Genomic DNA, 119,957 nt, shown 5'->3' with positions numbered 1-119,957 from the left:
GACGTTTTTAAAAAATGAAGTTAATCAAAGAAAATCGACATTCAGCAAAAAATAGCACAACCCCCCCCCCCAAAAAAAAAAATTTTTTTTTAATATAAATGTTCCACAACATCAAAAGAGCCTCTTAAGTATTAAAACTTTGGACGCTTGGGGTGAAGGATATTTAATCTATACTTAATTTTAAGTTTATGTCAGCCAGAAAGAGAATTGGAGATCTCAAGTTTTATTCATCTTCAAAGTTTGCCATGTTGCCCGCTCCTGCCAAAGGCAAAATATTCTGTATTGATCTCGGGTTTAAACAGATGAGCATTTCAAGTTATGAATAGAGAGGGGGAAGGGGGAGGAGGAAGAGGAGGAAGAGGAGGAGGTGGAGGAGGAGGAGAAGGAGAACTGGCAAATACTTCTGGCTGACCCTAGCCACCCCTGCCCCACCCCTTCCAGGAGTCTCCACACACCCAGTTTTGGCTCCCAGGTAAGCGCAGGGAGGCCCACTAAGCCCAAAATGGGAAATGGTAGGTGGCGTGCACTCCCCACCCCACCCCCATGGCGTGGTTTTGTTCCCAGGGGACTGTAGGGACGCCTGGCCTGTAAGGTAGTATCCTTCCCCTGGAGTGGGGAGGGAATGGGGATTTTGCAGTATCCTTCCCCCAGGAGTGGGGAGGGAATGGGGATTTTGTAGTATCCTTTCCCCAGGAGTGAGGAGGGAATGGGGATTTTGCAGTATCCTTCCCCTGGAGTGGGGAGGGAATGGGGATTTTGCAGTAGCCTTTCCCCAGGAGTGGAGAGGGAATGGGGATTTTGCAGTATCCTTTCCCCAGGAGGGGAGAGGGAATGGGGATTTTGCAGTATCCTTTCCCCAGGAGTGGGGGGGGGAATGGGGATTTTGCAGTATCCTTCCCCCAGGAGTGGGGAGGGAATGGGGATTTTGCAGTATCCTTCCCCTGGAGTGGAGAGGAAATGGGGATTTTGTAGTATCCTTTCCCCAGGAGTGGGGAGGGAATGGGGATTTTGCAGTATCCTTCCCCTGGAGTGGAGAGGGAATGGGGATTTTGCAGTATCCTTTCCCCAGGAGTGGAGAGGGAATGGGGATTTTGCAGTATCCATCGCCTGGAGTGGGGAGGGAATGGGGATTTTGCAGTAGACTTTCCCCAGGAGTGGAGAGGGAATGGGAATTTTGCAGTATCCTTCCCCTGGAGTGGAGAGGGAATGGGGATTTTGCAGTATCCTTTCCCCAGGAGTGGAGAGGGAATGGGGATTTTGCAGTATCCTTCCCCTGGAGTGGAGAGGGAATGGGGATTTTGCAGTATCCTTTCCCCAGGAGTGGGGAGGGAATGGGGATTTTGCAGTATCCTTCCCCCAGGAGTGGGGAGGGAATGGGGATTTTGCAGTATCCTTCCCCCAGGAGTGAGGAGGGAATGGGGATTTTGCAGTATCCTTCCCCTGGAGTGCGGAGGGAATGGGGATTTTGCAGTATCCTTCCCCCAGGAGTGGGGAGGGAATGGGGATTTTGCAGTATCCTTCTCCCAGGAGTGGAGAGGGAATGGGGATTTTGCAGTATCCTTCCCCTGGAGTGGGGAGGGAATGGGGATTCTGCAGTATCCTTCTCCCAGGAGTGGGGGGGAATGGGGATTTTGTAGTATCCTTCCCCCAGGAGTGGGGGGGGGGGGAATGGGGAGTTTGCAGTATCCTTCCCCCAGGAGTGAGGAGGGAATGGGGATTTTGTAGTATCCTTCCCCCAGGAGTGGGGAGGGAATGGGGATTTTGCAGTATCCTTCCCCCAGGAGTGAGGAGGGAATGGGGATTTTGCAGTATCCTTCCCCTGGAGTGGGGAGGGAATGGGTATTTTGCAGTATCCTTCCCCTGGAGTGGGGAGGGAATGGGGATTTTGCAGTATCCTTTCCCTGGAGTGGAGAGGGAATGGTGATTTTGCAGTATCCTTCGCCTGGAGTGGAGAGGGAATGGGCATTTTGCAGTATCCTTCCCCTGGAGTGGGGAGGGAATGGGGATTTTGCAGTATCCTTCCCCTGGAGTGGGAAGGGAATGGGGATTTTGCAGTATCCTTCCCCTGGAGTGGGGAGGGAATGGGGATTTTGCAGTATCCTTCCCCCAGGAGTGGAGAGGGAATGGGGATTCTGCAGTATCCTTCCCCTGGAGTGGGGAGGGAATGGGGATTCTGCAGTATCCATCCCCTGGAGTGGGGAGGGAATGGGGATTTTGCAGTATCCTTCCCCCAGGAGTGGGGAGGGAATGGGGATTTTGCAGTATCCTTTCCCCAGGAGTGGAGAGGGAATGGGGATTCTGCAGTATCCTTCCCCTGGAGTGGGGAGGGAATGGGGATTCTGCAGTATCCATCCCCTGGAGTGGGGAGGGAATGGGGATTTTACAGTATCCTTTCCCCAGGAGTGGGGAGGGAATGGGGATTTTGCAGTATCCTTCCCCTGGAGTGGGGAGGGAATGGGGATTTTGCAGTATCCTTCCCTGGAGTTGGGAGGGAATGGGGATTTTGCACTATCCTTGCCCTGGAGTGGGGAGGGAATGGGGATTCTGCAGTATCCTTTCCCCAGGAGTGGGGAGGGAATGGGGATTTTGCAGTATCCTTTCCCCAGGAGTGGAGAGGGAATGGGGATTTTGCAGTAGACTTTCCCCAGGAGTGGAGAGGGAATGGGGATTTTGCAGTATCCTTCACCTGGAGTGGAGCGGGAATGGGGATTTTGCAGTATCCTTTCCCCAGGAGTGGGGAGGGAATGGGGATTTTGCAGTATCCTTCCCCTGGAGTGGAGAGGAATGGGGATTTTGCAGTATCCTTTCCCCAGGAGTGGAGAGGGGATGGGGATTTTGCAGTATCTATCCCCTGGAGTGGGGAGGGAATGCGGATTTTGCAGTATCCTTCTCCCAGGAGTGGGGGGGGAATGGGGATTTTGCAGTATCCTTCTCCCAGGAGTGGGGGGGGAATGGGGATTTTGCAGTATCCTTCCCCTGGAGTGGGGAGGAAACGGGGATTTTGCAGTATCCTTCCCCTGGAGTGGGGAGGGAATGGGGATTCTGCAGGATCCATCCCCTGGAGTGGGGAGGGAATGGGGATTTTGCAGTATCCTTCTCCCAGGAGTGGGGGGGGGGAATGGGGATTTTGCAGTATCCTTCCCCTGGAGTGGGGAGGGAATGGGGATTCTGCAGGATCCATCCCCTGGAGTGGGGAGGGAATGGGGATTTTGCAGTATCCTTCTCCCAGGAGTGGGGGGGGAATGGGGATTTTGCAGTATCCTTCCCCTGGAGTGGGGAGGGAATGGGGATTTTGCAGTATCCTTCTCCCAGGAGTGGGGGGGGAATGGGGATTTTGCAGTATCCTTCCCCTGGAGTGGGGGGGGGGAATGGGGATTTTTCAGTATCCTTCCCCTGGAGTGGGGAGGGAATGGGGATTTTGCAGTATCCTTCCCCTGGAGTGGGGAGGGAATGGGGATTTTTCAGTAGCCTTCCCCTGCCCGGCCCACCAAGCCATGCCCACAGAACCAGTGGTAAAAAATTTTGAATCCCACCACTGGAGACAACTTTACACAATCAGGCACAGTCCCTCCTTACCCTGTCCTTCACCCAGATTTCATAAGAAGCCAACTCCACCCCTTCTGTTTTGAAGGCAACGTCATGGGAGAAGATTCCTGGGCTGGTCCAGCTGCTATTTGCCCCCAAGAGAGGACTTTCAAGAAACAACATCTAGAGGGCAAGTTATAGCAAAGGAGCAGCAGGTGTGCCAACATTGCTAGACAATATTGAAGTTCAGAATGAGTCACGGTGGGATATGTACTGTAGGTCTAGGGATGCAGGCACACCTGTTTGTCTCTTAAGGGAGGGAGGGAGAGAGGGAGGGAGGGAGGAGGAGGAGGAGGAGGAGGAGGAGGAGGAGGAGGAGGAGGAGAAGAAGAAGAAGAAGAAGAAGAAGAAGAAGAAGAAGAAGAAGAAGAAGAAGAAGAAGAAGAAGAAGAAGAAGAAGAAAAAGAAGTAGTAGTAGTAGTAGTAGTAGTAGTAGTAGTAGTAGTAGTAGTGGAAGAGGAAGAGGAAGAGGAAGGAGAAGAGGAGGAGGAGGAGGAGGAGGAGGAGGAGGAGGAGGAGGAGGAGGAGGAGGAGGAGGAGAAAGAGGAGCAGGAGGAGGAAGAGGAAGAGGAAGAAGAAGAAGAACAGGAGGAGGAGGAGAGAAAGAAGAAGAAGAGAAAGAAACAACATCATCAAAGCAGCAACAGGCTATTACAGGTATTATTTGACATACAGAGTTCGCTTAGTGATCGTTGGCACTGAAAAAAGTGATATATGACCATGTTTCACACTTACGACTTTTGCAGCATCCCCACTCTCACTTAATCAAAATTCAGTTGCTTGGCAACTGACTGGTGTTTAAGACAGTTTCAGTGTCCCGGTGATCCCCTCCTGTGACCTTCTGACAAGCAAAGTTCAGGGGGGAGTCCAATTCACTTAACAACCGTGTGACTGACTGAACGGCTGCAGTGATTCACTTGACAACGGTGGAGGGAAAGCTCGTAAAATGGAGCAAAACCCCCTTAACGGATGTCTCACTTAGATGCAGAAATCTTGGGCTCAATTGTGGGCTTAGGTTGAGGACGGCCTGCACTGAAACACCCCACAGGGCCCCCCTCTAACCTGAGTTGACATGACCAATGAGGTCAGGGAAGACCAAATACTTTGATTGGAATTTGCATATATTAGAATAGGATAGGATAGGATAGGATAGATAGAACAGAACAGGACAAGGAATAGGAATGAATAGAATAAAACAGAACAGAACAAGGAATAGGAAGGAATAGAATAGAACAGAACAGGAATAGGAATGAATAGGATAGGATAGGATAGGATAGGATAGGATAGGATAGGATAGGATAGGATAGGATAGGATAGGATAGGATAGGATAGGATAGGATAGATAGAACAGAACAGAACAAGGAATAGGAAGGAATAGAATAGAACAGAACAGGAATAGGAATGAATAGAATAAAATAAAATAAAATAGAACAAGGAATAGGAATGAATAGAATAAGAATAGAATAGAATAGAACAAGGAATAGGAATGAATAGAATAGAATGGAATGGAATAGAACAGAATAGAACAGAACAAGGAATAGGAATAGAATAGGAATGAATAGAACAGAAAAGAACAGGGAATAGGAATGAATAGAAGAATAGAACAGAACAGAAAAAGGAATAGGAATAGAATAGGAATGAATAGAGCAGAGTAGAGTAGAACAGAACAGAACAGAACAGAACAGAATAAAATAGAATTCTTTATTAGCCAATTGTGATTGGACACACAAGGAATTTGTCTTCGGTGCATAAACTGTCAGTGTACATAAAAATACATTCACCAAGAATCATAAGATGCAACACTTGGTGATACTCGTAGGATATTAAATAAGCAATCAAATCATACTAGAAAACTAAATGAATATAAGTCGTAAAGATACAAACAACAAAGTTACAGTCATAAGTAGAAAAAGCGATAGGTACTAAGAAAGATGAGAATAATAATACTAATACAGTCTTAGTAAATAATTTGACAGTGTTATGAGAATTATTTGTTTGGCAGAGTGATGGCCTTCGGGTTAAAAACTATCCTTGTGTCTAGTTGTTCTGGTGCGCAGTGCTCTATAACATCATTTTTGAGGATAGAAATTGAATGTTGGCAATTAATTTCATCTGAAAATGAATTTCAGCTCCTTCACCCAGTCTGGCAGGGAGCCGCAAACTTTTTGCTTACTCCTGGCATATGAAAATATAATGTTTTATTAAGTGGCAGATCAGAGCGAGCCGGAGAAGGGATGAAAAAAATCAATCTCTCCCTTTATGTTTTGATCCCAGAGACAGCAGCGATGACACATACTTAATTCCGATTGCCGTAATTCGTGGGAGTTAATGCCCTGGACAATTACAATCGGTTTCTAGACAGGAAGATCTTGCTGATCAAGGGAAGCGAAGAGTTTTGACGTCTTTGAGCAAATTTATTTTCACATCAGTTCTCAGAACCCTGTAATCTGGCCAACATGCCTTGGCAAAACTCGCCGCAGGACAATCCAACAAGTCAATTTAATTTTTTAAAATAATTAAAGAATTATTTTAATTTTTGTTATTCACAATTTTGTCCCTCCTTTGGCATCCTTTCTTTTCATGATTCTATTCAACTATTTCTTCAATATTAGTGTAACTCTCTTATCCTGTGACAAGTTGGCTGCATTGAGTTGGCATGGCAAGTTGACCGTGGCAAGTTGGCTACGTTGAGTTAGCCATGGCAAGTTGACCGTGGCAAATTGGCTGCACTGGGTTGGCCATGGCAAGTTGACCATGGGAAATTGGCTGCATTGAGTTGGCCTTGGCGAGTTGACAGTGGCAAGTTGGCTGCATTGAGTTGGCCTTGATGAGTTGACCGTGGCAAATTGGCTGCACTGGGTTGGCCATGGCAAGTTGACCGTGGGAAATTGGCTGCGTTGAGTTGGCCTTGGCGAGTTGACAGTGGCAAGTTGGCTGCATTGAGTTGGCCTTGATGAGTTGACCGTGGCAGGTTGGCTGCATTGAGTTGGCCATGGCAAGTTGACTGTGGGAAACTGGCTGCGTTGAGTTGGCCTTGGCGAGTTGACAGTGGCAAGTTGGCTGCATTGAGTTGGCCTTGATGAGTTGACCGTGGCAGGTTGGCTGCATTGAGTTGGCCATGGCAAGTTGACTGTGGGAAACTGGCTGCGTTGAGTTGGCCTTGGCGAGTTGACAGTGGCAAGTTGGCTGCATTGAGTTGGCCTTGACGAGTTGACCATGGCAAATTGGCTGCATTGAGTTGGCCATGGCAAGTTAACTGTGGCAAATTGGCTGTGTTGAGTTGGCCATGGTGATTTGACCATGGCAAGTTGGCCGCATTGAGTTGGCCATGGTGAGTTGACCACATTGGCAAATTGGCTACATTGGCCTGTTTTTGCGTGCCCTGTTTTCAGTCTCCCCAGCCTCCAGCAGCACTCTGCCAGCTGAAAATGGGCCATGGGAGCCCCCCCCCTCCCCCAAGGCCCCTGCATGGTCCGTTTTTGGCCAGCAGAGTGCTGCAGGAGGCCGAGGAGGCTGAAAACATTTTGGTCAGCAGACGCACCGTGGGCTGGTCCTTTGACACCCCTGTTCTAGTCTCTCAAGATGAAACCCCAGAATAGGTTAACTTTGAGAATAAAGGATAAAGAGGAATCGGTGTACTTCAAGACATGGGGAAGATTTTATGATTGGTTAGAAAAAGGAATCTGGAAATCTAGAGAGAGAGACAGAACTCAGACGAGACACTTTTAAATGGAAAAGGGAGGGAAGAGGGGGGGGGAATGGAAAAGAATTAATATATAACTGTATGTTCAAAAATGAGATACAGAGAGGAAAAAATAGTTAGAATATGATAATGAAGAAAAGGGAGTACGAAAGGATGAGTATAACAGGGTTTGCAGGAATACCACCCCGAAAGTTCAGAGTTGAAAAGAGATAGCCACAACAACAGAAAAGGAAAGGAAGAGAGGAGGAGAGGAGAGGAGAAGAAAGGGGAGAGAAGGAAGAAAGAGGAAAGGAGAGGAAGGAGGGAAGGGATAGAAAGAGAAGGAGAGAGAGTAGGAGGAGAAGAAGAGAGGAAAGGGGAGAGAAGGAAGAAAGAGGAAAGGAGAGGAAGGAGGGAAGGGATAGAAAGAGAAGGAGAGAGAGTAGGAGAGGAGAAGAAAGGAAAGGGGAGAGAAGAAAGAGGAAAGGAGAGGAAGGAGGGAAGGGATAGAAAGAGAAGGAGAGAGGGTAGGAGGGGAAAGAGGAAAAGAGGAGTAGGGGAGAGGCAAGGGAAGAAGGAAAGGGAAAGGAGAGGAGGAAGGAAGGAAGGAAGTAGAGAAGGGAGGGAGGGTTACAAGAAAAGAAAAAATAGGGTAGTGATAATACAAAATAGGTGTATGGGATAGTAAGCAAAGCTACCCAGAATATATATACATACATACATACATACATACATACATACATACATACATACATACATACATACTGTATGTATGTATGTATGTATGTATGTATGTATGTATGTATATATATATTGTGTTACAACCCCTGGTATGCCTAAACATGTGAGGAAGGTCACTACTCCCTCTTTCTGTCCTTCGGCTCATCACAGAAGTCCATGCAGGCAGAAAACCATATTTTTATTTTTAATGTTGCCTTTTTATATTTGTGTTGTATTTGTACTGATAAATAAATAAAGGGAGACTAGTATAGATCTATTGCGAGCTATTTAGCTCTCATCAGCTAGCCATACCCTTACTGGGATTTGAACCCGGGCTGTATATATCTTAGGCAGGAGTCTTAGCCACTAAGCCACAGGCTTGCCTCCTTATCAGTTGAGCCAGGGAAATAGGTATGTATTTGTGTTACAACCCCTGGTTGTATATCTATCTATCTATCTATCTATCTATCTATCTATCTATCTATCTATCTATCTATCTATCTATCTATCTATCTATCTATCTATCTATCTATCATCTATCTATCTATCATCTATCTATCTATCTATCATCTCTCTCTCTCTCTCTCTTTCTCTCTCTCTCTCTCTCTATCTATCTATCTATCTATCTATATATATATCTATATCTATATATATCTCTATATATTTAAAAAGATGAAAACCCTGGCCTCTTAAGTCATAATCCTCAACCAGTTGTCTGCTGGGTGCTTCATCCTTGCCATTTGCCAACCGTTCCCCCCTCAAAGAAGGCAAAAGGCACCTCCTGTCTCAAGACCCTCCGTGTGGAGAGGTGTATCATCGGTACATGGCCGGAAGAGAGGCAGAGCACATCCCCCCCCGCTCGCTTGTTCCAGAGACGGTGGGGGTGGATCCGATATAGATCAAGTTGTCCCAAACCCGTTAGCGTTGGAGAAGTGGGCTGGTGCAAAAGGGCATTGAGCAAAAGCTTTTAAAGTGACTAACCGTCATTAAAAAGACATGAAACACCCGGGGGTGGGGGGTGAGGAGGGGGTGGATGGTTCAGAAATAGAAGAAGAAAAAGGAGACAATATCTCCAGATACTTAGTGGAATGAAAAGGTGGAGCACGGGGGCTTGGAGAAGGCACCTGAAGAAATGCGAATTGTGCGATGGGGAAAAGCGTGACGGGAGCGTGTTAGTGAAGACTGCGTGTAAAACCAGCACTCCCGTTAAAAGAAATAAATAAGTGTTAATACCACTTTATAAGGAAGGCCACACTTGGAATCCTGCATTCAGTTTTGGTCGCCACGATGGAGAAAAGATGTGAAGACTCTAGAAAGAGTGCAGAGAAGAGCAACAAAGAGGATTAGAGGACTGGAGACTAAAACAGAGGAAGAACGGTTGCAGGAACTGGGTATGTCTCTCTTAAGAGAAAGAAGGACTAGGGGAGACATGATAGCAGTGTTCCAATATCTCAGGGGTTGCCACAAAGAAGAGGGAGTCAAACTATTCTCCAAGGCACCTGAGGGCAGAACAAGAAACAATGGTTGGAAACTAACCAAGGAGAGAAGCAACTTAGAACTAAGGAGGAATTTCCTGACAATGAGAACAATTAATCAGTGGAACTGCTTGCCACCCAAAGTTGCCAATGCTCCAACACTGGAGGTTTTCAAGAAGAGATTGGACAGCCATTAGTCTGGAATGGTATAAGGTCTTCTGCTTAAGCAGGAGGTTGGACTAGAAGACCTCCAAGGTCCCTTCCAACTCTGTTCTTCTGTTGTGTTCTAACAGCATTTGAGTGCTTGCCAAAAAGCAAAATCTTAAACTTGTTCTGCAAATAAATTACAGCCGTTCCTCAACTTGCGACCACAACCGAGCCCCAAATTTCCATCGCTGAGCAAGACGGTTGTTAAGTGAGTCTAGTCCCATTTTACAACCTTTCTTGCCACGGCTGTTAACCGAATCAGGGCAGTTGTTAAAGTTAGTCACACCGGTTATTAAAGTGAATCTGGCTTCCCGATGGACTTTGCCTGTCAGAGGGTCGTAAAAGGGGATCACATCACCCCTGGGACGCTGCAACCATCGTAAGTATGAATCAGTTGTCAAGCCTCTTGAGTTTTGATCACGTGACCCCGGGGATGGTGCATGGAAAACAAGATCATCGGTCACTTTTAAGTGCTGTTTTAACTTTGAACGGTCACTAAACGGATGGTCGTATGCCGAGGACTACTGGTAACAATATTTGGATGCTCATTCACAAAAGCTACACTTTAGAAGTGTGTTAACAAAATTTCTGTTTTTTCTCACGTGTTGCATTGAAGCAAATAAATGGTTTTATGTTCTGATTCATGGTTTATTGATAGAATTTATTTAGCGTACGGCTCTGACTCATGGAACATGTCACCACAGATGGGATCAAGGAGAGATTCAACCTAGAAAGAAGGAGGAATTTCCTGACATTGAGAACAGTCAATCGGTGGAATAAATTAACCTTTGGAAATTGTGAATGCCCCAACGCTGGAGGCTTTTAAGAAAAGACTGGAGAGCCATCTATCAGAAATATAATAGGTCTTCTGCAAGAGCAGAGGGTTGGACTAGATGACCTCTAGGCTCCCTTCAAACTCTTGTGTTATATCTTAAAATTGCCAAGGTTGGGAAATACTGCCTAAATCCATGGAGTAGAAGCGGCCTTCAGGAGTTGTGGGAGCTTCATCACTGGAAGCCTTCAAGAAGAGACTGGACTGCCATCCATCAGAAATGATGTAGGGTCTCCTGCTTGAGCGGGGTGTTAGACTAGATGACCTGCAAGGTCCCTTCTAACTCTGTTAATTGGAATCTATCTAAGATGATCAAAGGCCTGGAGGCTCAAAGATACGATGAACGGTTGCAGGAAATGGGCCTGGCTAGTCTAGTGAAGAGAAGGACCAGGGGAGACAGGATAGCATCTTCCAATATTTGAGGGGCTGCCCCAGAGAGGAGGGGATCAAGCTATTTCCCAAAGCACACGAAGGCCAGACAAGGAATAATGGATGGAAACTGAACAAGGAGAGATTCAACCTAGAAATAAGGAGGAACTTTCTGACAGTGAGAACCATCAACCAATGGAACAGAAGTTGCCTTCGGAAGTTGTGGGAGCTTCATCACTGGAGGCTTTCAAGAAGAGACTGGACTGCCATCCGTCAGAAATGGTTTAGGGTCTCCTGCTTGGGCAGAGGGTTGGACTGGATGACCTACAAGGTCCCTTCCAATTTTGTTATTCTTTGTTCTGTATCTATCACCTTTCTATCTACATTTATCTATCCGTCTCTATCTCTGCTTACTTGTGCCTGTCTATATTTAACTGTCTGTCTCTATTATCTATCTATCATCTATCTATCTATCTATCTATCTATCTATCTATCTATCTATCTATCTATCATCTATCTATCTATCTATCATCTATCTATCTATCTATCTATCTATCATCTATCTATCTATCTATCTATCATCTATCTAATCTAACATCTATATTTGTCTGAAAAACAGTTGCAGGAACTGGGCATGGCTAGTCTAGTGAAGAGAAGGACCAGGGGTGACTGGAGAGCATATTCCAACATTGGAGGGGCTGCCCCAGAGAGGAGGAGGGGGTCAAGGCTGTTTTACAAGGCACCCGAAGGCCAGACAAGGAAGGATGGATGGCAACTGATCAAGGAGAGATTCAACCTGGAAATAAGGAGGAATTTTGTGACAGGGAGAACCATCAACCAAGGGAACAGAAGTTGCCTTTAGAAGTTGTGGGAGCTTCATCCCTGGAGGCTTTCAAGAAGAGACTGGACTGCCATCTGTCAGAAATGGTGTAGGGTTTCTTGCTTGGGTGTTGGGTTGGACTATATGACCTATAAGGTTCCTTCCAGCTCTTTTAATCGGTTAATCTGTCATCTAACCCAGATTAATATTAACCAGTGTTATCATGTTACCTGAAAGCATCTCCTAAATCTTTACTTTCCCATTACAACTTAGAATATAGTTGTGTTCTAAGATGATCCTAGACTTATACAATAGTTCATTTAGTGAACGTTTACAATTATAACAACACTGAAAAAAGTGACTTATGAAAGTTTTCCACACATCTGACCCAGTGGTGAAATTCAAATATTTTTTACTACCGGTTCTGTGGGCGTGGCTTGGTGGGAATGGCAGGGGAAGGATACTGAAAAATCTCTTCCAATCAGCTGGGACTTGGGAGACAGAGAAGAGATGGGGGCGGAGCCAGCCAGAGGTGGCATTTGCCGGTTCTCTGAACTACTCAAAATTTCGGCTACCGGTTCTCCAGAACTGGTCAGAACCTGCTGAATTTCACCCCTGATCTGACCGTAGTAACATCCCCAGGGTCATGTGATCAAAATTCAGTGGCTTGGCAAATGACTCCTATTTATGACGGTTGCAGTGTCCCGGGGTCACGTGATCCCCTTTTGCAACCGCCTGACCACCAATTCTTCTCCAGAACATCGGACCAAGACACTAATTTGGGACCGTGAATTCATTGGCTTAAGTTAATTCAATCTGGCTTCTACACCCAGCCTGAATTGCCTTCGGTTGCATTCCTCTACAGCAGGGGTGTTTAAAGTTGGGTACTTTAAGACTTGTGGACTTCAACTTCCTGAATTCCCCAGCCGGGGAATTCTGGGAGTTGAAGTCCACAAGTCTTAAAGTTCCCAACTTTAGACACCCCTGCTCTACAGGAAGCTCCAATATCATACTTTCCCTCTATCTTTCTGAATCTTTCTTCCACGAGTATGATTGACAGGTGGATTAGATTTGTACTGGGTTGTAAACAGAGGCATCTCACAGAGGTGAGCATGAATATATTAGTAACATAAATAGAGACACATCACTATCTGGCAGGTACCATAACACGAGACTTTTTCGTCAGTACTGGGATTTATCAGACATACATACCCAGAAGCTATTCTATACGGGTAGTCCTCGACTTATGACAGTTCGTTTAGGGACCGCTCAAAGTGACTTATGACTGGGGGTTGGACTAAATCCGGGGTCCCCAACCTTTCGGACTTCAGGGACCGCTAAATTCATAATTTTAAATCCAGTGGATCACTAATGTGATCCGCCTAATGACCGGCTGGTTGGGCGTGGCTAGGAGGTCACGTGACTGGGTGGGGGTGGCCAACTCGATGTCACTCACGTTGATGGGTGCCTCACCACTCTACTCGCCATACCTCACCTGCCCTCCTGGGCTCCATAGGGCCCCAACAGGAAGCAGTTGCTGGAGCTAAGCAGCCGCCACGAGAAAGAGTTGGCAAAACAGCTCAGTTCAAACTGGATCTGACCGAGAAGGAGGCTCAGCAGAAGCACCTCACTGAGGACTAGGAGCATAGGCTTTCCAAGCAGAGGGAAGACCTGTGGGAGTGCAAGGCCAGGTACCCGTGCCTGGAGGCTCAGTGGGCTGAGATGGTCAGCCAGTTCCAGCCCATGATGCAGTCCCACTGGAACGAGGCCCTCTGGCTCTTCCCCACCAGCGGCGCTTCCCTCCAGCCTTCGCCCAAAGCCCCCCACCAGGAGGCTGAAGCAGACCCCAACTCGGAATTTCTGCCCCCCTCCAACCTGCACAAAAAGACCCCAAAGGGGGAGACTCTCTGCAGCAACACAAGCGTTCATTGTACGTATCCATCCCAGGGGCCGTAGTTTGAGGGCCCCTGATTTAGTGCAATATAAAAAATGCAAATAATTTTCTGCTAGACTAGAAAACCTACAAGGTCCTCCCAACGCTGTTATTCTGAACTGTGCTTCACACTTGCAACCGTTGTTGCAGCATCCCCACGGTCACGTGATCCAAATTCAGACACTTGGCAGCTTGACTCATATTTATGACGGTTGGAGTGTTACATGATCCCTTTTTGCAACCTTCTGACAAGCTAGGCCAGATTCACTTAACAACCATGTGACTAACTTAACAACGGCGGTGATTCACTGAACCGCAGTGGCAAGAAAAGTGGGGCAAAACTCACTTGAAAGCTGTCTCACTTAGCGACGGAAGTGCTGGGCTCAATGGCGGTCGTAAGTCGAGGACTGTCTATTCTAAACCTAATCATTGCTTCTTTTTAGCACCAAAAGGAGCATTTTGAACTGATTCAAGGGGAAAAAAGGAACTCTGCTGCCCTCTAGTGATAAAAAAGTATGTGTGAGATAGAAAGAAAGCTTAAGGGAGGGAGGGAGGAAAGAAGAGAGAGAGAGCGCGGGAGAGAGAGAAACAAGAGACGAGAGAGAGAGAGAGAGAGAGAGAGAGAGAGAGAGAGAGAGAGAGGGGGGAGATGGTTGGAGGGATGAAAGGAAGGAAAGGAGGGAAGGAAGGGAGAGAAAAAAGAAAGAAAGAGGGAAGGAGGGAGATGATAAGTAGGCAGGCAGGCAGGCAGTAGGAGGGATGGAAAGAAGGAAAAGGGAAGGAAGGGAGAAAATAAAGAAAGAGAAAGAAGGTAGGAAAGAAAGAACGAAAGAAAGAAAGGTGAAAGGGAAAAAGATGGAAGATTGTAGATAGATAGATAGATAGATAGATAGATAGATAGATAGATGGATGGATGGATGGATGGATGGATGGATGGATGGATGGGTAGGTTGGGTGGGTGGGTAGGTTGGATGGATGGATGGATGGAGGGAAGGAAAAAGAGGAAGGAAGAGAGAAAAGAAAGGGAAGGAAGGGAGGGAGAGGGAGAAAAAAAAAAACCAGACAGTCTTGGGGCTTTTGATGTCTCGCTGCTCTTATGCAATCAAAGCCACTGAGTGCCAACTGAACTCTTCGTCTTAATTTCGAGGTACCTACTCTCCGTCCACAGAAAAATCTAGGAACTTAACCGCTCAGCATCCAAGATCCTCCTCTTTCTTCTTCGCTGGCTGGGGAATTGTGGGAGTTGAAGTCCACACACCTAACCTTGCCAAGGCTGAGTCAACGCTGTACCAACCAGGGTCTCCCCAGGGCTGCCCCGCTTAGTTCTCCAAGACCCCCAGTGGGAGGGGGCTGCATCCCATTTCCCATTTCCCCCTTCCCCAAATCCCTTCCAGGGGCTCTTCAATCTTCCTCTGCTCCCCCCTCCCCAAATTACTACTTTCCTAAGCAGCGCTGATCTCCCCCTTGCGCCCCCTCCGTTGCTCACCGCCATGGCGGCGCCCGCGGGCTCCAGAACACTGCTGCCCCCCCGCGGCACAATGAGTTGCCAGGGCGACCGGTCCCGTCCGGCCCGGTCCGACCCTGGCCCTGGCCCGGCTGGCAGAGGGGGGGCGGAGGGCGAGCGGCTGCCCCGGGACCAACCATGCTAAGCCACAGGTGAGCCCCGCGAGGGGTCCGACCGGCGCTGCCAGCCGCCCCAGGAGCCGGCGAGAGTGGGGGCATGGGGGGGACCCCCCACTGCACCCCCGGGACTGACATCAGATGTGGGGAGGGAGGGGGAGAAAAAAGCCGCAAGGACCGCATTCCCACGAGACGAGGGGTGCGGATCCTATTTGGGTTGGGGTCTATTGGGCAATGCGGGATCTTTGGGGGTTTGGGGGCTCCCCCCTCCCCCTGCTTTCTGGATCCGTCTGTCCCGCGGACGTAGATAGAAGCCGGGTTCACACGTGACACGGAGGCAGGGTTTGTTTCAGCTCCGCATTAATCGGTGGAACAACTTGCCAACAGAAATTGTGAATGCTCCAACCCTGGAAGTTTTTAAGATGTTGGATAACCATTTGTCTGAAGTGGTGTAGGGTTTCCTGCCTAAGCAAAGGGTTGGACTAGAAGACCTCCAAGGTCCCTTCCAACTTTATTATATTATATTTGATCTGCTGCCTGGTGCTTTGAGATCGAACTCCAATGGCCCAGTTCCTACCCTCCCTCCATGCGGTGAACCCCAGTTCCCTCACTTTGTTCTAACCTGGTTTATCATTTCATGGGGACTCTCCTTCAGTAGGGTTCCCCCCCCCCCCATTGTTAGACAGTGTCTGCCTGTCTCTCTGGGCACAACACACTAACCTACTACAACCTCTAAACCAGGGGTCCCCAAACTTGGCAACTTTAAGACTTGTGGACTTCAATTCCCAGAATTCTCCAGGAAGCGAAGAAGAAAGAGGAGGATCTTGGATGCTGAGCTGTCAAGCTGTCATAGCTGCCTGGGGAATTCTGGGAGTTGAAGTCCACAAGTCTTAAAAGTTGCCAAATTTGAAGACCTCTGCTCTAAACCCCAATCTTGGCCATCTGAAGAGCGTGGACTTCAATTCCCAGAATTCCCCAGCCAGCCTGCCCAAGATCCCAAAACGAAGCTAATCCCTTTATGTGCTAAGGTGCCATTATGCTCAAATCCTTGTGGTTTGTTAACTGCAATTTATGGCTTAGTATGTTATGTGCTCAGTGGCTAAGACACTGAGCTTGTCGATCAGAAAGTTTGGCAGTTCGGCGATTTGAATCCCTAGCACCGGAGGGAGCTCCCGTTACTTGTCCCAGCTTCTGCCAACCGAGCAGTTCGAAAGCATGTAAAAATGCGAGTAGAAAAATAGGAACCACCTTTGGTGGGAAGGGAACAGCGTTCCTTGCACCTTTGGCATTGAGTCCTGCCAGCCACATGACCACGGAGACGTCTTCGGACAGCGCTGGCTCTTCGGCTTTGAAACGGAGATGAGCACCGCCCCCTAGAGTCGGGAACAACTAGCATATATGTGCAAGGGGAACCGTTACCTTTACATTATGTGCCCTAGGAAGTCAGTGTCTATATCATGGTTTGTTGAGCAGGCTGTGTTTCGCTGCCCTCCCACCTGAAACCGCCAATGGCTAAAACCACCATTTGCGCAGTGTTCAACCCCAGTGAAGTTTTTTCCACCATGCAAACCTGGCTCTGTAGCTTTTTGTGGGTATTTCACAGCCCAGGTGTGTTACTTTTTCATCCTTGCAGTAACTTCCTTTCTTGGAGTTTTTATCCTGGACTGTAGACTCACTCCGGGAGTTTTCACACATTGTATTGGGTTCCCTTCCCATTCCTTAGTCCTTCCGGCTAGGTCACATATAACTTTACACCCTCATGGCTTACCGATTGTGAAGTGGGGCATAGTAGAGTAACTTGTGAACCAACCAGTTGTGGCTCATTCAGCACATCATGGCTCGCTCTTTTGCGTGACACACCGATCATGTGTGACCTGTTTTTTTGCGAGGAATTTAGATGTGATGCAGTCTGCATCTGGTTAGGTTACCTGGGGTGAATTTCACACCCACAAATGTTCTCAAGATAAGGCCAGACTTCCAAATTTCAATGGATTTTCTTTCTCATATGTCTGTCTGTCTGTCTGTCTGTGTGTCTGTCTGTGTGTCTGTCTCTATCTATCTATCTATCTATCTATCTATCTATCTATCTATCTATCCATCATCTATCATCTATCTATCTTCTATCTATCATTATTCATCTGTCTACCCACCTTTCTATTATCTCTCTCTCTTTGTCCATCCATACATCCATCCAACTACCCACCCCTCCTTCCGTCCATTTATCACCTCTATCTATCATCTATCTATCTATCTATCTATCTATCTATCTATCTATCTATCTATCTATCTATCTATCTATCTACCATCTATTTATCTATCTCTCTATCATTATCCATCTCTTTACCTACCTACCTACCTTATATCTATCTATCTATCTATCTATCTATCTATCTATCTATCTATCTATCTATCTATCTAATCTATCATCCATATCTCTACCTACCTTTCTATCATTTCTCTCTCTTTGTCCATCCATCCAACTATCCATCCCTCCTTCCATCCTTCCATCTATCACATATCTCTATCTATCTATCTCTATCACTATCCATCTCTCTACCTGCCTACCTACCTACCTTTCTATCTATCTATCTATCATCTATCTATCTATCTATCTATCTATCTATCTATCTATCATCTATCTATCTATCTATCTATCTATCTATCTATCCTAACATTTCTTCAAGCTTTCACGGACCCTCCTGTGATGCCATCACGGCCCTCAAGAAGCCCTGCAGTCCTTATCGGGCAATCCTTTTGCCTCCAATGGGCTAACTTACAAATTGCATCCAAATTCCAGGACCTTCAAGTCCTTAGGAACTGAAATTTGACAAATTGTATGAGACATTTTTGGATATAAAAATTATCATAAAGAATTTTATGACATAACACATGTCATGAAATATTTCTTGAAAGCTGCTACTGATGTTTGACAGTACTAGACCCTTCAACGTGTTATAAGGCAGAGGCAGCTCTGAAAATCATATTCAGTTTTTATATGAGCTTTCTAATTGATAATTCATTTAGGCTGTCCATGCTGAGAACTTATAGAATAGAATAAGAGAGTTGGAAGGGACCTTGGAGGTCTTCTAGTCCAACCCCCTGCCTAGGCAGGAAACCCTACACCACTTCAGACAAATGTTTGTCCAGTCTCTTCTTAAAAACTTCCAGTGTTGGAGCATTCACAACTTTTGGAGGCAAGCTGTTCCACTGATTCATTGTTCTCACTGTCAGGAAATTTTTCCTTAGTTCTAAGTTGCTTCTTTCCTTGATTAGTTTCCACCCATTGCTTCTTGTCTTGCTCTCATGTGCTTTGGAGAATAGTTTGACTCCCTCTTCTTTGTGGCAACCCCTGAGATATTGGAACAAGTAGATTTCCTTCAAGTAGATTCCTATCGCAAATATATAGGACCAACCCACCTCGCAGGGTTGTTGTTTTGGGGGAAATAGGAAGGAGAAAGAGTATTAGGGATATTCATCACCTTGAGTTTAGTTGTAAAAATAATAAAGGTGTGATACCGATCAATAAATAAAATTTTTGGATGCTTTAAAGCTATATTCCTCACCCTGGCAACTTGAAGATATGTGGACTGCAACTCCCAGAATTCCCCAGTCAGCCATGCAATTTTTTTAAAAAAAATCTAATGTTGCAGTTAACCTCTTTGTGTGTGGTTTAGCATTTTGTTCAAAGCTGGCCTGTTTAGTTTATAGGTCAGCGTATTGGGTGATTTCAGAAAATGCTAATGGGTTAAATCTGTGATGTGTGTGGTATGTCAAAAAAAAAAGATCAAACAACTTCTATGGTTTAAACAGCTTTATGCAAACACATTTCCTATCAGCTTTAATTCTAAAATTCTTCTCACTTATTGGCAAGCAGAAATATGAAACGATTAAAAATGTAGCTAACAATAACAGCAGCCCGAATTGAAATATACTAAGAGATGTAGAATTTAATACTGTATGTATTGGACTCTAATATTACAGCATCCAACATGCGTGTTTATTCGTTTAGTTTTGATTAAATTTCTCTGGCTTTCATGGGATTCTGGATCACATCCTTAATTATGCTTATTGAACTTTTGAAACCAAAGAATTTACACCTCTCATTTCAGTGATCCTTTAAGTTGCTTCCTCTGCCTTTTAACTCTGCAGCTGCTTTCTTTTTTTAATCAGGTTTTTAACTTTGTTAACTTTTATATGACTTTGCTGTTTTATTTCTAAACCACCCAGAGGCATACAAGTGTGATTGGGGTATAGAAATTAGAAAGATGGATGGATGGATGGAGAGAGAGGGGGAGAGGAGATAGATGATAGATACTGCGTTTTCCCCAGAATAATACAGGGCCTTATTTTCTTTTGACCCCCCAAAAAAGCATGGCCTTATTTTCGGGGAGGTCTGATTATTTTTGAGGTGCAGGAGGCGGCGAGCGTGGTCACCTCCTGGCTGTTGCTGTGTTGCAATATTTTCAGGGAAGGGCTTATTTTAGCACATACGCTCAAAAGCCCAATTGGGCTTATTATCCAGGGAGGTCTTATTTTTGGGGAAACAGGATAGGTAGATGATAGATGATAGATAGATAGATAGATAGATAGATAGATAGATAGATAGATAGATAGATAGATAGATGATAGATAGATAGATAGATGATAGATAGATAGTAGATAGACAGAGATGATTAGATAGATAGATAGATAGATAGATAGATAGATAGATAGATAGATAGATGATAGATAGATAGATAATAGATAGATAGATAGATAGATAGATAGATAGATAGATAGATAGATAGATAGGTAGATAGATAGATAGATAGATAGATAGATAGATAGTAGATAGTAGATAGATAGTAGATAGATATGATAAATGATAGATGATAGAGATAGATAGATAGATAGATAGATAGATAGATAGATAGATGATAGATAGATAGATAGATAGATAGATAGATAGATAGATAGATAGATAGATAGACAGAGATAGATGGTTAGATGATAGATGATAGATAGATAGATAGATAGATAGATAGATAGATAGATGATAGATAGATAGATAGATAGATAGATAGTAGATAGATAGTAGATAGATAGTAGATAGATATGATAAATAGATAGATGATAGATAGATAGATGATAGATAGATAGATAGATAGATAGATAGATGATAGATAGATGATAGATAGATAGACAGAGATGATTAGATAGATAGATAGATAGATAGATAGATAGATAGATAGATAGATAGATAGATAGACAGACAGACAGACAGACAGACAGACAGACAGACAATGATTAGAGAGAGAGAGAGAGAGGAGATAGATGATAGATAGATAGATAAATAGATAGATAGATAGATGATATAGATAGATAGATAGATAGATAGATAGATGATAGATAGATAGATATAGATAGATAGTAGATAGTAGATAGATAGTAGATAGATATGATAAATGATAGAAGATAGATAGATAGATGATAGATAGATAGATGATAGATAGATAGATGATAGATAGATAGATGATAGATAGATAGATAGATAGATAGATAGATAGATAGATAGATAGATGGATGATAGGAGAGAGAGAGTGAGTGTGTGTAACTTAGAACGGTCACTGTGAACTGCCGTAAATCGAGGATTATCTGTATATATAAATTTGGGGGGGGGGGGTGTTTTAATTGGACTAAGTTGGTATACCTGTGGTTGCACAACTTCTATAAATGCCATAAGCTATATAGATATAGATGTATGAACGATGACCCTGACTTGTTTCTCCCCCCCCCCCACTCGCGATTGCTCCTTCCAGCCCAGGTAGGATGAACATTGGAACGATTGACCTCTACTTGAACAAGTTAGGAGCCAACCTCCCAACCATGGCGTACCACGGCGACGAGCGTGAGAACGAAGCTTGGAGCGTCTATTTGGAGAGGAAGAACATGGTGCTGGAGTTCCTCCACGCGGACCTGAGCCAGCACCTCCTCCGACGGCACCACAAACGGATCGAACTCCTCAAGAAGTGCTCCTACTACCTCGAAATCCTGCCCAAGCACCTGGCCCTGGGGGATCAGAACCACCTCATGCTTCCCACCACCATGTTCCAACTCATCGATCCTTGGCGCTTCCAAAGGATGAAAAAAGTGGGCACCATCCAGACTAAGATTCAGCTCCTGCTCCTGTCTGACCTGCTAGAAGAATTAGAGAGAGGTCGGGAGGAGCTGGTCCACCTTCTGGAGACATACGACATGATGACTTTCCTTTCCAGGTGGGACGTAGTCAAGCAGAAACTGTCCAAACTTTCGGAACAGATGGATTACTTCCTGGCCATGCTGGTTCCCGGACGGTTGTACATCAAACACCGGCTGGTCTCCGACGTTGGGATCACCAAAATCCCACACATCAGGCTAGTCCTCACTACCAAGATGCCCGTGATGTTTGACCGGAGGGAATCGGCAGCTCACGAGGACTGGGTCAGCCTCAAATGGTTGGTCACAAGTCAGCAGTCCCAGTTAGACCAGTTCGAACTCCAGTTCCGGCTGTTGGAGCCCAGAACTCCTCAAGAGCGAGTCCAGTGTGGAATTATGCCGGTCACCTCCAACACGTGTGAAATCCACAACCTCTTGTCTGACCGACTGTATAGGTTCACCGTCCGAAGAGCCGAAACGTACATGCTTGTTTACGAACAGTGGCGTGATTCCATACTGCTTAAGACTAAACCGTATCTTGCCAAAAGCGTGGGAGAGGCCACCTCACAAACCTGATTATCCCACCTTAGCCATTCCCGAGGGGTGTAAAAATAAGCCAGATTAAAAGCAAAACCCTTATTTTTAAAAAAGCACGGCATCCAAGCACGAGGGCTTTCTTTGAGAGAATAGAGGTAGTCCTCAATTGGACCTCAATTTTTTGTTGGTGAGACTGGACAGCTACTTGTGTGAAAGGGTGTAGCACAGGGGTGTCAAACTCAAGGCTCAAACTCCAGATCCAGCCTGGGGGGGTGCTTAGATCTGTCCCACGGGGCCACCCTGGAAACAGCAAAGGACCTGCCCATGGTGCATCTACCAGCCAAAAGGGAGATCGAGGGGACCACACACAGCTCAGCCGGGCCCCATTTTCGGTCACAACGGCCTCCTGCAATTCTAGGCCAGCGAAAAGGGAGCTTCATTTTTACTGGCCTAGAATTGCAGGAGGCCATCACGACCAAAAACGGAGCTCCATTTTCGGTGGCCTAGAATTGCAGGAGGCTGCTGTGACCAAAAACAGAGCTCCATTCTCGCTACCCTAGAATTGCAGGAGGCCGTCGTGACCAAAAATGGAGCTCCATTCTCGCTGGCCTAGAATTGCAGGAGGCCGTCACGACCAAAAACAGAGCTCCATTTTCGCTGGCCTAGAATTGCAGGAGGCCGTCGCGACCAAAAATGGAGCTCCATTCTCGCTGGCCTAGAATTGCAGGAGGCCGTCACGACCAAAAACAGAGCTCCATTTTCGCTGCCCTAGAATTGCAGGAGGCTGTCGCGACTGAAAACGGAGCTCCATTTTTGCTGGTCTAGAATTGCAGGAGGCCGTCCCGACCGAAAACAGAGCTCCATTTTCGCTGGCCTAGAATTGCAGGAGGCCATTGTGACCGAAAACGGAGCTTCATTCTCGCTGCCCTACAATTGCAGGAGGCCGTTGTGACCGAAAACGGAGCTCAATTTTCACTGGCCTAGAATTGCAGGAGGCCATCGCAACCGAAAACAGAGCTCCATTTTCGCTGGCCTAGAATTGCAGGAGGCATCGCGACCGAAAACGGAGCTCCATTTTTGCTGGCAAAGGACTGCAGGAGGTCATCGTGGCCGGAAATGGGACACGGGGGTGCCGTGTGCGACCTCCCTGAGCTCTGTTTTCGCTGGCAGAGTGCTAGCAAAACAATCTAAAAGCAAAACAAAAGGAGAAAGGGAAAGACTAAGAAAATGAAGGGAAGAGGGGAAGAGAGCAAGGAAGGTAAAAGAAGGAAAGAGAGGAAGGAAGGAGAATGAGGAGGGAAGGAAAGAGGGAAGGGAGGAAGGAAAGAAAGGATAGAAAGAAAGAAAGGAAGGAAGGAAGGAAGGGAGAGCGAGAGAGAGAGAGAGAAAGAAAGAAAGAAAAAGAAAGAAAGAAAGAAAGAAAGAAAGAAAGAAAGAAAGAAAGAAAGAAAGAAAGATTATAATGAGAGTGAGTGAGGGTCTTAGGGTAGTCCTGTCTTAGGACTTGGCCACCACATGTGCCCCCAACATGAGTGATGTTGAGCTGGCCACCCCCCACGAGGTCAAACACAACCCTGATGTGGCCCTCAATGAAATCGAGTTTGACACCCTTGGTATAGGGTCTCCTGCTTAAGCAGGGGATTGGACTAGAAGACCTCCAAGGTCCCTTCCAGCTCTATTCCAATTGAGAATCAATGGTTATGTGAGTTTTGCCCCCCCCCACCCGTTTTATGACCTTTCTTGCCACACTTGTTAAGTGCATCACCCCAGTTATTAACTTAGTAACACAATGTGAAGTCACTCTGGCTTCCCCATTGACTTTGCTGGTCAGAAGGTCGCAAAAGGGGATCACGTTGTAACCCCGGGGACACTGCAACCATCATAAATACGAATCAGTTGGCAAGCCTCTGAATTTTGATCATGTGGACATGGGGAGGCTGCCACGGTCATAAGTCAGATTTTCCCCCCAGTGCTGTTGTAACTGAGGTCACGAAGTGGATGGTTGTAAGTTGAGGACTACCGGTATGGAGGTATCTGAATTTCACCCCATCTCCACATTGCTGTCAGCCAATCAAGCCGAAGCTGAAAACCCATTTTGGGCCATCTTCAAGACCAAATTTAGGTCTCGGAAAGTGTGACGGGAAAGTCGACTTGAGATTCAAAAGGGGTTGTTTTTTAAAAAATATAATAATCGTAATGAGTTAGGGATCCAAATAGCATCCTAAATTAAATCAGAGTCCAAGGCAAAGTATTGCTCAAAGTTCCAATTTATGAAGAGAGCCATGTTGGCACATCTGGGAAAACCCAAATCTGAAAGCTTCCAGGTTTTCCCTACCCAGTTGAAAGTTCAAGATCTTGCCCCCACACCCACCAGTCCATCCCATGGTCCAATCTCCCACTGCCTGCTGGCAGTTCCACCCATCCAATTCCAGTCAGGTGAAGAGGTGTAGAGACAAAGAATGACCTTGGCTTTCTAGAAAGAATTTTGTTATGGCTACATACCATCTAACTCCGTACAACCCCCCCTCCCATTTTCCCACAATAGAAAATGCATAGTAGAATAATAGAAAGTGTGGCAGGCGTTGTGTCCAAAAGAAAAATGACTGCAGCCGTGACACATGATTTAAACTCAAAGGTGGCTCAGGGGCTAAGACGATGAGCTTGTCGATCAGAAAGGTTGGCAGTTCAGCAACTCGAATCCCTAGTGCCGCGTAACAGAGTGAGCTCCCATGACTTGCCCCAGTTTCTGCTAACCGAGCAATTCAAAAGCACGTAAAAATGCAAGTAGAAAAATAGGAACCATCTTTGGTGGGAAGATAACAGCGTTCCATGCACCTTTGGCATTTAGTCATGCCGGCCACATATCACGGAGACTTCTTCGGACACCGCTGGCTCTTCGGCTTTGAAACGGAGATGAGCACCGCCCCCTAGAGTCGGGAACGACTAGCACATATGCGCAAGGAGAACATTTACCTTTACCTTTATGTTATGTGCCCTAGGAAGCCAGAGTCTATATCATGGTTTGTTGAGCAGAGCTGGCTGGGGAATTCTGGGAGTTGAAGTCCACAAGTCTTAAAGTTGCCAAGTTTGGACACCCCTGTCTTAAACTCAATTAGGAGAGGAAATAATTTATCTCCTGATTGGAGTTGTCAATCAGAACATGAATAGGTGACATATTTACTGGTTCACACGATGCTTTTAAGGGCTGTGTTAATTTAAGCTAAATTAGACAATCGCCTTATCGGCAAACACACCTACCCAAATCTGTTTAGATTGCCACAACCCTTTCATAATTATCCATTAGATGGTGGTTGATGGTTTAACCCTGTGTGACTTTCTTGGAGCTTCTCATAAAATCTGGCTTACGGGCCAAGGGTGTTGGCAAGCAAGGGGTTACGAAGTGCTAAGGCTTGGCACAAAGAGGAAAAGATCTGAGAACAACCAGATATTTATCTGCTTGCTTGTTTGATTGAATTTTATCCGGCCTTTATTACTTTATAGGTAACTCAAGGCAGTGAGCGTGCCTACTGTTCGTTCCTTCCTCCTCCTCTCTCCACAAGGACAACCCTGTGAGGTGGGCTGGGCTGAGTGACTGTGACTAGCCCAAAGTCACCCAGTTGGCTTTCATGCCTAAGGCGGGACTAGAACTCACAATCTCCTGGTCATTGGCCCAAAGTCACCCAGTCACTTTCATTCCTAAGGCGGGACAAGAACTCACTGTCTCCTGGTGATTGGCCCCAAGTCACCCAGTTGATTTTCATGCCTAAGGCAAAACTAGAACTCACTGTCTCTTGGTGATTGGCCCCAAGTCACCCAGTTGATTTTCATGCCAAAGGCAAGGCTAGAACTCGCAGTGTCCTAGTAATTGGCCCAAAGCCACCTAGCTGGCTTTTAAGACTAAAGCAGGACTAGAACTCTCAGTCTCCTGGTGATCAGCCCAAAGCCACACAGCTGGGTTTCACATTGGCCCAAGATCACTCAGTCGGCTTTCATACTTAAGGTGGGATTAGAATTCACCGTCTCCTGGTTTCTGGGTTGGCACCTTAACCACCATAGTGCAGAGCTCCAGCATCCTCTGTCTTGAAGGGAAAATAACTGAGTATTGCAATTCTGTCAACCTTGCAAGTAGTTCACATCCAGGAGTACTAGATTTGCTTTATTGTAAGGTTACGTTAATAGATTCTTGCAAGTATGGAAGTCCATCATTCCCCTCTTCTCATGTTTACATCCTAAGAAACTAGGGAAGGTCCCTTCTGAGATGTTTGCAATGCCCCTTCTTTCTTTCTCTGGGCTCAGTTGCCTCTTCTCTGATTGGTGCCTAACTGATGTGTAACTATCGTATTTTTCGGATTACATGGCGGAGTATAAGATGCACCAAGATTTTGAAGAGGCAAATTAGAAAAAAAAAGTTTTTGCACTATGCAGACCTCCCAAAAATGGCCCATTTTTTGTCCAAAAAAGGGGCATGCATAGCCTTTAGGAGGCTTCAAGAGGGCTCCTGGGGGCTGGGGCAAAAACGAGGAAAAAAGCAGCCAGTTTTCCCCTCATTTTTGTCCTCCCCCCAGCCCCCAGGAGCCCTCTTGAAGCCTCCTAAAGGCTATGCACGGCCATTTTTGCAAAGGGGCGGGGTTTCAGAAGGCAAAAAATGCTGTATTCAGTGTATAAGACGCACCCAGATTTTAACCCTCTTTTTTGAGAGAAAGGTGCATCTTATACTCCGAAAAAATATGTTACGTCTTTAGGAGAGTCATGGTTACTTCTGCTTTTCCTCTTGTCTCCCAAGGCCATCCCCACTTGCCAGTACAGATTCTGCAACCTTCGGAGCGACCTAGCTCTCCAGTTGCAGGCTGAAGGGGTTGCAGTGTCTCCTCCCAGATTGTTAAATGAATCATGCAGTCATTAAGCAAATCCAACTTGTGGAAACCTTTTGGGAAAAGTGTATTTTTGAGGTTTGATGATTAATAGCACCATTTTTTTAAGCAGTACCATAAAATTATACATCAATGGAAAGATAGTTTAATCTTTTCAACTTTTGCTTGAGAGATAAAAGTGACTTTTTTAGTGGAATTCTAGATTTTAGGCCAAATTCCTGCAGTCTGTGCCAAACAGTCTTTGCACTCAACTTCACATTGCGTTGCGCCATTTCATCTTGTATACACCCAGATGATTGTCACATGGGCAGTCTCTTCATTCTTCTATCATCACTTTCTGTTGTGCACCAGTATGTAGCTGGGGTTCAAACCATCTACCATAATTATACACAGTGGATTAAAATTTTAATTGCCATCCAGTTCCTGACCGTTGCTGGTGTGCTTACCTTCAGTGTGTTTTGGGTAAAGGCAAACCCAAACTATCTTGTGGTCCTGAATGGTATATTGGTAGTCCTCGACTTACGACCATTTGGAGTTAATGATGCTCTATGGCCTATAAAGCAATTTCATCCGTCCTAAAAAGGCCTAAACCTTGCCTCTCCCCCCCGAGCAGTCCGATAATCACATTTTTTGCAGTTATTTATGATTGCATGATCACAATTTGCGACATTTTTGCTGGTTTCCTGAAACACCCATTCAAGGTATTTGATTTGGATTTATGACAGTGTGACTCACTTAATGACCTGTGGTTTTGACTTATTCCTACATGATTCACTTAACGACTAGTATAAAAATGGATGTAAAATAGGGTCCAATGATCACTTGGTGTCTCTCACACACACTTAATGCAATCAGAATTCAGAGTGAGAAAGAGTTTTATTTGGTACAGTACAACCAGCGTCACAATATTTGATTAAAGAGGAATGTCAATGTTTCTATAAACATCAGATATTTTTAGACCCTTATCATTAAAAAAATAATTCAGTGGACTGAAAAGCCATAATATACAGATATCAAATCTCCCAAAAGGTTCAAGAGAAGGCAATTTACATGCAAATCACTTGATATATTTTTTAAAACACACACACAATTACAATACATCATAAAAATAGACTCCAGTAAACAAATACTATAGAACTCACTAATTAAAGGTAGCCGTTAAAAATATTTCTTTAAACATTCAAAAAAGACACAAAACAATCTGGAAATGTTTCAGCCCATTTCAAACATGTTTTAGGACCAATCCAGCAGGGCATGACCAACAGATCACAGCAAAAAGAGATCCAGTTCTTTGTAATGGCACTTAACCAGACTTTCCTATCAGAATGTCCTTTTAAACATCAATGCGATCATGCTAAAATAGTTTCAAGAGTATCTTTATTACATTTCTTGTTTTAAGAAATTTCAACAAAATAGAGTTAAGTCCTTGGCTTGCGACCTATTTGGAACAAGGGAATTACAACCCGGTCCCAAAGTTCTGAGGGCCACACACAACCCCAATGGTCATGTGACTGTGTTTCAAGCGCTCGCCAACATGGCGGCATGAATGGTCATGGGTAGCACCCCACGGTCACGTGACCAGGTGTTGCTGAAAACCGGAATTCATTTCTGGTTTTCTCAAAACCGCTCCCTAGAAAATGAGTTCACTTAACAACTGCAGTGTTTGCTTAATGACCACTGGAAAAAGGTTGAAAATCAGACCAGTCACGTGACTGACTAGACCTACAAGCTTCCTGATCTACGACGATAATGGCCAGGCTTGATTACTGTCGGATGTTGAGGGCTACCCGTGATTAAAAAATTGCCATCAAAATAAATCAAGATGCCAACATTGTATAAAAAAGGATTTGCGTGGCTGAAGGCACCATCTTGACTTTTTTGACCTGCCCATCTGCCACAAGTGCCCCAATAAGCATAATTGCTACTCCAAATACCGCACAGTGAATATTTTCTTTATAAAGAAATACAGCTCTGATATGTAAGTACAGGGGATCTGCTGATTAAAAAAATATATTTATTGCAGGCCCTGCTCTCCCAAGGTTAAATGGAATTCCTGAACTTTTCAACATCCAATTTATATTTATGTTTTTATTGATTAAGAAAACGTATGTGGCTGCCCAGCTCATTCATTCAGAGATGAATCCGGGCAGCTTACAGAAATGAGATATACCTTAGCCTTGGCCACAATGGGATCTACTTTTCCTCTTTAAAATTCTTGAAATGGACTCTAGGGTTTCCTGCGGGCGCAGGGGGTTCGACTAGAAGACCTCCAAGGTCCCTCCCAACTCTTTGTGATTCTGAAATGTGTGGGAGTTGTACAATGCCACCTGTGGGTTCCTTCCACGCTCCCCATTCAATTCGGGGGCACGTGTGCAAGGCTCAGTGTCCGCCAATTAAGAGAGTTCTTAAATTTGCCAAGTGGCAAAATCATGGAACAGTAAAAACTGTGACGGGCACTGGAGGTGTTACAGGTAATTCTCATTTAGCGACTGGCTACTCATTTCTTAAGCTAAGAAATGAGTAGCCGGTCGCTAAGTGAAACTGACATTGCTGGCTGGAGGATTCTGAGAGTTGAAATCCACAAGTCTTAAAAGTGCCAAGGTTGCACACACACACACACACACACACACACACCTATTCAAGAAAAAGCCTCTTGTAACTCTGCCAGCCTCCAAGACTTATCCAAGGTGACATGGCCAAATCTCAGTCATATTGAACAAGGACCCTAATCAACTGGTGAGACACGGGGGAGATATTTGAGTAGACTAAATTCTGGTGGATGGTCCAAAGATTGACATGGAAATGTTCGAATATACCCCTTTGAAGGACAATGCTGCTTCAACGTGCCTGTGACAGAATTTACAGGTAGTCCTCGAGTTGCGACCGTAATGGACTCTTCCCATTTTATGACAACTTTGTGGTAGTCGTTAAAGGAATGTAAAGCAAACTCGTTCACTATGGTGCAGTTTTGCTAGGAACCAGAAATAAGTGCCAGGTTTGGGCAAAATTGTCACAAAAACACAGTCACGTCTCCGCATGACACTGCAAACGGACGTAAACATGGTGGTGTTACCAAATGCCCAAAGTGCGGTCATGTGACTGCAGAGTTAGAGGTGACCATCGGAACTTCAGATCCGGGGTGTAAATTCCCCTTCTTGGTGTTGGTTATGATTTAGAACGGTCAAATAAGTGAACGGTTGTAAACCGAGATTACCTGCGTCTGACACCTGCAGGATTAAAGCAGCAAAGCAGTAACATCACCTAAGTCAGAGAAGAGAAAGAGAGGGAGGAAGACGCCATCACCAAAATCTTGGGAGGCTGCCGAAGACAGAAGCTTTGAAGGCAACTCAAGATAGTCGAGCGTCTAGGACAGGGGTGTCAAACTCAATTTCATTGAGGGCCACATCGGGCTTTACACACCGTGTAAAGCTTAAGACCCACCTCTTTCAATTATCTGGCCTGGCTCAACCGTAGTTTTATCCTCCTCCTGACAGTCCTTTTTAAATTGTATTTTATCAAGGGATATTTTAATGGCTAATTTTAATTTTCTATTATTATTATTAATGTGATATGTATTTGATTACTACCTCCTCCATGTATGCATGTATGTATATGTATGTATATGTGTGTACCTGTATGTCTATATGTATGTATGTATATTTTTATTGTACGCCGCCCCGAGTCCCTTGCGGAGAGGGAGCGGCTAACAAATTAAAAATTTGAATTTGGGTTGTTTGACCTGGGGGAGGGAGCTCAACGGAGCTCGTATTGGGAGTGCGTGTGTGGGCCCCAGTGCTCTGCCAGATAAAATGGGCTTCTGAGCTCCGTTTACAGCTTTGACTGTCTCCTGAAACCTTCTGCCAGTTAAAATGGAGCCCGGGAAGGCCGCACGCAGCCCTCCCGAGCTCTGTTTTTGCTGGCAGAGGCACCATGGGCCGGTTCTAAGTACACACACACGGGATGGATCCAGACCACAGGCAGTGAGTTTGGCACCCCTGGTCTAGAAGAAAGACAGAACAGAGGTGATGTTGGTACCCAGGTAACTGAGAGAAGGGAGGGGGGCAAAGACAGGCAATTTAAAATGGAGAAAACTGCTTCAATGCCTGGGGCGAACAAAGGCAGACAGTCATGGGAATTCTAGTTTTGTTTAGAAGTTTTCTTGCTTGCCTTCTCTCTCTCTCTCTCTCTCTCTCCTTGACTAATGCTAAGACTGTGGGCATGGACAGTGGGAATTACCAGTAGTTTTTAGATAGAGGTGATTCTTTCTTGATGACCAATGCTAAAAAGTAGGTGTGGGGATTATAGTTTTTCCTTAGAAGTCTCTCTCTTGATGACTTTAACGGTTAAGGAAGTATGGGGAATTATAGTTCTTTAGAACAGGGGGTCCCCAACCAGCAGGCCGCCAGTGGATTGCAACTGGGTCATGGAAATGGCCAGAGAGCGCGCCCATGTGCCTCAGCGTGAGCAGCGGGCGACCATGTGCGCTCCATTTGTGTAAGTGGCAGGCACGCGTGCACCCGGCTCACCCAAAGGGAACTGCATGCACACGTGCGCTTGCCAGCTGTTCATGATGAACTATCCCCTCTGCGCCCTCCCTCCGCCGCCAATCCACAAAACCAGAAATATTGGGGACCTCTGCTTTAGAAGTCAAAAAAGTAGGTGTGGGAATTATAGCAGGCACGGGAAATACAGTTTTTGTTTAGAAGCTTCTTGATGACTAATACTAACAAAGTAGGCATGGGAATTACAGCTGTTTTCTTTAGCAGTCTCTCCCCACCCCTTTCCTTCCTTCCTTTTTCTTCAGTAGGTCCACACAAGACATTTAATAAAACAGAGATAGGAATTTTCATAGATCAAAGGCTGGCTCAATATACCTTGTCTTTCGACTAACCTGTGTTTTCTTTATAAAAATATGGATTTTTCTCTCCAAAGCTGATTTATATTGCAAATTAAGTGGATCAGCATGGGGGAGGGTACAAACTTTTAAAAGCATTCACATTTAACGGCACTGAGGTAGAAGAGAGGAGAAAGAGGGCTGCCTCAGTCTCCCTTCATTGCTATCAAGATCCCTGATAATAAAGCCAAAAGGAAAAAAGGGGAAAATATGCTACTATCTTAAGTTTCTAGCGTGCCAAAAACTAGACAAGCTCTATGCAGAATTCTAAGTTGTTCCCCCCACCCCTCCCCGTAATTTCATATATTGCAATAAATTAGATGCAAAGGTAAGGAAAAAAGGAACAGTATCAGTTGCAGAACTACACAAAGATAATACAGCAACTGTCGCTACACACATTCACACATTGTTAGTATTGTAAATGGAGCCCAGCTGCTCTTATATATTACATTATTATAAAATATATCTGTATCAGAACTACCGGTAGCTCCGGGTTCAAACCTAAGGTGATGTGTGCATCGGAGATCCCCGTCACCAGATTCAGCAAAATTGCTTTGCAATTGTCAGCTAAATCCAGGTTGGAAACTGGTTTCAAGCAGGCGTTTGAAAGATTTTTGGGATCTGAGATCAGGTAGGAGGGGAAAACCCATTTCCCTCCCCCCCCTTATAATACATTCAATCCAGTTTTTTTTTAAAAAAAGTGCAATGCATATTGGTCAGAGGGAAGTACCGTGGTATCCTCCAGATGTTGCCATGGATGCGGGGAGAAACAAAGGCAGCAGCTGTACCATTTACACGAAGGAGATCAGGAGTATCATTCGTGTAAATGATACTCCTGATGTCCTTGTGGTGCCTCTAAGGCAGCTCTGGTTGTGATGCCCACAACCCCTTGCCAACCTGAGTTGGGTGCCAAAAAAGGAGAATATCAGGGTTAAAACGTGGGGTCCTTGGTGCTCTCTTATGACCCATACTAGGTAACATCATCAGTGCCAAGAAGGAGTGGGATTTGCTCTCATTCCTTTCTAGCATTGATGACATCTAATCTGGTAGTAAAACATTTGCAGAAAACAAACCAGCTCAGAGACCCCACAGTCCTCCTCCCTGCCCTTTTCTTCTTCCTCCTCTCCACAAAATTCACTCCCTTCTAGTACTGATGATGTTATCTAGTTGGGTAATGAAACATCTGTAGGAAAACCAGCAGCTTGAGAGCAACAAGGACCCCTCCTCCTCCTCATTCTTCACTCCGTAAACCCCACTCCCTTGTAGCACTGATGGCGTGAAACATTTCCAAGAAAATAACCAAGCTAAAAGAGCACCAAAGGCCCCATAGGTTCGGGGCAGTTCAGGTCCAAAACTTCTGGAGGTTACCTTATGATCGACCCTTTGCAATAAACCACACTTTCCTTACAGCATTAAGGTTAAAGCTAAGAGGGGGAGAAAAAGGCTTGGCCCATTGTGCAAATCATCGCTTTGCAACTGACTTGGATAAGCACTTTGTGTGAATGCATCCAATGAGCTTCACTAGGCACTATTATATATAAGCAGCTTTCTAAGCAGGGAGTTCATTGCCACCAACGCTCATCAGACTGAGTTCGCCTAAGATTATTTGGGGGCTTCCCCCCCCCCCCCATTGCAGGCAACAAAACTCACTGAGGTGGAAGTTCAGCATAAAGCAGACGCCATCGCACCAGGTTTTTCCCGATCCTGTTCAAGGCCAGCAGAGGTGAGGATCTCATTTTGGCGAAAAGGTAGAGAGAGAAAAACACAACGACCTGGAACAAGGACATCCCCCACCCCTTCGTGGGCTCAGCCCAAAGGGTTTGATAGATCAAAGAGCATGATGCTGAAGGAGGAAACCCCAGTTCTGTGGTTCTTTTCATTTGTTTCTTTAAAAAAAACACATTAAAAAACTAGCACGAAGAAACTATTTCAAGTAAAATGTAACCGGGCTTTTAAAAAAATTTAAAATTTGTACAAAAGCATTCCAAGTCAGAGATCGAAGGGAATCATTTGCATTGCGTTGGGTGGCTGAGTCAGCTTATCAATTTGTCAATATGGGAGGGGGGGAGGGAGATTGGCAGATGAGGGTTTTGATCTTCCTTAAAAAACATCTGGTTTTGAAAAGTGCAGCCAGAGCCCTGCTCTTTGGCGGCACAGTTTTCCTCCGTCCCCGCGTTGCAAACGCTCCTCGCAGGCTCGTGGTGGACCAATCGCTTCATTCTTCGACCGCATCTATTAAATTCCCCAACTGAATTTGCTTTTCTGAAAGATTCCTGCGTGCTAAAATGTGTTAAGAGATGGCTTTTTTCATCCCCGAGCAAGGCAGAGTCTTCTCTGAGGTCGGATCCTGAAAAAATAACTTGTGCCATAGTGTTTTTTTTTTTCCTGGCAGTGTCTCCTTAGCCACAAGGCTGCTGATTTTGGCTCAGTGTTGGTAAAACCCATTTCCTGGAATTGGGCATGGTCTCCATGCCCAGGAGGTTAAAAACAACAGAAGGGATTTTTCCCGTGGTACCTTCTTATCGGACAAGACTGGTCTTCTTTTTAACCCTAATTGCATTGGCCATGGTAAGGCATCCACGGTTCCGGTAATGAGTCAGAAGTTGCTTCCACAAACAATTGCTCGCCAGAAGATGGCTGTTTCCTACAAGCAGGAGAGAAAGGCAGGAAAATGGGTTTTATTTGACCAAAATGGACCAAGGCTTTGGGCCAATCACCAGGAGATGGTGAGTTCTAGTCCCACCTTTGGCATAAAAGCCGGTTGGGTGACTTTGGACCAATCACCAGGAGATGGTGAGTTCTAGTTCCACCTTTGGTTTAAAAGCTGGCTGGGTGACTTTGGACCAATCACCAGGAGACGCGGAATTTTAGTCTCACCTTAGGCACGAAAGCCGGCTGGGTAACTTTGGGCCAATCACCAGGAAACAGTGAGTTCTAGTCTCGTTTTAGGCATGAAAGCCGACTGGATGACTTTGGACCAATCACCAGGAGACAGTAAATTCTAGTCCCGCCTTAGGCACGAAAGCCAGCTGGGTGACTTTGGGCCAATCACCAGGAGGCGGTGAGTTCTAGTCTCCCTTTAGGCATGAAAGCCGGATTAATTACTTTGACCCAGTCACCAGGAGATTGTGAGTTCTAGCCCTGCCATAGGCATGACAGCTGGCTGGGTGACTTTGGGCCAGTCCCTCTCTCTTTCAACTCAAAAAACCTCACAGGATTGTTGTGGGGAAAAATAGAAGAGGAAGGAGCATTACATATATTTACCACCTTGAATTGTTTATAAAAATAATAGAAGTAAGATATAAATAATAAAATAAAATAAAATAAATATAAAGTAAAATAAGTATAATATAAAGTGACATAAAATAATAACATAAATAATAAAATAACAAATAACAAAACAAAGCAATGGAATAGTTCCAAAGGAAATGACACTCAGGATGATGTGATAACAGGTTTGTGGTCCCAGGAATGGCAGAATCAACCAATTGAAGAATGAACTTCAGGTAATCGTAAGGCTACCTGTAAACCATCTTTCACCTTAATGTAATTGACGGTGGGCCTCCTCCAAACTACTAAAGTTCAGCTCCCTTTGGGCCTGGGTTAGGGTACAGTGCGAATCAAGCCACTCTCCCTGCGGAGCAGGTTTTTGCTTACCTATAATACAGAGGCCTTCCTGTGCCCGAGTGAGACAGACATTGATCTGATTGGCATCTGCTATGAAGCCGAGACGGCTATTCTCCCAACTCCTTGTGGGCCTTTCTTCAATATCCTGCCGATTACAGGAACGGACTGTGGACACTATGACGTATTTCCATTCACTGCCTGATAAACAAACATTGGAACCAACTTTTTATTTCTTTACTTATGAACTAAACACATTTATACAGCCGCCCAACTCATCCCTAAGTGATGGAAACTTATCAAGGAGAGAAGCAATCTAAAACTAAGGAGAAATATTTTGACAGAACAATTAGTCAGTGGAATGGGTTCACTCCAAAAATTGTTAGTGCTCCAACACTGGGCATTTTGAAGAAGAGAGAGGATAGCCATTTGACCAGGATGGTACAGGTAGTACTTGACTAACAACAATTCATTTAGTGACTGTTCGAAGTTACTTAGCAAATGAAATGTTGGGTTCAATTGTAGTTGTAAGTTGAGGACTAACTGTGTGAGATTTTCTGCTTGAGCAGGGGGTTGGACTAGAAGACCTCCAAGGTCTCTTCCAACTCTATTATTCTATTATTTTGATTCAGGACAGCTTACAACAGGGTTGTCAAAGTCAATTTCACTGAGGGCGACATCAAGGCTGTGGTTGACCTCGGGGGGGGGGGGGGGGCTGACTGCGTGGGCATGGGTAGCTTGATGCCACTCCCCAAATCACTGGCATGTTTCCTCTTCGCACTGGGTAGACCGGGCTGAAGCGACGTGGGCGGGCCCCTTACATTTTCCAGGATGGTCCCATGGGCTGAAGTTTGACATCCCTGGCTTACAACATTTAAACATTTAAAAAATCCATCATATACTACAGCTGCTGAAAAAACCCACCCCACAACGGATGACAGCAACAACACAATCAAATCAACTACAGTGTTTGATGGTCTCTGTCTCCATTTGGGGTCCACAGATCCACTGACAAAATCATGCTTTTAGAGGCTTTTGGAAAACAACAGGGTGGGGCCAACCATACCTCATGGAGGGGTCATCACCGAGAAGGCCCTGTTTTGTGGTTCCCCCCCCCATATGACAATCCCTAATTGATGGGGCCCTTAACATGCCTGACTTCCTGTCCTGGTGGGCCAGCCAGATGTAATAGGGGAGAGACCTACCAGGATGGGAAGACGGGGCATGTTAGGGTCCCATGGATTAGGTATTGTTTTGTTATCGGCAAAACTCACTTAACCGTCTTGCTTAGCAACAGAAATTTGGGGCTCCGTTGTGGTCGTAAGTTGAGGACTACCTGTATTCTGAAAGAAGGGTAAAAGAGATTTTCCAAGATGATCCCAGTCAATATTTTCGAGCAGGAATTGGATCCAACTTAGCGATGTATCCCTTCCTTACCTTGACTTTTCATGATGGTGCAAACGGTTACGTCTTGAATGCCATTCAGAGCAAGTTGCTTCTTGATCTCCACGACCTGGGCATTATAACCAGTCAGGATGGCAATCTCGTCTGGCTTGGTGGTTCTATCCAAGGTCAGCTGCTTTGCAATTCTCACCTAGAAAAAAAGCATGGAGACCTTAAGCTCCGACTTAACCAAGAATAGAAGTTTGAGATGAAAGTCTTGCAATCAACAGCTCCCTATGCCAGAGAACTGGGCAAGCTATTATTCCTTCCCAGTTTCTAGATAACGTCATCTTCTTGGCACAAGTAGCTGGTGAGCCAATCCAAATGTGGGCCGGGTCAAAACCTCACTCTTGCCATGTTTCATATTCCCCACCCACTCAGTTTAAAAGTTCAGTGTTCGAAAGATGTGAATCTGGAATGGAAGCAAACCCAATTCCTTTCTGGCATTGATGACGTTACCTAGTTGGGTCATGAAATGCCTGAAAGACAATAATCAAGCTCAGAGAGCACCAAGAACTCCACAGTCCTCCTCCTCCTCCTCTTCCCCTCCTCCTTTTCGACTCCACAAACCCCACTCCCTTCTTGCTTTGATAATGTTACCCAGTTGGATCATGAAACGTCTGTAAAAAATAATCAAGCTCAGACAGCACCCAGCAGCTCCTAATAATAAATACAATTCTTTCATCGAATAAGACATCAAACATTTAGGAAGGGCTATAGCAATGTACTGGGAGTCCAACTCCCACCCCCACCTGTCTTAATGAAAGCCTAGTCTACAGAAGGCACCTTTTGAAGGTGATTTTCCCTTGGAGAGACCTTGTTCTCGGCTATGCTCTAGAAAACTCAGAAGTCACCAAGGATTGGACTTCAGCCCATAGAACTGATCCATAAGCTGGCCAGAATTGCCTTATAAGGGAAATGGTCTGGCATAAAAAATTAACAATAAATAAATAAACTTCTACAGATAGTCCCCGACTTACAACAGTTCATTTAGTGACCTTTCAAAATTACAATACTGAAAAAAAAAAACTGGCATTCCCATTTTTTCACGCTTACAACCATTGCAGAATCCCCATGGCCACGTAATCAAAATTCGGACACTTGGCAACTGGTTCATGTTTAGGACATTGTAGTGTCTTGGGATCATGTGATCCCCTTTTGTGACCTTCTTTTAAGTCATATACCATATTTTTCAGAGTATAAGATGCTTCAAAGTATAAGTTTTGGGGAGGAAAACAATGGGAGAATCTGCCTCTGCCTCCCAGCAATTTGCCTCCTTGCAGCAAACAGCCTGTTTCACTTTCAATTTCAGCAGGGCTCCCGATGATCAGCTGTTTCAGGCTGCAGGGATTGCCACAGCCTATTGCCGCCTCTGCAAGCCCCATTTTCTCAGTTTGCTGCAAGGAGGTAAATTGCTGGTAGGCAGAGGCTAAAGAGTGGGGGCCGGTGGGTGGGCGAGGTTACATTCTGTGTATAAGACACGCCAAAATTTTCACCCTCTTTTAGAGGGGGAAAAAGATGTGTCTTAAACTCCGAAAAATACGGTATATATGTTTTATTTGTAATTTTCCTTTAGCATCCATACGTACTTTGTGGACAATGCATTGACTTGGTCTTCTTTATACACAATACTAACAATAATAATACAATTTATAATCCTTGTCTTCCAACTTGACAAGCCAAGTCAACGGACTCAGTTAAAAATCGTTTTTACTCATTTAACAACTGCAGTGATTCACTTAACAACTGTGACAAGAGAGATAGCAAAATGGGCCAAAATTTACTTAATAACTGTCTCATTTAGCCACAGAAATTTGGGGCTCGATTGTGGTCACAAGTTGAGGACTACCTGTACTTCAGGCTTACTCACCACCTGCTGCACTTCCTCCAGATTGGCCTTGGAGTTCTCGTTCCCTTCTTCCGTGGAGACCACGAGGGAAGTCTCTCTTCCTTCGATGTGGCCAAAGATGATGGGGGTGCACTCAAATTCGCTACGGTAGTAGAGTGTGCTGCTTCCACGAGTGATACTGGGACTGGTCATCAGTTTATTGTTGTAAAAGGTCACGGATGGGAACCGGCAGATGTCCTTGTGCTGAAGAGTTAAAAGATGCTTATTTCATGCAAGGAGCTTAGATCACTGGTGCTGTTCTGTTCATTTATATAACTTCAAATATTATTATTTTCAATTATGTATTTAATTATTTTTATATCCTGCCTTTATTAAGTTTATAAACAACTCAAGGCAGCAAACATACATATAAACAACCCTGTGAGATGGTTTGGGCTGAGAGAAAATGACTGGCCCAAAGTCACCCAGCTAGATTTCACACCTAAGGCAGGACTAGAACTCACTGTCTCCTAGTGATTGGCGTAAGTCACACAGTGTGTTTTAGTTCCTAAGACGGGACAAGACCTCACTGTCTCCTGGTGATTGGCATAAGTCACACAGTGGGCTTTTGTGCCTAAGGCAGGACTAGAACTCATTGGCTTCTGGTGATTGGCGTAAGTCACACAGTGGGCTTTAGTTCCTAAGACGGGACTAGAACTCACTGTCTCCTGGTGATTGGCGTAAAGTCACACAGTGTGCTTTTGTGCCTAAGGCAGGACTAGAACTCACTGTATCCTGGTGATCAGCCTAAAGTCATGTAGTTAGCTTTAGCGCCTAACTGTCTCCTGGTGATCGGCCTAATCACAGAGTGGGCTTTAGTGCCTAGAACTCACTGTCTCCTGGTTTCTAGGACAGCATTATGTTGTGCTTCCTGGCAGAGAAATTCTTACCATGCGATACTGGATGTTGAGCATCAAAGCCTGTTTGTGGTAGCGCTCAAAGAGAGACTTCTCCATCCCAAGTTTCTTGCAGAGGTCACTGTGGACCACGGGTCTCAGCTGCTTATGGTCTCCTAACAAGACAACCTGTAAGGAGACCAGAAGTTCTCAGAATCAACCACCCTCCTCTTCCTAATCCCTTACAGCAAGGGTGTCCAACCTTGGCAACTTTTAAGACTTGTGGACTTCAGCTCCCAGAATTCCCCAGACAGCCGTGCCGTTCAACAAGGTGCAAGAACTAGGAACAATAGGTGAACTTTCAAAGTTACAACAGCACTGAAAAAAGTGGCTTATTTTCCACACTTAACGACTGTCACAGCATCCTCATGGTCACGTGATTGAGTCAGACATTGGCTCATTTTTATGATGGTTGGAGTGTCAAGGGATCATGGGATCACTTTTTGCAAACTTCTGGCAAGCAAAGTCAATGGGAGAAGCAGGATTCACTTAACAACTGCATGACTCACTGAACAACTGCAGGGATTTGCTTAACCATTAACGGAAAAAAGTTGTAAAATGGGGCAAAACTCACAACAACTGCCTTGCTTAGCAACAATTTTTTTTTTTTTTTTGCAATATCCCCACGGTCATGTAATCAAAATTTTTGCACTTGGCAACTGGTTCACATTTATGGCAGTTTCAGTATCACAGGGTTATGTGATCCCCTTTTGTGACCTTCTGACAAGCAAAGTCAGTGGGGAAGCAAGAATCACTGAAGAACTTACTAACTTAACAGTGATTCACTTAACAACGGTGGCAAGAAAAAGGCTGTAAAATGGTGCAAAAGCCAGGGAACCACTGGTCTCACTTAGCAATGAAAATGTTGGGCTCAATTGCAGTGGGAAGTCGAGGACTGCCTGTACTTTGGAGGCCAACCCCATCAGCTCACCTTCTTGAGCCACTTGCATTTCACCAACGGGATGAGCGTTTCGGGCTCCGTGCACATGGCACACTCGTCGATCAGAAGCTGTTTGATGTGTGTCTTCTCCGAAAGGAAGTTGGACGAAGAGGCAGAGCATGTGCAAAGAATGACATTGTGGCGTTCCAGTTCATAGTTTCGTGCCTCCCTCAGCAGCCGTTTGTACCTGTCAGCCCACAAAAGAAATCCCTTATTTTTTAAGTGGTGCTCTCGGTGGTTTTCCCGCACACTTCCAATCAGGGGCTAGAAACTTGATTTAAAATTAAAAGGAGATTCTGAGAAAAGGGAAATTAATCTACCCTTCCCCACTGTTCAAGGCAAGAGGACACAGGACAGGAGAAGAGTTATATGTTGTGGTTTATTTATGTACAGGTAGTCCTAGAACTACAAGCACAATTGTACAACCATTCTTGTTGTAACTGACAGAACAATTAATCAGTGGAAGGACTTGCCTCCAGAAGTTGTCAATGCTCCAATACTGGATGCTTTTAAGAAGAGATTGGGCAGCCATTTGTCTGAAATGGTAAAGTTTTTCTTGACTGAGCAGGAGATTGGACTAGAAGACCTCCAAGGTCCTTTCCAAATTTGTTATTCTTTATTTGTAATTATAACCAGAAAGGCAATTAAATGAGTCACGTCTGATTTTATGACTTTATTTGACAAGGTTGTTAAGTGAATTACTGCAAGTTGTTAAGCAAATCCAGCTACCCTCCTCCCCCACTGGTTGTCGGAAGCCAGCAGGGAAAGTTGCAAAGGGGAACCTGTGATCCCGAGACACTGCAGCCATCATAAATAGGGGGAATTGTCATTTGCAACCCTGCTAGTGACAAGCAAAGTCAATGGAGGAAATCTGATTCACTTAACAACTACATGATTCACTTAACTGATTTGCTCAATTGTGGCAAAAAAAAGTCATAAAATGGAGCTTGATTCACTTAAGAAATGTCTTAGTTAGCAATGCAAATTTTGGGCTCAATTGTGGTCATAAATCAAGGATTACCTGCATTAGATGTATAGTCCTCCTCTCACCCAGAAGGTCCTATGTCTTGAAACATGTTCTGCTTCTAACAACATTATTGCAAGTTAGGATGGGCTGAGAAGCGGGGTGGGGGGGGGGGGGACCTCAGGCCAAGTCTCTCATGGAGTTCCTTTGGTTGAGGGAGAATTTAAAACTAGGTTTCCCTGTCTTATTCCCACAGAGGGAAACCAAAGTTCCTGTTTTACACCCAGTCTGAGCCACCCAGCTAATACACACACACACACACACACACACACACACACACACACACCCTTAATTATTTTTATAAATAACTCAACATGGCAGACATACCTAATACTCCTTCCTCCTAAGATATCCAGATGCCCAAAGATACCCAGCCAGCTTTCATGCCTATGATGAGGCTAGAACTCCCATGCTCCTGATGATTGGCCTAAAGTCACCCAGTCAGTTTTCATGCCTGAGATGGAACTACAACTCCCTACCTCCTGTTCATTGATCCATTAACCCAACAATCTTTCATGCCTAAGGTGGAACTAGAACTCACGGTCTCTTGGTGACCGGCCCAACCAACTTTCACACCCAAGGTGGGACTAGAACTCAATGTCTACTGTTGACGCAAAGTCACCGGCCAGCTTTCATGCAAAAGGCAGGACTAGAACTCACAGGTGACTGGTGCAGTCATTCAGCTGGCTTTCATGCCTAAGGCAGGATTAGAACTCACTATCCCCTGGTGACTGGCGCAAAGTCACTCAGCTGGCTTTCATGCCTAAGGTGGGACTAGAACTTACATTTCCTGGTAATTGGCCCAACCACTTTCATGCCCAAGATGGGACTAGAAGTCCCTGTCTCCTGGTTTCTAGGCCTGCATCTTAACTAATAAACAGACTGGTTCTCCTAGGTTGCTCAGGAGACTCGTGGCCAAATCTCCGTATCAGACTCGGCAACCTTCTCCTTCTGGTTGTCCTCACCCCTCAACTTCGGCTTCTGTGATCTCTTCTCCACGTTTCACTCGTTCATCAAACCAGAGGATCATTTGTGCGTAAGGATTGCTCCTTTCCCGGATCCGATAGTGCAAAGTGATACACCTGCGTAGAGAGGATTAGTTTAAGAAGATGCCAAAAGATTTACACCGATGCATGAATAGCTAACCCTTAGGAGAATATTTCTCAATCTCAGGGCAGCTTTCAGATGTATGGACTTCATCTTCTATAAATCTAAACTTGGCTAGCTATCGTCTTTAAAAATTTGCCAAGCTTATGAAAACCTGCATAGAACATCAGACTTTTTCTGCAAAGTCATTCATGAATCGGGCCCTGTTTTAGCTAAGGCTGGAAATGAGGGGTCTCAAGGCCAGGTTGCTTCTCTGAGGACTGTTTTGTTGGCATCCTTTTAAATTTTAATTGCTTTTGTTTGTTTGTTTGTTTAATTAGAGGAAATTGCATCAAACAAAAAAGGAAGGAAGGAAGGGAGGGAGGGAGGGAGGGAGGGAGGGAGGGAGGGAGGGATACAGATACCCATATTTGAATGGAGAGTGGCTGGCTGGGGAATTATGGGAGTTGAAGTCCACAGGTATTAAAATTGCCAAGTCTCTTGCTTTACAAGATACAGGCTTAAAGTGAGCCAATCTAGTATTAGCAACACCAACTAAACCCCATTTTGCCCTAAACTCAAACCTGATCTCTGGGTTCGATTTTGTATTCCGCTGAGCTTTTTTAGAAAACTGGAAATTGCTGCCAGGATAAGGAAAATCCATTGACTCAATCATTTCTCCGTAGACCCTCAGAGGCCTCAAGCAATCAGGCATCTTCATCAGCATTTCTGAAAAAAGAAACCAACATTGTTCGCTTGAGAATAATTTCTCATATCTTGATCAATAGCTCTCATCAGCTAGCCATACCCTTACTGGGATTCGAACCAGAATCCCAGTAAGGGTATGGCTAGCTGATGAGAGCTAAATAGCTTGAAATGGATCTATACTAGTCTCCCTTTATTTATTTATCAGCACAAATATAACACAAATATAAAAGGGCAACATTAAAAATAAAAATATGGTTTTCTGCCTGGATGGTCTTCTGTGATGAGCCGAATGACATGTATATAATTATAATATGTATAATTAAAAATAATATATATATATATATATATATATATATATATATATATATATGTGTGTGTGTGTGTGTGTGTGTGTGTGTGTGTGTGTGTGTGAGTGTGTGTTGTATTTGTGCTGATAAATAAATAAAGGGAGACTAGTATAGATCTATTTCAAGCTATTTAGCTCTCATCAGCTAGCCATACCCTTACTGGGATTTGAACCTGGGCTGTATTACATATTAGGCAGGAGTCTTAGCCACTAAGCCACAGGCTCTCCTCCTTATCAGCTGAGCCAGGGAGATAGGTATGTATTTGTGTTACAACCCCTGGTATGCCAAATATGGGAGGGAGCTCACTACTCCCCCTTTCTTATTATTTTTAATTTTCAAAACAGACACAACACAAAGAATCCACCTTCTTTACATACTGTAGAAAGTGTATCAGTTGGTTACAAAAGACTTTCGTGCATCTCTTCCACAGTCATCAACCATAATTCATATTAACTCAAGTATTTTAACTCAGATATATTTATACATATTACCATCATCATACCTCCATTTCCATTTGACTATAATTGTTTAAACGTCCTTCATCATAAACTATATCAAGATTTAAAACATAACCACATACTGGGATTTCATTTGCTATTTTTAATATCCTCCAATAACACTGAATCCTTATGGCCAATTCTGGCTAAACATCAATAATATTTAGTAACAAAAATTTCTAATCCTCCTTTCCAAATCACTGTTTACAATTTACATCCACTTTCCTTATGTTGTACCCATGCATATATATGCGTTGTTATCATTATCCCTCCTTTATTTGACTGTGTCCTTTATCATAACATTTTCCCCCTAATAAACAAAACTTAACTAAATTTAACTTAGTTCTTTTTTATTAATCTTTATATATAACCAAAAAAAATCTTCCTTTCATAGGTACCATTCAATATTCATATCCAATTATTACTTATCATAGCAATACATAGCAATACATATGTATACATTATTATCATTATCAATTATTTATTTAACTATATCTATTGTCACTAAATTTCACTAAGTTTAACTAGTTTTAGATTATACCCTTTCATCTATCAACCTGTATCTTTCCAGTAGCAAAATAATCTCATTTCTTCTGCCATTTGTGGTATCAGTCCTCTAATCATCTCCTTAATCAAATTTGTATGGACTCCTCTTTGCAACTCATTGCTTATTAAGTCTCTCATGTAATTTTGATGCCCTTCTTCTATTTCCTTAATCAGCTTATCTTTAATTGTCAGTGGTGTTTTCAATGATATTGCTAATAAAATTTCTCTCTTTAAACCCATAAATTCTTTTATTTTTTCTTCTTCTGTATCTTGCCATCTGGGGTAGATTTCCCCTCCATTTAATTCCTCTTTCCGTATTCCACTCTTTCCATTTCCAGACACAAACCAATCACCATAGATATCAGCGGATTTAATTTCTTTGTGGTCACTTTTCTCTTCGGTTTTTAGGGCTCTAACCTCCACTTTTTCCACTTGATAAACATCTCCAACTTCTTCATCATATTTTACTGTTAAATGCTCTAGGTTTTCCAACTTCTTCTCCATCCTCTCAAATGTGTTTGATAATTTCTGAATTTCTAACAATATCTTTTGCATACTTAAAGTTTCTTTCTGCTGTTGAGATTGTGCCATTATCTCCAGCTGACAAACACTGCTGCTCTGGCTTGGAAAGTTTTTACAAGATTAAGCATAAATTCACAATAAGGTCTTATTTTCACTTTTCTCTGGTTAAAGATATACTTCAAAGGAACATCTGCATGCTTTTCTTCTTATCACTCTCTATAGACAAAACAGTGTGTCAGGCCTGTAGTTATGTTCTTTTTAGGATCTTTGGCCTGCCACACTTTCTTATAATTTTCTATGCTGTTTCAATAGTGTAGTAGTTGGGAGGGGGGAATAGAAAGGAGTAGGATTGTAGAATGGATTGTTGACATTCTTTTGTAGAAGCCAAGGTCATCTTTTGTCTCAGCACCTCGACACCTGGCCGGAAGAAGATGGGTGTACATGCCAGCGTGGAAGATGATGATTGGAACATGTGATGGATTTGTGGGTGTGGGGAGAGATCATGAACTTTCAACTAGGTGAACTTACAGGATGTAATTCAGAGTTGAAATTTCCATAGCCGTGCTAACATGCGTGTGGAATAAATTGCACCATTAAGGATGTTTTGCCTTGGACAATGATTTATTTCTGCATGGTATTTAGAACCCTAACATTATTTCAACTCTCTACTTTAAAAATATGTCACTAGCTCCCTCCCCCTATCAAGGGGGAAGGGCTGGTGATGGAAGATCTGGTGATGTGGGTCTCGGCATTCCCAATGCTGACCGGGACAGCGTAAATATCAGCGAAGAATTAATGAGAAGCTTTTGGTGATAAGAAGCTGAGTGCGGAACTTCAAAGGCAATGGAATGCTGTTTCCAGTTTAATTGCATCTGGAGGAATGCAGGAGGAGACGCGACAAGACGAAGGAAATCTCAGACGGACTTCTTCAGCAAAATTGTGAGTGCATGCTCCCCCTCCTTCCCCCCCAGCTTAGAAGCAAGATTGGAAAAAAAAAACACCCTTAGAACGGAGGTTTGGGCTCCTTCCAGACGGCAATAAATGAAATGGCATATCACCCTGCAACTAGCTGGGAGAAAGATTCCCTTTCAAAATGGGAATTTCAAAGGAGGCAGGAAGAAGGAATTTTTCCAGCATCTGTCACTTGCAAGCCACCACAAATGGGGCTTCAACCAGTAAATGAAGCAAATTGGGCAGTAACTTGGGCTTTCCTCCCAGGACTTGGATGGAAGAGATGCTACTTACAAACTCCTTTGCCATCAGCATGGGGAAATGATCCAAGCCAGCAAAGGGCACCTACTTGGCCCATAACTCCTCCAAGCCAGCAGGAGGGTCCTTGGCACGTAAAACCCCCTAGCCAGCCATCATTGGTTGAGCTGCAACCTGTGAAGCAGGCAACCCCGGGATGGGTCTTAACCCCAGGTCATGGATGGGAGAGATGCCAGTGGGCACCTGCCCTCCCTCAGCAGATGGCACCATGGCAGAAAGCTGGGCAGTGGCCAACCGAGGGATTGACCTCCCCACCGGTTCCAATCTCCCCTGAAAGGCCCCAAAAGGTTCTTACCAGACCTTCCTACAGAGAAGAAATCTCCATGGAAGAAGGTATTATCAAAGGGAGGCCTGCGGGATGGATGGTGGGAAATTGTGCGCCTGTAAGGCCCCAAGTGGTTCTTACCCCACCTTCCTACAGAGTAGCAATCACCAACATGGAAGAAGGGATTACCAAAGCCAGGCCTGCAAGATGGGAAGCGGGACAAGGTGCATCTGCAATGCCCCAAAAGGTTCTTACTCCACCTTCCTACAGAGAAGCAATCTCCACCATGGAAGAAGGGTTTACCAAGGGGGCAGATGCAAGTTGGAGAGCAAGGCAGTGTGATGAAACGGTTCGTAAGTTTAGAGATGTAACTAGGTTCCATTCCTCGTGGGGGCCAATTAAATGCCACCATTGTTGTCAACTTGGCCACAGAGTGTTTGGCTCCAGCCCCAATGCCACAAACGTGCGCACCAACCACCACGGCGGTAAAGAGAGGGTCCCAGATGCCACCACAGAAGAGTCATCTGGGCCAACAACCTCTGGAAGAGGATCCCCAACTTAAGGTGAGGAAGTGTCCTACCAAGGGGGAGGCCTCGGAAGAGGAAAAGGGCAGACAATCTCCGGAGGAGGATCCCCAACTTAAGATGACAAAGAGTCCAACTAAGGGGGAGGCCTCGGAGGGGGAAAAGCCTAAACGACCTCTGGAAGAGGATCCCCAACTTATGGTGACGAAGAGTCCTACCAAGGGGGAGGCCTCGGAGAAGGGAATTGCCGAAGAATAAACGTGTGTACCAATTGCCACGGTGGTTAAGAGAGGGCCCCAGATGCCCGCACAGAAAAGTCATCTGGGCCAACAGCCTCTGGAAGAGGATCCCCAACTGAAGGTGACAAAGAGTCCTACCAAGGGGGAGGCCTCGGAGGAGGAAAAGGGCAAACAATCTCCAGAGGAGGATCCCCAACTGAAGGTGACAAGGAGTCCAACTAAGGGGGAGGCCTCGGAGGGGGAAATGCCCAACCGACCTCTGGAAGAGGACCCCAAACTTCAGGTGACGAAGAGTCCTACCAAGGGGGAGGCCTCGGAGGAGGAAGAAGGCCAGCCGTGGATGATTGGATCCAAGAGCCCAGAACCTACAGCACCTGCAGCAGAGAGCCCGAAACGGCCATGGGAAGAGGTCGCAATGGACTTCATCATGGAACTCCCAGGCAGCAGTGGGCATAAAGTAATTTGGACTGTTATTGATTTGTTTTCTAAGCAGGCACACTTCATTGCTTGCTCAAGATTGCCATCCGCAAATGAATTAGCGAAAATGTTTGTGAAACACATTTATCGCCTGCACGGAGTACCCAAGAGGATCATTTCAGACCGCGGAGTCCAGTTCACAGCCAAGTTCTGGAGAGAGGTCCTGAGATCCATTGGGTCCACACAAGAACTGAGCTCAGAGGTTCATCCCAGCATGAACGGCGCAGCAGAGGGAGCCAATGCGGTGGTGGAACAATACATCCGGTGTTTTGTGGACTATCAGGAGAACAACTGGTCGGACTTGCTACCCTTCGCCGAAGTGGCGTACAACGATGCGGTCCACAGCAGCAGAGGATTAGCGGGTTTCCAGATTACCAGTGGCATGGAAGTTGTTGCCATGCCTGAGTTGCCTAGAGAACCTCCTTCTTTCATGTCTTTGAGTGAATGGATGGACATGCTAAAGAAAGGATGGGAGAATACGAAGAAGGCTCTAGCAGTTGCGGCAGAAGGCTACCAGAAGCAAGATGATCAACGTCGCTCACTCCTAAACCCCTACCGTGTGGGGGACAATGGTTTTGTATCTACCAAATACATAAGATTAGAAATGCTTAGCAAGGAATTGGGTCCAAAATTTCTAGGTCCATTCCCAATAGTGAAGATAGTTAACTCAGTTACAGTTCAACTCAGTCTACCCAGAAGTCTAGGGGAAATTGACCCAGAATTTCATTGTAGTTTGTTGAAACCAGTAATTGGGTCTAACAGAAGAGCATCCACCCAAGCTCAATCTCCTCCTTTAGTGATGGAAGGGGAAACACAATCTGAGGTGGAAAAAATTGTAGATTTCAGGCTGAATAGGGGTTGCTTACAGTACTTAGTGCATTGGAAGGGTTACCCTTGGTCTGAAGTTAATTGGGTAAACAGTGGGAACCTAAAAGTGGAGAAGTTAGTAAAGCAATTCAATGGGAAGTTTCCCGAGAAGTCAAGGGGTTCCCCTGGGTGGAGAAGAGGTGGTTAATTTTGTTATGTTAACTTTTATGTTATTCTCTTTGCAGGAAACGTTTTTCTTTTGAGGAGAGGCCGCCTGTCAGGCCTGTAGTTATGTTCTTTTTAGGATCTTTGGCCTGCCACACTTTCTTATAATTTTCTATGCTGTTTCAATAGTGTAGTAGTTGGGAGGGGGGAATAGAAAGGAGTAGGATTGTAGAATGGATTGTTGACATTCTTTTGTAGAAGCCAAGGTCATCTTTTGTCTCAGCACCTCGACACCTGGCTGGAAGAAGATGGGTGTACATGCCAGCGTGGAAGATGATGATTGGAACATGTGATGGATTTGTGGGTGTGGGGAGAGATCATGAACTTTCAACTAGGTGAACTTACAGGATGTAATTCAGAGTTGAAATTTCCATAGCCGTGCTAACATGCGTGTGGAATAAATTGCACCATTAAGGATGTTTTGCCTTGGACAATGATTTATTTCTGCATGGTATTTAGAACCCTAACACAGTGAGACTTTAAAGTGCCAAGCCAGAATAATCAGTGAGGAAAGTAAAAGTGTTTTGTTTCCAATACACAAACCTCCAGCCTCCGAGTAACAGTGTCGTCTTACCCTCTGTTGTTACAATTTTCTTAATTGCTTTTTGTATCTTTTTTTATCCCAAGTTTAAAAAAAGTCAAATTCATGAATGAAATAGAGAAGAAAAAGGGAAAAACACATGCAGTAATGAAGGAGAATTTTAGTCCATAGGTTGCAAAAAATAATAATGAAAAAAGAAGAAGAAAACTTAATCCATTCGTTTTAAAAGGCTTGCATAAATTCCATCCATAAAAATAACATTTAAAAAGTAAGATAACCCACTGTCCAAAACCATTCAAAGCTTAATTCCGCCGCTTATTTCTTCTGTTCTCAAATTTAAATTAAAAATTAAATTAATAAATTAAATTTATAGGCAGTCTCTTTTAAAACGGTAAAAATTCCTCACCAGCTGGAAACACTTTCCCTTTCCGTATCCTTGCATTTCAGAGCTGCCCTGACTTCATCAGCCTGGTGGCTGGACTTTTTGTCACCGGCTTGAAGAACTTCTCTTGGATCGATCAGGGACTTTGCGATGTCCCTGAGATCAGCAAGACGTATTCTTCCTGTTCACCGTCCCTGCGGGACAGTTTAGGTCCGATTGGACCACCAAGCGGCAAAAGTATCGGCTGCAGTCTCGGAGCATCGAGACCGCACGTCCGTATTGTCGCGACGTTGGCTCCTCCCTCCATGAATGATCGCTTTTTTATTTATCATTTATTTATTTAAAGGTTGTCCTCAACTTACAACACTCGTTTAGTGACTGTTTGAAGTTAAATGGCACTGGAAAAAGTAATGTATGACCGTTTTCACACTTACAACTGTTGTAGTATCACCATGATCATGTGATCAACATTAGGATGTTTATCAACTGATTCATATTTATGACGATTGCAGTGTCCCGGGGTCAGGTGATCACCTTTGTGACTTTCTGACCAGCAAAGCCAATGAGGAAGCCAGATTTACTTAATAACTGTATTACTAACTTAACCGCAGTGATTCATTTAACAACTATAGCAAGAAAAGTCGTAAAATGAGGCAAAACTCACTGAACAACTGTCTTGCTTAGCAACAGAAATATTGAGCTCAATTGTGGCCCTAGGGACTACCTGTATTTGAAAATGCCTCTAGGTGTTGTGGGTGCTTCATCACTGAAGGTTTTCATGAAGAGACTGGACAGCTATTTTTCCGGAATCTTATAGAATCTCCTGCCATGAGTAGGGGGCTGGACTAGAAGACCTCCAAGGTCCCTTCCAGCCCTATTGTCAACCCTGAAGCTGGCCTGACTGAGACCATTTTGAAACTTCAGTGCTGACACACAGGAGAAGAGGGACAGGGAGGGGGGGAATAGAGATAGTTGAGGTGTTGTAGCCAAAACAAAATGCTTCCTCGTGGGAACCAAGGACATTCCTGCAGGTGCTTGCAAGGAGGGGACTGGAACCTAGCAACTGGACAGTATCCTGATTGGACCATGTGAGTGGTTGCTTTGAGAAAGTGAAAAACTTTTACTTTTAATTAGGTGAAAATTGCGAGAATATTCTGAGCCAGTTTTCACCAGCCTGTGCCAATATCACATATCCAATAAACTTATTGAGGAATCTACCTGCCTCAGAGTTTTGTTTGCTACGGGTATGTTATTTTGAACCCTGACACCTATTCTATTCTGTGTTCTAAGAGTGACTAAGAAAATTGTTCAGTTTTGGCACCTCACTATAGGACAAAATGCAGGAGGAGTACTTTTAGGTGAAATTGGAGAAGAACGTTGCCAGCAAATCAAAAGCTAGATTTTATTTAGAGAACAGGAGCTCAGCTTAGTTGCATTCCAACCAAATCCACGTTGGAAGAATCTGCTGTTAGTATTGTACTTTTACTCATGTGTTGTTATGTATATAAAGAAGTTAATGAATGCTGCTGAATCAGTTATTTGCATGTGCTTTCTGCAACAAACTCTGACAAAATTTACACCTTAGCAAAATCACATCTATTTCAGTTTAAACGATTCTGCTCAAAACAATAATATTTTTTTGATGGAGAAAATGGATTACCAGCAACAACGTCCACCGACTTGTGAGAAGGTCCACAGTACAGAATGTGGCTGACTCCTTGGGTTGGCTGTGGAAGCATTATCCCAGTTTGAGTTTTGTTGACATTCTCCTCCTGATTGAGCCGGTGAAACCAGTACACGATGTGAGCACCGACCACAGTTTTCCCAGTGCCTGAATAAATACAGAAACAAAACCAAAGGAGGCATTGTCAGCCTTACAAGTTAGATCAGATCAAGAGTCTCATTCCACAGGATGATTAGAACACTATTTTATTGAGGTAGGGTCAAATAAACATAGCTAGTTCCCTACAGAAGCTCTAATGCTGGGGAAAGGAAGGAAAGAGAAGAGAATGACCAGCAGCAAGAGGAATGGACTCAGTTATAGTGGTGATGGACACATTATTGAAAGACCTGAAGGACCAGGTTGCTGAAAGAAAATCTACCTATGTGGTTGTGGATTTGATGGAACTTAATCAGTCCATCAGTATGAAGACCAGGTGTCAGGCCTGTAATTATATTCTTTTTAGGATCTTTGGCCTGCCACACTTTTTAATAATTCTCTATGCTGTTTCATTAGTTTAGTAGTTGGGAGGGGGGAATAGAAAGGAGTAGGATTGTAGAATGGATTGTTGACATTCTTTTGTAGAAGCCAAGGTCATCTTTTGTCTTCACATCTCGACACCTGGCCGGAAGAAGATGGGTGTACATGCCAGCGTGGAAGATGATGATTGGAACATGTGATGGATTTGTGGGTGTGGGGAGAGATCATGAACTTTCAACTGGTTGAACTTAGAGGATGTAATTCATAGTTGAAATTTCCATAGCCGTCCTAACATGCCTGCGGAATAAATTGCACCTTTAAGGATGTTTTGCCTTGGACAATGATTTATTTCTGCATGGTATTTAGAACCCTAACATTAGGTTTCTCTGAGAAATCCATAATGTTGGAGGGGGGGGGGGAATGAAAGAACGGGAAGGAGGTGATAGGAGCAAGGTGGATGGACTCAGTTCCAGTGGAGATGAGGGCATCATTGTTGAGGGCAGGTCCTTCTGGAGAAAACCTATGTCTGTCAACAGTGATTTGATGGGCCAAAAACAATCAATCAACTTGAGGTCAGAGTTCCTTTGAGAGGTCCATCATGCTGGGAAAGGTAAAAGGGAAGAGAAGAGGACAGATAGCAGCAAGGGTGATGGACTCAGTTATGGCGGTGAAGGCATGAAGAACCAGGTTGGGGATGGATCCTGCTGGAAAAAAACTGAAGTATGTGGACATTAAGTGGATGGGACACAATCAATCAATCATGAAGACAGAGCTCCTTTGAGGAATCCAGAAGTCCATCATGCTGTGAAAGGTGGATGGGAAGAGAAGAATTGGACAGCCAACAGCAAGGGCAATGGACCCACCATTGGAAGAGCTGAAGGACCAGGTTGGGGACAGATCATTGGGGGGGAAATCTATCTAGGTGGTTGCTGAGAGTGATCTGACTTGATGGAACCTAGTGTGAAGACCAGATTTCTTTGAGAAGCGTGGAAAGAAAGGTGGAAAGAAAGAGAAGAAAAAAATGATCAGCAGCAAGATAGGTGACTCAGTCACAATGGTAATAGGGGCACCATTGGAATATCCTCAACTTCTCGAGTCCTCAACTTATAACCACAATTGAATCCAACATTTCAGTTGCTAAGTGAGACAGTTGTTAAATGAGTTTTGTCCCATTTTACAACCTTTCTTGACACAGTTGTTAAGTGACTCTGGCTCTCCATTCGACTACTTGGTAGAAGGTCACAAAAAATGAACACATGCCCCTAGGCACTGCAATCATCATTAATATGAGCCAGTTGCCACAAACTACTGAATTTTGATTGCGACCACAGGGATGCTGCAATGGTCATAAATGTGAAAACTGATCATAAGTTACTTTTTTCAGCACTGTTGTGACTAAACAAATGGTTGTCAGTCGAGGATTACCTGTAGCTGAAGGACCAGACAAAATGTATCTATGTGGTCAGTGAAAGTCAAAACTGACTTGATGACACATAATCTCTCAATCAATTAAAAGATCAGACATGGAAGAAAGATGGAAGGGAAGAAGAAGACAACTGAACAGCAAGGTGGATGGAGTCAGTTACAGAGGTGGTGAAGTCATACTTGGAAGACCTGAAGACCCAAGTTGGGGATCAATTGTCATATAGGAAATCTATCCATGTAGTCACTGTGCAGCGACAAGGACTTGATGGCTCGTAATCAATTGTAAAGAAATGTTTGAGCATCTAGTTATAGCTAAATGCTTAAGTTAATCCCCAATGTACTGTACTTTTTCAAAAGACAACTGGACCTTCTTTGAAGAGGTTTCACTTCTCATCCAGAAGCTTCTTCAATTTTGGATGAATGGTGGGAGGAAGGAGGGATTTACCCTATTTTTCGGAGTATAAGACGCACCAAGATGTTGAAGAGGCAATTTTTTTAAAAAAAGTTTTTGCACTCTGCAGACCTCCCAAAAATGGCCTGTTTTTTTGTCAAAAAAAAAGGGGGGGAATGCATAGTCTTTAGGGGGCTTATAGAGTTCTCATGGTGGCCAGGGGGGCAAAAATGAGCAAAAAATGAACTGTTTTTCACTCATTTCTGTCCTCCCCAGCCCCCAGGAGCACTCTGAAAGCCTCCTAAACGCTCTGCAGGGCGGTTTTTGCAAAGTGGGCGGGGTTTTGGGAGGCTAAACATGCTGTATTTGGTGTATAAGATGCACCCACATTTTCACCCTCTTTTTGGGGGGGGGGGAATGTATCATACTCCGAAAAATATGGTATATTCCTTTCAGTCATCTGGTCGTTAGCACTCTTTCTGAGAGCCATTGAGGCTACTTCAAGGTTTAGCTGTGTCCTCTGAGACATCTAAATTGTGCAAATGAGTGTGGAACCTTCTTGGAACTGCTATAAGGACCATGTTGTAGACAAGAGACAGGTGGTATTGTATCTTCTGTTGAGAGAGGGCTGTTCAATTTAAACTCATCTTCCAAACCAGTTTTCAAGGAAAAACCCCAAAGTTCAGTTGCCTTTTGAAAAAAGCACCTTGGGAACAACCATGGATGACCGAGAATCTCCATAGACATTTAGCTATGCTGGCCAAGTGGTGAAGACGCTTGCCTCCCATTCGGAAGATTGAGAATTCAACCCTAGATAGTGGCAGATGTTTCTCTATCAGGGTGCAAAGAAAAGACATCTGCTGTGAACTTGTTGCAGGCATCAGGAAGGGCAGCCAGCCAGTAAAGGCTCAGCTCCATCCAATTGCCCCGACTTTTCCCCGAATATAGGGGACTACAGGGTCATAAAAAGGAGGCTGATCCCTCACCTGGTGGTCCTTGGATTAGAGTGAAGGACTTTTTCAGTGCCTCCTGGATGGCAGACTGTTGACTTGGATTGAGTTTACGGCTACAGCCGGGAATGTCAAAATTCCTTCTGTTCAAAATATTGGAAGGTCTTGGCCCTGCAAGTAGAAAACACAGTTCAAAGATACAATTTAGCAAATTCATTATATTCACTGAGAATCAGCTGGTATATATGTTACCAGCAGTGTGTGAAATTAGGCATTTTATAAGAAGCCTTTGAAACCTATAGAATGCCAAAAATAGGATGTAACAATATGAAAGGCTTAATATTTTGCACATTTCCTAGGCATTCTACGCAATGCCAAAAGGCAAACCAGCAAAAGTATAAATATCGCTAAAATGCCATTCTAGCCTTCTTTGCCTCAAAAGTAGATCAATACTGGTGGTGTTTTTTTCGTTTGCTTCATAAACCCTGTACTTTATTTTGCATTTCATCTTTCATTTTCAGATACATCTTTTCAATGAAGGATTGGGTTAGGGTTAGGGGCAACCCAACTCTCACTCTAATCCTAAACCCTCATTTTAACCCTAAACTTAACTCTAAGCCCTAACTCTAACCTTCACTCTAATCCTAACCCTCATTTCAATCCTAACCCTCATTCTAATCACTAACCCTCATTCTTACCCTAATCCTAACTCTAACCCTTAACCCTCATTTTATCCTAAACCTAACTCTAAGGCCTAACCCTAGCTCTCATTCTAACCCTAAACCCTCATTTTAACCCAAAATTTAATTCTAATCCCTAACCCTAACACTCACTCTACTCTAGCCCTAACCCTAACCCCAAACCCTCATTCTACTCCTAAACCTAAATCTAATCCCTAACCCTCCCTCAACCCCTAACCCTCACTCTAACCCTAACCCTCATTCTAACCCTAACCTTAACCCAAAATTTAACCCTAACCCCTAACCCTAACCCTCACTCTAGCCCTAACCCTCATTCTAACCCCAAACCCTCATTCTACTCCTAAACCTAAATCTAATCCCTAACCCTCCCTCAACCCCTAACCCTCATTCTAACCACTAACCCTCACTCTAACCCTCACTCTAACCCTAACCCTCATTCTAACCACTAACCCTCATCCTAACCCTAACCTTAACCCAAAATTTAACCCTAACCCCTAACCCTAACCCTCACTCTAGCCCTAACCCTCATTCTAACCCCAAACCCTCATTCTACTCCTAAACCTAACTCTAATCCCTAACCCTCCCTCAACCCCTAACCCTCATTCTAACCACTAACCCTCACTCTAACCCTCACTCTAACCCTAACCCTCATCCTAACCCTAACCTTAACCCAAAATTTAACCCTAACCCCTAACCCTAACCCTCACTCTAGCCCTAACCCTCATTCTAACCCCAAACCCTCATTCTACTCCTAAACCTAACTCTAATCCCTAACCCTCCCTCAACCCCTAACCCTCATTCTAACCACTAACCCTCATCCTTACCCTAACCTTTAGTCTAACTCCTAACCCTCATTTAACCCTAAACCTAACTCAACCCCTAACCCTCATTTTAACCCTAACCCTCATTCTAACCACTAACCCTCATTCTTACCCTAAACCTAACTCTAAACCCTAACCCTCACTCTAATCCTAACCTCACTCTAACCCTAACCCTCATTCTAATCCCAACCCCCATTCTTACTTTAAACCTAACTCTAAGCCCTAACCCTCATTTTTACCCTAACCTTCAGTCTAACCCCTAACCCTCATTTTAACCCTAAACCTAACTCTAAACCCTAAACCTAACTCTAAACCCTAACCTTCACCCTAATCCTAACCCTCATTCTTACCTTAAACCTAATTCTAAACCCTAACCCTCATTTTTACCTTAACCTTCATTCGAACCCCTAACCCTCATTTTAACCCTAAACCTAACTCAACCCGTAATCCTCATTTTAACCCTAACCCTCATTCTAACCACTAACCCTCATTCTTACCCTAAACCTAACTCTAAGCCCTAACCCTCATTCTAACCCTAACCTCACTCTAATCCTAACCCTCACTCTAACCTTAACCCTTACTCTAAACCCCTAACCTTACCCCAACCTCTCTTCATGATTCTTTTTATATTTTGTCGAAACAGTTCTTGTCATTCTGCATGACATCTATCTTAAGATATTTAAATTTAGCAGCTGGAGCAGTGGGATTGTTTAATGAGCCAGCACACAGTTATAATTGATTGATTGGAGAGGGCGGGCTCCTGCATGAGGTAATCTGGACTGTGATTGGATGATGTGGGTGGGGAGGGGGAGGTTCCCTTTTTCCCGCCTTTTTCTTCTGTGTCATTTACCTCATGAATGTAGTGATTTGCCTGACTAGTTAGTTTACTGTATACATACATATATACACACAGATATATTTGTAAAATATATTAATTTATATAAAACTACAAGTTCGTGTCAGCATCTTTGGACACCTGCTGTGCAATTCCCTGATAGTCTAGGTATTATGTATATACAATGCCTAGGGAAAGTATAATAGCATATTAAAATAAAGCAAGACATTTCACACTTTGCCTAAAAAGTCACACATTCTATAGATTTCCTGGTCATTATATATGATGCCAGCTTTTCATACGTTGCCGGTAACGTATACATTTAATACATTATATTACTGTTCATTTGTCACATAGCCAGATGTTTATCCTCGATTTTAGCCTTTTTGTCTAATAAAAGAGAATATTTGTAGCTCAGGGTTGAATTGAGGGGAACCTTGGTGCTCTCTGAGCTTGTTTGCTTCCTAGCAGACCTTTCATTATCCAACTAGGTAACATCATCAGTGCTAGAAGAGAGAGGGATTTGGAGGGAGAAGAAAGAGAAAGGTGGAGGGAGGAGGAAGAGGACTACGGGGTCCTTGATGCTGTCTGAGCTTGCTTGGGTTTTTTTAGACATTTCATTACCCAACTAGGTAACATCGTCAGTGCTAGAAGGGAGTGGGGTGTACAGAGGGGGAGGGGGGAGGAGGAAGAGGGGGAGGAGGAGGAAGAGGAGAAGGGTAGAACAAGAAGCAATGGGTGGAAACTAATCAAGGAGAGAAGCAGCTTAGAACTGAGGAGAAACTTCCTGACAGTGAGAACAATGAATCAGTGGAACAGAAGTTGCCTCCAGAAGTTGTGAATGCCCCAATGCTGGAAGTCTTTAAGAAGATGTTGGATAGCCATTTGTCTGAAACGGTATACGCTTTCCTGCCTAGGCAGGGGTTGGACTAGAAGACCTCCAAGGTCCCTTCCAACTCTGGTGTTGTGCTGTGTTGTGTTGTGTTGTATTGTATTGTATTGTAGTTAGAACAATGAATCAGTGGAACAGAAGTTGCCTCCAGAAGTTGTGAATGCCCCAACACTGGAAGTCTTTAAGAAGATGTTGGATAGCCATTTGTCTGAAACGGTATAGAGTTTCCTGCCTAGGCAGGGGGTTGGACTAGAAGACCTCCAAGGTCCCTTCCAACTCTACTATTGTATTGTATTGTATTGTATTGTATTGTATTGTATTGTATTGTATTGTAAGGAGGAGGAGGAGGAGGAGGAGGAGGAGGAGAGGAGGAGGAGGAGGAGGAGGAGAGGAGGAGGAGGAGGAGGAGGAGGGAAAAGGAAGAAGACGACGATTGTGGGATCCTTGATGCTCTCTGAGCTTGCTTATTTTCTTTCAGACGTTTCATTACCCAACTAGATACTGTAACATCATCAGCCCCTTTTTGTCCTCCTATCAAGTCTTTCCCAAGGACCCTGGAATAGACAGATGTTGGCTGCATGACGGTGTTAGAGGTATTGTTGCAGGATGTTCCAAGCAAAGCTGTCTATTGCAATTGACAGATGGGGATTTTGTCAATTCTATTCCTATTAGTCCTATCTTTGCTTTCTTTTGCACAATTGTTCTATTTCTATTTGCAGGTCTTTGTGTTTTGTGATCTCCCTCCAGTTCCTTCTCTTCAGTTCTGCTGACTCAGGTACTGACCTTATTTATCTACAATGGTTAACTATTATTATGAGCCTCGAAACACTGTTGGGAAAATACTGAACAGGACCAACAACTGTCGTGATTCACTTAACAAATGGGACAAAGAAAATTGTAAAATGGGACAAAACTCACTTAACAAACATCTCACTTAGCAGCATACATTTTGGGCTCAATTGTGGTCATAAGACAAGGACTACCTCAGTGGTGGGTTCCGGATCCTGGTGCAACCGGTACGGTGCAACGGGGCCCGGTGTTTCCCACATGCACGTGCGCAGCACGCGCGCATGCATACTTACCTCCACAACGCCTCTGCGACACTCCAGCTGCTCGGAGGAGCGTCGCGCAAGTGCCGTACGCTCCGATGAGCTCAAATACAGGTAAGGACCTCGGGCGGGCAGATGGGCCCTCCAGAGCACCGTACCGGAACCGTACCCGGTGCTCCCGGCAGGCACCGGTACGCCTGTACCGGAGCATACCGCCTGCAACCCACCACCGGACTACCTGTATCTGAGTTTCAACTGGCCAACTAGGAATCATATTTTTTAAAATAAAGAACAGCTTGTGGGAGAAGACACAATTTCGCAGTTCCAAAATCTGTTCAAGGGATTGGTGTGACTACACCATTAACATGATGGCTAGAAGCAAAGGTTCACATATTTAATGTATACATTAAAATAAGGGGGCGGGGGGCTCACTACACATGCATTGCTGTCATTTTTATTTTTTACACACCACACCTTATCTCTCCTCCTGGGCATTCAAGGGGGAGTTGTAATGATAAAACCAGCATCTTGCTGTCACAATGTTAAGTATCACCCTGTACATGTTATAGATGTCAACTTGTAAAGTGTTTCCATGGCTACTATTGTTGACATAGGAAAAGGGAGGAGAATTCCATGCATACCCTTGGGCAGAGTCAGGTCTCATATTCCTACAGCTGGCGTGTGAAATGTGCATGTTCATAGCCTGCCGCAGCACCTTGTTGGTGGATGTGATTTATGACACCGACAGAAGGGAGGGGATACAGGGGTAAAGTTCAAACGCAATTAAGTGGAAGTCAGTTTCAGCTCCCCGAAGAACATGCCAAAATGTTGATCCTAATAAATGAATGGATTTCTTTTGAACTTTGTCTCGAGGCTCATAAATTAATTAGGTCATTTTTTGGAAACCTCACAATAATGTCACATGTATGTATCAATAAAGGCAATCTGGGCTGCACCTGTACAATGTTTGTATCATTTGGGCAAAACTCTTCCATTCTGCAGACCAGTCTGTTACGATGATGTATGATCCTAATGGAGCCTAATCATTAAGGTCGTAGGTCGGGATGGTCATAAAGCAGATCCTCACATGATCAGGCTTAATTTTACAACCCTTTTTGCAGCAATCGTTAAAGCGAATCACTTTTGTCATTAAGTAAACGCTTAGGTTGCTAAGCAAACTCTTTATTTGCTTTGGGGTGGTTTGTTTTGCCAAAAACAACAAATAAAGGCAGTAAATCTGCAAAAACAGTCAATCGAAGTGGCATGACTATAAGATGCTGATAGGATAGGATAGAATAGCAGAGTTGAAAGGGATCTTGGAGGTCTTCTAGTCCAACCCCCTGCTTAGGCAGGAGACCCTACACCACTTCAGACAAATGGCTATCCAATCTCTTATTAAAAACCTCCAGTGTTGTAGCATTTACAACTTCTGGAGGCAAGTTAGTCCACTAATTAATTGTTCTAACATTCAGGAAATTCCTCCTTAGTCTAGGTTGCTTCTCTCCTTGATTAGTTTCCAACCATTGCTATTTGTCCTACGCCCAGGTGATCACGAGGGCCAGTTGCAGACAGTCCAACATTTGGTCCAGGAGGAAGGGGTGGCATCAAAACTTCAGAATTGGGTGGTAAATACCATTTTTGGAGGGGGGAGGTCAATCATAACTTCAAATGGTGGCTAATCAACCCTACCTGTACTATTTTCACTGCTATGCAATTTTGTTCTACAGGTAGTCCTCAACTTAAAACCATTCATTTAGTAACCATTCGAAGTTACAACGGCACTGAAAAAAGGGAGTGATGAGTGTTTTTCACACTTATAACTGTTGCTGTATCAACATGTCTATATGATCAACATTTGGATATTTGGCAACTGGCTTGTACCTATGACAGTTGTACTGTCCCGGGCTCATTTGTAAACTTCCCAGTCAGCTTCCAACAAGCAAAATCAATGGAAGCAAGATTCACTTAACGACTGAATGGTTCATTTAACAACTGCAGTGATTCACTTAGCAGCGGTGGCAAAAATAAAGTGCACAGAATGAGGCCAAACTGATTTTTAAAAGCTGCCTTGCTTAACAACAGACATTTGGGGCTTAATTGTGGTTTTAAGTTGAAGATTACCGGTACTTACTTGGGACTGGAATGGGTAGACCCACTGCTATCCTCTGAGCAAGTTCTGTGGCGTTCTCCAGGCTCCAAACTGCATTTTCTTTCCGGCTGTGAAGAAAAAGAAAAGATAAGTAATCAAAGAAGAAAGAAATACCAAACAGTCAAGGGGGAAAAAAAAAAACCTCAGCAAGGTTTCCAAACATACTTGCTGTGAATTGTCCGTATTTGTTTTAGGTTGATGTATTCATGATTAGTCAAACCACCAAATCACCCTTTTACTGGGATATGTTATGGAAAAAATGTCGGAAAAAGATAAAGGGCAAAAACAGAACCCAAATGCTTTGGTGCAATGTAGACTTACACTATGGGGTCCTTGGTGCTGTTGAGCTTGGTTGCTTTCCTGCAGATGTTTCATTACCAAACTAGGTAACATCACCAGAGGTAGAAGGGGGTGGGGTTTGTGAAGTGAAGGCAAAAGTGGCAAGAGGAGGAGGAGGACTGTGGGGTCCTTGATGTTCTCTAAGCTTTCTTGTAGACTTTTCACTACCAAGCTAAGTAGTAACAACAGTGCTAGAAGGGAGAGGAGTTTGCAGAAAGGAGCAGGAGGACGATGACTGTGGGGCCTTTTAGCTTGTTTTCTTGCAGTTGTTTCATGATCCAACTAGGCAACTTAATCAGTGCTGGAAGGGAGCGGGATCTGCTCTGTTTATATGGCTTGCCCTATTAGCCTGCCCTGTGTATCAAGGCAGCAAACGGCACTCCCTTTAGCACTGATGATGTTACCTAGTAGGGTAAGAAAACTGCCAAGCTCAAAAAGCACCAACGACCCCCACAGTTCAAACCTAAGCTACAAATATTCTCTTCTATTGGCAAACTTACACATCAGGCAGCGGCTTCGGAATCAGCTCTACGGTGAACCTTGAACTCTTCTGCCTGACCTCAAAGGGAATCTTCTCCATGGACGTAAAATGGATGTAGAAGTTCACCATCACTTCGCCACGCTGATCAGGTTTCTCATTCTGATCGGATTTATCCGTGCATCCGTGTGCCACCCAAGTGTACGTATCGGGATCAATCATGAAATCCTGAGTCTTGCTTGCTTCCTTGGTCAAACTGAGTTGCTGGAGATTCTGGCTGAGGTCTTCCTCCTTGTCCTGGGTCCCATGTCCGCGGAGGCCCGAAAGGCGAATGCACATGTAGCAGGCGCCAAAATCCACTTCGATGCCACGGTCTTTGAGGAACTTCTCAGTGAGGTTGATGGTTCCACAGAGATGACCTTGTGAGGTCCGCCGCTCCTTCCAAAGGATCGGGACATCTTGCAGGACAATCGAGCTGTTTTCAGCCAACGCTCCTAAAGTTGCTTCCATGTCACAAAGAGGCAGCCACACTTTGCGATAATCAGAGGGATGCTTATAAATGTCCTTCCGGGCTTGGGAAGCGTACCTAGAGAAGCAATCGATGGGTCGCTCGGTGTGCTCCAAGCACACTTCAAAGCCAGGAGCTACTGTCCACAGTTGCACAAACGGCACCAGGAAGCCTCGTTGGACATTGGTGGTCAGTTGGAAATTCAACACATCTCCCACTTTAAGTTCCACTGATAGTTCTTTGTAGTGTAAGCATTTACTCCATTCCATTGACCCCACAGGTTTGGACTCCAAGGTGTAATTCTTCTCAAGGAGGTGGATTAAATTCTCATAGTCTTCATTTTTGATAGCTGCAAGGATTTCATGCCACACATCTCCATCGAAGCGAAAGATGTTTCCTCCAATTCCTGACCGCCTCGCTTCATCCTTGTTTTTGGTTGACAAGGAGTACACTCTTCTCTTCCACTTCAGCTTCATACTGTTCTGCTCCTCGATGAAATTTGGTTGGGAAACCAACTGAAGGGCTCTATAACTGATGCTGGGACTATCTGGAAAGGTCTCCTTGTTGAGAGGAAATAAGAGTCTGAAATTCTTGGCTTTCTCTTCAACGTTGGCGATGAAAGCAAACTTCTTTTGAACCTGACATTTCAACTGGGTGGCCAGTTCCAAAGATCGGACTCTTCGCATGTACATGTTGGCCCTGCCATTCTTCCGGTTGAAATCGTGGCAGAGGAATTCAATCTCTGCTGGGGAGTACTGGACCGGCTCCTTCGAAATCACGGAGACAATGTGCCGCTGAACCACAACATCCACGTAGCGCCGAATCGGAGAGGTAGCCCAGGTATACGAGTCCACGTGCAAAGAGTAGTGGCCGAGCTTGGCCTGAGGACAGGAATTGGAACGAAGAAAATAAGAACGGCTCAGGAGCTTCCTAAATTCTAAATTGATGGGTGCAAGTTTGGGATGGATGTCGTCTGTGGTGATGAGGTCAAGCATCTTGGGAAAGTCACGGTCATTGGCCGCTGACTTGAGGTGGTCCCACGAGGAAGTCAAGAGAACAAATGGATCGATGGTCCTCACAGGGGCATCACCAGTTGGAGCCCCTAGATGATGGGAGAGGTGAGTGGACAAAGGAATGACATCTCTGTATTTCTCCCTCATTCGGGAGATTTCCTGAGGATCGGGCTCCATCTGACAACGAAGAGGGGTTAAATTTCTGGTGGGGAGCCTGTTTGTTAGCAGATCTCCCACAGAACTGTTGAAGAGGATCATAAGTTCCTCAATCATTTGGTGAGAACATCGCTGTCCTAAAGGTATTTCTTCATCCAACTGGTCATAATGACAGTCTTCGTGAAGCCTGAACTTCCGGTGCACGCGGGAGAAATGATACACCACCGCAACACAATCTTCTAAGGTGTCAAAATTAGGTGATGGTGCCTCTATTTTGTAGTAGTTCTTAATGATCCCTTCAGCTTCCTCATAGGTCATCTGCCGATCAGAGCAGATTATGGACATGGCAAAGGAAATTGTTTCCATCTGGTCCGTGGCCTTATCCATTACGACAAAGAGGGAGATCACCAAACGTTCCTTGTGAGGAAGGAGACTGCAGAGACTCTGACTGAGCTGTGGTGGGAACATATGTATGGGCTTCTCAGGAGCATAATAAGTTAACCCTCGGTTCTTGGCTTCTGTATCCAAAGGACAATCTTTGGGGATCACAGAGGCCATGTCAGCAATGTGAATCCCAATCTCGTATTTGTCACCCATATCTTTGACACTGATGGCATCGTCCAGGTCTTTAGCACCCCGGGGGTCAACTGTGAAAGTAAAGTAAGCCCGACAGTCTTTCCTCTCTGCTCTCATCAGAGAGGGGTGACGAGAGATTAATTTGGACACTTGGCTGGTCACCGAAGCAGGATATCCATTGCACAAACTATATTCCAAATCCAGAATATGAAGCCCATCCTCTAGCGAGGAAGCCAAGGGAAGGACCTCCGTAACAATTCCCACAGGGTAGTAATAACCTTGTTCCCATTTCATGATTTGTACTACAAAAAGGCTTGTCTTCCGGTTTTCTGGTGTTATTTTTTTCCAGCTCTTCAACTTGATTTTTCCTGCCTGGTTAACACTGCGGATGGGAATAGAATCAGTATTGTGTCTCAAAGGAGGGACAAAGATTTTTGTGACAGACTGGTCAATGGGGATCATGACCCGGAGATCAAACTCATCCAGTCTGCAGACAAAGGTGCGATCCTGTTTCACTCCCTCTAAGATGCCCACCACTTTCCCATGAGGCTTGCCGTCAAGAGTAGCGTTGGGTGTCAGGATCTCCACCAAGACTTTGTCTCCAGTGAAGGCCATGCCACAGTTGACTCGACCCTTGATCTGGATGGTCATCGAAGAAGCATCGTCCAGAGTGAAGGCAGAAGCTTGATCGAACCGTTCTTGGAGGAATTCGCAGCGTTTGTATCGTTGGGGCTGCGTCTGCAGATACTGCTGCATCATTTTCAAGGAATAGTTGGTGTACTCTTGACTTCTCCTTTCAGGGACTGAGACGTCCGATTTCACCTTCAGCAGGCCTTCTTCGGTGACCAACACCATCGACATTTTGCTTTCATCCAAGAGTTCCTGCATTATTGGATCATCGAGGTTTAAGCTTTCCGTGTCAGAGACCCAGGAGTCTGTATCGCTACCTTCTTCCTCGGATTCAGGGCTTCCTCTGTTCCAGCTGGCCATATCGGACATCACCTGCTTTATCTCCTCCAAGGTCAGTGTTTCAGGAGTGACGGACTTCTTCTCAATGCACTTCTTGATGAAACTTTTCCAGATCTTGCTGCACTGGCCATGAAAACACAGAGCGACAGCATCTCCGACTACGATGACCTGTGACTGAGCCCTTGTTATAATGGTGTTCAACACCCGCGCGTTGTTGAAATACTCCAGGTTAGAGGAACTGACATGAGCCAGGCTGTTGCAGGTGTGAACTGTGTTGATAATGATGACACGGAATTCTCGCCCTATAGAAAAAAAACAGAAGGTGGATCTGTTTGTCAATATCATGAAATACAGGCTGTCCTCAACTTATAACTGTTCATTTAGTGACTATTTGGTACTGAAAAACGTGGACTTATGACTGTTTTTCACTTGTGGCCATTGCGGCATCCCCATGGTCACGTGATAAAAATTCAGACTCTTGGCAACCGGCTCATATTTATGACGGTTGCATCGTCCCAGAGTCATGCGATCACTTTCTACGAAATTGTGACGAGGAAACTCAATGGGGAAGCAGGGCTGTGATTTTTGCAAAGTTTCAGAAATTTTACTTTTGAGAGTTTAAGAGACCCTCTTTTCAGGTCGTTATAACACCTGGGGGGGGATTGGATGGTTCCATGCAAGTGGCAAGTAAGCGTGCATAGGCCCACTCGTGCAAACAAGCATGTGTGCCCATTGCTTGCACAAATGGAGCTATGTGAGCGCACTCGCCCGCCCGCAGGGCACCTAAGTGGAGCTGCACACGAGCTTGCACTTGCCTACTGCTTCTGCAGCCCGGTTCTGAACAGGCCGTAGTTGTGGGCCACAGCCCAGGGGTTGGGGATCTGTGTTCGAAAGGGTAGGTAAAATTGGAACAGGGACCTTACCTGGAAGGTTGTCAGAGCTCTCCACGGTCACTTCTGAAAAGCCTATTTTTCTCATCTTGTCTCGGATAAATTGCACCTGGAAAAATCAAAGCTACCAGCATGTCAATTGTAATCTTGGACTATAAACCTGACCCCTATTTTCATTATGATGGTTGAAATAGAAGTCTCCCAATACAATTGAAATAAGAGCACCAAGAAAATTTGCTTGGGACTTTTTCCTCATGGATATTAACGAGGTTAAGAAATCCTTGAAGAGAAACTTATAACTATTCAACAAGCATTCCAGAGAATAAAAATATTTTATTCCATGAAAACAGGCTGGAAGGCGTGATTTAAGCTTAATGAATCAATTGAAATTAGGATGGATTTCCATCGGTTTGATATTTGTAATTGAAAGTTTTAATATAAAACCATTTGAAAAATGTATTTGTATATATAATGCTTAAGCAATTCCTAAAGTTTGTAAAATATTATTGAAAGTGTGTTTAAAAATATCTATTTTAGGAGAAATTTAAAGAAAAATTAGCCTAAAGAAAAAATAAGAAGCTTTAAAAAGGATGTATACAAAAGGAAAAATAATTATTCTAGGAGAGTAACTTGGAGGGAGTGATCAAACTTTAATGAATTAATTGGAGTTAGTTGGAATTTTATTGGTCTGAAAGTGAACTTTAAAGTAGGTACACTAAGAGAAAGTTTTTAAAAGATGCATTAGAATGTTTTAATTTAAAAAAATGTTTTTTAAAAAAAGCTTAGTTTTTTTAAATGGATGAAAAAAAATTTCCCCCTTCAGAAACTGAAAGAATATCATGATTTTTGTTAATATAAATAGTGATTGTTTGTAAAGATTATTAAGTGTAAATAGAAGGACATATTATTTCAACAGCAAGGAAGATAAAGCAGTAATGGTTAAATTGATTGTTCTCTTCAAAGAGGGGAATGAAAACAATGAAACTGACTTTGGTTTTGCTGATTAGATAGATTTGTTGTTATAGAAATGGCTAGTTATATACTAACTAATGTATAAAAGTAAAAAGTTGAGGTTGTAATATTGTTACCTTATACTGTGCTAAAAAGAGTCAGAAGTTATTTCTAGGCCACCACCTTCACCAGTAGGCCAAACTGGCTGTCTTTAAACTTTTTAAAAGTTAGAATTTAGTTATAAGTTAGAATAGTTAGAAAAACACACTTGGAAAGGACCTTGGAGGTCTTCTAGTCCAACTCCCTGCTCAGGCAGAAATCCTATATTAAAAGGAACCAAGAAATCCCTGAAGGACAGGATTATCTTTGGCTATTTAAAGATTCCATGTGACCTCTGGGCCAGATGCAATATCTCCCCAAAATACCAGTTTTGGAGGAACATTAGCAGGAGAGAGAGTAGTTAGCAACAGAAATGTTAGGCTCAATTGTGGTCACAAGTTTGAGACTACCTGTAATGGACAATGTAAGAACAACACACGCCCTTGACACCTCACCTGAATGCCATAAGAGACCACACAGATGGACTTGAGGTTCTTCTGCCCCCATTCAACCGGCCATTTCTGATCCATTTCCTGTACTTTCTCAACTATCTGTTCAATCTCGGAGATGTTGTACCAGCTCATGGATCTGTCCTTCTCAGCACTACTGGAGACGTGACAAAACATGAGGGGATAGAACTCCGGGTGAGGAGGGACATTGCCTTTGGCGCCAATGGTATCTTCTCTGCCCACGTAGAAGTGCTTGGAGACAAACTCAATGATTCCTGCAGTAGACCGATAGTTCTCGTTGAAGATGATCCTGCTCTTGGTGGCCACTTCATGCTTCTCCTTCTTGTAATGTTGGAAGAGGCGATTCAACAGGGTGTAGTCGGCGGACTGCTCATCCTTGTGCAGCGAGTAGAGTCTGGGAGTCTTCTGCATATGGTCCCCTGCCAGAATGATCATGGTTGTCAGGCTAGCCAGAGAGAGAGGAACTAGAGCTTCGCACTCCAACATCTGGGCAGCTTCATCAATCAAGATGTGGGTGAAATAGCCACAGGGCACTCCAAGATCTCGTGAGATCATGCACGTGGTGAGGACAATCCGGTGGCGATCGATCTGCTCTTTAGTAGGGAGGCAAAACTCATTTCCACTTGGAGAGAGACAGCAGTAGCGTAGGGTAATGGGGTCAGTTGATTTGACCGAACGGTAAATGGATTTCACCCTTAATGGAATAGCCTCAGGGTGCGACGAGATGGCATAGTTGTGGAAGTATTCACGAATGTAGATATCAGCCGCACTGGAAAAGAAAGGCATTGCAACAGGGGCTGTCACATTTCCAATTATCTCCCCAAAATTCTTTGTTAAATAGACCCATGGATTCTTGGTTGTTTTTATTTCCCTCTAAGGAAGAAGGGGGATTTTTTAACTCAAAATGAGTTAAAACGGCAGCCCCCGTTGTCCAACTGAACCCCCATCCTTTCTTTTCCTGAGTTGTATGCGCCACACCTGTGAAAATGGCACAGGGCTTCAATCCTGGTTACCATCTTTTTTGACCCCCTTCCATCATTAAGTGATACAGCCATAACCCAATATGTTATGTGACAACACTGCTTGATGATGGCAATCCTAGCAGTCCCTATTGCCATCATTATGCAAGGATCACATATCATTAAGTGAGGACCTCGCATGATCACTTCCTCTGGTTTCCCACAAGTAAAAGACATTGGGGAAGCCGACCCAAGTCATGGTCACACGACTTCCCCTCTCAATTGACTTGCAAGCAATCCAGCCAGCAGGCAAGAACTTCAAGTGGGTGTTACAAAGTATGAGATCCCCCTGACACTGAGAAGCTCTTTGGGAGAAAAAGCTCTGGGGGAAACTTAGAAGAGCAACTTCCATTGTTTTTGCTTGTGGGAAGCCAGCAAGATTTCAAATGGTGATCACATGTCCGCAGGGGCACTGTGACAGCCATAACATCCGAGGACCAGTTGTTAAGTTTCTCTCATTCAGAACTATCTTATCTTTGAAGAGTCACAGAACAAATGGATGTAACCTGAGGACCACTTATATTTCCTACCATACTGTGGTTTTAATTTTAATTACTTCCCAGGATTCTCTATAATGGCGCAGATAACAAACTCAATAAATACATCTCCCCCTTATTATTGCTTGGCCAGAAAGACCATAGGGGAACATTTTGAGGTTTAAAAATGGCAAAGACTACTTCTGCACAATAGTACATTGATATTATATGGTGTCAATTACTAGAACAGTTTCTTGTGTATAGGTGGCATCAAATAACAGAGTTGGAAGGAACCTTGGAGGTCTTCTAGTCCAATACCCTGTTCAAGCAGGAAACCCTATACTACTTCTTAAAAACATCCAATGTTGTAGCACCCACAACTTCTGGAGGAACCAATTCCACTGATTGATTGTTCTCAGTGTCAGGAAATTCGGAAGTTCTAGGTTGCTTCTCTCCTTGATTAGTTTCCATCCGTTGATTTTTATCCTGTCCTCGGGTGCTTTGGAGAATAGATTGACCCCCTCTTCTTTGTGGCAACCCCTGAGATATTGAAACACTGCTATCATATTTCCCCTGGTCCTTCTTTTCACTAAATTAGACATACCCAATTCCAGCAACCATTCTTTATGTTTTAGCCTCCAGTCCCCTAATCATCTTTGTTACTCTTCTGTACCCTTTCTAGAATCTCAACATTTTTTTTAAAATGATCAAATGATCATTTAAATGATTATTTTTAAACGATCGAAACTTGTAGTATTTTTGAACTATATTCTGGTTCTTGATTTCTTGCATCTAATACTAATGTGAATTTAGCCTCCTGGACTTACTGTATTTTTCGGAGTATAAGACACACCTTTTTCCCTCAAAAGAGGCTGAAAATCTGGGTGCGTCTTATACACTGAATACAGCATTTTTGGCCTCCTGAAACCCCCCCCCCCCTTTGCAAAAATGGCCATGCATAGCCTTGTGGAGGCTTCCAGATGCTCCTGGGGGCTGGGGAGGGCAAAAATGAGCGAAAAATGGGCTGTTTTTTGCTCGTTTTTGCCCCACCCCCATCCCCCAGGAGCACTCTATAAGCCTAAAGGCTATCCATGCCCTTTTTTTTTATACAAAAAACGGGCCGTTTTTGGGAGGTCTGCAGAGTGCAGAAACTTTTTTTTTTAATTTGCCTCTTCAAAATCTTGGTGAATCTTATACTCAGGTGTGTCTTACACTCCGAAAAATATGGTTATCTGGATCTGTTTGACATATTGTGCAAACCCAGATATCAATTTTAACAGTTGTCCCTAAAATAACCGTCACCCTGTGAAGACACCAAAATATGTACTTTTCTCCTTCAGCCAAAGGCTCATAAAACTTCAAACCAAGATTACCTATTGGTGTGGGTGCAGATGAGCACACGTGTCTGGGGCTTCTTGATGATCTCCAGGGTAGTCTTGGCCAATGTGAAGGTCTTCCCAGTCCCAAATGGTCCGTAGATCAAAAGAGGAGGTGTTCTACAGAAACCAGTCACCTGACCAGTGATGAAGCAAAAAGCTTGCTTCTGCTTTGCGTTCCCCCAGGGCACTTGCAAAGTTCCACGTGGGATGGAGCAGGTGGCCACATCTGGAAAGACCAGCTTCACATCCCATAAGTTGTCCACAGCCTGGTGCCATTGGCAGAATTGGAGCTGGTCCATTTGGAACTGGACTTCCATCTTGGCAGACGTGTCTGGTTGGAGGCCCAGTTCCATGCAGCAACGCTGGGGAAGGAGAAGACAGACGCTCCTTTCAGTGAGGGCTTCTTTCTCGATGGAGACCTCATAAACCCGGTTGTTAGCAGGTGGATCTTGGGAGAGGAGGGCCGTGTTGACTGAGCGTTGGAGCAGGTACCCTTCGTCGGAGTCCATGGTCAACGAGTAAGGAGTCAGGACCTGGGCGTAAAGCTGTTGTGGGAGAGCAAACTTCAGCCCCGATCGGAAGTCTTCCACACTCTTTACGAAGGAGACCATCGCATGCAAGTTGAGCCTAGATCAGAAGAAGAAGATCAGACATGGGAAGAGGAGCAGAAGAAATTGGGGAAAAGAGAAGTCAAAACAACAGGAACAATGGGCCTCTCTGCTTGTATCTCTTTGTAATGTCCTCACCCTCCAAGCCGAATTATTTTGGACTGCACCCCCAAAATGAGTGGGAATTCTAGGTCTTAGATGCTTCACTCTCTTTGGTCTGGTGCCATCCCTTCTGGAAATGTTTGAACATAGTTCCCTTTATCTAATTTCACCTTAAGCGTGAAAACCAGCTGCTGATTTGGGCCAATCACCAGGAGGCGGTGGGTTCCCCACCTCGCAATTGTGGAACCCGTAGTCTTCACATCTTTAAGGAACTTTAAGCATTCACTTATATTGGAGCTGTGGTGGCACAGTGATTAGAATGCAGTACTGCAGGCTAACTCTGCCCACTGCCAGGAGTTTGATTCTCACCGGCTCAAGGTTGACTCAGCCTTCCATCCTTCCTAGGTCGGTAAAATGAGGACCCAGATTGTTGGGGGCAACTGACTGACTCTGTAAACTGCTTAGAGCAGGGGTGTCCAAACTTGGGAACTTTAAGACTTGTGGACTTCAACTCCCAGAATTCCCCAGTCAGCATGGCTGGCTGGGGAATTCTGGGAGTTGAAGTCCACAAGTCTTAAAGTTCCCAGGTTTGGACACCCCTGGCTTAGAGAGACTGCAAAGCACTGTGAAATGGTATATAAGTCTAAGTGCTATGGCTATTTTACAAATATCCTCCTTTATTGCTATTGATATTGTAGGAACTTGGTTCTTCCTCCCTGGGATAAAAACAGGGAATGTCTTTCAGTTGGGTGAAGACTTTGAAGTCTTACTTGGGTTGAGGTCCACTTACTTGGAGATCAAGAGCTGCTGAGCTTCTTCTTCTCGGAAGAGGAAGTTGTGCATTTCTTCGCGGTAGTTGACACGGGTGATGGGCTTGCCCCTCGCCCCTCGCTGGAAGTCCATCGAGAGGGAGGGAGCCTTGTACTTAGCCAGCAGTTCCATGTTCTTGTCCGCGCGGGCCAGGCTGGGCACCACTATGCGGTTCCCACTGTGCCAGCGCTCACTGGGCAGAAAGCAGCTGAAGGACTCGGTGGCCGGATCCACCCGCCATGATGCTTCCTTCTGACCCACCCGGGCGTGAAGCTTTTGAATCAAGACAGGCCGGCTGCCAAAATCAAAGACCAGCCACTGCTCGTAGACCCCGAAGGTGTGACTCTGCAAGTGGACTTTCACCTCAACGGCTGGTGGAGATGCCCGCACGGTTTTGAAGCTGTCTCCAGAAGCATAAGTGAGAAGCTGAGCCCTTCCTGGCACAACTAAGGAGAAGTTGGCTCCTGGGACTTTCTTTAACAGGGCTACGTGGATCAGCGGCCTCTGAAATGGGAAAGGGGAAAATGCAGGTAAATGAGAACAAGGGGAAACAGATCCTCAGTGTCAGAGGTCAACTTGAAAATGGAAATGGAAGAACAGTTAGATAAACTTTTTACTCAGCCCTGGGAAGGAATAGGGGGTGAGAAAGAAACTCAAGATAACCCCATCTTGTTTCCCCTTGGTGTAAGAGGGGGTGAAGGGAAACTCTGCAGAGGTTTGAGGGAGGAGGAAAGAATGGCACATAGGATCTCCTGCTTGAGCAGGTGGTTGGACTAGAAGACCTCCAAGGTTTCTTCCAAATCTCCAAAGGTAGGTGGGTTTTCCTGCCGTCTTTTCCTCCCTCCTCTCCCTCATTCCCTTCCATCTCTTTATTTCCTTCCTTCCTCTCTCCCTCCCCTCCTATTCCTTCTTTCCATCTTTCCTTCTCCCTTCCTCCCTCTCTTCCTCCTCTCTTTTCTTCTTTCCATCTTCCATCCGTCCTCCCTCCATACCGCCCCTTATTCCTTCTATCCATCCCTTTCCTTCCATCCTCCATTTCTTCCGCCGTCTCAATTCTCTCTTTCCATCTCTTTTCCTTTCTCCCTTCCGCCCTCTCTCTCCCTCCCTCAATGCTAGTTTGTGACTAACCACTGTGCATTCAGCAAATCATGGATTTGTCAGCACTCATCACTGCAGCTATGCATGTGTCCAGCAAAGACGTTAGCCAGGCTCCCTATTGCAGGCAACGTCGCTGGGCAGAGTCCAGGAGCCCCATCATGGAAGAAACAGGTCCCTTCTCTACAGGTTTATGGAGCATTTCGACTTTCCAGCTCACCTGGGAATGGATGGTGAAGACCCACTCATACTGCAATTTCTTTTTCTCTGACTGGATCCGGAGTGGCTGCTTGCAAGTGACCCTCACGCCATCCACGACCTCCGAAATCTGATGGGGAGAGAGCCACAAGGTGAGAAAACAAGGCAGGAGAATCAAGGAAGGGGTCATCCCAAAGATGCTTTTTCAAGAGGCAACTGAACTTTCTGGTTTTTCTATGAAGATGTTTTGCTTCTCAGCCAAGAAGCATCTTCCGGTCTGACTGGCTGGTGGGGAATGGAAGGATTTAGACTCCTTGCAGATGGCTGGTCATTTGCATCCTTTTAGCTAGCCGTTGAGGCCACCTGAAGGTTTATCGGTGTCCTCAGAGTCACCTGGATGGTGCAAATGGGTGTGGAGCCTTCTTGGAACAGGCTTTTTTTTAAACGTTTTATTTATTTCATTTATTTATAATACTTTTCATCTCCATCGAACAGTATGTGAACTGGGTACTATTATTTGAGAATTTTATTTTTTGTTATTATATTCATTACACTAAGGGGTGGACTTCAGTTCCCAGAATTCCCAGCAATTGGGAGTTGAAGTCCACCTCTCTTAACGTTTCCAAGTCACAAAAACTTTAGTCTAAGCCTAGGGAATTTTTAAGCAAGCAGTTGTCTAGAGAAAAGATCTCTGCCCTAAGATATTGACTGAACCTCCAGAGACAAGAGCAGCATACCTGAATGTTCAACTCCACAAGCAAGGCAAGCCCGCAACTTTCAGCCCATGTTTTTGAGCTGCACAAAAGCAAAATATCTAGAAGACTCCCTCTCTTACCACAAACACAAGTTTCCCTGCCACAAACCACACGCATATCAGCTTAGAATCCCCAAATTACAATTAAGACTTCGTTGTGGCTCGATTGGTACTCGGCAATAAGTCGATCCTGGTAAGCTAAGAGGCCCTCCTCCTTGGCCGTCTTCTTCTTTCCCTGGGCAATTTTTGCCCGCTGGATCCACTCTTCCAATTCCTGGACCGAATGCGCCCTGGCACAATCCTGCCCATATTCACAAATGTCTGGTCTGAAGCATAGAGAGAGAAAAAGACAAAAGTCAATCAGTGGCAAAAGCTTGGAGGTACATTTAAGGAGACCAATAAATCTATGCCTCATGAAAGAGAATATTTGCAGATCAGGGTTGAAATGAGGGGTCTTTGGTGTTCTCTGAACTCGGTTGTTTTCTTGTAGACATTTCATTACCCAACTAGGTAACGTCATCAGTACTCATAAGGAGTGCTGTTTGCTGTCAATTTATCATCAGGGCTAGAAGTGGGTGGGAGAGGAGGAGGAGGAGGAGGACTGCGGGGTCCTTGTACTCTCTGAACTCGGTTGTTTTCTTGTAGACATTTCATTACCCAACTAGGTAACGTCATCAGTACTCATAAGGAGTGCTGTTTGCTGTCAATTTATCATCAGGGCTAGAAGTGGGTGGGAGAGGAGGAGGAGGAGGACTGCAGGGTCCTTGTACTCTCTGAGCTTGGTTGTTTTCTTGTAGACATTTCATTACCCAACTAGGTAACACCATCAATGCTTGTAAGGAGTGGGGTTTACTGTCGGTTTATATTCTGGTGTCTTGCCTCTCTGTGTGGGTGGGAGCAGTATTAGAGATTATTTGCTTGGGCTGTTTGCTGACGGCTCTTGGGCAGTTTCTTGATTGGGGTGTTGTAACACGGCTGTTAGGTCAATCTGGCTTTCCCACTGATTTTACAATAATACAATACAATAGTAGAGTTGGAAGGGACCTTGGAGGTCTTCTAGTCCAACCCCCTGCCTAGGCAGGAAACCCTATACTATTTCAGGCAAATGGCTATCCAACATCTTCTTAAAGACTTCCAGTGTTGGAGCATTCACAACTTCTGGAGGCAACTTCTGTTCCACTGATTAATTGTTCTCACTGTTAGAAAGTTTCTCCTTAATTCCAGGTTGCTTCTCTCCTTGATTAGTTTTCACCCATTGCTTCTTGTTCTGCCCTCAGGCGCTTTGGAGAATAGTTTGACTCCCTCTTCTTTGTGGCAACCCCTGAGATATTGGAAGACTGCTATCATGTCTCCCCTGTCCTTCTTTCTATTAAACTACACATACCCAGTTCCTGCAACCGTTCTTCATATGTTTTAGTCTCCAGTCCCCTAATCATCTTTGTTGCTCTTCTCTGCACTCTTTCCAGAGTCTCCACATCTTTTTTACATCGTGGCGACCAAAACTGAATGCAAATATTCCAAGTGTGGCCTCACCAAGGCATTGTAAAGCGGCATCAACACTTCACATGATCTTGATTCTATCCCTCTGTTGATGCAGCCTAGAACAGTGTTGGCTTTTTTAGCAGCTGCTGCACACGGCTGGCTCCTATTTAAACGGTTGTCCACTAGGACTCCAAGATCCCTTTCACAGTTACTACTACTGAGCAAGGTATCACCTATACTGTACCTGTGCATTCCGTTTTTGTTGCCTAAATGTAGAACCTGACTCTTTTCACCATTGAATTTCATTTTATTAGATAGTGCCCAATGTTCAGGTTTGTCAAGATCCTTCTGTATCTTAAGCCTATCTTGTCAAAGGGTGATCACATGACCCTGGGACATGGCAACGGTCATAAAAATGAGCCAATTGTCAAGCATCTGAATTTTGATCAAATGTCCACAGGTATGAAAGTCGTACGTGTGAAAAATGGTCCTAAGTCACTTTTTTCAGTGCTGTTGTAACTTCAAACACTCACTAAATGAATGGTTGCAAGTTGAGGACTACCTGTAAAGTTAACTTTACAGAGGCAGACATCAGCTTTCCCTTTAGACAAAGCCAAAAAGGACCAGGAGCAAACTCCAAATGCCACCCATAATCCTGAACCCAACGTCTGGTTCTCAAAAGCAAAAACTCTCTTGATCTGTCTCGCTTACCGGCTGCAAAGAGCAAAGGTCTTTGGATCGTACGGAGGGGCGCGATAACTCCACTCGGTCAGCATGTCGGTGGCGATCAGCTGCGTGTGCTCCACGGACGAGCAGTGGTTCTCGAAGCTCTGCTGGGAATCGCACGTCACCAGGCAAACCCGGCAGTAGAATTGATACTGCGGCGCGGCGTCCGGCGAGCTCGCCGTCTCCTCCACCGCCGGGCGCAGCAGGTTGGCACGATCCAAACCGCATCTTTGCTCTGCCTTCCAGATGGCCAGCTCTACATCACTGTGGGCAAAACTGCAGGACTGAGAGTTATTCCTGCAGGACCTGCCGGCTGAGACGGACGAACAGTACGAAAAGAGCCTCCTGCTTGTCGGACATGGCCGAATCTCGGTATATTGCTCTTTTTTCTTACCGTCGGCGATCACATGAACCAAAAGGAAGCCCCAGTGATCCTTGCAAATGTGAGCAGATCCCTTGGGTGAAATCCGCTGGGGACGGCTATAAAAACAAGGTTCGCAGATCTCCTGGAAATAACCCCCAAACTCACTGAGGATTTCTTCTGGGTTGTTGAGATCATGGGGTTTAGGCTGGGCGCTGGGCGCGACGCCCGACTGGACCTGTTTCAACAGCCACTTCAACGTGTGCCTTTCCAAGTTGTATTTCCTCTCGAATGTCCACACAATCACCTCCTCTCGGCTCCAGGCAAAGGTGCAGGAGTTGTGGTGTCTGGTGCATCCCAAACCAGCCACGTAATACCGGCAGATGTCGTAGAAAGCCGGTCTGGGGAAGGAGGGTCTCCTGTCCACTTTGCGCCACTGGATGCCTCTTGCTCCCTTGCACCTGGCCAGCAAGATCTCCCTCATGCAGCTGTGGTCCACCTCTTTCAGCAGGTAGGTGCTCTCATTCTCTCTGTGGCTGCACTTGGAGCAGGCGAGGTGGAGGGACACCTGGCTCTGCAGGCCGTCCAGCAGCCCAGAAACCAACCCGTTCAGGTGTGACATTTTGTCAGCCGAGGACACAGATGGAGGTAGGGCTGCACACACTCAGCGAGAAGGCGTTGGAGTCCTCCAGCCTGCAGAAATAAGAACAATTAGAGAGTCAGGGGATGTCTGTGGAGATTGCCTTTTTTTTGTCTATTGTGTATTGCAATATTGCAGATTGTCTACCCATGCCAAAAGAACCAGTTTTTTTTTTCCTGCGCCATCACTCTGCTAAACACCTAATTCCCACAGGACTTCTTATATTTAAGGATGTTTACCCGTATATTATGGCTGTGTTACAATTACCCTTCTCATTTTTCCTCTTCTGTACTCCTATTGGTGTCTTATGATCATATCACTTTGTTTGTATGTACACTGACAACTTGGAAGACAAAAATTTCTTGTGTGTCCAATCACACTTGGGCAATCAGTAATTCTATTCTATTCTGTTCTATTCCATATTTTCTATTCTCTTCCGTTCCATGTTTTCTATTCTATTCTATTCCTATTCTCTATTCTTATTCCATTCCATTCCTATTATCTTCTATTTCTTGTACAATTCTATTCTAGTCTATTCCATTCCATTGCAGATTGTCTACCCATGCCAAAACAACCAGGTTTTTTTTCCCTGCGCCATCACTCTGCTAAACACCTAATTCCCACAGCACTTCTTATATTTAAGGATGTTTACCCGTATATTATGGCTGTGTTACAATTACCGCTCTCATCTTTCCTCTTCTGTACTCCTTGGAAGACAAAAATTCCTTGTGTGTCCAATCACACTTGGGCAATCAGTAATTCTATTCTATTCTGTTCTATTCCATATTTTCTATTCTCTTCCGTTCCATATTTTCTATTCTATTCTATTCCTATTCTCTATTCTTATTCCATTCCATTCCTATTATCTTCTATTTCTTGTACTATGCTATTCTAGTCTACTCCATTCCATTCCAATTCTGTTCTTATCTTTTCTATCCTCTCCTCTCCTATCTTACTTCATTCTCAATCATCCAGGTCATCCATGCTTGTCCCAAAGGTGCTTTTCTAAATGGCAACTGGACTTTCTTGCATTTTTCGCTTCTCATTCAAGAAGCTTCTTCAGTTCTAACACTGAGGCTCTGACCCACGTTAGAACTGGAGAAGCTTCTTGGATGAGAAGCGACATCTTTTCAAGGATAAATAAAATAAAAGCCAGTTGCCCTTTGGAAAACAAACCTTTGGGACAAGAGTTAATGGATGAAACTGCTCACTAAAGCAAAGTTCAGAACAGCCCAGCTATGCCTTGGAATAATGCCGCGGTAAAATGGGCAGCCAATAAATTATATATTTATGACCATTTTTCACAGTCACGACCGTTGCAGCATCCCCAGGGCCACATGATCACAATGACAGAGTTAGTATCAGGAAGGACTAGGGGAGACATGATAGCAGTGTTCCAATATCTCAGGGGTTGCCACAAAGAAGAGGGAGTCAAGCTATTCTCCAAGGCACCTGTGGACAGAACAAGAAGCAATGGGTGGAAACTAATCAAGGAGAGAAGCAACTTAGAACTGAGGAGAAACTTCCTGACAGTTAGAACAATTAATCAGTGGAACAGAAGTTGGCTCCAGAAGTTGTGAATGCCCCAACACTGGAAGTCTTTAAGAAGATGTTGGATAGCCATTTGTCTGGAACGGTATAGGGTTTCCTGCCTAGGCAGGGGGTTGGACTAGAAGACCTCCAAGGTCCCTTCCAACTCTACTATTGTATTAAGTGTATTAAGTATCAGGATCTGCCCACTGTTTAACCCATAGGTGCATTTGAAACATTGAAAACGTGTCATGAATGCTACAGGCGTTCCTGGGGTACATGACTTGTCCCTTCCCAAAAGAACTTCTGTGGTGGTAGAGCCAGCCTTAAAACAAAGAAATTGAGCTTATATAGGACATGGAAAACCCCAACTGAGATATTCCATGCTAAAAGGAAGAGAGGCAGGAGACCCCGAAGTTACTAACAGAAGAGAAAAAAATTAGCTCAGGGTTGAATTGTGGGGTCCTTGGTGTTCTCTGTTTTCTTCTTTCAGAGAGAGTTACCATCATTGGTAGGAGGAGGAAGACGAGGAGGAAGACTGTGGGCTCCTTGGTCCATTGACCTCTTGCAGAAGTTTCATGAACCAACTAAGTAACTTCATCAGTTGCAGAAGGAAGTGGAGTTTGTGGAGAGGAGGAGGAGGGGCTTAGCTGTTTTCGTGTAGACATTTCACAACCCAACTGGGTAACATCATCAGTGCTGGTTGGGTCATGAAATGCCTGCAAGAAAACAACTAAGCTTGGAGAGAACCAAGGATCCCAACCCAAAGTTACAAGCACACTCAGTCTTGAAAAGGCATTAATCATCATTTTATCAGTCTGTATTTGGTGTTTCACTGGGCGTCTTATTTACTGTACCCTAAGCATTTCATTTACTTATTGCGGTAAATTACCATATTTTTCGGAGTATAAGATGCACCGGAGTATAAGACTCACCAAGGTTTCAAAGAGGCAAATTTAAAAAAAAGTTTTTGCACTCTGCAAACCTCCCCCAAATGGCCTGTTTTTTGCAAAAACGGACCCGTGTTTTTTTCAAAAAAGGACATGAATAGCCTTGAGAAGGTTTATAGAGTGCTCCTGGGGGCTGGGTGGGGCAAAATTCAGCAAAAACTGGCCAGTTTTTTGCTCATTTCGTCCTCCCCAGCTCCCAGGAGCTCTCTGAAAGCCTCCTAAAGCCGGGATGGCGAACCTATGGCACGTGTGCCACAGGTGGCATGTGGAGCTATTTGTCAGGGCATGCGAGACGTTGCCTTGTCAGCTGGCCAGCGCGCATGAGTTCTGCCTTTTTAAAAGCCATTTTTCGCCCTCCCCAGGCTCCAGAGGCTTTATAGGAGCCTGGGGAGAGCAAAAAGAGCCCCCCGCCCCCCCGAGGCCCTCCAGAGGCTTCATGAGCTTCCCTGAAGCCTCCGGAGTGCAAAAAAACGGCCCTATGGGTAAACCGGAAGTTCGGGAATGGACTTCCAATTTGCTCGTAGGGTCGTTTTTTGCCCTCCGGAGGCTTCAGGGTAGCCTCCTGAAGGTCCCTGAAGCCTCCGGGGGGCCTCCGGGAGAGGCGGGAGGGCTGTTTTCGCCCTCCCCAGGCTCCTATAAAGCCTCTGGAGCCTGGGGAGTGTGAAAAAAGCATGCAAAAAATGGGGGGGAGCATCTCTCATGCGCGCATGCGCACTGGGGGGGTTGCACATTGCATTATGGGTGCGGCGCGTCCGCACACAACCCCCCTGCGCTCCCCCCACTTATGGCCCGCGAGCTAAAAAAGGTTCGCCATTGCTGTCCTAAAGGCTACGCACGGCCATTTTGGTAAAGGGGGTGGGGCTTCAAGTGGCAAAAAATGCTGTATTCAGTGTATAAGACACACCCATATTTTCAGCCTCTTTTTTGAGGGGAAAAAGGTGCGTCTTTCCTAAGGAAAAAGCTAATCAAATACAGATAGTCCTCAAATTACAATCATTTGTTTCGTGACTGCTCAAACGGCACTGAAAAAAAGTGACTTGCGGCCAATTTTCACACTCATGGCCGTTACAGTATCCCCATGGTCACGTGATCAAAATTCAGACGCATGGCAGCTGATTCATATTTATGACGGATGCAGTGTCCCAGGATCATGTGATCCCCTTTTGCGACCGTCCAACAAGCAAAGTCAATTCAGAAGCCTGATTCACTTCACACCAGAGTCACTAATTTAACTATGGCAGTGACTCACTACACAACTGTGTCAAAAACGGTCGTAAAACGAGCAGAAATAACTGCCTTGCTTTCAGTGGAAACTGTGGTCCTAATTCGAAGAGATTACCTGTACAGATAAAAAAATATGCCCCAAGCCACAAATTGCAGCTTTCAAGAGACACTGGCTGGGTTTACAAACGCACCACGTCACCACCTGCCGAATCCCATTATGGCATAACCAATTAAATATTGGCTGTATGCCAGCTATACGAGGGACACCAGCTGGGGAAAAATGGTTGATGTAATCACATGTATCTCCAGAGCACAAAAAAGCAGGGAAGCCTTCCAAGGTCTTTATTCTCGGAAGGGGGAGAAAAAAAATCAAGAGTGTCAAATTCTCTCGAGATTTCCTGGAGAATCAAAACATCATGACTCAAGGATGAATCTCAAACCAGACCGGAATGCAGCCCAAATAATAAGCTAACATTTCAAAGTTTTGAAATCTGAGTAAAATGGGATTTTCTTCCTGGCTGGGCTGAGAATAACAGACGGTAGGGACCTTGGAGGTCTTTTTATCCAGCCCCCTGCTCAAGCAGGAGACCCTGCACCATTTCAGACAAGTCTGGGGACACCCATAACTTCTGGAGGCAAACCTTCCACTAGTTAATATTTTTCACAGTCAAAAAATCTCTTCCTTGTTTCCAGGTTCGGTTTATCCATTGCTTCTTGTCCTGCCTTCAGGTACTTTGGAGAATAGGATGGCCCCCTTTTCTTTGGGTCAGCCTTTAAGATATTGAAGACTGCTATCATGTAGATAGCTAGCGAGCTACCGATAGAGAGGGAGGGGTAGAGAGATGGATAGAGACAGAGATGGATAGATATTAGATGATAGACCGATAGTTATGGATGGATAGATGGATGGATGGATTGGCGGTCAGGCAGGCAGATAAACAGAAATAACAGAGTAAGGAAGGGACCTGAGAGATCTTCCAGTGATCTGCTCAAGCAGGAAACCCTACACCATTTCAGACAAATGGTTGTCTAATGTCTTCTTAAAAACTTCAGGTGTTGGAGCATTCCCAACTTCTGGAGGCAAGTTGTTCCACTGGTTAATTGTTCTCTCAGAAAATCTCTCATTTCCAGGTTAGTTCTCTCCTCGATCAGCTTCCATCCCTGGATTCTTGTCCTGCTTTCAGGTACTTTGGAGAATAGTTGACCTTCTTCTTCTTCGGGGCAGCACTAAGGAGTCACTTCAGAGAACTATAGTGTGGGAAACGTGACAAAATGTGGCTTTCGAGAAACAAAGTTTGTTCTACTATGTTGGCTCAAGAATAAGGTGTAGTGAAGACATGGGATTAAAAACCAGGAAGTGGCTAATTTAATTTGAGACCTCCTGCGAGGCATGAAAGCCGGCTGGGTGACTTTGGAGCAGTTGCTCTCTCTCTCTCTCTCTCTCTCTCTCTCTCTCTCTCTCTCTCTCTTTCTCTCTCCCTCCCTCCCTCCCTCCCTCCCTCCCTCCCTCCCTCCCTCCCTCTGTCTCTCTCTCACCAACACATGTTACATAATTGTGATCAGGGATCAGGGAGAAAAGAGGAAGGAGTGTCCCAGCCTTGAGTTGGACAAAGTAAAGATGAGATCATACCTCTAATAATAAACCATCCAGGTTGAATCTGTAGCCATGCTATTTGGCTTGCCTTGGATCAAAGAAAGAGTACAGCAATAGCAATAGCACTTAGATTTATATACTGCTTCATAGTGCTTTACAGCCCTCTCTGAGCAGTTTACACAGTCAACCTATTGCCCTTAACAACCTGGGTCCTCATTTTACTGACCTCGGAAGGTTGGAAGGCTGAGTCAACCTTGAGCCTCTCAGAATCGAACTCCTGGCAGTGGGGAGAGTTAGCCTGCAATATTGCATTCTAACCACTGAGCCACCTCGACTTATCTAAAATTGACTGCTATGTAGTAGTCCTTGACTTATGATCACAATTGAGACCAACATTTCCTTTGCTAAGCAAGGTGGTTGTTAAGTGAATCACACACATTTTACTATCTTTTTGCCATGGTTGATAAGTGAATCCCTGCAGTTGTTAAATGTCTCGTGGACGTTAAGCAAATCCGCTTCCCCATTGACTTTGCTGACAGAAGCTAGCAAGGAATTTTGCAAATGTCGATCCCATGATTCTGGCATGCTCCAACCATTGCCCAAATTTTTATTATGTCACTGCGGGGATGCTGCAACAGTTGTAAACGTGAGGACCGACAGTGCGTCACTTTTTTGAGCACTACTGTAACTTTGAGGGGTAACTAAAAGAATGGTTGTAAGTCAAGGATTACCTGGTAACTATTAAATCTGCTGTATTCAGAAGTGTCCCAAAGATATTAGAATTTAAATACAGATAGTCCTCAACTTACCACCACATTTACCTTAAACCCAAAATTTATGTTGTTAAGTGAGACATGTGTTATGCAAATTTTGCCAATGCCAGAAATATAATTCAGTGCGTTTCATACAAAAATGAAAAGCTGCTAGAAATATATGTATGTATGTATGTGTGTGTGTGTGTGTGTGTGTGTGTGTGTGTGTGTGTATGCCCAAATATGGGAGGGAACTCACTACTCCCCCTTTCTGTCTATCGGCTCACTACCGGAGACCATCCAGGCAGAAAACCATAAGGGTATGGCTAGCTGATGAGAGCTAAATAGCTTGAAATAGATCTATACTAATCTCCCTTTATTTATTTTATCAGCACAAATACAACACACACACACACACACACACACACACACATATATACATAAACATTTTTATCCTTGATCTAAATTGCTATCACCTGTTTTCAAGGGACAGTCAGAATGCAAATTCTGAAAAAGGTGATTCAAAGGTGATTTGCTATTTTTTCCCCCAGAAATCCTGGGCACTCTTACGATATATCAAGCCATGTTTTGCTCAGCAAGGAATTGGGCTGGCCAAATATGCCGAGTTGTCTAACCTGGCTGGCAAACCACAAAAACCTAGCTTCTTATGACACAATAAGCTATTATCCCAGACAGTTCCTAATGTGAGACGCCCAATGAAAACACACGCCGAGATGGAGTTTACCAAAAGACTTTACAGGCGGTCTTCGACCTACAACCACAATTGAGCCCACAATTGTTAATAATACAACAGCAGAGTGGGAAGGGACCTTGGAGGTCTTCTAGTCCAACCCCCTGCCTAGGCAGGAAACCCTATACCGTTTCAGACAAATGGCTATCCAACATCTTCTTAAAGACTTCCAGTGTTGGGGCATTCACAACTTCTGGAGGCAACTTCTGTTCCACTGATTAATTGTTCTAACTGTCAGGAAGTTTCTCCTCGGTTCTAAGTTGCTTCTCTCCTTGATTAGTTTCCACCCGTTGCTTCTTGTTCTACCCTCAGGTGCTTTGGAGAATAGTTTGACTCCCTCTTCTTTGTGGCAACCCCTGAGATATTGGAACACTGCTATCATGTCTCCCCTAGTCCTTCTTTCTAATAATGTAGACATTCCCAGTTCCTGCAACCGTTCTTCATATGTTTTAGCCTCCAGTCCCCTCATCCTCTTTCTTGCTCTTCTCTGCACTCTTTCTAAAGTCTCCACATCTTTTTTACATTGTGGCGACCAAAACTGAATGCAAATATTCTAAGTGTGGCCTTACCAAGGCATTATAAAGTGGTATTAACCCTTCACGTGATCTTGATTCTATCCCTCTGTTGATGCAGCCTAGAACTGTGTTGGCTTTTTTGGCAGCTGCTGCACACAGCTGGCTCCTATTTAAATGGTTGTCTACTAGGACTCCAAGATCCCTCTCACAGTTACTACTACTGAGCAAGGTATCACCTATACTGTACCTGTGCATTCCGTTTTTGTTGCCTAAATGTAGAACCTTACTCTTTTCACCATTGAATTTCATTTTATTAGCTAGTGCCCAACGTTCAAGTTTGTCAAGATCCTTCTGTATCTTAAGCCTATCTTCTGGATCGTTGGCTATTCCTGCCAGCTTGGTGTCATCTGCAAATTTGATGAGTTCCCCATTTATTCCCTCATCCAAATCATTGATGAAGAGTTAAGTGTGTTTTGCCCCACTTTATGACTTTTCTTGCCACGGTTGTTAGGTGAATTGCTGCAGTTGTTAAGTTAGGAACAGGGTTATTAGGTAAATCTGGCTTCCCCCATTGACTTTGCTTGTCAGAAGGTCACAACAGGGGATCACATGATCCCGGACACTGCAACCATCACAAATATGAGCCACTTGTCAAACAGTGTAAAAAGCAGTCATAAAGTCACTTTTTCAGTGCCATTGTAACTTCAAATGGTCACTAAATGAACTGTTATAAGTTGAGGACTGTATGTATTGACCCCTTCCCAAGGACAGACTTGATGGGTTAAATGTAGCTTCATTGCACGATAGAGGCTATTCCAAATACCAGCACTTCTTAACTTACAACAGTTCATTTAGTGACTTGAAAAGGTGACGTATGACTGTTTTTCACACTTTACGACTCTTGTAGGTTCCCCATGGTCACGTAATCAAAATTCGGACACCTGACTCATATTTATGACGGCCGCAGTGTCCCAGGATCATGTGATCCCCTTTTGCAAACTTCTGACCAGCAAAGTCAATGGGGAATCCAGATTCAATTAACTACCAGGTTACTAACTTATCGATTGCAGTGATTCACTTAATAACCACGGCAAGAAAGGTTGCAAAATTAGGGGGGGGGGATATCATTCAACAACTGTCTGGCTTATCCACAGAAATTTTGGGTTTGATTGCAGTCGTAAGCTGACGACCACCTCTAATAGTGACTTTGTCAATGCTGATGTTGTTTAAGTAATGCTCCAGATTTTGAGATTGCACCCAAAATGCCTATGACTTGCTTTCTTTTGCCACAATCGTTCTATTTCTACCAAGTTTCCCCGAAAATAAGACAGGTCTTATTTTCCTTTGAACCCCCCCCCCCCCAGAAATAAGCACTTGGCCTTATTTTCAAGGAGGTCTTATTATTTTTGAGGTGCAGGGGGAGGCGAGCATGGTCTCCTCATGGCTGCTGCTGTGTTGCAATATTTTTGGAGATGACTTATTTTCGGGGAGGGCTTATTTTAGCGCATGCACTCAAAAGCCCGACCGGGCTTATTATCCGGGGAGGTCTTATGTTCATGGAAACAGGGTAATCCTAATAATACTCATTATTATTTAAGAAACAGTGTCATCCTAAGCAACTAGAAAACTACGTCGCCAGCTTGCTACTGATCCTAGCTTCTAAGTTAACCCCGTTTTGATCTTTGTCCCCTACGCTAAGCCATAGGACAGGACTTTGCACAATAGTTTAAACAAAAATGAAGAAGGGTGGACCTTGGAAAGATACAGAAGCGAGCTATGCAAACACAGCCAGCCAATTGCTGGGGATGTGTAAGAATTCCTGATTCAATAGAAGCCACTCCAAAATTCGTTATCTCCCTCATACCGAAAATCCCCACCGCAGTAAGGTGAGAAGCAGATTAAAAATCAACAATTATGCAACAGCCCAAAAAAGCAGCAGAAAGTTTTAGGAAACCAGAAGGTGATTTTGTGATGAAAACCCTTGGAATTTTGTTCGTTTCCTGTGAAGTTAGATCCACTTAATGGATAAACCGGTGGCCCTTGACTAACAACCAACAACTGAGCCCAAAACTTCTGTTGCTCAGCTGGACAGTTGTTAAGTGGGTTTTGCCGCTTTTTATGACCTTTCTTGTCACAATTGTTAAATAAATCCCGTCAGTTGTTCACTTAGTGACACGGTTAAGTGAATCTGGCTTCCCCATTGACTGTGTTGGTCAGAAGGTCGCAAGAAGGGATCACATGACCCCGGGACACGGCAACCATCCTAAATGTGAGTCAATTGACAAGCGTGTGACCATGGGGATGACGCAATGGTCATAAGTGTGGAAAATAGTCATAAGTCACTTTTTTCATTGCCATTGTAACTTTGAACGGTGACTAAACGAATAGGACTTCCTGGTAGAGCCTTTTTAAAAACTAACCAGACTCAACATATCAAATTCTAACATATCAAAGAAATCCTTACAGCTTCAATCAGTTAGAACTATGAATAAGTGGAAGGTTGTGGCTGCACCAACACTGGAGGTTTTTAAGAAGAGACTGAAGAAATTGTATAAGGGTTTTCTTCTTGAGCAGGGGGTTGGACTAGAAGACCTCCAAGGTCCCTTCCAACCCTTTTATAATGACCTTTACAGACTTTGCATCTTTGCAGTGCAGGTCACTATAGGTAGTCGTCGACCTACGGCCATAATTGAGCCCAGAATTTATGTTGCTAAATGAGACATTTGTTGTGAGCTTTGGTCCAATTTACGACTTTTCACGCAACAGTTGTTAAGGGAATCACTGCAGTTGTTAAATTAGTAACATGGTTGTTAAGTGAATCTGGCTTCCCCATTGACTGTGTTGGTCAGAAGGTTCACAAGAAGGGATCACATGACCCCGGGACACTGCAACCATCCTAAATATGAGTCAATTGACAAGCGTGTGACCATGGGGATGATGCAATGGTCGTAAGTGTGGAAAATAGTCATAAGTCACTTTTCTCAGTGCCTTTGTAACTTTGCTCACTAAATGAACTGTTGTAAGTCAAGGACTAGCTGCATAATGCACAATGGCATGTTTTTTTAAAAAAATGATACCACTAAAGTGTGCACTCTGAACTCCTGTCCAAAATCTGTGAGTGTAATTTATGTCTGATGTTTTTGAAGCCAACCCTGTCCATCCTGTAGTAAAACACTGCCATATGGAGTTTTATTTATGAAATTGTTTATGAAACCTATTTATGTATTGCATCTATTTATTATTTATTTATTCTTAAAATGTATTTGCCTCCCATTCTCATCATGAGGCGACTCTGGGCAGCTTACAATTTAAAATCTACGTATTTCACCTTTTATTTGTTTGTTCATTAAGTGTATCCCCTTATTGCATTATTTACTTTTATTTATTAACTTTATATCACTAACATGCAACCCTGGGATGTCAGAACTTTGCAGATTCTTGGAAAATTGTTAAAACTCCTCCATAGCTTCCCTTTATTTAAATTAGTGTTTTTACTAACATTGATGTTTATTTAAAAAAAACTAATAGAAACTAAGAAAAGGTGAAGAAAGGAAAAACAAAATAGAAAAAGTAGAAAATAAGAAATATAGAATAGGGTGAGTAAAAGGGAAATATAAAAAGTCCCTGCTTGTTACAACACATATAAGCAATTTTAGTAATTTATAACTAATCATTTCTCTTAAACTACGAGGATCCTGTCTTCTCATATCCCATTCCATTATTCTTGATCAAACAAACCAATTATTTCCTTTTCCTTTAACATTCTTGATTTCTAGTCCTTTCAAACAAAGTCTTAAAATGTTTATTTTCATTTTTCCTTTGTTCCTTCTGACAAAATTCTTTAAAGCTTTAATAAGCTGCTTTTGGGAAATCCAATATAGGAAAATTATCCAGAGATTGGATAATCGGTTTGTGTATTATACATTGTTTGTTGTAACTTCAAACGGACAGTAAACAAATGCTTGTAACTCAGGGATTATCTGTACATACATACACACATACATAAACTTTAAACAAGGTCAGTTTCATATTTTCTTTCCTTTATGCTTGTAAGTTGTGCCTTGTCAATTTCTCTAAAATTACAAAGCAACAAAATTCTCCTTTCCATTTTACCTCATACGTATGTATAGCTAGTCCTCAACTTGCAACAGTTCGTTTAATGACCGTTCAAAGTTACAACAGCACTGAAAAAAGTGACTTAGGACCATTTTTCACACTTTGTAGCGATCCCCATGATCATTTGATCAAAATTCAGATGCTTGGCAACTGGTTCATACTTATGACTGTTGCTATGTCCCCAAGGTCATGTGATCACTTTTTACGATCTTCTGGTGAGCAAAGTCAATGGGACAACCCAATTCACTTAACAACAGTGTTACTAACTTAACAACCTCACTGATTCACTGAACCACCGTGGCAAGAACGGTCATAAAATAGCGTAAGTCTCACTTAACAACAGAAATTTTGGGCTCAATTGTGGTCGCAAGCTGATGACTACGTGTATAAAGCAATCTTAAAAACCTCATCATTTAAAATCTCCATTATGAGCTAGCAGAAACAGCAGCCTAATCTTTTAATCCTTTCATATGATATCCCAAAAATTAATTTCTTATCATCTTTTCTTCATCTCTTCCCAATTTGAATATCAAAGGTTATCTGACAGGGGAGATACCTTCATCACAAAAGCTTATCTAAAAAGGTAAAAAAAAGTCATCCCACCTTCGCTTCTTCCCATATCTTATCTATAAACCGATCTCATCATTCTGCCCTAGTTAAAAAAAAAGATAGATATTTAGAAGATATACTTCTTCTAAATGGCTAATACTTTTTTGTGGGCTCAGTCAGCATGCAAATTTTGAAAAAAGTGATTCAGTCCTATTAAAAAAAAATTGAGAGCAGCCACAACAAATAAAAAGTATACTTTATTACTTTGGTCTAAGTAGCTAATATGCTTTCACGGGCAGTCAAAATGCAAATTTTCCCAAAGCAAAAAAATAGAATTTAGTCCCAGTTTAAAAACGAAAATTAAAAAGCTGCTAGAAAAATAATAATATACATTTTAGTCTTGGTCTAAGTGGCTAATATGCTTTCGCGGGCAGTCAAAATGCACATTTTCCCAAAGCAAAAAAATAGAATTTAGTCCCAGTTTAAAAACGAAAATTAAAAAGCTGCTAGAAAAATAATAATATACATTTTAGTCTTGGTCTAAGTGGCTAATATGCTTTCGCGGGCAGTCAAAATGCACATTTTCCCAAAGCAAAAAAATAGAATTTAGTCCCAGTTTAAAAACGAAAATTAAAAAGCTGCTAGAAAAATAATAATATACATTTTAGTCTTGGTCTAAGTGGCTAATATGCTTTCGCGGGCAGTCAAAATGCACATTTTCCCAAAGCAAAAAAATAGAATTTAGTCCCAGTTTAAAAACGAAAATTAAAAAGCTGCTAGAAAAATAATAATATACATTTTAGTCTTGGTCTAAGTGGCTAATATGCTTTCGCGGGCAGTCAAAATGCACATTTTCCCAAAGCAAAAAAATAGAGTTTAGTCCCAGTTTAAAAACGAAAATTAAAAAGCTGCTAGAAAAATAATAATATACATTTTAGTCTTGGTCTAAGTGGCTAATATGCTTTCGCGGGCAGTCAAAATGCACATTTTCCCAAAGCAAAAAAATAGAATTTAGTCCCAGTTTAAAAACGAAAATTAAAAAGCTGCTAGAAAAATAATAATATACATTTTAGTCTTGGTCTAAGTGGCTAATATGCTTTCGCGGGCAGTCAAAATGCACATTTTCCCAAAGCAAAAAAATAGAATTTAGTCCCAGTTTAAAAACGAAAATTAAAAAGCTGCTAGAAAAATAATAATATACATTTTAGTCTTGGTCTAAGTGGCTAATATGCTTTCGCGGGCAGTCAAAATGCACATTTTCCCAAAGCAAAAAAATAGAATTTAGTCCCAGTTTAAAAACGAAAATTAAAAAGCTGCTAGAAAAATAATAATATACATTTTAGTCTTGGTCTAAGTGGCTAATATGCTTTCACGGGCAGTCAAAATGCACATTTTCCCAAAGCAAAAAAATAGAATTTAGTCCCAGTTTAAAAACGAAAATTAAAAAGCTGCTAGAAAAATAATAATATACATTTTAGTCTTGGTCTAAGTGGCTAATATGCTTTCGCGGGCAGTCAAAATGCACATTTTCCCAAAGCAAAAAAATAGAATTTAGTCCCAGTTTAAAAACGAAAATTAAAAAGCTGCTAGAAAAATAATAATATACATTTTAGTCTTGGTCTAAGTGGCTAATATGCTTTCGCGGGCAGTCAAAATGCACATTTTCCCAAAGCAAAAAAATAGAATTTAGTCCCAGTTTAAAAACGAAAATTAAAAAGCTGCTAGAAAAATAATAATATACATTTTAGTCTTGGTCTAAGTGGCTAATATGCTTTCACGGGCAGTCAAAATGCACATTTTCCCAAAGCAAAAAAATAGAATTTAGTCCCAGTTTAAAAACGAAAATTAAAAAGCTGCTAGAAAAATAATAATATACATTTTAGTCTTGGTCTAAGTGGCTAATATGCTTTCGCGGGCAGTCAAAATGCACATTTTCCCAAAGCAAAAAAATAGAATTTAGTCCCAGTTTAAAAACGAAAATTAAAAAGCTGCTAGAAAAATAATAATATACATTTTAGTCTTGGTCTAAGTGGCTAATATGCTTTCGCGGGCAGTCAAAATGCACATTTTCCCAAAGCAAAAAAATAGAATTTAGTCCCAGTTTAAAAACGAAAATTAAAAAGCTGCTAGAAAAATAATAATATACATTTTAGTCTTGGTCTAAGTGGCTAATATGCTTTCGCGGGCAGTCAAAATGCAAATTTTCCCAAAGCAAAAAAATAGAATTTAGTCCCAGTTTAAAAACGAAAATTAAAAAGCTGCTAGAAAAATAATAATATACATTTTAGTCTTGGTCTAAGTGGCTAATATGCTTTCGCGGGCAGTCAAAATGCACATTTTCCCAAAGCAAAAAAATAGAATTTAGTCCCAGTTTAAAAACGAAAATTAAAAAGCTGCTAGAAAAATAATAATATACATTTTAGTCTTGGTCTAAGTGGCTAATATGCTTTCGCGGGCAGTCAAAATGCACATTTTCCCAAAGCAAAAAAATAGAATTTAGTCCCAGTTTAAAAACGAAAATTAAAAAGCTGCTAGAAAAATAATAATATACATTTTAGTCTTGGTCTAAGTGGCTAATATGCTTTCGCGGGCAGTCAAAATGCACATTTTCCCAAAGCAAAAAAATAGAATTTAGTCCCAGTTTAAAAACGAAAATTAAAAAGCTGCTAGAAAAATAATAATATACATTTTAGTCTTGGTCTAAGTGGCTAATATGCTTTCGCGGGCAGTCAAAATGCACATTTTCCCAAAGCAAAAAAATAGAATTTAGTCCCAGTTTAAAAACGAAAATTAAAAAGCTGCTAGAAAAATAATAATATACATTTTAGTCTTGGTCTAAGTGGCTAATATGCTTTCGCGGGCAGTCAAAATGCACATTTTCCCAAAGCAAAAAAATAGAATTTAGTCCCAGTTTAAAAACGAAAATTAAAAAGCTGCTAGAAAAATAATAATATACATTTTAGTCTTGGTCTAAGTGGCTAATATGCTTTCGCGGGCAGTCAAAATGCACATTTTCCCAAAGCAAAAAAATAGAATTTAGTCCCAGTTTAAAAACGAAAATTAAAAAGCTGCTAGAAAAATAATAATATACATTTTAGTCTTGGTCTAAGTGGCTAATATGCTTTCGCGGGCAGTCAAAATGCACATTTTCCCAAAGCAAAAAAATAGAATTTAGTCCCAGTTTAAAAACGAAAATTAAAAAGCTGCTAGAAAAATAATAATATACATTTTAGTCTTGGTCTAAGTGGCTAATATGCTTTCGCGGGCAGTCAAAATGCACATTTTCCCAAAGCAAAAAAATAGAATTTAGTCCCAGTTTAAAAACGAAAATTAAAAAGCTGCTAGAAAAATAATAATATACATTTTAGTCTTGGTCTAAGTGGCTAATATGCTTTCGCGGGCAGTCAAAATGCACATTTTCCCAAAGCAAAAAAATAGAATTTAGTCCCAGTTTAAAAACGAAAATTAAAAAGCTGCTAGAAAAATAATAATATACATTTTAGTCTTGGTCTAAGTGGCTAATATGCTTTCGCGGGCAGTCAAAATGCACATTTTCCCAAAGCAAAAAAATAGAATTTAGTCCCAGTTTAAAAACGAAAATTAAAAAGCTGCTAGAAAAATAATAATATACATTTTAGTCTTGGTCTAAGTGGCTAATATGCTTTCGCGGGCAGTCAAAATGCACATTTTCCCAAAGCAAAAAAATAGAATTTAGTCCCAGTTTAAAAACGAAAATTAAAAAGCTGCTAGAAAAATAATAATATACATTTTAGTCTTGGTCTAAGTGGCTAATATGCTTTCGCGGGCAGTCAAAATGCACATTTTCCCAAAGCAAAAAAATAGAATTTAGTCCCAGTTTAAAAACGAAAATTAAAAAGCTGCTAGAAAAATAATAATATACATTTTAGTCTTGGTCTAAGTGGCTAATATGCTTTCGCGGGCAGTCAAAATGCACATTTTCCCAAAGCAAAAAAATAGAATTTAGTCCCAGTTTAAAAACGAAAATTAAAAAGCTGCTAGAAAAATAATAATATACATTTTAGTCTTGGTCTAAGTGGCTAATATGCTTTCGCGGGCAGTCAAAATGCACATTTTCCCAAAGCAAAAAAATAGAATTTAGTCCCAGTTTAAAAACGAAAATTAAAAAGCTGCTAGAAAAATAATAATATACATTTTAGTCTTGGTCTAAGTGGCTAATATGCTTTCGCGGGCAGTCAAAATGCACATTTTCCCAAAGCAAAAAAATAGAATTTAGTCCCAGTTTAAAAACGAAAATTAAAAAGCTGCTAGAAAAATAATAATATACATTTTAGTCTTGGTCTAAGTGGCTAATATGCTTTCGCGGGCAGTCAAAATGCACATTTTCCCAAAGCAAAAAAATAGAATTTAGTCCCAGTTTAAAAACGAAAATTAAAAAGCTGCTAGAAAAATAATAATATACATTTTAGTCTTGGTCTAAGTGGCTAATATGCTTTCGCGGGCAGTCAAAATGCAAATTTTCCCAAAGCAAAAAAATAGAATTTAGTCCCAGTTTAAAAACGAAAATTAAAAAGCTGCTAGAAAAATAATAATATACATTTTAGTCTTGGTCTAAGTGGCTAATATGCTTTCACGGGCAGTCAAAATGCACATTTTCCCAAAGCAAAAAAATAGAATTTAGTCCCAGTTTAAAAACGAAAATTAAAAAGCTGCTAGAAAAATAATAATATACATTTTAGTCTTGGTCTAAGTGGCTAATATGCTTTCGCGGGCAGTCAAAATGCAAATTTTCCCAAAGCAAAAAAATAGAATTTAGTCCCAGTTTAAAAACGAAAATTAAAAAGCTGCTAGAAAAATAATAATATACATTTTAGTCTTGGTCTAAGTGGCTAATATGCTTTCGCGGGCAGTCAAAATGCAAATTTTCCCAAAGCAAAAAAATAGAATTTAGTCCCAGTTTAAAAACGAAAATTAAAAAGCTGCTAGAAAAATAATAATATACATTTTAGTCTTGGTCTAAGTGGCTAATATGCTTTCGCGGGCAGTCAAAATGCAAATTTTCCCAAAGCAAAAAAATAGAATTTAGTCCCAGTTTAAAAACGAAAATTAAAAAGCTGCTAGAAAAATAATAATATACATTTTAGTCTTGGTCTAAGTGGCTAATATGCTTTCGCGGGCAGTCAAAATGCAAATTTTCCCAAAGCAAAAAAATAGAATTTAGTCCCAGTTTAAAGCAAAAATTAAAAGCTGCCAGAAAAAAAAATCATATATAGGTAATCCTCAATTTATGGCCACAATTGAGCCTAAAAGTTTATTTCGTTAAGTGAGATATTTGTTAAATGAGTTTTGCCCCATTTTACGACCTTCCTTGCCATAGTTGCTCAGTGAATCTGCAGTTGTTAAATTAGTAACATGGCTGTTAAGTGAATATGGCTTCCCCATTTGACTTTGCTTGTCAGAAGTTCGCAAAAGGAGATCACATGACCCCGGGAAACTGCATCCGTCATAAATGTGAGTCGGTGGTGAAGCATCTGAATGTAAATCATGTCACCATGGGGATGCTGCAACAGTCGTAAGTGTCCCTTTTTTCAGTGCCATTATGAAGGATCAGACGATGGAATGTACGAAGGAGGCCCTGGGGATCAGAGGAAGGGTCACATGTGGAGATAGGGTCCAGGTGTGGATGGAATGGACATGAGAGTCAGGAATATAAATTCTGATAAAACTTTTTCTTTGATCTTCATTTTGTTTTTGCCTTACAACAAACAGGTAAGAACTTTGCTCCTTCCCGTCTTCTCTCTTTGCAGGAGGGGGGTCACGGGGGAGTGGGGTTGCTGCCTCAGACAAAGAATTAAAACTGCTTTTACTTTTCTCTGCGGAAGGAGGGGGGGTCGCAGAGTGGAGTGGGGGTGCTGCCTTGAGACAAAACTGAAAATTGAGCCAACACAGTTCTAGGCGGCATAAACAGAGGGATGGAATCAAGATCATGTGAAGTGTTAATACCATTTTATAAGGCCTTGATAAGAACTGCATTCAGTTTTGACCGCCACGATGTAAAAAAGATGTGGAGACTCTAGAAAGAGTGCAGAGAAGAGCAACAAAGAGGATTAGGGGACTGGAGGCTAAAACATATGAAGAACGGTTGCAGGAACTGGGTATGTCTAGTTTGATGAAAAGAAGGACTAAGGGAGACATGATAGCAGTCTTCCAATATCTCAGGGGATGCCACAAAGAAGAGGGAGTCAAACTGTTCTCCAAGGCACCTGAGGGCAGAACAAGAAGCAATGGGTGGAAACTAAGCGGGAGAGAAGCAACTTAGAACTGAGGAGAAACTTCCTGACAGTGAGAACAATTAACCAGTGGAACAGAAGTTGCCTCCAGAAGTTGTGAATGCCCCAACACTGGAAGTCTTTAAGATGTTGGATAACCATTTGTCTGAAGTGGTCTAGGGTTTCCTGCCTAAGCAGGGGGTTAGACTAAAAGAACTGAAGGTCCCTTCCACTCTGTTATTCTATTCTATTCTAAAACTGTTTGTTCTTTTATTCTGCTCTGCAATAGGAAGGGTGGGGGGGGAACTGCACATTCGTAGCGAGACAGAAGTTTGCACCTGATGTGTTAGAAAACCACTAGCCAGGATATTAGGAACAAGAATAGCTCACTTATAAAAAAAAACCAAAAACCACATAGCTGGCACACTTTGCAAGATACCCATGACCTGGTGTGAAACAGGTGGTGTGACATTTAGCATGAGTGTTTAGGGGGTTGAAATCCAAATAGCTAATCAATATGATCTGTTATGCATGCATTATTAGGGGAAGGGCAAAGGGTTGAATGAGACCATCCCTTGACTATAAAAATTGCTGTAAGATTCTAATCTGGGCCCTTTGATAAGCTTTTAAAACCGGGTCCTTATATATTGCTACCGAAATAAAAGTATAATTCTGTATCACACCTTGTGTCTGGTGACTTATCGGCTTCGAAACCAAGCAGGAGCCAAATTTTGGGGACAATCGTTATAACTTCAGACGGCCACTAAATGAATGGTTGTAAGTCAAGGACTTCCCGTAAAAGGCCTTTTACGAGCCTTTTTAAAAACTAACCAGTAATACCAGTGGACTGTCTGGGGACGTAAGTTGGTAGCTCCCTTCAGGAAACTGTGAAACCTGGGGTATCTGCTGAGTGGTGTAGAGTAGTCTCTGGATAAGATGGTGGCCAAAGCAGCCGTCTGCCTCTGAAGGGTGTTAGGGGCAAGACCTTTGTCCAATTCATCCTGAAAGAAGTCAAGAATTTGTGGAATAGTTGCTGCAGTGGCGACAATTTGATGCGATAGACACCAGGATGAAAAGGCTGACCAGGTCGTGTCATATATATGCACCGTGGAGGGACGCCTGGATGGTGCAGATGACCTTGTCCGAGAAATTGTCTTGCCTCAGGAGGTCCCCCTCAAGTGCCAGATGGCCAACTGGAGCCATTGAGGGTCCGGGTGCTGAGATCTGTTCCTGAGGAATGCGCCAGCATTTAATCACTGACAGTTCGACAAGGTCGCGAACCAGGATCGTCTCGGCCAATGGAGTGCGACCAGCAGCACCTCGGCACCTTCCAGTAGGATCTTCTTGATCACCTGGGGAATGAGGTTGAGAGGCAGGAAGGCGTAAAGGAGATCTGGAGGCCAGCAGCATTGAAGGGCATACGCCCCTTCCACTCCGGGGCTCTGGAATCGTGAAAAGAACTGGGGGGGCTGCGTGTTCGACGGTAGCAGATGAGTCGTACAGGTCGGGATCAGAGATTCGCTGCGACTGCGGCCAGGAGCTTTGTGAATGACCTTGGAGCCGATGAGAAGCCGAATGGAAGGGCCCTGTACTGGTAATGATGGTCTGCAAACTGGAACCTCAAGAACTAGCGATGTGCTGGGTGAATGGGGACGTGCAGATACGCCTCCTTCAAGTCAATCGATGTCATGTGTTTTCCCTGCCTGATGCAACTCAAGATGGTCTGGAGCGATTGCATCTTGAAGCACCTGTACGCTAGGTGGATGTTGAGCTTCTTGAGATCCAGTATTGCTCTCACACACACACCGATGCTTTGGGGACCAGGAAGAGGATCGAGTAAACCCCCCTGCCTTCCTGACCCAGGGGGTACCTGCTCGATAGCCGCTACCTCCAGCAAATGTCTGATCTCCGCCTGCATCAGCTGGGACGATTTGGGAGTGGGAGAGCGGATGAAGGTTGGCGGAGGCATTGAAAGGAACTCTAGGGTCAGACCGTACCGAACGTGTTCCAAACCCAAGCATCCGTCGTTGTCTCCTCCCATTGGTCAGCATACAACTGTAGATGACCCCCGATGGGAGGGGACCGGTGACAGTCACCTAGTCCGCCGAAAGGAGCGGTTGGAATACCCTCCTCAGAAGGCTCTGCTGTTCCCCTGCTGCCTATTCTTGTCCCTGAACGAGGACCTCTCGTGGGAGCAGTCCTGCGACTGGGTGTAAGGTCTAGTGTATCCCCCAGAGGTAGAAGGGGCGTCTGCATTACGAAAGGGCTGCCTACAAAAAAACGGCTGCCCTTTCTGGTCTGCCTTTTTGGTAACTGCCGGCAAGAACTTGCGTTTATCCTTGGACTCAATTAAAACAGAGTCTAAGGCCTCCCCAAAAAGCTTGCCTCCCTTGAATGGAGCGCAAGCAAGCTTCCACTTTGCCTTCATGTCCGCCTGCCAGTGACAAAGCCACAGCAGGCAACGCGAGGTCACATTGAAGGCAAGGGCTCTAGCTGAGAATTTGGTGGCGTTAAGCGAAGCGTCGCCCAAGTACTCGACTGCTGCAATTTTTTTGTTGACATCTTGGTGCGACCTAACGTCGCCAGCCGGGAGATTGGACAGCAATTTGCGCAGCCAAAATAGGGCCGCCCTACCGAAGTAGGAAGAGGAGGAGGAAGCCTTCATGGCCCATGCTGTGGCTTTCTCCACCCTCTTATCCTCAGCTTTGAGTCCTTCAAGCAGGTCAGCTGGGAGGACCGAATTCGAGGTTAGGGCCACTATAGGGTCATCAACCTGGGGAAGCTTCAGGAGATCTTCCATGCCATCTTCCATAGAAGAAAGCATCTTGTCCACCCCACTGGGATTAGCCATGGAGCCCGGCTGGGCCCAATGACGTTGCATAATGTCCAGGAATAACTGTGGAGCAGGGACCAACTCCTGAGGAGGGGTGGTTTCCTTGAACAGCCCTGCCCCTAGATCCTGAGACCCAGCTGTTGTCTTATTGCCCTGTTCGGCAGAATTCTTATCAGATTGCGCAGGAAGCCACATCTGAATGTGGTTCAGAATGCGGCCACGCGGGCAATTGTGGGAGCCACTAGGTACTCCCACGTAACACCTCTCCTGCGCGGGCTGCACTGGCTACCTGTGGCTTTTCGGGTGCGTTTCAAGGTGCTGATTATCATCTTTAAAGCGCTCCATGGCACAGGACCTAGGTATTTGCGGGATTGTATCCTGCACCATACATCCCTTCGGCCGATCCGCTCTCACAGAGAGGGACTCCTCCGGGTGCCGTCCACTAGGCAGTGCCAGCGGGCGACGCCCAGGACCTGGGAGATCCCTAGAGGGGTTAGGGGAGAACCTAAAATCGCCCTCCTCCCCTACAGATGGAGATTCTTCTAGTGGAAGATTCCTCTATTATTTTACCATGCTGTTTCATTAGTGGGGTAATTGGGAGGGGGAACAGTAAGGAATAGAATTGTAGAATGTGTTGTTGTCAAAACATTCCTTTCTGGAAGCCCAAGGTCATCCTTTGTCTCCGCACCTCTGCACCTGCCTGGAACTAGGTGGGTAGAAATGCCAGCGTGGCAGACGAAGATTGGACCATGTGATGGACTTGTGGGTGTGGGGGCAAGGTTTTGAACTTTCAACTGGGTGGAAAACCCAGGAAGCTTTCAGATTCGGGTTTCCGCAGTTTGTACCAACATGATGTCTCTCTTATTAAATTGGAACTTTGATGAAAGCCTTGAACACTGATTTAATTCTGGATGATATTTGAAACACTGACATCATTTTTACTTGGTCACAAGCCCCATGAGCCGTCCCCCCTAAGCCAGAGGGTAGGAACGATGGCCCCTTTATGATTTCTAGACTCCCAGAATCCCAGTGCTGGCATGGCCGGCTCAGCAATTCTGGGAGTTGAAGTCCGCAAGTCATAAAAGGGGCATAGTTTCCCCACTCCTGCCTTAACCCTACTCAAAAGACCAATCCATCTTCATTCCTTATAATCAGCAATTTGTATATATTATTACATAGTATATGTGTTACTGGCAATATATGAGAAGCTGGCATTGCAAAGAATGCCTAGAAACCTAATGAAATGACTGTATTATTTTAATATGCTACTATTCTTTCCCCAGGCATTGTATATTATACCTAGGCATTATGCAGAATGACTAGAACTATTTAGGCAAAGTACGAAAACAAAGTCATAAAAAGGGTTGCAGTTATGGTTAGGGGTTAGATTAGGGCTAGAGATGAGGGTTAGTGGTTAGGTTACAGAGTCAGAAATTCAAAATAAAGTACAGGAGTTTTTTTACTAAACAAAAAACAAAAAATGAAAGAGAAAGACAAGTATTGACCTCTCTACAATACTATGCAACAAGGCTGGCTTGATTGGCATTTTAGCAGGAGAGTTTGATAGTTTACTGGTTTGCCTTTTGGCACTGCGTGCAACGCGGAGGAAATGTGCAAAATATTAAGCGGGCCATGCTTTGATGTCCCATTTTTTGGCATTCTACAGATGTCCTAGGCATAAAATGCCTAATTTCACACAATGGCAGTAATATATGTATATGTGTGTGATAGATGATAAAGATGGATGGGTGAATGGATGGATGGATAGAGGATGGAACAGATGGATGGATGGATGGATGTAAAGAGAGCGATAGATAGAGAGACAGACAGGCAGATATAGGATGGGTATGTGGATGGGTGAATAGAGGATGGATGGATAGATAGATAGATGATAGATATGGATGCATGGATGGAGAGAGATGATATGGATGGATGAACAAAAGAAGTGATGTATGGATGTAAAGAGAGGGATAGAGAGAGAGACAGACAGACAGATAGAGGGTGGGTGGGTGGGTGGATAGAGGATGGATAGATAGATGTTAACCATTTGGCCATGTTCAACTCTTGACAACTTTATAAACAGGTGCTTTCCATGCTATCCTGCACAGTTTCTTTCAGTTGTTCGCTAGCTATTCATCTTTGTTTCAGCTTTGTATCAAGCCAGCGAACAGGTGTTGGTGTGTGTGGGTGTGTACATATATATTATACATATACAGTGTGTGTGTGTTGTGTCACAACCCCTGGTATGTCCAAATATGGGAAGGAGATACTGCTTCCCTTTTCTGTCTATCGGCTCACCCTAGGAGCCATCCAGGCAGAAAGCTATTTTTTTATGTTGCCTTGTTACATTTGTGTTGCATTTGTGCTGATAAATAAATATATTTATCCCTCCCATATTTGGGCATACCAGGGATTATGACACAATACATACCTATTTCCCTGACTTAGCTGATAAAGGAGGAGACCCTGTGGCTCAGTGACTAATACAACTGCCTAATATGTAATACAGCCCAGGTTCAATTCCCAGTAAGGGGTATGGCTAGCTGATGAGAGCTAAATAGCTTGAAATAGATCTATACTAGTCTCCCTTTATTTATATAGTCTCATATAGTCAAGAGATGGTCTCATCCCTTTATTTATTTATCAGCACAAATGCAACATGCACACACACATATAAACATACACGTACATATTAGCAGACTCATCATTTACACAAAAAAATCCCTTTTTCTAGGCTGTTGCCTTATCCCAGGACTGCCTTTGGGGTTTCATCGGAGCAAGCATTCCAGAGGATTTCCCTGACCAAGATGTTTTCATTGCCCCTCATAGTCTAGAAACTGGTTGTAAAATGTTGGTGAAGCTTAAATAACAGTTCCTTACAGATACTAAATGTTATGGGGAAGGAGGATCCTTTGAACCAAGCCCCACCCAAACAAGCTGGTGATTTCAGAAACAAGCAGGAAAAACAGTATGCTTTAGGTGGAACAAAAGCAGAGTCAACAACCGCAAAGAAATCAAGAGTTATTAGCTCAATTTTCCAACCACATGAAGTCCTCAACATCAGAACACAATTGAGGCCAAAATGTCTGAAAGTTAGTAGCACGGTTGTTAAGTGAATCACTTTGCTGCCAGAAGGTTTCAAAAGGGAGTCACGTGACCTTCAGACCTAAAAGTCCAGGTTAGGTTCACAGAACATAGGACCCAGGGTTGAAAGGGACCTTGGAGGTCTTCTAATCCAACTCTCTGTTCAAGCAGGAGACCCTATATATACCATCCCAGACAAATGGCTGTCCGGTCTCTTCTCGAAAGCCTCCACTGTCAGAGGATTCACAACTTCTGGAGGCAATTAACTGTTCCACTAAACAACCTGAACAATTAACTGTTCGACTAATTAATTGTTCTCAATGTCAGGAAATTTGTCCTTAGTTCTAGGTTGCTTCTCTCCTTGATGAGTTTCCATCCGTTGCTTCTTGTCCTGCCCTCAGGTGCCTTGGAGAATAGAATCAAACATACAATACAATACAATAGCAGAGTTGGAAGGGATCTTGGAGGTCTTCTAGTCCAACCCCCTGCCTAGGCAGGAAACCCTATACCATTTCAGACAAATGGCATCTTCTTAAAGACTTCCAGTGTTGGGGCATTCACAACTTCTGGAGGCAACTTCTGTTCTAACTGTCAGGAAGTTTCTCCTCAGTTCTAGGTTGCTTCTCTCCTTGATTAGTTTCCACCCATTGCTTCTTGTTCTGCCCTCAGGTGCTTTGGAGAATAGCTTGACTCCCTCTTCTTTGTGGCAACCCCTGAGATATTGGAACACTGCTATCATGTCTCCCCTAGTCCTTCTTTTCATTAAACCAGACATGCCCAGTTGCTGCAACCGTTCTTCGTTGTATGTTTTAGCCTCCAGCTCCCTAATCATCTTTGCTGCTCTCCTCTGCACTCTTTCTAGAGCCTCAACATTTTTTTTGTGTATTATGGTCACCCAAACTGGATTCAGTACAGATCTCTTTGGAGGAAATCTAACAATGTGATCATTAAGAGTCAACAAAGTTTTGATGGTACATAATCAATCAACCAATCAATCAATCAATCAGCTCCCAGTTTGACATCATTTGGTCAATTTCATTGGCCTTGCAGCATGTTCTGGAAGAAATCCAAGGCAGCTTAGACACTAAACTGAATAATGTAGGGAAAATCAGTTCTTAGACGAGCCAAATCGATTATATCAAGTTGATATACAGAGATATAAGGCCAAAGTCTGTTGGTGGAACAATCCCATGGATTTGCATTGGGATTTTTTTTTTCTTCTGGGGGTCTAGCATTCACAAACTGCCCCCTCCCCTTGATTTAAGAGAAATGTCTCCTTCCTTGTTTTCTTGCCTTAGTCCAGGGGTGTCCAAACTTGGGAACTTTAAGACTTGTGGACTTCAACTCCCAGAATTCCCCAGCCAGCAGAGCTGGCTGGGGAATTCTGGGAGTTGAAGTCCACAAGTCTTAAAGTTCCCAAGTTTGGACACCCCTGCCTTAGTCCTACCATAGCTCTAGTCCCCTTGGGTTCTAGAATGAAGGAGAAATTTCCTGACAGTGAGAACAATTAACCAGTGGAACAGAAGTTGCCTTCAGAAGCTGTGAATGTTCCAATACTGGCATTTTTTAAGAAGATGTTGGACAGCCATTTGTCTGAAGTGGTGTAGGGTTTCCTGCCTCAGCAGGGGGTTGGACTAGAAGACCTTCAAGCTCCCTTCCAATCTATTATTCTGTTCTATTCCTATTCTAGTCAAGGTGCCAAAGTAGAAAGATCTTTCATCTCAACCCACACCAGAAGGTTGTTGTCGCTGTGAGAAAATAGGATAAGGAAGATGCGTTGGATATGTTTGCCACCTTGGCTTAATTGCAAAAATAATAAAAGCAGGCTATAAATAAATAAACAAACCAGGCAGAAAAAAGGAAACTGAGCTCACTTGCTTATAATCTGTTTATAATCTGCATACCACATTACAAAAAAGAGAAGTTGAGAGTTTGGAAAAAGTGCAGAGAAGAGCAACTAGGATGATTAAAGTTCTGGAGACTAAACCATATGAAGAAGGGCTGCAGGTTTTGGATTTGGCTAGTCTAGACAAAAGAAGGACTAGGCGGGACATGATAGCAGCATTCAGGTATTTGAGGGTCTGCCACAAAAGAAAAGGGAGTCAGCAAAGCAGCAGAGGGCAGGACAGTTTCCAAAGCAGCAGAGGGCAGGACAAGAATTACCGGATGGAAACTATCAGTGATCAAGGAGAGAAACAACCTGGAATTAAGGAGAAACTTCCTAACCACGAGAATAATTAACCAGTGGAAAAGCTTGCCTCCAGAGATTGTAGGTTCTCCATCACTGGAGACTTTTAAGAGGAGATTGGACAACCACTGAACTGAAATGGTACAGGGTCTCCTGCTTGAGCAAGAAGTTGGACTAGAAGACCTCTAAGGTCCCTTCCAACGGTATTCTATAAGATCATACATTGAGATCCTTTACGCATGCATATGCATGCAGTGCATCTATGAACACTAACTAGCAGTCAAAATAACAGAGTTGGAAGGGACCTTGGAGGTCTTCTAGTCCAACCCCCTGCTCAGGCAGGAAACCCTATACCACTTGGCAGGAATAGCCAACACTCCAGAAGACAGGCTTAAGATACAGAAGGATCTTGACAAACTTGAACATTGGGCACTATCTAATAAAACGAAATTCAATGGTGAAAAGAGTAAGGTTCTACATTTAGGCAACAAAAATGGAATGCACAGGTACAGTATAGGTGATACCTTGCTCAGTAGTAGTAACTGTGAAAGGGATCTTGGAGTCCTAGTGGACAACCATTTAAATAGGAGCCAGCCATGTGCAGCAGCTGCCAAAAAAGCCAACACAGTTCTAGGCTGCATCAACAGAGGGATAGAATCAAGATCACGTGAAGGGTTAATACCACTTTATAATGCCTTGGTAAGGCCACACTTGGAATACTGCATTTAGTTCTGGTCGCCACGATGTAAAAAAGATGTGGAGACTCTAGAAAGAGTGCAGAGAAGAGCAACAAAGAGGATTAGGGGACTGGAGACTAAAACATATGAAGAACGGTTGCAGGAACTGGGTATGTTTAGCTTAAGAGAAAGAAGGACTAGGGGAGACATGATAGCATTGTTCCAATATCTCAGAGGTTGCCACAAAGAAGAGGGAGTCAAACTATTCTCCAAGGCACCTGAGGGCAGGACAAGAAGCAATGGGTGGAAACTAATCAAGGAAAGAAGCAACTTAGAACTGAGGAGAAATTTCCTGACAGTGAGAACAATTAATCAGTGGAACAGAAGTTGCCTCCAGAAGTTGTGAATGCCCCAACACTGGAAGTCTTTAAGAAGATGTTGGATAGCCATCTGTCTGAAACGGCATAGGGTTTCCTGCCTAGGTAGGGGGTTGGACTAGAAGACCTCCAAGGTCCCTTCCAACTCTACTATTGTATTGCATTGTATTGTATTGTTTTTCAGATAGATAGTTATCTTATCTCTTTTTGAAAAGTCTGATGGAACACCCACAATGTCTGAAGGCAAGCTGCTCCTGTGATTAATTGTTCTATCTGGAAATTTCTACTTAGTTCTATGTTGCTTCTCTCCTCCAGTTTCCACCCATTGCTTCTTTTCCTGCCTTCAGGGGCTTTGGAGAAGAGCTTGACTCCCTCTCTTCTTTGTGGCAACCCCTCGAACACTGGAAGACTGCTATCATGTCACCCCTATTCAGAAGAGATGATGGAAATTCCTTAATTTCACAACATATTGGCAGATTTAACCATAGTTTCAACCGGGAAATGGTGAACATCCTAGACTTAGCCAAGTCCAAAAAATGTTAGAGAATTCCTGGAAGCTTGGCATTCAGACAACTCAGCCACCAGCAGGCACATAAACATCTTCATACCATTCAAAAGAGACCATCAGAAAGCCAAAAAGGAAACAAAAGGACCAAAACACTTCCTAAATCAAGATTCAGATGAGCCGAGATCAAGACCAACAATAACATTAGGGCAACAAACAAGACAAACAAACAAGAAACAACAATCTAATCAAGGAACCAAGATCATTTCCACCAATGCAGAGAGGACAAGCCACAGAGAGCAAATCTCACTCCCATCTAGCACTGATGATATTACCTAGTTGGTAATGAAATGTCTACGGGGGGGGGGCGGGGGGGGGACAACCAAGCTCAAAGAGCACCAAGGACTCTACAGTCCGTCTCTTTTTCCTCCTCCTCCTCCTCCTCCTCCTCCTCCTCCTCCTCCTCCTCCTCTCTGCAAACTTCACTCCCTTCTTGCAGACCCCAGAACATTTCAGACAAAGGGCTGTCAAATCTCTTCTTAAAAATCTCCAATGAGGGAGTACCCACAACTTCTGGCGGAAACCGTTTCAACATTTTTTTTTAATATCATGGTGACCAAAACTGAATGCAGTATTGCAAGTGTTGGCCTTACCAAGGCTTTATAAAGTGGTATTAACACTTCAGGTGATCTTGATTCTCTCCCTCTGTTGATGCAGCCTAGGACTGTGTTGGCTTTTTTGGTGGCTGTAGCACAACGCTGGCTCCTATTGAAATTATTGTCTCCTAGATCTCCAAGATCCTTCTCACTATAATTGAGCCAGGCGCTTGCGTTAATACCACTGGTATTAAAGTTGCTATGGGCACCAGCCACGGGAGGACATGTCTTCTGATTTTTCACTGCTCTGACTGGGCTGGCCCACCCCACTAAGTCATGGAAGGGGAAACTAGCTTATTGAAGAAACTACAATTGGCTGAGCTTGCATCCTGCAAATCCCATTATGGTTTAGCCCAAGGCCTAAACCCCCATCCCTTATCTCTCTGGGCTTGATTGTTTGTCTTGGCAAGAGGAAATGCGTAATTCAAATGCTCCTCTTCCCACATAAAGGCCTTGAAGTCTTCAGAGGATGAGATTAAATTTCAGGAGGGCAGGCTGAAAAATAATAGCCCCATGCCAGGAATACAGAGAAGACTTGGAGAGAGAAAGCAGGAAGTTTGGTCTAATAGTCAAGGCACCAGGCTGGAAAGCAGGAGAGTCTGAGTTCAAGTCCTGCCTTAGCTGGGTGACTTTGGGCCAGTCCCTCTTTCTCAGTCCAACTCACCTCGCAGGGTTGTTGTTGTGGGGGCAAAATAGGAGAAGTAAGGTGAATTAGATATGTTCCCTGCCTTGAGTTATTTTTAAAAATAATAAAGGCAACATACAAACAAACAAACCAAAAAGTTGTCCCAAGCTCCCCGATTGGGCGGGGGATAGACTAGAAGACCTCCAAGGTCCCTTCCAGCCTACGATTCTTTACATGCTCTGGAACGATCCCACTTTTGGGGGGGCCTTGCTTCAACTCAACCCAACTAGACACGTTGCCCAAAAAGTCACTGCCAGCCCAAACTGCTCCCCCACTTCCATGGAGATGACAATTCCACAGGTGCACACATCCCAGCGCGGCTGCTGTCCCAGTTTGTCCCGCTGGCAGGGAGAAATGGGACTTGTAGTCCGACCCAAGGAGGAAGCAGATGTGGTGGCGGCGGGGTGTTTCCACCCGAGCTTTCCAGCTGGAAGAGAAACGCGTCTTTCGGGTGCCAGAAGCGCCCCGTGCGCCTCTTCACAGGGACACCCCCAAAGTAGGCGAAAAACCCCCAAGGGAGGAAGTTTCAGCCCGAAATTGCAAAACTCGGCGAAGGGGAGGAGGGAGGGGGAAGGGTTGGGCTCCTCGGTCTGCCGCCCCCGCCCTTCCAGCAAAGATGTTTTTAAGAGTCCTTCCCTTCCCTTCCTGCCCATCCAAAGCAAACGCGGCTTTTAAATTACCAGCCGGCCATCGGGAGATTCCCCCTTCCCTCTCGCCATCACTCCTAGTGTCTCCCTCCTCCGTGGCCGTTTCCAGCTGGGGCTGATGGGAACTGTAGTTCCCCCCAGGGCAGCAGGGCGGCGGCGATCGGCCGGATCTTAAGGAGATCGCTCCTGTCCACCCACCCCCCATCACCCCAGCATCCTGGATCGCTCGGTTCTTTGGGCTCCTCTGGATCTAAGTGGGTCTGGGGTCTCTCCGCCTCCGGCAAGATACCCCAAGGCGCATCCTCCGCAGCCAATACCGACCCCCGCTCCGGCCTCGGTCGCCCAATCCGTCCATGTGGGAGAGGTGGAGAGGGGATCTGATCGGAGCCCTCCCCCACCCTCCTCTTCCACGATCACATCGCCCCTTCCCTTTTTTCCCCCCGCGCCGGTTGGGCGCTTCTTCCCAACTTTGCCAGGGCGAAGCGAACGCGGCTCCTGCCCTCTTTCCCTCTCCCGAGCTGGGAGACCCGGCGGCGGACGGGCTGTGCTTACCCCGCGGGGCTCCGGGAAGCGATGTTCCAGGCGAGCGATGAGGAGCCGAGCCTTCCCGGCCGGCCGAGTGGCGAATGGTGGTAGCGCTGCCCGCCGGTGCGCTTTTGAGAGGCGGCCCGAGTTTCGTTTTCGGGGCCTGGGCGCGCAGCTTGCTCGGAAATTACATCAGGCGCGGCTCCAGCCTGGGAGGAGGAGGAGGAGTGGGAGGGGCGGGCGGCCAGCTGTGCCCGCCCCCTGCTTCGCCCGGCCGGCCCCGCAGCGCCTCCGCCCGCCAGCAGCCCCCCTGGGACCCCCGAAGATCTCCCCACCCCGGGGGTCGAAAGCGGTGCGCCGGGAAGGAAAGGACCAGGGGGAGGAGAGGGAGGGACGGAAGTCGGTTGCCCCCCCCCCAACGCTTGGCCCAACTGGACCTGCCGCGCCCCCACCTCCAGCATCCCCCCTGCGCCCCCTCCCCAAAAATTCCCCCGAGGGGTCCGAAGTGAAGCGCAAAGAAGAAAAGGAGCAGGAGTGGGGGACGGGGGTGCATTCTGTTACCACCTGCCCTGCTTCGCCCCACCAGCAGCAGCTTCACTGCGACCCCCGGAAACCTCCCTCCTCTCCCGGGGGAGGGGGGCGTCCAAAGTGATGGGCGAGGAAAAAAGGCCAGGGGGAGAGGGGAGGCCAGCCAGCTGTCTCTCCTCCCCCCCCTTCATTTGGTCCAGCCGACCCTGCAGCCTCCATCATCCCCTCCTCCGTGCCCCCTCCCCAAAGAATCCTCCAAGGGTCCAAAAAGGAAGGAAAGTACCAGGAGGAGGAGGAGTTGGGCATCCAGTTGTTCCCCCCCCCCCCCGCTTGGCCCACTTGCCCATCTCCAGCATCCCCCCCTATTCTAACATCCACTCTCCCCCAGGTTTCCGAACTGTTGAACAAGGAAGGCAGGAGAGAACCAGCAGGAGGAGGGGCAGTTAGGTAACTGTCTCCCTCCACCCGGACCAGCGGTGCCCCCTCCTCCTGCATGCCCCCTTGCGCCCCCAGCAGGCTCTCTGAAGTGGTGCACAAGGAAGGAAAAGGCTAGGGGGAGGCGTGGGAGGGGCGATTAGGCAGCGGTGCCCCCTACCCAGTTGTGCCAAGCCAGACCCACAGTGCCCCTCTTCTTCCTCCTGCATGTCCCCCTCTCCTCCTCCCACAAGCTGCCCCCCAAGGAGTCAAAGGGGTGTACAAAGAAGGAAAGGACCAGGAGGAGCAGGAGATGGCCAACCAGCCAATTGTCACTCCTCTTCGTTGAGCTGGACATGAGGCGGCCCCCTCCCCACTTCCAGGATCCCCCTGTGGCCCTCCACAGGGTCCCCAAAGTGGTGTGCAAGGAAAGGACCAGGGGGAAGGATGATGATGTGGGCACGCTCAGAGAGGGGGGCACCCTCTAATAGAGTTGGAAGGGACCTTGGAGGTCTTCTAGTCCAACCCCCTGCTCAAGCAGGAAACCCTGTGTACCTGTAGTCCTCGACCACAATTGAGCCCAAAACCTCTGTTGATAAGTGAGACACTTTGTTACATGAGCTTTGCCCCATTTTACGGCCTTTCCTGTTCTTAAGAAAATCACTGCAGTTCTTAAGTTAGTAACACGGTTGTTAAGCGAATCTGGCTTCCTCTTTGACTTGGCTTGTCAGAAGGTCGCAAAAGGGGATCATGTGACCCTGGGCGCTCTAACCGTCATAAATATGAGTCAGTTGCCAAGTGTCAAATTTTGACCAAGGGATGCTGCAATGGTCATGAAGTGTGGAAAAAACAGCCGTAAGTCACTTTTTTTCAGTGCTGTTCTAACTTTGAACGGCCACTAAATGAACTGTTGTAAGTTGAGATCTTCCTTCCTTCCTTCCTTGTCTATAACCACCCAACTCATCGAAGTGACTCTGGATAGATTTTTTTCCATTTTAAAAAATTGAAAAAGCAAAGAATTCCTTTAGGTTCGGCTCCCAAGGATGATGGGATTGAGGGTAAGTCACTGCTCACCATAATTCCTGGAGTCTCCAACCCATTTCTCAAGCTTGATGACTTGAGGATGGGGGCACTTCAATTCCCAGAATTCCCCCCCCCCACCAGCCGTACTTCAGTCATTCAGCATTGGGTGGGGGGTGGAAGGGGGCAATAGGCATTAGACAGATTGTTCAGCTTTGGAATTGATTGCTTAAGGCAGGGGTGTCCAAACTTGGCAACTTTAAGACTTGTGGACTTCAACTCCCAGAATTCCCCAGCCAGCCATGCTGTGATCATCATGTATAACCTTCCCAGCCAGCTTCCAACAGTGGTGGGGGGGGAAGCCAGATCTGCTTAATGACTGCATGATTCACTTAATGACTGCAGCGCTTGGCTGAACAACTGTGGCAGGAAAGGTCATAGAATGGGGCAAAGCTCCTTTAAGAACGGCTTGGCGTTGCAGCCTTGGGCTGAATTCTGGTTGCAAGTGGAGTTGTACCTTTCATATTTGCACAACCAAACCGTCTGCCTTGTTTCATTGCGGCACGCCTCCCTAGTGGGCAGATCACAGTTTTCACACAACTCTTTGCAAAATAAAGATTTTTGCAGCCCCTTTTCCTTCTTCCTACCAATCGTGTGTGTGTGTGTGTGTGTGTGTGTGTGTGTGTGTGTGTGTGTGTGTATTTCAGTTTCCATTTCTGCGGGTTGGTGGGGTGTTTTTTTTTTCCAGTTTCCATTTTGGTGGTTGGCTGGCTTTGTTGTTTTATTAGCTCACCTTTGAACTAATAAAGAATTTCCGTCTGCTGCCGAGCCAGTTCAGACTACACTTACGAAACAGCTAAAAACCACCACAACTTTGTGTATTCCTCCCCTCTTGTCTTGTCACCATTGTTTTGTAACTTTCAGCAACTTCTACAGCCAAGGGGGATGTTGTGAATCCTCCAACCTTGGAAGTTTTTAAGAAGTGACTGCACAACCATAAGGACCTCCAAGGTCCCTTCCAACTCTGATATTCTGTTATTCTATTTATTTGATTCTATTCTATTCTGTTCTACACTATGTTTAAGTTTCAACCTGTGAATATAAACAACAATGCAATGCAGATAGTCCTCACTTTGCGACCACAATTGAGCCGAAAATTCCTGTTCTGCTAAGCGACACTTTTGTTAAGTGAGTTTTGCCCCATTTTACGACCTTTCCTGGCACAGTTCTTAAGAAAACCCAGTTCTTAAATTAGTCACACGGTTGTTAAGTTCATCAGGCTTCCCCATTGACTTTGCTTGTCAGAAGGTGGCAAAACAGGATCACATGACTCCAGGATACTACGTCCGTCATAAATCTGAGCCAGTTCCCAAGCATCTGAATTTTGATTACATGACTATAGGGATGTAACAATGGTTGTAAGCATGAAGAATGGTCCTAAGTTACGTTTTTCAGTGCTGTTGTGACGGCGAACGGTCACTAAATGAACTACCTGTAATGATCAGTGTACGGGATATCAAAATTAGACTGTGACAACATTGGGATTGCATACAGGCAGTCCTCAGCTTTACGACCACAATTGAGCTCAAAATTTATGTTGCTAAGCGAGAAATATGTTCAGTGAGTTTTGCTCCATTTTACGACTATTCTTGCCGCCTTTGTTAAGTGAATCACTGCAGTTGTGAAAATTAGTCACACGGTGGTTAAATGAATCTGGCTTCCCCATTCGACTTTGCTTGTCAGGTGGTCGTAAAAAGGAGTCACATGATCCCAGAAAGTGCAACTGTCATACGTTCATGCCAGTTGCCAAGCATTTGAATATTGATCACGTGAACCTGGGGATGCAAGGGTCACAAGTGTGAAAAATGGTCATTTTTTTCGGTGCCGTTGTAACTTTGAACGGTCACTAAGCAAGCTGTTGTAAGTCGAGGACTACCTGTCCTTGTTTCTTGGATGAGAAGCTAAATGTTTTCAAAGAATAGCAAAACCAAACCAAGAAAGTTCAGTTGCCTTTTGGAAAAAGCGCCTTTGGGACAACCGTGACCTGGATGTCTGAGAATCTCTAGAGACCTACGGGGATTTCTTTTCACATTTGTTCCACAACCACCCTGCGAGGTAGACTGGGCTGAGTGAAAGTAATTTGCCCACAGTCACCTAGAAATGTTGAAACTAAGTAGCTCTAGTTCAACGTGAAACCTTAACCACCATACAGGCTCTTAAACCCTGTAGCATTGAAGGAATAAATACCTGCATTCACATACTGCAATAATATAGACGTTAACCATAGTTTGTTGAATAAGCCGTGATAAGCTAGATTCACAAACAAAATCACAAACCATGGTTTAAAGAACACAAGGACTGGATTCTCACATTAAACTGACACGTGAACTCACATATTTGTGCAGGGGACTGATGTCAAACTTTTGAAACTCAAACCCAGGTTACATTTGCACAGGTTGATTAACCAGGTTAATTGAAATCTGGTTAATTAACAACTTTCTTTTGCAGAAGGCAGAAGCTTATGCTGATTTCAAACAAGCCACCTATGGCAATTTCAGACAAAGTGGCGAGGAAAACTAGCATTTTTTTCCCCTCAAGACTAAACATACAACAATTTTTCTTTTTCTCAAAGGAGAGACTATAGGATCAAACTGTTATTTCCTGACTTGGTTGCATAAGGAGATCTCTAAAAAAATAGAACTGATTATTTGCTTGAGATCGCAAATGTTTAAATATATTCCCCCATTTCCCTGGATGGATTTTCTTTCTAGTTTTGTTTTCATTTGCTGGCAGGGGGAAAACCCCACAAGTTAGACTGGTTTCTATTTGTCATAGTTGTCTCTGTGTCATCCTCACCATTTCCATGTGTTTTTGTAAATAACTCCAGGCAGAGAACCTAATATCGCCTTCTCCTCCTATTGTCCCTACAACACAACAACCTTGTGAATTGCATTGGGGCTGAGAGAGCGAGACTGCCCAAAATCTTGCTTTCATGCCTAAAGTGAGACTAGAACTCACAGTTTCCCAGTGATTGGCCCAAAGTCACCCAACTGTCTTTCAGGCCTAAAGTGCGACTAGAACTCACTGTCTCCCAGTGATTGGCCCAAAGTTACCCAACTGTCTTTCATGCCTAAAGTGGACTAGAACTCACTGTCTCCCAGTGATTGGCCCAAAGTCACCCAACTGTCTTTCATGCCTAAAGTGGACTAGAACTCACTGTCTCTCAGTGATTGGCCCAAAGTCACCCAACTGTCTTTCAGGCCTAAAGTGCGACTAGAACTCACTGTCTCCCAGTGATTGGCCCAAAGTTACCCAACTGTCTTTCATGCCTAAAGTGGACTAGAACTCACTGTCTCCCAGTGATTGGCCCAAAGTCACCCAACTGTCTTTCATGCCTAAGGCGGGACTAGAACTCACTCTCTCCCAGTGATTGGCCCAAAGTCACCCAACTGTCTTTCATGCTTAAAGTGTGACTAGAACTCACTGTCTCCCAGTGATTGGCCCAAAGTTACCCAACTGTCTTTCATGCCTAAAGTGGACTAGAACTCACTGTCTCCCAGTGATTGGCCCAAAGTCACCCAACTGTCTTTCATGCCTAAGGCGGGACTAGAACTCACTGTCTCCCAGTGATTGGCCCAAAGTCACCCAACTGTCTTTCATGCCTAAAGTGGGACTAGAACTCACTGTCTCCTGGTGATTGGCCCAAAGTCACCCAGCTGACTTTCCTGCCTAAGGCAGGGCTAGAACTCATTGTCTCCTGGTGATTGGCCCAAAGTCACCCAACTGTCTTTCATGCCTAAAGTGGACTAGAACTCACTGTCTCCCAGTGATTGGCCCAAAGTCACCCAACTGTCTTTCATGCCTAAAGTGGACTAGAACTCACTGTCTCCCAGTGATTGGCCCAAAGTCACCCAACTGTCTTTCATGCCTAAGGCGGGACTAGAACTCACTGTCTCCCAGTGATTGGCCCAAAGTCACCCAACTGTCTTTCATGCCTAAAGTGGGACTAGAACTCACTGTCTCCCAGTGATTGGCCCAAAGTCACCCAACTGTCTTTCATGCCTAAAGTGGGACTAGAACTCACTGTCTCCTGGTGATTGGCCCAAAGTCACCCAGCTGACTTTCCTGCCTAAGGCAGGGCTAGAACTCATTGTCTCCTGGTGATTGGCCCGAAGTCACCCAACTGTCTTTCATGCCTAAGGTGGGACTAGAACTCACTGTCTCCCAGTGATTGGCCCAAAGTCACCCAACTGCCTTTCATACCAAAGTGAGACTAGAACTCACAGTCTCCCAGTGATTGGCCCAAAGTCACCAAGCTGACTTTCATGCCTAAGGAAAGACTAGAACTCATTGTCTCCTGGTGACTGGCCCAGTCACCCAACTGTCTTTCCTGCCTAAGGCAGGGCTAGAACTCACTGTCTCCCAGTGATTGGGCCAAAGTTACCCAACTGTCTTTCATGCCTAAAGTGGACTAGAACTCACTGTCTCCCAGTGATTGGCCCAAAGTCACCCAACTGTCTTTCATGCCTAAAGTGGGACTAGAACTCACTGTCTCCTGGTGATTGGCCCAAAGTCACCCAGCTGACTTTCCTGCCTAAGGCAGGGCTAGAACTCATTGTCTCCTGGTGATTGGCCCAAAGTCACCCAACTGACTTTCCTGCCTAAGGCAGGGCTAGAACTCATTGTCTCCTGGTGATTGGCCCAAAGTCACCCAACTGTCTTTCATGCCTAAGGTGGGACTAGAACTCACTGTCTCCCAGTGATTGGCCCAAAGTCACCCAACTGTCTTTCATGCCTAAGGTGGGACTAGAACTCACTGTCTCCCAGTGATTGGCCCAAAGTCACCAAGCTGACTTTCATGCCTAAGGAAAGACTAGAACTCATTGTCTCCTGGTGATTGGCCCAAAGTTATCCAACTGTCTTTCATGCCTAAAGTGGACTAGAACTCACTGTCTCCCAGTGATTGGCCCAAAGTCACCCAGCCGTCTTTCCTGCCTAAAGCGTCTCAGGGGAAAACCCTGATTAGTAGCAAAGCTGTGCGTTGTAGGAATTGAAAAGACCACACACCACAAAATATCTCCCTTTGTAATCCAAAGGTTTATTAGAATTTAGAGCCTAGCAAACACGAAGCAACTTACGTAAATCACATTGCAATGAGCGTCCATCAGACAACCAAGATTTCTATTTTCGTACATGCCACTATCATGTAGTTCCCCATTTCCCACAGCCCCAATTCCTCTCATCCTGAAATATAAGGAACTATAATATGGGGAAAGAGGAACCACACACTAAGACCCTCAGGCCAACTGCCATTTCCTCAGACGCACATGCGGATTATAATTTTTCCTTAAACTTGCATCAGGTAAATTAATGTCAATATCGACACCCATCGCAGGCCCCCTAAACCTTACTGGCTGGAAGAGCCTGTAAAGAGTACAACAACAACAACAAAATTGCAGCTCCCCCTTCTATTTTTCTCCCAGGTGGAACTACAACTCACCATCGCCTAGTTTCTAGTCTTGTGCCTTAGCCACCACAACAAACTGGCTCTATGTCAGGGGTGTCCAAACTTGGGAACTTTAAGACTTGTGGACTTCAACTCCCAGAATTCCCCAGCCAGCCATGCTGGCTGGGGAATTCTGAGAGTTGAAGTCCACAAGTCTTAAAGTTCCCAAGTTTGGACACCCCTGCTCTATGTTATGACGCAAGTTCTACAACCTACAAGCAAACCCGTGTAAAGAACCAATGTTCCATGTTAAATTCCTGTGTTTTTTTCCCCACCATCTTGCGTTTCTCCTTGGAGAAATTAGCTACGTCTCTTTCCATCGGCACATATTGCGATAACCAGATGTAGAACCATTGCGATTTATGTGCAAGGGGTTCCCCCTTTTCCTGCAAAGAGTTTCGCCTTCCCCATTTTATCGGTACCCTATTTAGAACTAGAATTTGGGGAGAGGGGGTGGGGAAAGAGACCATAAGATTAGGGAGAACACTTAAAGCAATTCGCTACTATTGGAAATAAATAGGAGCAGCGTTGGTTAACTTTGGCAGCATGAAGACATGTGGACTTCAATTCCCCCAGCCAGCCAGTTGAAGTCCACACATGTCTTTAAAGCTGCCAAAGTTGACAAACACCGAAATAGTGTGAATACCCAGGATTTCAGAAAAGCAAGGGCATGAAAATCAACCCCGTAAGGAAAACAATTTTAAAGAACTTCACGGCTCGATGCCACCGGATCCGTACGCCTAACCAGGAATCAGGAAACATTTAGCAAAGGCTCAGAGATGATGCATCCCTCGGCCACTTCCTTCTATGTGTTTGAAAAACATCCCTGAACAAGACGACTTGATAGAGAGTGAAACCCATCTCCAAACGAATGAGATTTCTTCCAGTTTCATTTGGCCTTGTTCAAGCGAAGTGAAGACCCACCCAAGAGTTTGGGGTTTGGGATGGAATGGTTGCGATGACTTCTCCGGGCTAGGCTGGCATTTTGGGGGTGAGCCAGGCGGGTGCTGCAACCTGCCAAAAAAAAAAGGCTAGGTTGCATCAACGGAGGGATAGAATTAAGATCATGCGAAGTGATAGTACAGTTTTATACTGCACTGGGGTGAGACCAGGCTTGGAATACAGGTGTCCATTTTTGGTCATCACGTTACAAAGAAGATGCTGAGATTCTAGAAAGAGTGCAGGGAAGAGCAACCAAGATGACCAAGAATCTGGAGTCTAAATCCTACAGTGAATCATTGCAGGCATTAGGTACGTTTAGCCTAAGGAAGAGAAGGATTGGGGTGACATGATAGTTGTCTTCTAATACTTTAAGGACTGTCACAAGAAGAACAGAACATAGTTGGAAGGGACCTTGGAGACCTTGGAGTAAGGTTCTATATTTAGGCAACGAAAATGGAATGCACAGGTACAGTATAGGTGGTACCTTGCTCAGTAGTAGTAACTGTGAAAGGGATCTTGGAGTCCTAGTGGACAACCATTTAAATATGAGCCAGCCGTGTGCAGCAGCTGCCAAAAAAGCCAACACAGTTCTAGGCTGCATCAACAGAGGGATAGAATCAAGATCACGTGAAGTGTTAATACCACTTTATAATGCCTTGGTAAGGCCACACTTGGAATACTGCATCCAGTTTTGGTCGCCACGATGTAAAAAAGATGTGGAGACTCTAGAAAGAGTGCAGAAAAGAGCAACAAAGATGATTACTTTTACTTACTTTACTTTTATTTAGATTTTTATACCGCCCCCTCTCCCCAAAGGGACTCGGGGCGGTGTACAGTCAAATAAAAACACATCAATAAATAGAAAATACAAACACAAAGAGGAGGCAATAAGAAAACTGTACATATCTAAAGTAAAGTAATTAAAAGCAATAATTAGGGGACTGGAGACTAAAACATATGAAGAACGGTTGCAGGAACTGGGTATGTCTAGTTTAATAGAAAGAAGGACTAGGGGAGACATGATAGCAGTCTTCCAATATCCCAGGGGTTGCCACAAAGAAGAGGGAGTCAAGCTATTCTCCAAGGCACCTGAGGGTAGAACAAGAAGCAATGGGTGGAAACTAATCAAGGAGAGAAGCAGCTTAGAACTGAGGAGGAATTTCCTGACAGTTAGAACAATGAATCAGTGGAACAGAAGTTGCCTCCAGAAGTTGTGAATGCCCCAACACTGGAAGTCTTTAAGAAGATGCTGGATTTGTCTGAAACGATATAGGGTTTCCTGCCTAGGCAGGGGGTTGGACTAGAAGACCTCCAAGGTCCCTTCCAACTCTACTATTATATTGTATTGTATTAAATTGTATCTTCTAGTACTGTGATGGCGAATCTATGGCACGGGTGCCACAGGTGGCACGCAGAGCCATTTCTTAGGGCATGTGAGGCGTTGCCCTGACAGATGGCCAGTGCACATGTGTACGCTGGCCAGCTGATTTCGGCCTTTATTTTCGGCCATTTTTCACCCTCCGGAGGTGTCTCTAAAGCTGCCGGAGGGCGAAAAACAACCCAATGCACAAACCGGAAGTTCAGGAACGGACTTCCGGTTTGCACATTGGGCCATTTTTCTCCCTCAGGAGGCTTCCCTGAAGGCTCCAATGGTAGAAAAACGGCCCTGCGGGCAACCTGGAAGTTCAGGAACGGGCCATTTCCGGCTTCCAGAGGGCCTGCGGGAGGGTGGGGTAGGCCATTTTCACCCTCCCCAGGCTCCAAAGGCTTTCTAGGAGCTGGGGAGGGTGAAAATGGCCTCCTCCACCCTCCCGCAACACCCCGCCCCCCTTGCTTTTGGTGCGCGATAGCACAGTGGATCCTTTTTTCACCCTCCCCAGGCTCCAAAGGCTTTCTAGGAGGGGCGGGGGGTTACGCGTATATGCGTGGGGGGTCATTTGCGCGGGGGGAGGGCATGCACGTGTACAATCCACTGACGCTCCGCCCGCTTTTGGCACGTGATGGCAAAAAGGTTAGCCATCACTGTTGTAGTCCAAGCCTCTGCTCAAGGAAATCCATTCAGGCAAATGATTGCCCAAACTCGTCACCCGTGAGGTTAAAACCAATTTCATTGTATTTACGTACAATGACAATAAAGATTATACTTACTTAAAAATCTCCAGTGTTGGAGCATTCATAACTTCTGGAGGCAAGTTGTTCCACGGATTAAACGTTCTCACTGTCAAGGAAATTTCTCCTTAGGTACTTCTCTCCTTCATTACTTTCCATCCATTCCTTCTTGCTCTATCATCAGATCTTTGGATAGTATCTTGACTCCCTCTTCTTTGTGGCAGTTCCTTAAATATTGGGACAGTGCTACTCCTAGTCCTTTTCACTAGCGTACACATACCCAATTCAAGCAACCGCTCTTATGTTTGAGCCTCCAGTCCCCTAATCCTCTTTGTTGCTGTTCTCTGCACTCTTTCCAGAGTCTCAAAATCTTTTTTTACGTCCCGGCTACCAAAATTGGATGCAGTATTTTCCAAGTGTGGCGAAACTTAATAGAACTATCCAAAGCAAGTATAGGTAGCCCTCAACTTACGACCACAACCGAGCCCAAGATTTATGTTGTTAAGTGAGAAATTTGTGAAGCGAGTGTTGCCCCATTTTACAACTTTTCTTGCCACGTTTGTTAAGTGACTCACTGCTGTTGTTAAGTTGGTAACCCAATTGTTAAGTGAATCTGGCTTCCCCATCGACTTGGCTTGTCAGAATGTCACAAAAAGGGGATCACGTGACCCCGGAACCCTGTGACCGTCATAAATACAAGTCAATTGCCAAACGTTTGAATTTTGATCACATAACTGTAATCAATGGTCGGTAAGCGTAAAAAATGTTCGTTAAGTCCCTTTTTCGGTGCTGTTGTAACTTTGGTCACTAAATGGACTGTTGTAAATTGAGGGCCGTGTGTGTGTGTGTGTGTGTGTGTGTGTGTGTGTATACAGTATATATAAGTTTTAAAAAATAAAAATGACACAAACTTGGAAAGAGAAAAGTAAAGAAAAAAATAAGTAAAAAAAGTGCAAAGAGAGAAAAATAGAACAGGAAGAAAGAAAAGAAAAAGTTTCAAAGAAACAACTTTCGGTTTTCTTAACAGCACTTCGAAGTATATTCGTATTTTTCCCTATCTCTCTAAAGCTGCAGCATAATTTCCTTCCTTCCATTGTCTGTCCTTTGTAATCATCAAACCTGTAACTCACAAGTTCATTTTTTCCCCTTTGTTCATCCAAAAAGCCTATCGGGGGTTTCAGCTCACTAATAAATGGGTGTATTGTCACTTCTCTAATCAAATTCAATTCTGCCATCTGTGCTAATTCTGTTATCTTCACCAGCCATTCTTCCGTGGTGCATACAGTATTTCAAAGTCTTTCCATTTTTGTGCCGTTAATAATCTCACAGAAGTTTTATTTTATATATTTTAAAAATCTTCCATAATTCTTTTCTAATTGTCTATCCATTATTCCCCAAAAGAATGCTTGCTTTCAGGTTTAATGTTGTACATTTTAATGCATTGGAATATAGGATTTTGCGTTGTTATTTTTAAATATATATATTCTAATTTTAAGAATTTTGCTGGGAGCTGCGGAGGGCTATTTAGCATTAACGTTTTCTGAAGAAAAA

General features: G+C 44.2%; 2 protein-coding genes across 3 annotated transcripts; one reads left to right on the top strand and one right to left on the bottom strand.

Annotated features, from left to right (window-relative positions):
* The first annotated feature begins 15,171 nt into the window (after positions 1–15,171).
* Positions 15,172–22,008, top strand: FNDC11 (fibronectin type III domain containing 11). Its single transcript, XM_081949219.1, has 2 exons — positions 15,172–15,279; positions 21,042–22,008. The coding sequence occupies exons 1-2, from the start codon at positions 15,266–15,268 to the stop codon at positions 21,991–21,993; spliced, it is 966 nt and encodes a 321-aa protein (XP_081805345.1). The 5' UTR covers positions 15,172–15,265; the 3' UTR covers positions 21,994–22,008.
* Positions 22,009–27,682: 5,674 nt separating this feature from the next.
* HELZ2 (helicase with zinc finger 2) lies at positions 27,683–108,047 on the bottom strand. 2 transcript variants are annotated; one of them, XM_081949681.1, is made up of 20 exons: positions 107,915–108,047; positions 76,466–77,534; positions 74,415–74,598; positions 73,541–73,648; positions 72,206–72,729; positions 70,700–71,332; positions 67,817–68,600; positions 66,345–66,420; positions 62,222–65,723; positions 61,365–61,450; positions 54,972–55,106; positions 51,630–51,800; positions 43,205–43,349; positions 42,500–42,616; positions 40,502–40,697; positions 39,565–39,699; positions 38,657–38,878; positions 36,781–36,937; positions 35,377–35,544; positions 27,683–34,363 (listed from the first exon to the last, which is right to left on the bottom strand). In XM_081949681.1, exons 2-20 carry the CDS (start codon positions 77,461–77,463, stop codon positions 34,239–34,241), a joined length of 8,466 nt encoding a protein of 2,821 aa, XP_081805807.1. In that variant the 5' UTR covers positions 77,464–77,534; positions 107,915–108,047; the 3' UTR covers positions 27,683–34,238. The 2 variants fall into 2 exon arrangements, with proteins under 2 accessions (XP_081805807.1, XP_081805808.1); XM_081949682.1 differs by lacking the exon at positions 107,915–108,047 and adding an exon at positions 107,396–107,430.
* Between the last annotated feature and the right edge of the window lie 11,910 nt (positions 108,048–119,957).

Source organism: Natrix helvetica (assembly GCF_964273705.1).
Source record: "Natrix helvetica genome assembly, chromosome: 3".
NCBI classification, from domain to species: Eukaryota; Metazoa; Chordata; class Lepidosauria; order Squamata; family Natricidae; genus Natrix; species Natrix helvetica.
The sequence above is the reverse complement of the archived record's forward strand: the minus strand, read 5'-3'. Positions and strand labels throughout refer to the sequence as shown.

Excerpts from the sequence above, each read along its gene's own strand:
- HELZ2 (XM_081949681.1), bottom strand. The coding sequence starts at position 77,463 with ATGTCACACCTGAACGGGTTGGTTTCTGGGCTGCTGGACGGCCTGCAG. Across the intron at positions 72,730-73,540 it reads TCTTCACCATCCATTCCCAG|AGGCCGCTGATCCACGTAGC; the intron begins GTGAGCTGGAAA and ends TTCCCATTTCAG. Across the intron at positions 71,333-72,205 it reads CAGCAGCTCTTGATCTCCAA|GCTCAACTTGCATGCGATGG; the intron begins GTAAGTGGACCT and ends CTTCTGATCTAG.